The sequence below is a fragment of the Mustelus asterias genome, unplaced genomic scaffold (genome assembly GCF_964213995.1).
Source record: "Mustelus asterias unplaced genomic scaffold, sMusAst1.hap1.1 HAP1_SCAFFOLD_451, whole genome shotgun sequence".
Lineage (NCBI taxonomy): Eukaryota > Metazoa > Chordata > Chondrichthyes > Carcharhiniformes > Triakidae > Mustelus > Mustelus asterias.
In genome coordinates, this window is record NW_027590404.1 from 207,012 (window position 1) to 333,357 (window position 126,346).

The following is a 126,346-nucleotide window of genomic DNA, read 5'->3' on the forward strand; positions in this document are numbered from 1 at the left end:
TTTCCAGCGAAAACAATCCCAAATCCCTCAGCCTCTCCTCATAGGATCTCCCCTCCATACCAGGCAACATCCTGGTAAACCTCCTCTGCACCCTCTCCAAAGCCTCCACATCCTTCCTGTAATGTGGGGACCAGAACTGCACACAGTACTCCAAGTGCGGCCGCACCAGAGTTGTGTACAGTTGCAACATAACGCTACGACTCCTAAATTCAATCCCCCTACCAATAAACGCCAAGACACCATATGCCTTCTTAACAACCTTATCTACTTGATTCCCAACTTTCAGGGATCTATGCACACATACACCTAGATCCCTCTGCTCCTCCACACTATTCAAAGTCCTCCCGTTAGCCCTACACTCAACACATCTGTTATTCCTACCAAAGTGAATTACCTCACACTTCTCCGCATTAAACTCCATCCGCCACCTCTCGGCCCAACTTTGCAACCTGTCTAAGTCTTCCTGCAAACTACGACACCCTTCCTCACTGTCTACCACACCACCGACTTTGGTGTCATCAGCAAATTTGCTAATCCACCCAACTATACCCTCATCCAGATCATTAATAAATATTACAATTAGATTGGATTGGTGGATGAAGCGATGTGGGTGCAGAATGTGGTAATGTGATTAGAGCTATTTAGTTGTTGGAGAATAAATGCTGACATGGACTGATTCTGTGTTGTAACTTCTGTGTACTGCTCTGTAGTTATGTTTTAGTCTTAAATTGCTGATGGTACAGATTGGAGAGCTGTGGCCCCATTGTGTGCCCTGAGGTCAATGTGACAAGTCTCAATCTGTAAACACTGCCAACATGTGTAGGGAAGACTGCTTTAGGGACACAGACTGAAGAAGAAATCAAAAGCAATTTTAACACACATACGTGGCACAATTTTAAAAAAAAACAATGAACTCAAGTCTCTGGAAAGACTTGAACAGGGATTGGACATCAGTCAGATAAAACAGGTAGAAAAATGAAATACAATCACCATTCCTTTTATATGGCCACAAATCCAAGCTAGCAAGAGACAGTTTGGACTGATAAATTCCTCTAAATGGAGAGGAAGAGACCTGTAGTTAAGGGAATGTCTTATGGGGCAGACTTGCATGAAACCTAGAGTGGACATCCTGTGTCGGGAATGGGACAGGAGGAACATCAGAATGGGTCACTTGTGCCCTTTTACCCATTTCACTGTTTGGTTTGTTCATGTCCGATTCACCTGTCACTGTTCATAAAACTTAAACGAAAAGAAAAAATGCTGGAAAATCTCAGGTCTGGAAGCATCTGTGAGAGAACCGAGCTGGCGTTTCGAGTCCAGTTGATCCTTTGTCAAAGCTCTTTTCTCTCCTGACACATGCTGCCAGACTTGAGATTTTCCAGCATTTTTCTTTTGGTTTCAGATTCCAGCATCCGCAGTAATTTGCTTTTATCATAAAACTTAATGTTATCGAATGAAAATTGATCTTTGCTTTCAAATTTTCAACTGACCCTGTATCAGACTTGTGTTTTCTGGCATCATCCCTGATTGGCCTTGCCCTCATTTTAAAATTATAACCCTCATCTTCTGCACGCTCCTATTAGAGGAAATGTTTCTATCTACCCAATCAACTCAATCATAAAACAGCTCAATACTATCATGTTTTAATCTTCTATACGCAATCTGTCTTCATAATTTAATCCATTTAGTTCCAGAGAACCTACAGTGCAGAAGGAGGCCATTCATTGAGTCATAGAATCATACAGTGTGAAGGAGGCCATTTGGCCCATCGAGTCTGCACCGACCACAATCCCAGCCAGGCCCTATCCCCATAACCCCATGCATTTATCCTAGCTAGTCCCCCTGACACTGAGGTAGAATTTAGCATAGCCAATCCACCTAACCCGCATGTCTTTCAGATTGGGAGGAAACTGGAGCACCTGGAGGAAATCCACGCAGACCCGGGGAGAACGTGCAAACTACACATATACTGACCCAAGCCGGGAATTGGACCCAGCCCATCAAGTCTACATTGACTCTGAAAGAGTGTCCCCTGCCCCCATAACCCTGCACATCGAAGTATGGCCAATCCACATAACCTGCACATCTTTGGATTGTGGGAGAAAACCCATGCAGACAAGAAGAGAACTTGCAGACTTCGCACAGGTAGACACCCAAGGCTGGAATCAAACCCACGTCTCTGGCACTTTGATTCAGCAGTGCTAACCACTGTCTTTCCAGTATCAATCTGGTCAATAGTTTTGAGGTGTAGTATCCAGAAGTGAACGTATTTCTTCAGATAGGTTCCAAACATAGCTTTATATGACTGGCATAATTTGCACCGGTTAGTATTGTTGCTACAATAAAAAAAAACTTGGGCATGATATGTGGAAATATTGGACTTTAAAAGGATTCGAGTTGTATTTTTAAAAGTGGACGAGAGACACTGAAGATGGCTGATAACCGGATCATTAGCCACTAACAGGAATGGCTGCAGCAGATCTCTCTGGAACAATGGGACACCTTTCCTGTGGGTCCAGGCAATTTGAGATGCTTGTAAAGTCTGATTACCATCTCGGTCAGACACGGATATAATGACTATCTTGTCTCAAGGTCTTGGCCCAGACAAATGAACACACACTGCTCCTTGACTCTTGTACACATGTAGGAGATAAAAGCTAGGCTGCTTGCCTGCCAAGAGCATGCACTCCCAGTAGCTAGAAGTTACTACACATGTAAAGGCAATACAGTGATTGGGAAAAGGAACTGAAATCTCTCGGCTGGACTAAAGATGTCTGGACCACAGAGTCAGCAGAAGCCAACTTTACTGAAAGAAATTGCATTGACTGCATCTCATCAGCAACTCAAAGATTTCCTGTATGACTTTCTATTTATTTCTAATCCGTATGTATGTAGATGCAATTATGTTACCATTTCTCACCCTGTCTTTTTGTAGTTCATAAACTTATTCTACCTTAATTCATGAAAGCCAGGTTGTTTTGGCTCATTTCTTAAACATATATATTGGTCTAGGAAAAAGAATCTTGTTAAATTAAACCTTTGTTGCTACCAGCAGAGAGTGGGTTGAATAAAGACAGAGCCACATATTCCAGGCAGATGGTGACAAACTAAGGGGTCTTGCCTGGATTGATAACTCTTGAGGAACCCACCTGGGGCTGGTCATAACAGTATCGTCGCCCACTTAATGTTGTTAACACTAACTTGTAGTGCACTTAACTTACTGGAACATCCCAAGACACTTCACAGAAGCATTACTGAACAAAGTATGACATCGAGCCACATGAGACATTTGGTCATATCACCAAAAGTTTGGTCATGGAAGTACGTATTAAGGAGTGTGTCAAAGGAGGAAAGTGAGGTGTCGGGAGGGAATTGCAGAGCTTGGGACTCAATCAATTGAAAGCCCAGCCACCAGTGATGCAGCAATTATAATTGGGAATGCGCAAGAGGCAGGATTCGAAGAATGCACATAGATATCTTTGATTGTTCTGGGGCTGCAGCAAATTACAGAGATAGGGAAGAGAGAGGCCAGGGAGGGATTTGAAAATGAGGATTAGAATGTTCAAATCAAGACACTACTTGACTGGTAGCCAATGTAAGTCAGCAAGCACAGCAGTGACAGGAACATCCCATTAGTCCTTCATATCTTTTGTACTTGTCTGCTAGTTTTAATGACTTGTGCTCCTTTCCTGTTCCTAGCTTTTCATTATTTGGAAAATGTTTTGATATATCTTGTGTTCAAAGTGTACATCCTCACACTTTGCCATATTAAATTTCATCTGCCAGTTTTATCCATGATGGGCCTCCATCATGCTTACCATCTTCCTTTGTGCCAGATAGGACTTCCACCAGTAGAGAGTTTCTCCTTGGTTTCCCCTGACTCCCGTTTTGCTCAGGCTCCTTGATGCCACATTCAGTCAAATTCTGCCTTGGTGTTCAGGGCAGTCATTCTCACTTCACCTCTGGAGTTCAGCTCTTTTGTCCATGTTTGGTCCAAGGCAATAATGAGAGCAAGAGCCAAATAGTCCCGATAGAACTCAAACATTGCATTGATAACGCAGGTCATTACTGAGCAAGTGCTGTGTTATAGTACCGTCAACAACACTTTACATCGAAAATTGATTCATAGAATCCCTACAGCACAGAAGGAGGCCATTCAGCCCATCAAGTCTGTACCACCCACAATCCCACCCAGGCCCAATTCCCACACATTTACCCTGCTAATCCCCCTGACATTAAGGAGCAATTTATCATGGTCAATCAACCTAACCTGCACATCTTTGGACTGTGGGAGGAAACCGGAGCACCCGGAGGAAACCCACGCAGACACGGGGAGAATGTGCAAACTCCACACAGACAGTGACCCAAGGTCGGAATTGAACCTAGGTCCCTGGCGCTGTGAGGCAGCAGTGCTAACCACTGTGACACCATGCCGCGTATGATGTAGACATACGTGGTCAATTTTGCACATTGTCAGGCAAATGCCTGTGTTGTAGCTTTACAGAAACAGTTGGCTAGGAGGTGCAGCTACTTTGCCAGAATACTTCAGGGCCCATGTTCTTTTCTGTATTCAGTCCTTCAGTCATTTCTTTATATGTGGAGTGAATCATATTGGCTGCAGATTGGAATCTGTGATGCTGGAGACCTCAGGTGGAGATGGATCAGCTGCTTGGCATTTCTGGCTGAAGATGGTTGCAAATGCTTCAGCTTTTGTCTTTTGTACTAATGTGCTGTGCTCCTCAATCACTGAATGTGAGGCTATTTTTGAAGCTTTCTGTTAGTTGTTCAATTGCCAACATAATTTACAACTGAATGTGACAACTGCAAAGTTTTGAACCGTTGGTTATAAGATGACCTGGCTCTACTGCATACTGTTCCACTGTCTAGCATGCATACTAGCTGTGTTGTAGCATCACCAAGTTGGCACCTCAATCTTAAGTCTGCCTGGCACTGTTCCTGGCATGCCCTCCTACACTTCTCATTGAAGCAGGGTTGAATCCCTGGCTGGATGGTAATGGTGGTTTGAGGAATGTGTTGGGCCATGAGGTTACAGATTGTGATTTTGTACAATTCTGCTGCTGATAGCCATAGTGCCTCATAGATGCCCAGTTTTGAGCTGCTAGATTCATTTTATTTAGCACAGTGATGGTCCACATAACACAATGGAGGGTTTGCTTGGTGTGAAGATGGGACTTTGTCTCCACAAGGATGGTCACTCTTCCCTATACTGTCACGGACAGATGCATCTGCAACCAGTTGATTGGTGAGGAGGTCAGGTGGGTGTTTCCCTCTTATTCTTCCCAGCATCTGTGGCAGTCTCAGTCAGGTAGATATGTCATAGAAGCATAGTATCCCTACAGTGCAAAAGGAGGCCATTTGGCCCATGGAGCCTGCACCAGCAACAATCCCACCCAGGCTCTATCCCCATAATGCCACATATTTACCCTGCTAATCCCCCTGGCCAATCGAGCCTGCACCAGCAACAATCCCACCCAGGCCCGATCCCCATAACCCCACATATTTACCCTGCTAATCCCCCTGACACTAAGGGGCAATTTAGCATGGCCATTCCACCTAACCTGCACATCTTCGGACTGTGGGAGGAAACCAGAGCATCTGGAGGAAACCCACGCAGACACGGGGAGAACATCCTTAAGAGATCATCCTTAACATTTTAAGAGACTTTTGGATAAATTCATGGAAGTTAGTACGATAGAGGTAAGTCTAGTAGGTAGGGACATGTTCGGCGCAACTTGTGGGCCAAAGGGCCTGTTTGTGCTGTAGCTTTTCTAAGTTCTATGTTCTATCCTTGAGGGCTCAGGCAGCTCGATCAGTTTTGATGATATGGTCAGTGCTAGGGAATACATTTGTTTGTATTCTTCTCTGCAGTAGTTCAGTACAACCAAGTAACTTGCTAGAGGACAGTGAACCACATTGCTCTCGGTCTGGAGTCACATAAAGTCAGGTAAAAACTGCATACTTCCTTCCCCGAACTATGTTTCTGAACAAGTTAGGTATTTAAGGCAATCCCATAGTTTTGTAATTGTCATTGCTGAGACTAGCTTTTTTTTAAATTCCCAGTGTATTAATTGATTGAATTTAAATTCCCCCAGGTGCAGTGGTGGGATTTGAACTTGCATCTCTGAAACACAGCCTCTGAATTACCAGCGCAGTAACATTGTCACTAACTGTTCCCACATTATCATTACTCTCTATCTCCTACCTCCTAATAAATTCCTAATTAAAGTTCTTGTTGCTTTCAAATCAGTACCAATTGGGCACTAGTTCCAGGAATCAAACAAAAGAGGTGGTAATACATCCTATAAATATGGCGAATGGAAGTGGATGGCATACTGTGGGCACAGTGGGAAAGCCAACATTTATTTATTAGTCACAAGTAAGGCTTACATTAACACTGCAATGAAGTTACTGTGAAATTCCCCGAGTCACCACAGTCCAGCTCCTGTTCGGGTCAATGCACCTAACCAGCATGTCTTTCAGAATGTGGGAGGAAACCGGAGCATCCGGAGGAAACCCATACAGACACTGGGAGAATGTGCAAACTCCACACAGACAATGACCCAAGCCGGGAATCAAACCCAGGTCCCTGGCACTGTGAAGCAGCAGTGTTAACCACTGTGCTACAGTGCCACCCCGAATCAAAATAGCCCCAAATTGCTGGGTTTGCTCAGAGAGGGGTTCAGTGAGGACCATCAGGTAATTCTAAATACTGGCTCGTTACTGATGATGTGGGCACGGAATTTGGAACAGAACAGGGGTAAATGGAAGATAGCCATAGCCAGAGTTGACTTGGCACCTCTGGCAGAGGTCCCTATAAGAAGTCATATCGACACAGACATCAAGTGACTTCTTACTGTGCTTACCCCAGTCCAACGCCGGCATCTCCACATCAGAGGTCCCTGTGGCAGAAACCACTGCAAAAAGAAATGGCAAATGTCTTGGAAATGTCACATTGTCACAAAGCTAATGGAGATATCAGGAGAAAGCCCAGGAAAGGTTGTGCTAACTGTAGCAAACTAGGGTGCAGCAAAGCAAAATGTTGGAGTAAATTCCCAGGACAGTACAGTAGGTACTGGGATTGTTTAACCGCTGCTGAAACTTTATAGACAATTATGCAGTGATAGTCCAATTCAAAATCTGATATATGGCAGGGGTGGGGGCTTGGGGCGGGGGGGGGGGGGGGGGGGGTGCCAAACAGCAATTGGCAGTCACCCTAGCATTAGAGCTGCCAGATTTGACTCACCCATTCCATGTTTATTGCCACAATACTACACAGCTGGAGTGACCCAGCAACATGGAGTCCAAAAGCTTATTATTCCAGTAACAGTCAGCAGTGGCTGCAGGGTTGACCAGATTCATACAAGCTCTGGACTATGCTGGGTAAGTGACCCGACTACAATGCTGAGGGTAGTGATTCTACTGAACATGCCCAGGTACAAATCCTGAACACGCTTCAAGACTGTGTCTGATGCCAGGAGGGCTCAATGGGAAAGTTTACTACTCCTCGCAAATGGGAGGATCGTTGTAGTCAGGGATGATGGAAACAACCCAGCGGGTAAAGCTGTGGAGTTTGCACATTCTCCCCGTGTCTGCGTGGGTTTCCTCTAGCTGCTCCGTTTCCTCCCACAGTCCAAAGATGCGGGTTAGGTGGATTGGCCATGCTAAACTGTCACTTAGTGTCAGGGGGGACTAGCTAGGGTAAATACATGGGGTTATGGGGATAAGGCCTGGGTGGATTGTGGTTGGTGCAGGCTTGACGGGCCGAATGGCTTCCTTCTGCACTGCAGAATTCTATGTGCAGGTTAGGTGGATTGGCCATGCAAATTGTCCCTTATGTGTCCCGAGATGTGTAGATTAGTCATGGTAAATGCGCAGGGTTAGAGGATAGGGCCTGGGTGGGATGTTCTTTCAGAGGGTCGGTGCAGGCTCGATGAGCCGAATGGCCTCTTTCTGCACTGTAGGTATTCTAGGATGCTATAGGATACATGAACAGGACTGCTACCTGCTTCAAAGGGAAAGAGGCATCATTTAGTTATAATAGGTCAATTCACTGGATGGATACAGACATTCCCACTTGGGATTGCTGTGTCCTGACTGTAAGAAGTTTAACAACACCAGGTTAAAGTCCAACAGGTTTATTTGGTAGCAAAAGCCACACAAGCTTTCGAAGCTCTAAGCCCCTTCTTCAGGTGAGTGGGAATTCTGTTCACAAACATAGCTTATAAAGACACAGACTCAATTTACATGAATAATGGTTGGAATGCGAATACTTACAACTAATCAAGTCTTTAAGAAACAAAACAACGGGAGTGGAGAGAGCATCAAGACAGGCTAAAAAGATGTGTATTGTCTCCAGACAAGACAGCCAGTGAAACTCTGCAGGTCCACGCAACTGTGGGAGTTACAAATAGTGTGACATGAACCAATATCCCGGTTGAGGCCGTCCTTGTGTGTGCGAGGACGAGGACGGCCTCAACCGGGATATTGGGTTCATGTCACACTATTTGTAACTCCCACAGTTGCGTGGACCTGCAGAGTTTCACTGGCTGTCTTGTCTGGAGACAATACACATCTTTTTAGCCTGTCTTGATGCTCTCTCCACTCCCGTTGTTTTGTTTCTTAAAGACTTGATTAGTTGTAAGTATTCGCATTCCAACCATTATTCATGTAAATTGAGTCTGTGTCTTTATAAGCTCTGTTTGTGAACAGAATTCCCACTCACCTGAAGAAGGGGCTTAGAGCTTCGAAAGCTTGTGTGGCTTTTGCTACCAAATAAACCTGTTGGACTTTAACCTGGTGTTGTTAAACTTCTTACTGTGTTTACCCCAGTCCAACGCCGGCATCTCCACATCATGACTACCATCCTGACTGTAGCCAGGATTCTAGCAGAGGAAGTCATAGCACGGTGGGGTAACCCCATCCAAATGGACAGAGACCAGAGTACCCATTTCACAGGTAAAATCATTGGGGAGGTGTGCAGACAAATGGGGATTAAACAGAAATTTCACATCCCCTCTCACCCTCAGAGCTGGGAGATGGTTGAGCGTTTGGACAGGACTCTTAAGACATCCGTAGCGAAAGCAATCTAAGCAACTGTGGAAGGCTGGGTGACAGTTTTGCCAGGTATCTTGATGCACTTTACGGCCACCCCAAACCGAAACATTGGACTGGAAACCTGTGTCCAATGGTGTACTGCAGGGATCGGTGCTGGGTCCTTGCTGTTTGTAGTGTACATTAATGATCTGGACATGAATGTGGGGCTATGATCAGTAAGTTCACAGATGACACAAAAATTGGTGGTGTGGTAAATAGCAAAGAGGAAATCTTAGAATAGAGGCGCTATAGGTGGGCTCATCAGATGGGCAAATAGAATTGAACCCTGAAAGTGTGAGTTGATTGGGAGGATTAACAGTACAAGGGAATACACAATGAATGGTAGTACAGAGGACCAGAGTCCTTGGCGTGCCTGTCCATAGATCCCTGAAGGCAGCAGGACAGATAGATAAGGTGGTTAAGAAGGCAAATGGGATACTTGCCTTTATTAGCCGTGGCATAGAATATAAGAGCAGGGAGATTATGATGGAGCTGTATAAAACGCTCGTTAGGCCACAGCTAGAGTCGTGTGTGCAGTTCTGGTCGCTACACTGTAGGAAGGGTGTGATTGCACTCGAGAGGGTGCAGAGGAGATTCACCAGGATGTTGCCTTTTGTTGCTTTTTCACCCAGAGGGTGGTGGGAATCTGGAACTCTCTGTCTGAAAGGGTGGTAGAGGCAGGAACCCTCACAACATTCAAGAAGCATTTAGATGAGCACTTGAAACACCACAGCATACAAGGCTATGGAAAATGGGATTAGAATAGATCGATGCTTGATGGCTCGCACACACATGTTGGGCCGAAGGGCCTCTTTTTGTGCTGTAAAGCTCTATGACTTAATGTTGAATCCTAAGATCAGCTTCTATCCCCATTTCATTTCCCACATAGCAGTCATGAACATTAGTTGAACAAAAACACTTGTTAGCTGTAACCTATATCTGCACAAAGTTCCATTCAAAAATCACTCCTGTGCTCACTGACCTACACTGACTCCCAGTCCGGCAGCACTCCCTCAGTACTGACTCTTTGACAGTGCAGCACTCCCTCAGTACTGACTCTGACAGTGCGGCACTCCCTCAGTGCTGACCCTCTGACAGTGTGGCGCTTCCTCAGTACTGACCCTCTGACAGTGCAGCACTCCCTCAGTACTGACCTTCTGACAGTGCAGCACTCCCTCAGTACAGACCCTCTGACAGTGCAGCACTCCCTCAGCACTGACCCTCTGACAGTGCAGCACTCCCTCAGCACTGACCCTCTGACAGTGCAGCACTCCCTCAGCACTGACCCTCTGACAGTGCAGCACTCCCTCAGCACTGACCCTCTGACAGTGCAGCACTCCCTCAGCACTGACTCTCTGACAGTGCAGCACTCCCTCAGTGCCCTAATACTCTGTCAGTCTAGGTTTAGGAGTTGGGACGAATGTTGAATCAGAAGCGAGAGTGCTGACTGAGTTGCTCCTACTATCTCTCAGTGAGGCTTCAGGGCTGAGGGAGAAAGTGACAGCACTTTGCAAGAACATTACAAACATTCCAAAATGGCCATCACACAAAGTGCAAAAATATTCAGATTCTTTACATACTTCATGTAACACTTGCGACCTGCAAGTAAATTTAAAAGAGTAGTGTTGGTAATTTTTAAGAAGGGAATTGATTTTAAGGAGTGTGGGTCGATTGTAACCGGGGGCAGGGGAGTACTTGGGGCCTGCAGGAAGTCGCAGCTCTCTGGGTTATAGTGGTTGTGGGCTGATTAAGTGGAGGCGCCAGCTCCACACTTGCTGCTCTGGCCACTGAGGTCGGTGGGGGACAGAGGGGAGGAAGGCCCCAGCCCCAGCGGTTGAGTCCCGGTCGGTGGGAGCAGGGGAGTGCAGGCCCCAGTCTTGGAGGTGGAGTCTCGGTTGGTGGGGGCCGGGGAAGTTAATGCCCCCACGGTAGGGCTGCAGCACCGGCCACAGGTCACATATAGTCAGCTGGTCTTGGTCAGGAGTCTCCAGGTCCCTAAGGATCGCCAAATCTGTAAGAGATTGAATTAGGGGGCATGATGGCATGGTGGCACAGTGGTTAGCACTGCTGTGAGACAGCACCAGAGACCCAGGTTCGATTCCCGGCTTGGGTCACTGTCTGTGTGGAGTTTGCACATTCTCCTCGTGTCTGTGTGGGTTTCCTCCGGGTGCTCCGGTTTCCTCCCACAGTCCAAAGATGTGCGAGTTAGGTTGATTAGCTATGCTATATTGCCCTTTAGTGTCAGGGGGACTAGCTAGGGTAAATGTATGGGATTATGGGGATAGGACCTGGGTGGGATTGTGGTCGGTGCAGACTCGATGGGTCAAATGTCCTCCTTCTGCACTGGAGGATTCTATGATTCTTTCTATGATAGAGCATTGTTAGAGAGTTTAAAAGAGTTAGCTTAGAATTTCAAAAGCTTAGAACGAGAGTAAAAGATAAAAGTATAATGTATGTTGGGCAAAGCTCGCAAGAAGTCGCCTCGCTCTGGCGCCATCTTGGCTCTTGGATCACTCTGAGGTGCTTCAATACAGTCAAAGAAATGTTATGATCAATGACCTTTGCCTGATGTGTCTCTGCAGCAGCTGTCACAAGCTCGAGTGCACCCCTCAGCATGGAGTCCTGAGCTTGGAATGCGCCAATCTGCAACACTCGGTCGTGGACAATTCTTTGCTCTGGAAGATGAACAAGTTTCAGGCAGACCAAAGAGCGTCTTTCACCAAGTTCCAATCTTCCAGCAGCAGTTGGTGTTTGTCTTGGTGTGCGTCCCTGGGAACAGCCCTTAGAGCACAGAATCCTGCGTCACGGAGCTGCTCGGGATGAACCTCAATAATAAACCACCTCATCTCTCTCCAGACCTTCTTTGCACATTCCACAAGGAAGTGGACAACGGTCTCTTCCAAAACACAGTCACCTTGAGGGAAACGTTCAGATGGGGTGAGCCTCTGGGCATATAGGAATCACCTGAAGGGGAGGGTGTTTCTCATCACCAGCCCAAGCTTGGTCTTGGTGATGCTTGGTGTTGCTGTATGTGGCCAAGGTCTGGCCCATTCCCCAGTCCTGCAATGTGGAAATCACCGAAGCCATTTTCCGCTTCATCTGGGGTCAAAAATGTACTGTGTTCGGAGGTGCAAACCTATGATAAAGGGGGAAAAACGTGTCCAACATCACATGCTGATGGCCACCTTTGTGTGCTGCTGCATCAAGCTGTGTATAGATCCTCGGTTCGCAAACACCACATTTTACCGGGTTCTGAGGTTCTATCTGTCCCTTCTGCCGTGCCACTGGTCACCCTCCACCGTGGGAAGGTTTAAGAAGAAAAACATCTTTGACTACAAGATGATGAGGCAATGGTCTGGTCCAATGGGGAAAGGGGGTGGTGGATCCTGTCTGATCCTATCCGGCCCCACGAGGCCGCCCCGGATCCGAATACTCGCAACTGGACAGCGCACCTCGCCTGGACACAAAAGCCACGCCCACAACCGAAGCACCGCCCACAAACCAAAGCCACGCCCAGACTGAAGCCCCGCACTCAAGCCCCGCCCAGTCCGATCCCCGATACCGAAGCCACGCCCAGTCAAAGCCCCGCCCCACCACATTGTTTGGGCGCAGAGCTTGTTGGGAGTGGGTGTGGTTGTTGGCGGGCGGGCTGTTTGTCCGTTGGTGCCATGTCGGCGCGCGGGCGGAGGGTGAGAGAGAGAGAGAGAGACCCCCACCGTCCTGAGGAACCCCCACCCAGTGCGCTCTGCCCCACCGCCCGCTCTGTCCCCCCCCCCCCACGCTCTGTCCCCCCCGGCCCCCGCACGCTCTGTCCCCCCCGGCCCCCGCACGCTCTGCCCCCCACCCGGCCCCCGCACGCTCTGCCCCCCCCCCCCCGGCCCCCGCACGCTCTGCCCCCCCCCCCCCCGGCCCCCGCACGCTCTGCCCCCCCCCCCCCGGCCCCCGCACGCTCTGCCCCCCACCCGGCCCCCGCACGCTCTGCCCCCCCCCCCCCCCCCGGCCCCCGCACGCTCTGCCCCCCCCCCGGCCCCCGCACGCTCTGCCCCCCCCCCCCCCGGCCCCCGCACGCTCTGCCCCCCCCCCCCCCCCCGGCCCCCGCACGCTCTGCCCCCCCCCCCCCCCCCCGGCCCCCGCACGCTCTGCCCCCCCCCGGCCCCCGCACGCTCTGTCCCCCCCCCCCCACGCTCTGTCCCCCCCGGCCCCCGCACGCTCTGTCCCCCCCGGCCCCCGCACGCTCTGTCTTCCCCCCCCCCCGGCCCCCGCACGCTCTGCCCCCCCCCCCCCCGGCCCCCGCACGCTCTGCCCCCCCCCCCCCCCCCCGGCCCCCGCACGCTCTGTCTCCCCCGGCCCCCGCACGCTCTGTCTCCCCCGGCCCCCGCACGCTCTGTCTCCCCCCCGGCCCCCGCACGCGCTGTCTCCCCCCCGGCCCCCGCACGCTCTGTCTCCCCCCCCGGCCCCCGCACGCTCTGTCTCCCCCCCGGCCCCCCGCACGCTCTGTCTCCCCCCCGGCCCCCGCACGCTCTGTCTCCCCCCCGGCCCCGCACGCTCTGTCTCCCCCCCGGCCCCCGCACGCTCTGTCTCCCCCCCGGCCCCCGCACGCTCTGTCTCCCCCCCGGCCCCCGCACGCTCTGTCTCCCCCCCGGCCCCCGCACGCTCTGTCTCCCCCCCGGCCCCCGCACGCTCTGTCTCCCCCCCGGCCCCCGCACGCTCTGTCTCCCCCCCGGCCCCCGCACGCTCTGTCTCCCCCCCGGCCCCCGCACGCTCTGTCTCCCCCCCGGCCCCCGCACGCTCTGTCTCCCCCCCGGCCCCCGCACGCTCTGTCTCCCCCCCGGCCCCCGCACGCTCTGTCTCCCCCCCGGCCCCCGCACGCTCTGTCTCCCCCCCGGCCCCCGCACGCTGTCTCCCCCCCGGCCCCCGCACGCTCTGTCTCCCCCCCGGCCCCCGCACGCTCTGTCTCCCCCCCGGCCCCCGCACGCTCTGTCTCCCCCCCGGCCCCCGCACGCTCTGTCTCCCCCCCGGCCCCCGCACGCTCTGTCTCCCCCCCGGCCCCCGCACGCTCTGTCTCCCCCCCGGCCCCCGCACGCTCTGTCTCCCCCCCGGCCCCCGCACGCTCTGTCTCCCCCCCGGCCCCCGCACGCTCTGTCTCCCCCCCGGCCCCCGCACGCTCTGTCTCCCCCCCGGCCCCCGCACGCTCTGTCTCCCCCCCGGCCCCCGCACGCTCTGTCTCCCCCCCGGCCCCCGCACGCTCTGTCTCCCCCCCGGCCCCCGCACGCTCTGTCTCCCCCCCGGCCCCCGCACGCTCTGTCTCCCCCCCGGCCCCCGCACGCTCTGTCTCCCCCCCGGCCCCCGCACGCTGTCTCCCCCCCGGCCCCCGCACGCTCTGTCTCCCCCCCGGCCCCCGCACGCTCTGTCTCCCCCCCGGCCCCCGCACGCTCTGTCTCCCCCCCGGCCCCCGCACGCTCTGTCTCCCCCCCGGCCCCCGCACGCTCTGTCTCCCCCCCGGCCCCCGCACGCTCTGTCTCCCCCCCGGCCCCCGCACGCTCTGTCTCCCCCCCGGCCCCCGCACGCTCTGTCTCCCCCCCGGCCCCCGCACGCTCTGTCTCCCCCCCGGCCCCCGCACGCTCTGTCTCCCCCCCGGCCCCCGCACGCTCTGTCTCCCCCCCGGCCCCCGCACGCTCTGTCTCCCCCCCGGCCCCCGCACGCTCTGTCTCCCCCCCGGCCCCCGCACGCTCTGTCTCCCCCCCCGGCCCCCGCACGCTCTGTCTCCCCCCCGGCCCCCGCACGCTCTGTCTCCCCCCCGGCCCCCGCACGCTCTGTCTCCCCCCCGGCCCCCGCACGCTCTGTCTCCCCCCCGGCCCCCGCACGCTCTGTCTCCCCCCCGGCCCCGCACGCTCTGAGCTCACCGGCCCCGCACGCTCTGTTCTCTCCCCCCCTCCACGCTCTGTCTCCTCCCCCCCCCCCCCCCCCCGCACACTCTGTCTCCTCCCCCCCCCCCCCCCCGGCCCCTGCACGCTCTGTCCCCCCGGCCCCTGCACGCTCTGTCCCCCCGGCCCCTGCACGCTCTGTCTCCCCCGGCCCCCGCACGCTCTGTTTCCCCCCTGGCCCCCGCACGCTCTGTGTGTGCCCCCCCCCCCTCCTCAGCCCTCCCTCACCCACCCCCCCCCTCCCTCCCTCACCCACCCCCCCCTCCCTCCCTCACCCCCCCCCCCCCCCCCCCCCCCCCCCGGGCCCTCCCTCACCACCACTCCCTCGGCCCTCTTTCCACCCCCCCTCAGCCCCACCTACACACCCGCCCTCCCCCCTGCCTCGGCCCTCCTCTTCTCCCCCCCCCGCCCTCGGCCACCCCTCCCCACCCCCCTTCGGCCCTCCCCCCCCCCCCCTTCGGCCCTCTTCCCACCCCCACCTCGGCCCCCCCCCCCCCCTGCTTCGGCCCTTCTCGCCCCCCCCCCCCCCGTGTCCCACATTTTTTGGACAATAGTGAACATGTCTTAAGTATTTATTATGTTTTTGTACATTTTAGCACTGGATGCTTGAATTACTGTCAACTAAAATGTGAAAATTTACCCCCCATCCCCGTTATAGTGTTCATTGTCAGTGAAGAAAAAGCCTTTTAGAGAGGTTGGACATTGCCGTCGTACAGCTGAATGTGAGTGGAATCGCAGCACCGTTCCAGTGACTATCAGTCTATTGGAAAGCAGTGATGGTGAAGAAGATTGGATGGAGTCGGTTCTGAAGAAAACTGCTGATGGTGTGGTTCCTGAATCTCCAGTGACTATCGCAGATACTTGTATTGTTCCTGAAACACCAGCTAGTCAAATTGTAGCACAGTCCAAGTTACTGGTTTCCAGTGTGGTGACTACACCCACTTCCCACACTTGTCGCTCCAGGTTTAGCCAGTCAAGGGAACGTTCCAGAGTTAAAGTTCAGCTTTTCTCAAACACTGCGAATGCCGAAAATATGAATCCAGTTCGAGGTTGCAGTGTTACTGGCAAGACTAAGAGACAGGATTCATTTAGTGATTGTGAAAATCTTTGTCCGGTTAGGCTGTTTGGGAAGAGATCTGCAGCTAGCCCTGATGAGGTGCCCAGACCGACCAAGTGGAAATCGCAGGTTTCTTCTGATCATCTTCTGCAGGAGTGCCTGATGGCTATTAGCCAGGCTTCTCCAGGGCCCCAGTTGTGCAACTTTGTGAAGAAAACTGTGAATGGAAAACTGGAAAATGGAAAGATAAGACAACATGGACATTGTGTTTTGAAGTCACCCTCTTCGAGCTATTTATCTAAAGGGGCTAAGCTCTCTGTGACTGCAAGGAACAAGCTGGGACACCTACAGTTGCCCACATCCACAGCTTTATTAAGAAATCCTTTCAAGAGAATAGATAAAAAACTGGACACAAATTCACAGGGTGACAATTGTGATTCAGTGTTTGTCCAGATAGCTAGAAATAAATACAATGACTGCAGTAAAAGGGATGGAGACTGGAATCGCGTTCAGTTCACAATGCCAACAGGCAAAAACTGGTTAAAGGCAACAAGAGGAGTGGAGGCTGTGAAAATCCCAGGCACAACTGTGGAGCACGATCAGCGTGACGGGACCGGTAAACCTAGTTGTGTTGATTCAGAGTGTGAAGAGCAACATGCCAATTGTGGGGAGGATAAAGATGGTACTGAGACAGGAGACTTAAAGACTCGGTCTTCTCAGACTGAGTTGCATTTCAGTATATCAGACAAAACCCAACCCACAAGTACTGCAAAACAATCAGATGATCCACGAGAATCAAAGAGTTTCAGTAATGCAGCAGAGAAACCGGCTTCTGTCAGGTACAGTTGATATATTGCCCTCGCTTAACTTATGCAGATTTATTTGTCATGTCAATGTCTTGCTTGAAGCTCAAACACTTGTTAGATGATCTGTAACTCAACATATGTTCCTTACTTTATCATTTGCCTGCCTCTGAATGGTGTTTTATATACTTTAGACCAGTAATCCTGACTTTCAATAATGTGGAGATGCCGACATTGGACTGGGGTCAGCACAGTAAGAAGTCTCACAACACCAGGTTAAAATCCAACAGGTTTATTTGGTAGCACAAGCCACAAGCTTTCGGAGCGCTGCCCCTTCATCAGGTGAGTGGGAGTTCTGTTCACAAACAGGGCATATAAAGACACAGACTCAATTTACAAAATAATGCGAGTCTTTACAGGTAATCAAGTCTTAAAGGTACAGACAATGTGAGTGGAGAGAGGGTTTAAGCACAGGTTAAAGAGATGTGTATTGTCTCCAGCCAGGACAGTTAGTGAGATTCTGGAAGTCGTGGGGGTACAGATAGTGTGACATGAACCCAAGATCCCGGTTGAGGCCGTCCTCGTGTGCGGAACTTGGTTGTCAGTTTCTGCTCAGCGACTCTGTGTTGTTGTGTGTCGTGAAGGCTGCCTTGGAGAACGCTTACCCGAAGATCAGAGGCTGAATGCCCGTGACTGCTGAAGTGTTCCCCAACAGGAAGAGAACACTCTTGCCTGGTGATTGTCGAGCGGTGTTCATTCATCCGTTACTGTAGCGTCTGCATGGTCTCCCCAATGTACCATGCCTCAGGACATCCTTTCCTGCAGCGTATCAGGTAGACAACGTTGGCCGAGTTGCAAGTGTATGTACCGTGTAACTGGTGGATGGTGTTCTCACGTGAGATGATGGCATCCGTGTTGATGATCCCGGCATGTCTTGCAGAGGTTGCTGTGGCAGGGTTGTGTGGTGTCGTGGTTACTGTTCTCCTGGGTAATTTGCTGTGATGTGGAGATGCTGGCGTTGGACTGGGGTAAACACAGTAAGAAGTTTAACAACACCAGGTTAAAGTCCAACAGGTTTATTTGGTAGCATGGCTTTTTGGTAGTGTGGCATTTGGTAGTGTGGCTTTTGCTACCAAATAAACCTGTTGGACTTTAACCTAGTGTTGTTAAACTTCTTACTGTAATTTGCTGTGGACAATGGTCTGTTTGAGGTTGTGCGGTTGTTTGAAGGCAAGAAGTGGGGGTGTGGGATGGCCTTGGTGAGATGTTCGTCGTCTTCGATGACATGTTGAACGCTTCAGAGAAGATGTCGCAGCTTCTCTGCTCCGGGCAAGTACTGGATGAAGGGTAGTCTGACCGCCGTGTTGCCGTGTCCCGCCATCCTCTACAGACAAGCCCTCTGTATACACAAGTTCCATCCCACCATCAGACTCACCATGGACTACTTTCCGGAATCGGTTGCATTCTTGGACACACGCATCTCCATCAAGGACGGTCACCTCAGCACCTCACTGTACCGCAAGCCCACGGATAACCTCACGATGCTCCACTTCTCCAGCTTCCACCCTAAACACGTTAAAGAAGCCATCCCTGTGGACAAGCCCTCCGAATACACAGGATCAGCTCAGATGAGGAGGATCGCAACAGACACCTCCAGATGCTGAAAGATGCCCTCCTAAGAACAGGATATGGCGCTCGACTCATCGATCGACAGTTCCGACGCGCCACAGTGAAAAACCGCACCGACCTCCTCGGGAGACAAACAGGGGACACGGCGGACAGAGTACCCTTCGTCGTCCAGTACTTCACTGGAGCGGAGAAGCTATGATATCTTCTCCGGAGCTTTCACAATGTCAGCAATGAAGATGAACATCTTGCCAAGGCCATCTCCACACCCTCACCTCTTACCTTCAAACAACCGCACAACCTCAAACAGACCATTGTCCGCAGCAAACTACCCAGCCTTTAGGAGAACAGTGACCATGACACCACACAACCCTGCCACAGCAACCTCTGCAAGACGTGCCGGATCATCGACCTTCACGATACACGACAATGCAGAGTTGCTGAGTAGAGACTGATAGCCAAGTTCCGCACACATGAGGACGGCCGCAACCGGGATCTTGGGTTCATGTCACACTATCTGTAACCCCCCACGACTTGCCTGGGCTTGCAAAATCTCTCTAACTGTCCTGGCTGGAGACAATACACATCTCTTTAACCTGTGCTTAAACCCTCTCTCCACTCACATTGTCTGTACCTTTAAGACTTGATTACCTGTAAAGACTCACATTCCAACCATTATTTTGTAAATTGAGTTTGTGTCTTTATATGCCCTGTTTGTGAACAGAACTCCCACTCGCCTGATGAAGGGGCAGCGCTCCGAAAGCTTGTGGCTTGTGCTACCAAATAAACCTGTTGGACTTTAACCTGGTGTTGTGAGATTTCTTACTGTACCTTCCTTTCAATACCCTACCTCCTTATTTTGACTTGTATTTTCTATCTATAATTTCTGCACAATATATTGCAATGATCAGAGTTAGAAGTACGATAACTTGTGCTATCATCAATCTCAACTGACATCAATGCAATTAAACACATATCACTTTTCATTCAGGATCTTCTAGAGTTTTTAATATCCTCGAGTATTAACATTCTGCAACATCTATACAACATACTTCTGAGGTTCGAGTTCACTGAATTATTATTGACTCAGTAATGAGGATTAAGATATGCAATAATGGGGTATTGTTGTCGAGGCTTCATCCTCCAATAGTAATTCTGTTGATTCTGAGTTCTATGGTGATAGTTTATGTTTTCATTTATATTTTCACCCTTGGGTGTACACAACACACTGTCTGTGTGATAAAGCATTTCAGTTCCTCCCATCATCATTGTATCGGTTGCTGCAGTCATTCAATATTTATTTGCCGACGTACTGTTTGTGCTCCCCTTCCCCTATCATTCCAAGTTCACTTTGGAGATTGGAGAATCATACGTAACAAAATCCAAGGTCAGAATAGTTTGTTGTCTTACTATGCTGCATTCTTTTTGAGTGTGGCATTTCAGATCTGGTGCAATTCATTGCCATTATTCTTTCTTTGATGCAGGTTTTCTGTGCATTTTCTATGTACTGAGCCTGTGTCAGAGTCTTCACTCACTCTGATAGACGACCTGTTACATGTTCCAAGGTTGACTCCCATTCTTTGCTACGAAGGGTAGTGCCATACCATCGGTACAATATCCTCAGCCCTGCTCTTGCCTTGGGGCAAAAATGTTCTTGCTGTATCTGCAGTTCCTGTGAATCATTTTCTCTTCTTCATGAATGTAACAAAGGGCTTCTGTTGCCCACTGACATTGTCTTTTTTATCACATGCATTGCAAATGCCACATACAGTTGTCCACATCCACAGCTTTATTAAGAATTTTTTTTCAAAAGAATTGAACCAGGGCAGGACTTAGTTAATGGTAGGGTGTGGAGAGAGTTACAGAAGAAAGAGATCTAGGGGTACATGTTCATAGTTCCTTGAAAATGGAGTCACAGGTGGACAGAGTGGTGAAGAAGGCATTCAGCATACTTGGTTTCATTGGTCAGAACATGGAATACAGGAGTTGGGACGTCTTGTTGAAGTTGTACAAGACATTGGTAAGGCCACACTTGGAATACTGTGTACAGTTCTGGCCGCCCTATTATAGAAAGGATATTATTGAACTAGAAAAAGTGCAGAAAAGATTTAGAAGGATGCTACCAGGACTTGATGGTTTGAGTTATAAGGAGAGGCTGGATAGACTGGGACTTTTTTCTCTGGAACGTAGAAGACTGAGGGGTGATCTTATAGAGGTCTATGAAATAATGAGGGGCATAGATCAGTTAGATAGTCAATATCTTTTCCCAAAGGTAGGAGAGTCTAAAACTAGAGGGCATAGGTTTAAGGTGAGAGGATCCAAGTTTTTCAGAGGGTGGTGAGTGTCTGGAACAAGCTGCCAGAGGTAGTAGTAGAGGCGGGTACAATTTTATCTTTTAAAAAGCATTTAGACAATTACATGGGTAAGGTGTGTATACAGGGATATGGGCCAAATGTGGGCAATTGGGACTAGCTTCGGGGTTTAAAAAAAGGGTGGCATGGACAAGTTGGGCCGAAGGGCCTGTTTCCATGCAGTAAACCTCTGACTATGACTTTGAGATTAAAAACTGGACACAAATTCCGAGGGTGACAATTGTGATTCAGTGTTTGTTCAGATAGCTAGAAATAAATACAATGACTGCAGTAAAGGGGGTGGAGACTGGAATCGTGTTGTAAGGGGAAGTTTCTCGCTTCCTACCAGCATAAAAGATAAGCAGACATGAGTACAGTACAAAAAGGCAACACAAACTTTATGCTCTGCTTAAAATAACACAAACTGCAGGCCTGGGGAGAGACAGCTGCTCGTCAACTGCTCTCCCTGGCCATTGTGCATTTTACAATTTATAGGGTTTTGAACTTCGCGCCAAACATATGGTAATAGGCTCATCATTTACTACCAGTTACATGATCAGTGCCTGCTAATAACACAAAGCAGTGGCACAATAGCAAGATATTAAAACAGCCATTATAGATAGGTGGAATTGATCTGTGGCTGATGATGATGTGAACCCATTTCCCTGGGCTGATCTCTTTCTGGAGGGTTCCCTTTGTGTTTTGAGCCTCTTGCATCATCTAATCAGTTGAGTTATATAAACGATCTGGAAGAAGGTGTAACTGGGGTGATCAGTAAGTTTGCGGACGACACAAAATTGGCAGGACTTGCAGATAGTGAGGAGCATTGTCAGAAGCTACAGAAGGATATAGATAGGCTGGAAATTTGGGCAAAGAAATGGCAGATGGAGTTCAATCCTGATAAATGCGAAGTGATGCATTTTGGTAGAAATAATGTAGGGAGGAGCTATACGATAAATGGCAGAACCATAAAGGGTGTAGATACGCAGAGGGACCTGGGTGTGCAAATCCACAGATCCTTGAAGGTGACGTCACAGGTGGAGAAGGTGGTGAAGAAGGCATATGGCATGGTTGCCTTTATAGGACGGGGCAGAGAGTATAAAAGTTGGGGTCTGGTGTTGCAGATGTATAGAACGTTGGTTCGGCTGCAATTGGAATACTGCGTCCACTTCTGGTCGCCACACTACCAGAAGGACGTGGAGGCTTTGGAGAGAGTACAGAGGAGGTTTACTAGGATGTTGCCTGGTATGGAGGGGTTTAGTTATGAGGAGAGATTGGGTAAACTGGGGTTGTTCTCCCTGGAAAGACGGAGGATGAGGGGAGACTTAATAGAGGTGTATAAAATTATGAAAGGTATAGATAGGGTGAATGGTGGGAAGCTTTTCCCCAGGTCGGTGGTGACTCACGTTCACGAGGGGTCATAGGTTCAAGGTGAAGGGGGGGAGGTTTAACACAGATATCAGAAGGACATATTTTACACAGAGGGTGGTGGGGGCCTGGAATGCGCTGCCAGGCAAGGTGGTGGAGGCGGACACACTGGGAACGTTTAAGACTTATCTAGACAGCCATATGAACGGAGTGGGAATGGAGGGATACAAAAGAATGGTCTAGTTTGGACCAGGGAGTTTGGAAGGCCGAAGGGCCTGTTCCTGTGCTGTATTGTTCTTTGTTCTTTGAGCTATTGTCTATGTTTTCCCTGCTTGGAGTCTAAAGTGATTAGGCTGTCTGAAGTGATTAAGGGGTGCCCATGAGTCATCGCATTGCTGTGAGCTGCTGACAATATTTTAAAATAAATTTGATATACACGCGTAAAAATGTCCATGATATTAAGCATAAAAGTCGTCTTAAGCATAAAGGTCGCCCCCTTCAGTGTTCAGTTCACAATGCTTCCATCATCACAGCATCTCTGGTAAGGCCTTTATTCTGGTTAGCCTCATTTCATTACTTGCCTGTATCAGCTGGCTTATTTTACTCTGGCTCTTTCCTATCTATTGCACCAATTCTTCAGTAGACAATAATGTCTGATGCTCTCTCAGATTATCACCCCCTCCTTGTTTTATTTCACACCATTCTTAAAGTTACAAAGCCAATGCTTTGTGGACCAGGGAAGTCCAGATCCATTTCTTGCTTCCTCCAAAAACCAAAGTCGAATTCCAATTGAAGGTCCCCACAAGAGAGGCGAACAACATCCAAGCTGACAAGATAAGGCATTGCACCCCATCTTGGGCTTGATCTGAAGCTTGATCTTAGCCAAAAGGCCGAACAGATACTGTACTTCATCTGAGCCAAAGGACTGAGAAGCGCTGATTCCTGTTTGCCAATAATCCTTTAATAGGTTCTTCATTACCTCATTGTGTTCTCATTGTCAACTCCTGCTAACCCTATTTATCCCTAGCCATTCTGTCAACACTTGCTCTTAAACTGGTTCTCCTTATATTCCCAATCTTCTTTAGCCGTTGGTTCCTGCTTTCTACTTTTTGTTAACAATTCCTTTATTAATATCCCTACCAATTTGTCTATTAATTGTAACTCCCTTTACATACCTAGTTAACAGATTTAAACTCGTATTTAGCAAAAGTTCAATTTCAAAATGTTCATTATTACATAATACAGGGCCTGAATCAGTTGCTTTCCATACATTAATATTTGGTTTTTTTGCAGGCTTGGGCACCTCTTGCCTTTAGTTGGTGTGTTATTTGTTTCATGGCTCGTTTCACCTGTGCAGGAATTATCGAACCATCCATTCCTCCTTTATCATCACTGCACATGGCACCCCTTCCCTTTTCCAGATGTTGCCAAAATGACATGGAGAAAAGCCTTTGATCTGACCAATCATGCAGAGGCCAGATGTTGAGATTCAGATACCTCCTTAGACTTCTCTACAGATTTGCTGCTCTTGACTTTTTTTCTTTGTATTTTGTCAGTTTTGTATTTATAGCTTTTTCCTTCTATTTAATCCTACTACTCATAGATCCACAGCCATAGCAAAGCTTGTTTTACTTGCCATTGGTGTGGTCTATATATTTGTTTTGTTTGGTTCTGATAATCTCAGATTTTAAAAATTACTAATTGTGAATGTGCATTTTCCATCTTAGTTCAGCAACACAATTTGTTTTAATATTCAGTTTGATTTAAGCAGTTTTGTCTCTCCAAATACCTTTCATAGGTTTTATAATATCCAGTGCTGTTGATTCAGTGCAGCTAAATATACATTTGTCTCCTAATGATCACCATCAGCATTTATACTTTGGCAAATCCACAGTTAATACTGCTTAGCAGCATTTGACACAGTTAGTCAGTATATTACCTGTTGCCATTAGCCTTATCATAGAATCCCTACAGTAGAGAAGGAGGCCACTGAGCCTGCACCGACAACTATCCCACCCTATTTACCCCACAGTTATCCTGCTAATTCCCCTGAAACTAGGGCCAATTTAGCATGGCCAATCAACTGAACCCGCACCTCTTTGGACTGTAGGAGGAAACCCACGCAGACACTCCACACAGATAATGACCCAAGCCGGGAATCGAACCTGGGTCCCTGGCACTGTGTGGCAACAATGCTAGGCACTGTGAGGCAACAGTGCTAACCACTGTGCCACCATGCCGTCTTAGTTTGTATTGAAATCTTTTACATTGTGTTTTAAATGTATCCCCCTTAAGTGTGATAACTTTAGTTGATTTCTATTAATTCCATATCCAGTTTAGTGTTTTGTAAGGGTATGCCCTGCCTCGAGGATGGCTTAGCAGAATCATCTTGGCCTTCCACAGAGGCCTCCCAATCTTTCTTCGGAACTCTCCTGCAGGATCTCTTCCCTATTACTATAAAACCCTCCTCAGAGGTTCAATCACTCTTTATCACAGTTTTGAGACTAAATTATAGAAGTGGGATTGGGTCCAATCGCTAACTTTTTTGGGGTCCTCTGGAGGTTGTTTCTCACTTGGATCCATGTTTTTTATGGACTCTGGAAACTATGGATTCCTTGTCTCCTACCTTCAGCCTATAGCTGATTTGTATCCAAACATGGTCTCCTTTTTCAGGCAGAGGCTAAAACCTCAGCTTCTATTACCTTTCCTTTAAGCTTCCCTGTATACTTTTTGTTCAGTAAGAAGTCTAGCAATACCAGGTTGAAGTCCAACCGGTTTATAGTCCAACCTGTTGGACTTTAACCTGGTGTTGTTAGACTTCTTACTGTGCTTACCCCAGTCCAACGCCGGCATCTCCACATCATGACTACTTTTTGTTCAGCAGTTAATTGAGCCCTTGAAGCTAACTAAACTATAAGATATTAACTTGAACACCATTTTCTTTATTAATTTTAGTCCCTCTGATAGGTACTGGTATGTTTAACTCTATTCTGATTATTTCAAGGTCAGTTTTCCCAAGCTATAGGTGTTAGTATCTTGATTTTAAAAAATTATTTCATTTCCTGCTGTTGTGGATGATTGAGTGTGTCTCAAACCCATCCTTCAGTGTAAATGCATCATGCATTCCTCCATGTTAGTTCTTTTACATTTAACAAATCAACAAATTTGCGTGCACATCTTGGTATCCCAGAATAATGATACAATGGCATCTTCCTGTCTGGTATGAGAGAATTTCACACAATTAACAATCAGAATTTCATTGGCCAGACAAAGAGAATTGAGCTTTCTCGATTTAATAGGTTTGTTAACCTCTCACTACAATTTTATTCAGACCAACATTTTATTGACTGAATACCAGACAACAGATAAAAAGGTGAAAATACGGCACACTTCCAAAAAAGACAAATTGTCATCTTTCAAATGCCTTTCTAAATTATTTGAATTTAACTGAAGAAAACACCAGCTTTCACAGTTTAACCTTTGTAAGATTTGCATTTGCGTGGTGCTTTTCACAACCCCTGTCTCAAAATGATTTCCATGCAATGGAATACCTTTGAACTATAATGTAAGACATGTAGCAGCTAGTTTGCACACATCAAGCTCCCACAAACAGCAATGGACCAGCTAACCTATTGTTGTGATTTGATTGAGGGATAAATATTGGCCAGGACACTTGGGATAGCTCCCCTGCAATTCTTCGAAATAATGCCATGGGGTATTTTAAACAAATCTTAATAACATTCTTACACAAAAGGGTAAAGAGCACAGCATGTGATTATACACTCAAATCTTGCAGACTCTAACAATAGGAAGAAATCTTTCACTTTCTCTCCATTCAAGGCATATTGTTGGCTTTATCCTTTTATCCTCAGCCAGTTTTCAATTTCTAATAGAACATGCTGGAAAAACTCAGCGGTCTGTCAGCATCTGTGGAGAGAGAATGGAGCCAATGTTTAGAGTCAGGATGATCCTTTGTCAGATACAGATATTGTCAGACCTGCTGAGTTTTTCCAGCATTTTCTGTTTTTGTTTCAGATTCCAGCATCCACAGTGTTTTGCCTTTATCTTGAGTGTTAACTCACTGCCACTTCTCTTCCAGGAATGCCTTGCCTGAAGAAGCACTGCTCTTCTCTCCGACAGAATTTCCATTTGTCTCTTTCATCTTGTCCATCTCCATTGCTTTCCATTTCCCTCCTGGTGTTCGATAAGGTTTTACCAAAACTCGTTTTCACAGACATGTTTCCTTCCTCAGAGACTGTCTCCATCTGAGATGGGCTCTGACGAAGGGTCACCCTGACTCAAAACATTGGCTCTATTCTCTCTGATGTGGAGATGCCAGCGTTGGACTGGGGTAAAGACAGTAAGAAGTCTCACAACACCAGGTTAAAGTCCCAACAGGCTTATTTGGTAGCAAAAGCCACTAGCTTTCAGTGGATGCTTTGATCTATGGAGTCTGAGCACAGAGGTAGCATATCTGCTACCCCAGAGACGGCATAATTTGTTGTGGAGCACTACCACTTGGATGTTGTTGGGGCCCATATTTATGCCTTTGATGAATCCAGTGCGTTCAACCATTTGTTCATATCATGTAGAATGAACTGAATGATACCTTGACTTTAAGAACTGAATTACAAAGAGAAGTTACAAAAAACTGTTATATGAAGTTACATAGTAAATATCAGAAATTGAAATAAAGGCAGAACACTGTGGATGCTGTCCATCATCTACAAGGCACAAGTCAGGAGTGTGATGTGATATTCTCACAGTGTGAGTGCAGCTCCAACAACACTCGAACTCAATGCTATCGAGGTCAATATGCTTAATCATAGAAATCATAGAAACCCTGCAGTACAGAAAGAGGCCATTCGGCCCATCGAGTCTGCACCGACCACAATCCCACCCAGGCCCTACCCCCATATCCCTACATATTTACCCACTAATCCCTCCAACCTACGCATCTCAGAACACTAAGGGCAATTTTTAGCATGGCCAATCAACCTAACCCGCACATCTTTGGACTGTGGGAGGAAACCGGAGCACCCGGAGGAAACCCACGCAGACACGAGGAGAATGTGCAAACTCCACACACACAGTGACCCAAGCTGGGAATCGAACCCAGGTCCCTGGAGCTGTGAAGCAGCAGTGCTAATCACTGTGCTACCGTGCCGTCCCTAATAGAAAGAGGCCATTCGGCCCATCAAGTCTGCACCGACCACAATCCCACCCAGGCCCTACCCCCATATCTCTACATATTTTCCCACTAATCCCTCTAACCTACGCATCTCAGGAGACTAAGGGCAATTTTTAGCATGACCAATCAACCTAACCCGCACATCTTTGGACTGTGGGAGGAAACCGGAGCACCCGGAGGAAACCCACGCAGACACGAGGAGAATGTGCAAAGTCCACACAGACAGTGACCCAAGCTGAGAATCGAACCCAGGTCCCTGGAGCTGTGAAGCAGCAGTGCTAACCACTGTGCTACCGTGCCGCTACAGGCAACACATCTGCCATTCTGTTACCACCCCATCAGTGTGCTCTCAAATATTCACTCCCTCTCCGCTTCTGTAATCGGGCTCTGGATGCTTTGATTTGTGGAGTCTGAGCACAGAGGTAGCATATGTGCTACCCCAGAGATGGCTCCAAAAAGTACCTGAATGTTACTGTGTACAGTTTTGCTTTCCACACTATAGGAAGGATATGATTGCACTAGAAAGGGCGCAAAGAAGATTCACCAGGATGTTGCCTGTGCTGGAGTGTTTCAGCTATGAAGAGAGGTTGGATAGCTTGGGATGGTTTTCCTTAGAGTTGAAAAGTCTGAGGGTGACTTGATTGAAGTGTACAAAATTACGAGGGTCATAGTGTAGATGGGAAGAAACTTCCCGTTAGTAAAGGGGTCAATAACTGGGGTATAGATTTAAGGTTAGAGGCAGGAGATTTGAGGAAAAACATTTTCACCAAGGGTGGTAGGAATCTGGAACGCGCTGCTTGAAAGGGTGGTAGAGGTGGGAACCCTCAACATTTAAGAAGCATTTAGATGAGCACTTGAAACACCTTAGCATGCAAGGCTCCAGAGCAAGTGCTGGAAAATGGGTGCTTGATGGCTGACACAGACATGATGGGCCGAAGGGTCTCTTTCTGTGCTGTAAAACTATGACTCTAGTTTGACTCCATCATTGATGTACAGTGACTTCAATGTGCACCATCCACAAGATGCATTGCCATAAGGCTCTGATGACAACACCTTCTAAATTACCTAGAAGGACAAGGGCAGCAGATGCATGGGGCACCACCAGTCCTGCAAGTTCACCTCCGAAAGGTGGAACATCATCCTGAGTTGGAAATATATTGCTGTTCTTTTACTGTCACTGAGTCAAAATCCTGGAACTCCCTTCGTTACAGTACTGTGAGTGTGCCTTCACTACATGAACTGCAACGGTTCAAGAAGCTGACTCACCACCCACCTTTTCAAGGGCAATTAGGGAAGGGCAATAAATGATGGCCTAGTCAGCAATGTCCACATCCTGTGAAATTTTAAAATAAATTCAGTGCTCCGGGTGAGAGATACTATTGCTGTGAATTATATGCAGTGCTTCAGATGTTAGCTAATGTTGCCTGGAATTGTACCCTGTGCTTCTGAAATGCAAGTACTTGTTTCCAAATTTGTCACAGAGGTCGTCATTTGGTTCATATCTGAGCTGACCAGGAACAAGCTCCATCCTTCTAACAATTACTTTAGACCTGCACCCTTGGTTTTGCATCTTCTGTTAAGGGAACTTTATCCTTCCTATCCACTCGACCGTAGCCCCTCATAATGTTATAGACCTCAGTTTAATCTCCCCTCACCCTCCTCTGTTCTGAAGAAAACAACCCCAGCCTACCCAATCTTTCATCATAGCTAGAATTCCCCAGTCCGAGCAATTTTGTAAATCTCAACATTCTTGTAAATCTCCTCTGTACCCTCTCTAATGCAGTTATATCCTTCCTGTACTGTGGTGACCAGAATTGTATGCACTACAGTTCTAGTCATTCAGAATTGTAGCCGATCTTGCATTTTGTACAATTCTATCATCATCTCCTTGTTGATATGTTCTGCGCCACGGGTACTAAAGGAAATGATCTTGTATGCTCTCTTCACCTATGTAGCTGCCTCGCTATCTGCAGGGACCGGTGAACATATACTCCATGTCCCTTTGTTTAAATACGCTTCTCAATGTCCTCTTGTCCTATTTGTTCTTTCCAAATGCATTACCTCACATTTTTCCGGATTGAATTCCATTTGCTACGTGTCTGTCCATCTGACCAGTCCATTAATGCCTTCCTGCAGTCTCCAGCTTTCTTCTTCACTGTCAACCACAGCTAATTTTCATATCGTCTGTAAATTTCTTAATTATGCCTTTTTGAACATATGGATTAGGAGCAGCAGTAGACCATTCAGCTCCTCGAGCCTGCACTGCTATTTAGTAAGATCATTACTGATCCAATTATGGCCTCATCTCCACTTTCCTGTCTGCCCCCCTCCATGTCAGCCATTAATTTACTACCTCAGTCTTAGAAATATTCAATGATCCAGTCTCCACTGTTCTCTGGGGCAGAGAATTCCACGGACTAATGTTTAAGTTTATTTATTATTGTCACAAGTAGGCTTACATTAACATTGCAATGAAGTTACTGTGAAAATTTCCTCATCGCCACACTCCAGCACCAGATTGGGTACATTGCGGGAGAATTTAGTATGGCCAAAGCATTTAACCAGCATGTCTTTCGGAATGTGGGAGGAAACCGTAGCACCTGGAAGAACGTGCAAACTCCACACACAGACCGAAGCCGGGAATCGAACCTGGGTCCCTGGCGCTGTGAGGCAGCAGTGCTAACCACCCTAATGACCCTGTAAGAACATTTCTACTCACCTCTATTTGAAATGGGAGTTTCCTTATTTTAAAACTGTCTTCCCTAGTTCTAGTCTCCCACACAAGGGAAAATATCCACTCAGCATCCACCACATCAAATCTCCTCAGTATCTTATCTGTTCAATAAGATCACCTCTCGTTCTTTTAAACTTTTAATGGATACTGACCAAACCTTTTCTCATAAGGTAAACTCTCCATCCTAGGAATCAGCTGAGTGAACCTTGTCCAAACTGATCTAATGCAATTATCTCCTTAAGTAAGGGCACCAAAAACTGTACACAGTACTCCACATATGGTCTCACCAAAGCCTGCAGTAAAACTTCCCTACTTTTATGTTGTAATAAAAGCCGACATTGTACTTGCCTTCAAGAACATTCTTGTCCTGGAAGGAAAGCAACACAATTTACACTAAATTGGTTCTTGGCATGAAATGATTGTACTGTAAGGAGTGATTGAATAGATTATGTTGGTATTCCTGGAGTTTGTAAAGAAATTATCTGAATTAAACATCTGGGGGCAATCTTCCCAAAAAAATTCTAAATGTCACAAAATTCTGGAAATCAGAGTGTGGAGGGTGGAGACCATCTTTTTTTGAAATAAAATTTTACAAAAAGATGGTCTCTACCAACACATTGGTTTTCAGACTTTTGTGACACTTAGAATTTTTTTTAGGGCGTCATTTACCTTCTTAATTAGGGCGACATGGTGACACAGTTTTTCACAGTAACTTCATTGCAGTGTTAATGTAAGCCTACTTGTGACACTAATAAATAAATTTTAAAAATTAATCACTTGCTGTTTTTCATGATTCGTGTACCAGGGCACTCGGATCTCTCTGTATCTCTGTTCTGCAATCTCTCTCCCCAATAATGTGCTTTTTTTTATTTTCTTGCTAAAGTGGACAACCTCAGATTTCCCATCTGCCAAATTTTTGCCCACTTGCTTAGCCTAACTAAATCTTTTTGTGGATTCCTTATGGCCTCTTCATAACTTAGCTTTCCTACCTATCTTTGTGTCATCAGGAAATTTAGCAACCATACAGTTGCTCCCTTTAGCCAAGCCATTGATATTGGTTGCAAATTGTTGTGGCTCCAGCACTGATCCCTGCAGCACCTCACTAATTACAGCTTGCCAACCTGAAAATGACCCATTTATTCCTGCTTCCTGTTGGATAACCAATTCCCTACCCATGATCATATGTTACCCCTGCACCATGAGCTCTTATTTTGTGTAGTAACCTTGATGTCGCACCTTAATCAAATGCCTTTTGGTTATGCAAGTATTACCCCATCTACAAATTCCCCTTTATTTACATTAAGACCATAAGACATAGGAGCGGAAGTAAGGCCATTCGGCCCATCGAGTCCACTCCACCATTCAATCATGGTTGATTTCCACTCCATTTACCCGCTCTCTCCCCATAGCCCTTAATTCCTCGAGAAATCAAGAATTTATCAATTTCTGTCTTGAAGACGCTCAACGTCTCGGCCTCCACAGCCCTCTGTGGCAATGAATTCCACAGACCTACCACTCTCTGGCTGAAGAAATTTCTCCTCATCTCTGTTCTAAAGTGACTCCCTTTTATTCTAAGGCTGTGCTCCCGCGTCCTAGTCTCCCCTGCTAATGGAAACAACTTCCCTACGTCCATCCTATCAAAGCCGTTCATTATCTTGTAAGTTTCTATTAGATCTCCCCTCAACCTCCTAAACTCCAATGAATATAATCCCACGATCCTCAGACGTTCATCGTATGTCAGGCCTACCATTCCTGGGATCATCCGTGTGAATCTCCGCTGGACCCGCTCCAGTGCCAGTATGTCCTTCCTGAGGTGTGGGGCCCAAAATTGCTTACTTGTTAGTTCCTCAAAGAACTTTAGTAAATTAATCAAACATTATTTTTCTTTCACAAAATCATTTAACTCCTTTAACTCCACCTAATCACAGGATTTTCTAAATGCCCTGCTATAATTGCTTATACATTTTCCCTACGATACATAAGAACTAGGAGCAGGTGTAGGCAATTCAGTTCCTCGGCCTGCTCAGCATTTCAATATGATAATCGCTGACCTTATCTCATCTTCAACTCCATTTTCCTGCCATTTTTCCATAACCCTAAAACTCATTAATTAAGAATATGTCTATTGCCTCAAATTAAGTCACTGTTGTGGCATCCACTGCACTCCGGGGTAGTGAGTTTCACAGGTTCACGACCCTTTGAGAGAACTATGTTTTCCTCATTTCTGATTTAAATCTGCTATCCCTTATTCTAAAACTATGACTCTTGTTCTATGTTAGGCTAACTGGTATATGGTTTCCTGCTTTTTGCCCCTCTCTTTTCTTGAGTAGAGAAGTTTGATGAACTATTTTCCAATCTGATGGGACCTTGCTTGGATCTTTGGAAATTGGAAGATTATAACTATTCCATCGACTATCTTAGCAGCCTGTTCTGTCAAGACCTGAGGATGCAGGTCATCAATCCTGGGGGCATGTCAGCCTTAGTTCTAACACCTTTACAGTGGAGATTGTCATTGTTTGAATTCCTCCCTCTCTTTCACCTCTTTATTTGTAGGTATTTCTAGGATTTTATTTGTGTCTTCTACACTGCAGATAGACACACATAGCTATTCAGTGTTTCTTCTACTTTCCTATTTCCCATTTTTAATTCCCAGGCACTCTCTCACGAGGACCCACACTCACTCTAATTACTCCTTTACCTTTTTAAATACGCCATTTATCAATACTGCGCATGCCAAGGGGCCCAGTATGCCACTTGCTGCCCAATTAGACTCCTGCCACATGAAATAGAAGGGAAAAAAGTCTTGCAATTATTTAGCACCTGTTCTGACACCCCAAGGTGCTCTACAGTCAATGAAATGTAGCCATTGTATGAAAGGCAGCAGGTAGTTTGTGCACAAAGGTCCCACAAGCAACAATGTGATAATGACTGGATCATCTGGGGCACAGGTTTAAGGTGCAAGGGGCAAGGTTCAAAGGAGATGTAGGAGGCAAGTTTTTTTAAACAGAGGGTGGTGGGTGCCTGGAACTTGCTGTCGGGGGACGTAATGGAAGCAGATATAATAGTGACTTTTAAGGGGCGCCTTGACAAATAGATGAATAGGATGGGAATAGAGGGACATGGTCCCCAGAAGGGTAGGGGGTTTTAGTTCAGTCGGGCAGCATGGTTGGTGCAGGCTTGCAGGGTCAAAGGGCCTGTTCCTGTGCTGTAATTTTCTTTGTTCTCTTTGTTCTTTATCTGTACTTTGTGAAGCGAGCAATGCTGATGATGCAGCTGTGTTTGCTGATGTCAAGTTTCTCTATTTGTTGTATTTTCTCCTCCTGTTTCTGAGAGGATTAACTTTTGGAGAAGCTGCTGAGACTCCGATATGTTGTCCCTGTTTAAGCCACACGGCTGCCCTGTCGTTGGATACTGATTTGGAATGGGAACTTTGATATCTTAGGCTACTTCAACAACCCTGAGCTAAGTACAATCTTACTCATCAGCATAGGGTTGGATTTGTGTTCTTTATGCCTGTGTTCCACTGTATGATGTATTTACTCAGTAGAGATGCTCTTCTGATTTCTGATGCAGAATGACGACTGGTTATGAAATTGGGTGAGATTTTTCACCAGTATAATTAAAACTGTACGTAATTGTCTTTCTCCTTATTTCCACCATCAGTAAGAAATGTTTAGGTGATGGGGTATCAGTCTGTAAAGGCCGATACCAGGTGGTGATGGTGAATGAAGTCCTCAGCCCCAGTGGTGATCCAGAGAAGCACTTGACAATTAAAGCGAGCCAAATAGACAGCAACAGTGGCACAGAGCAGTGTGTTCTGAAAGATGATTGGTAAGGAGCTTTTGCACACTTCTGTACATGTAGATTCTCTGTTTTCTCATGCAGTGGCTGTAGAATACGTACCGAAACCACTGAGATGGCATATGTTATCTTTGGAACTCTGCTTCCCATTGTCCCAGGCTGCTCACTTGCTGCCGTTGTGGAAGTTAGCAGTGAACAACCATGCTTTTTAATACAAGAGGTCACAGGTATCACCAGTCCCTGACTCTCGTGCCCTGAACAGTTCACTCTGAGCAGGGGAAGTCCGTCTTGAGCAGCTGGTGGCATTTGCTAGATTGTTCTACTTGAATTCAGTCCACCTGGAGACTTCGAAAAGTTCCCAGTGTTTTGTGCTTTTACCTCATTGGTGGTTGAGTCATGATGAGAGGACTTTAATATTAGTGTCAGCAGCTTGATATGTGAGAGTTTAAATTGTAATCATAGAGTCCCTACAGTGCAGAAGGAGGCCATGCGGCCCATCAGATCTGCACCTAAGACAATCCCACCCAGGCTCTATCCCCGTAACCCCAAGTATTTACCCTGCTAGTACCTGTGGCACTTAGGGGTAATTCATCATGGCCAATCAACCTAAACCGCACATCTTTGGACTGTGGGAGGAAACCGGAGCTCCTGGAGGAAACCCATGCAGACATGAGGAGAACATACAATCTCCACACAGGCCGTGACCCAAGGCTGGAATTGAACCCGGGTCCCTGGTGCTGAGAGTCAGCAGTGCTAGCCACTGTACCACTGCCATTACCTAAGTTTCTTTCTAGCCTATCTATATCCCTCATAATTGTGTACACCTTGATCAGATCACCCCCTCAGCCTTCTCTGTTCCAAGGAAAACAACCCCAGCCTAACCAGTCCCTTTTCATAGCTGAAACACTCCATCCCAGGCAACATCCTGGTGAATCTTCTCTGCATCCTTTCTTGTGCAATCACATCCATCCTATAGTGTGATGACTAGAACTGTACACAGTATTTTAGCTGTGGCCTAATGAGGGTCTTACACAGCTTTGTCATAACCTCCCCGCTCTTGTATGCTATGCGTCGGCTAATAAAGCAAGTATTCCATATGCCGCCTTAACCACTTGTCTACCAGACCTGCTACCTTCAGGGATCTTTATCCTCTGTACAGGTTCCTCTACTTTTGAGCATCCTACCGTTCATTGTGTATTCTCTTGCCTTGTTAGTCCTCCCAATATGTGTCACCTCACAATATTCAGGGTCATGGAACCAGTTATTGCTACGTGTGAGATTTTTTTGATGACACTGCTGAAGGCTGTATTTATAGGAGTCTTGAGTTGCCCCGAGATTTGAGTGGGACGGGCTTCAGATATATGGAGAGAGAAGCAAGAGTTAACGTTGGATATAGTTAAACCTTGAAATCTTTCAGTGAGCATGTTGTGGTTTTGTAACAGTTGTGCTGGCTCACAAATCACAAGTTGTTCTGTGAACCGATGGTGATTGCTAGGCTACAAGACTAACTTTGAGTTTATACTGGCCAGTGGCTAATAGATAAAACACTAGCATCCTAAGCCAGGAATTGTGGTTTCACGTCCCATCTGTGAAGAAGAAAATTTAGCTACAAGGACACAATTGGCTGAACAATTTTCTTCTGTTCTGTAACCATTCTGTGATTCTATAAACTAAAACGAGGAACTGCTGGAAACAATCAGCTGGTCAGGCAGCTGGTCTGGAGAGGGAAACAGAGTTAATGTTTCATGAGCTCTGGCAAAGTGTCATTAACCTGAAATGTTAACTCTTGCTTCTCTCTCCACAGAAGCTGCATGTCCTACTGAGTATTTCCAGCATTTTCTGCTTTTTATTGTTTGCATCATTGACAGTATTTTAATTTTATATTTGAATTATTTCCAATAACCTTGGTACTTGATCCTGAGAGTGTGACAAAGGCAAATGATCCCTTTGACATGGTTGACCACCCCATCCTCCTCTAATGTCTCACCACTATCATCCAGCTAGAAGGGCATACACTCGCCTGGTTCCATTCTTATCTATCAAATTGTGGCCAGTGTATCACTTTCAATGCTTCTCTTACCATTCCTATAGTTAACCCCGGTGTTCCTTGAACCCATCCTTGGCCACTTCCTATTTCTCATCTGTATATTGCCGCTCGAAAAGCATTACCGTTCACATACCCAATGACACCCAGCTCTACCTCAACCACCACCTCTCGACTCCTCTACTGTTGTTGAATTAATAGAGTGTATATCTGACATCCAGTTCAGGATGAGCAGAAATTTTGTCCAGTTAAATACTGGGAAGACTGAAGTCATCATCTATGGTCCCACTTCAAACTCCATTCCCTCACTACTGACTCCATCCCTCTCCCTGGCAACTATCTGAGATCAAACCAGACAGTTCACAACCTTGGTGTCATATTTGATCATGAGATGGGTTTCTAACTATGTATCTGGGCTAATACAAAGACTACCTAATTCTACTCCTGTAACATCACCTGACCTTACCCTTCATTTCATCTGCTGAAACCCTCATTTATCCCTTTGTCATCTTTAGATTTGATTGTTCCAATGCTCTCTTGACTGATCTCCCACATCTGCCCCTGTAGTCTTGGTATCCTAAAACCCTGCTGCCCATGTTTTGACTCACCAAGTCCTGTTCACCTATCACTTCTGTACTTATTGATTTACATTGGCTCCTAGTCAAATTGTTTACAAATCCCTCCATGGTTTTGCCCCACCCTAAATCTGTAATCTCCTCCAAAGTATCAACATTCATCTAATCCTGGCCTCTTGAGCATCCCTGATTTTAATTGTTCCATCAATGGTGGAGGTGCCTTCAGTTGCTTCTGTCCTAAAATCCTGGAATTTCCTCCATCTTTCTATCTCAATTTCTTCCTTACGCTTTGGGTCAGTTACTCTAATGTCGACTTTCGTGGCTCCATTTCCAATTTTGCTTTGTAATGCTCCTGTGAGATGCCTTGGGACATTATATTAGAGATGCCATATAAATGTAAGTTGTTGCAGCTGTTGAATGAAATTAGAAATACTTGGAGAAACTCTTACCCTTTCAGGGACTCTGTTGAAGTCAAAGTTGGGGATACAATTCATGTTGAAGGCGAAAAGCACTTGGATACCTGGATAATAAACAAGGAAGCTGGGTACCTGGTTGTGAGCCCAGACCACCTGATTTCTGGGACTAGTATTGCAAACAGCATCCGGTGCATGCGCAGGGCTGTGCTGAATGAGAGATTTAAGGTGAGACTTACAAACTATATTCTCCTGAGGAAATGTACAATGCACATTCAACACATGTACCATTACTGCAAAATACTCCATGATCCCAAATCTTGGATACTATTCCTTTTACTAGAAATTACCAATGCATGGATACTCTGCAGGTTCCTATAAATTCCCTATTTCCCCAACCCCCAGAAAATAGGAACATAGGAATTAGGGGCGAGAGTAGGCAATTCAGCCCTTCGAGCCCGCTCCGCCATTTTATTTGATCATGGCTGTTCTCCATCTCATCCCAACTCCACTTCCCTGCCTTTTTCCCATAGCCCTTTATCCTGGTTTTGATCAAATATTTATCTATCTCTTTGTTGAATCCATTGATTCTGCATCCATTGCATTCTGGGCCGGTGAGTCCCATAGATTCACAACCCTCTGTGAGAGGTAGCTTCTCATTATCGCTGTCTTGACCCTCCCCCCTTCTTACTCTACAACTATGACGTCTTGTCCTAGATTGTTCGAGAAGGGGGAACATTTGGTTAACATTTACTTTATCAATCCCGTTGAATATACCTCAATCAAATCACCCCTCATTCTTCTGTACTCCAGCGAGTACAAGCCCAAGCTACAGCACCTCATACGACAGCCCCTTCAACCTGGAATCAATCTAGTGAACTTCTTCTGATCTTCCTCCAGTGCCACTACTTCCTTCCTCAAATAAGGTGGCCAAAACTGAACAGAATAATCCAAGTGTGGTCTCACTAATGCCTTATACAATTGTAACAACACTTGTCTTCTTTTATACTCTAGACCCTTTTCAATAAATGCCAAGATATCATTTGCCTTCCTTATAACATTCGAGAATCACAGAAACATCGAAAACTACAGCACAAAACAGGCCCTTCGGCCCCACAAGTTGTGCCGAACATATCCCTACCTTTTAGGCCTACCTATAACCCTCCATCCTATTAAGTCCCATGTACTCATCCAGGAGTCTCTTAAAAGACCCTATTGAGTTCGCCACCACCACCACTGACGGCAGCCGATTCCACTCGCCCACCACCCTCAGTGTGAAAAACTTCCCCCTAACATTTCCCCTGTACCTAACCCCCAGCACCTTAAACCTGTGTCCTCTCGTAGTAGCCATTTCCACCCTGGGAAAAAGCCTCTGGGAGTCCACCCGATCTATGCCTCTCAACATCTTGTATACCTCTATTAGGTCTCCTCTCATCCTACGTCTCTCCAAGGAGAAAAGACCGAGCTCCCTCAGCCTATCCTCATAAGGCATGCCACTCAATCCAGGCAACATCCTTGTAAATCCCCTCTGCACCCTTTCAATCTTTTCCACATCCTTCCTATAGTGAGCACAGTACTCCATATGGAGCACAGTACTCCATATGGAGTCTGACGAAGATCTTATATAGCTGCATCATTATCCCCGGACTCCTAAACTCAATCCCTCGATTGATAAAGGCCAGCACACCATACGCCTTCTTAACCACCTCCTCCACCTGCGGGGCCGATTTTAGAGTCCTATGGACCCGGACCCCAAGGTCCTTCTGATCCTCCACAGTACTAAGAGTCTTCCCCTTTATCGAGCGCCATATCCTGTTCTTAGGAGGGCATCTTTCAGCGTCTGGAGGTGTCTGTTGCGATCCTCCTCATCTGAGCATCTGCCCCACCACCAAAATAGATCCCATCAGTCTCGCAGCAGACACAGAGGAATTCATCAGACGAATGGGGCTGCGGGAGTTCTTCCACAAACCCCAAGAGGCCAACAGCGAACACAATGAGACAGCCAATGAACTGGAACAGCCGACAGAGAGATCCGCAGTGCAGCAACCGAAGAGGAAAGAGTTGAATTGGACTCCTCCAGAAGGTCGCTGCCCTCAACTTGACATGTATGCCCACATGTCAGGAGGTGTGCCAACACCAGATTCATCAGCCGCACTCACAAGACAGCCCCGAAGATCACCCAAGCACAACGCAACGCCATCCGCGCTCTCAAGACCAACCGCAACATTGTCATCAAACCAGCAGACAAAGGAGGGGCCATCATCATACTGAACAGAACGGATTACAGCAAAGAAGTGTACCAGCAACTGAACAATGAGGAACACTACAGACAGTTACCCGCAGATCCGACCAAAGAACACACTCATTAACTCAACAGACTGATCAAGACCTTTGATCCGGACCTTCAGAGCACCCTCCATGCAGTCATCCCACGTACTCCCTGCATTGGAGATCTTTACTGCCTCCCAAAGATACACAAGGCAAACACACCCGGCCGTCGGGCAATGTTGTGGTTGGTCTTGAGAGCGCGGATGGCGTTGCGTTGTGCTTGGGTGATGTTCGGGGCTATGTCGAGGGCATCCGGAAACCCATTGTACAAAGAACCCCCAGCTTTTGTCGCGACACTACGGACTTCCTACAGAAACTCAGCACACATGGAGCAGTTGAACCAGGAGCACTCCTCGTCACAATGGATGTCTGGGCACTCTACACCAGCATCCCCCATGACGATGGCATTGCTGCAACTGCCTCAGAACTCAATGTCGACAACTGCCAATCTCCAGATGCAATTTTACAACTCATCCGCTTCACCCTTGACAACAATGTCTTCACCTTCAACAATCAGTTCTTCATCCCGACACACGGAACAGCCATGGGGACCAAATTCGCATCTCATTATGCCAACATCTTCATGCACAGGTTCGAACAAGACCTCTTCACCGCACAGGACCTTCAACTGATGCTATACACTAGATACATCGATGACATTTTCTTCCTTTGGACTCAAGGCGAACAATCACTGAAACAACTATATGATGACATCAACAAGTTCCATCCCACCATCAGGCTCACCATGGACTACTCTCCGGAATCGGATGCATTCTTGGACACGCATCTCCATCAAGGACGGTCACCTCAGCACTTCACTGTACCGCAAGCCCACAGATAGCCTCACGATGCTCCACTTCTCCAGCTTCCACCCTAAACACGTTAAAGAAGCCATCCCCTACGGACAAGCCCTCCGTATACACAGGATCTGCTCAGATGAGGAGGATCGAAAGACACCTCCAGACACTGAAAGATGCCCTCATAAAAACAGGATATGGCACTCGACTCAGCGATCAACAGTTCCGACGCGCCACAGCGAAAAACCGCACCGATCTCCTTAGAAGACAAACACGGTACACGGCGGACAGAGTACACTTCGTTGTCCAGTACTTCCCCGGAGTGGAGAAGCTACAACATCTTCTCCGGAGCCTTCAACATGTCATTGATGAAGACGAACATCTCGCCAAGGCCATCCCCACACCCCCACTTCTTGCCTTCAAACAACCCGCACAACCTCAAACAGACCATTGTCCGCAGCAAATTACCCAACCTTCAGGAGAACAGTGACCACGACACCACGCAACCCTGCCACAGCAACCTCTGCAAGACGTGCTGGATCGTCGACACGGCTGCCATCATCTCACGTGAGAACACCATCCACCAGGTACATGGTACATACACTTGCAACTTGGCCAACGTTGTCTACCTGATATGCTGCAGGAAAGGATGTCCCGAGGCATGGTACATTGGGGAGACCATGCAGATGCTACGACAACAGATGAATGAACATCGCTTGACAATCACCAGGCAAGAGTGTTTTCCTGTTGGGTAACACTTCAGCGGTCACGGGCTTTCGGCCTCTGATCTTCGGGTAAGCGTTCTCCAAGGCGGCCTTCAGGACACACAACAACGCAGAGTCGCTGAGCAGAGACTGATAGCCAGGTTCTGCACACATGAGGATGGCCTCATCCAGGATCTTGAGTTCATGTCACACTATCTGTAACCCCCCCACGACTTGCCTGGACTTGCAAAATCTCACTAACTGTCCTGGCTGGAGACAATACACATCTCTTTAACCTGTGCTTAACTCTCTCTCCACTCACATTGAACAAAGAACAGTACAGCACAGGAAACAGGCCCTTCGGCCCTCCAAGCCTGTGCCGCTCCTTGGTCCAACTAGACCAATCGTTTGTATCCCTCCATTCCCAGGCTGCTCATGTGACTATCCAGGTAAGTCTTAAACGATGTCAGCGTGCCTGCCTCCACCACCCCACTTGGCAGCGCATTCCAGGCCCCCACCACCCTCTGTGTAAAAAACATCCCTCTGATATCCGAGTTATACTTCGCCCCTCTCAGCTTGAGCCCGTGACCCCTCGTGATCGTCACCTCCGACCTGGGAAAAAGCTTCCCACTGTTCACCCTATCTATACCCTTCATAATCTTGTACACCTCTATTAGATATCCCCTCATTCTCCGTCTTTCCAAGGAGAACAACCCCAGTCTACCCAATCTCTCCTCATAGCTAAGACCCTCCATACCAGGCAACATCCTGGTAAACCTTCTCTGCACACTCTCTAACACCTCCACGTCCTTCTGGTAGTGCGGCGACCAGAACTGGACGCAGTACTCCAAATGTGGCCTAACCAGCGTTCTATACAGCTGCATCATCAGACTCCAGCTTTTATACTCTATACCCTGTCCTATAAAGGCAAGCATACCATATGCCTTCTTCACCACCTTCTCCACCTGTGTTGCCACCTTCAAGGATTTGTGGACTTGCACACCTCGGTCCCTCTGTGTTTCTATACTCCTGATGACTCTGCCATTTATTGTACAACTCCTCCCTACATTATTTCTTCCAAAATGCATCACTTCGCATTTATCTGGATTAAACTCCATCTGCCACCTCTCCGCCCAATTTTCCAGCCTATCTATATCCTGGTGTAATGCCCGACAATGCTCTTCGCTATCCGCAAGTCCAGCCATCTTCGTGTCATCCGCAAACTTGCTGATTACACCAGTTACACCTTCTTGCAAATCATTTATATATATATATCACAAATAGCAGAGGTCCCAGTACAGAGCCCTGCGGAACACCACTGGTCACAGACCTCCAGCCGGAAAAAGACCCTTCGACCACTACCCTCTGTCTCCTATGGCCAAGCCAGTTCTCCACCCATCTAGCCACTTCTCCTTGTATCCCATGAGCCTTAACCTTCTTAACCAACCTGCCATGTGGGACTTTGTCAAATGCCTTACTGAAATCCATACAGACGACATCCACGGCCCTTCCTTCATCAACCGTTTTTGTCACTTCCTCAAAAATCTCCACCAAATTTGTAAGGCACGACCTCCCTCTTACAAAACCATGCTGTCTGTCACTAATGAGATTGTTCCGTTCTAAATGCACATACATCCTGTCTCTAAGAATCCTCTCCAACAACTTCCCTACCATTGTCTGTACCTTTAAGACTTGATTACCTGTAAAGACTGGCATTCCAACTACTATTTTGTAAATTGAGTTTGTGTCTTTATATGCCCTGTTTGTGAACTGAAACCCCACTCACCTGATGAAGGAACAGTGCTTCGAACGCCAGTGGCTTGTGCTACCAAATAAACCAGTTGGACTTTAACCTGGTGTTGTGAGACTTCTTACTGGGATTTACCCCAGTCTAACGCCGGCATCTCCACATCATCTATCAATCAGCCAGTCCACAATCCAAGCCACGACTCTACCCCAACCCCATGGGATCTAACCTTCTCGATCAATCTCTTGTGTTGCATTTTATCAAATGGCTTCTGAAAGTCCAAATAGATCACATCCACAGGATCCCCATTATCTACCTTGCTGCTTTCCATCCTCAAAGAACTCCAGCAGGTTTGTCAAACAAGATTTCCCTTCACAAAACCGTGCTGATACTGGTGAATTGAGCTTTTGCTTTTCCAGATGCTCAGTCCCCTCCCCCTTAATGATTGATTCCAGCAACTTTCCCACCAGAGGCCAAGCTGACTGCTCTATAGTTTCCCACTTTTTGTCCCTCTCTTTTCTTGAATAAGGGCGTCACATTAGCATGTTTCCAGTCCACTGATACCTTTCTGGAATCCAGGAAATTTTGGAATATCATAACTAATGCATCCACTATCTCTGCTGTCACCTCCTTTAACACCCTAGAGCGTAGGCCATCAGGTCCTGGGGACTTATCTACTTTTAAACTCTTCAGTTTACTGAGTACCTTCTCCCTGGTTATAGTAATTTCGATGTGGGGATGCCGGCGTTGGACTGGGGTGAACACAGTAAGAAGTCTCACAACACCAGGTTAAAGTCCAACAGGTTTATTTGGTGGCAAATACCATAAGCTTTCGGAGCGCTGCTCCTTCATCAGATGGAGTGGAAATGTGCTCTCAAACAGTGCACAGAGACACAACATCAAGTTACAGAATACTGATTTCACCAATAGTAATTTCACCAAGTTCCACTGTACTAACTGCAGTTTTTGGAACAGAATTATTATCTTCAACTGTGAAGACAGAGACAAAGTATTGGTTTAGTGCCCTGCCATCTCCCATCATTACCCCACCATTTCCATCCTCTAAAGGGCCAACATCTACTTTCATTATTCTCTTCTGTTTCTATAAATTCCCAAGTCTGTGAATGTGTTGCTGCATCTACAAGTTTCTATCTCTCAACCCTCGGACATCTTCCTAGCTAGTATAAATTTTCAATTTTTCCAGCTCTTGGACACCATCCTCTTTCTATAGATTACCAAACCTCGGAAACTGCTTGCATTATTCTTGTGATTTTTATTGCCATGGTTACTGTAGTACCATAACTCCTTAATCAACAGTTGAAATGTTGGTGACTGAACTCAACATCTCCTCATTCATAACCAGGGAAAGTTTCATTATATTGTCACATCTGGTGGTGTTGTGCAGACCAACTACTGTGCACTCAAGTGATGAATCTTTTTGCATTTTTTAATGAATATTTTTGTTCCCTGTTTTTGTTTTCAAGGCCTGTGAAAATGGAACAAAACAGATGCTGGTCGGCACTTTAGTTCATGAGATTTTTCAAAAAGCAGCAATGAACAACAGGTTTACACAGAAAGCGCTGGAAGAAATTACCTCTCAAACAATCTATGCCCCAAAGTATCTGGGAGAGATGTAAGCAGTGTCTGTGTCTCTTTTCAGTTTTAATGGAAATGTTTGACCAGCTAGAGAACTTAGAAATGGTTTTAATATTTGTAACTTAAAGATGTGAAGTGCAGCCATGTGTCCCATCTTCAAAATGCACTGCAATAATCACCAGCCTCCTTAGACAGCACCTTCTAAATCCATGACCACTACTGTTTAGAAGGACAAGGGGAGCAGACACATGGGAACACCATCACCTGGAAGATCCCCTCCAAGTCACTCACATCCAGACATGGAAATATATCACCATTCCTTCACTATTGCTGGGTCAAAATCCTGGAGCTCCCTTCGTAGCAACACACAGGATGTACTGGTCTGTAGCAGTTAGGCAACTCACGACCACCTTCTCAGGGGCATATTGGAATAGATAATAAATATCATAACATAGAATCCCTACAGTACAGAAGGAGGCCAGTGAGGCCCAAATCATATACATGAATAAACAAGAAGTCAGCCCTCATGCCTTCTGAGTCACAGAGATGTTTTCATTTTTCTAGGGGTAAATTGATAGTATGGCTAGGGAATGAATCGAGAACTTATACTTTGTTTCATTTTACCAGTTTTATCATGTATCTTCATGGGATATTAAAGAAGTATAAAAAGTTTGCAGAATAACCAGTACCTTGGATTTTAACTGCCAAACAGCTTTATTAAAAGCTAAGAGACTGCCTACAATAACAGTGACACTAGATTTTTAACTGTTGATCAAGTATAAAATAGCTTAGAGGTGAGAGAGATGGTGAGAGAGTGCCTTGGTAGGGAATACCAGAAAATGGTATAGGCAAAGGGAGGGAGACATGTAAAGGTAGAACAGAGTGGAATTCAAGGAGACGTTCTTGGAGGATGAAGATCTGGAAAAACTCAGCACGTCTGGCAGCATCTGTGGAAATAGAAACTGTTAATGTTTCAATCCACTGTGACTAATGAATTTGGAATATTCTGGGGTGAATTTAGTTAAAGGCCTATCTATAGTGATGGAAATTGGCACGGCAATGCTGTGGTTGGACACGGAGTCGGTGAAGATCAGTGAGCATGGGTGCTGGCCAAGGATGTGGAAGATGTGACAATGATGAGAGATTTGGATTCGTTAAGTCTGAGAAAAATAACAAAGCAGTAAAGAAGAAATATTGTAAGAAGTGTCCCTTTTAGCGTTCTGGCTATGTGATGTCATGCCAAAGGCTTCAATTGAAGAACTCCAGAATTTTAACAAGAGAGATTGCTTAACATGAGGTGAATATTAGATTACTTAAGCAAAGTCACGTGGGCCAAATAGTCACCATTTGTGTTGTAAACCTTTTTGTAAGATTTTGGTGCTTAAAGTATGTACAATCTGATGACTCAAATACTATGCAAAACCTTTGGTGAGTGCCCTGCATGATGTTCACAATTGTTACACTGCTGCTGGTTGTCCACGGGTCTATGTTTACAGGTGCCTCATTGCTGTAAATTCTAATATTTTGGTGATGGGTGAGCTATGAATACCTCATCTGGGTTAGGACAAACTTTCATTGGGTTAGAGCACTGTGGGAGTGACTTCTATTTGGTTAGCATGGGATGGGAGTGACTTCCATTGGGTTAGGGCGGGATGGGAATGGCTTCCATTGGATTAGGGTGGGATGGGAGTGACTTCCTGTAATAAGTCCTCAGGCAGAAGTCCCTTCACCAAAATTCCTTTATTTACAAGTCAGACAACAACATAGAGTGCTTTCAGTTAGCAGTCTACACGAGGAGTCCCTGAGGAACTGACACTCCTGGTTAAGTACAAAGCAAGAGGCTCCCTGATTGGTTCATCAATTTGGCCCTTAATTAGAGAGTTCATATTCTAACAACCCCACCTCAATTGCCTGATTAAAGTCATTACACTTCCATTGGGTTAGGGCGGGAGGGGAGTGACTCCATTGGGTCAGGATGGGATGGGAGTGACTTCCATTGGGTTAGGGCGGGATGGGAGTGACTCCCATTGGGTTAGGGCGGGATGCAGTGGGAGTGACTCCCAGTGGGTTAGGGCGGGACGGAGTGGGAGTGACTCCCAGTGGGTTAGGGCGGGATGGAGAGGGGGGTTAGGGCGGGACTCAGTGGGGGTGACTCCCAGTGGGTTAGGGCGGGACGGAGTGGGAGTGACTTTGGATCACAGGAAAAAGTGACGAAAGCTGATTTCCCTCTTGCTTCCTTGGGGTGCTCACTAGATAAACTCACTGACCCACGAAGGAGCTCTCATTAGTGTTCGGACTGATTTTGATGTTAAGTTGTTTTTGAAATGCAGGTACAGCTTGAATGTGAGTCAATTGGATATGATGCAAGCAGTCAATGAATATCTCCCATCGATGGTGACCTGGGCTCAAAATTTCCTGGACAGTTCTGCTCAGTCTGACATACAGCAGTTGCAGCTTAAACTGTACGTGGTATTCCATATCTATTACACTTAGTGCACAGGTTCGTACATTGAGCAAGCAAGGTGTCCATAACTCAAATTGAATTACATAGAATTTGCTCAAACAGGCTAACTCAGTTGCCGAGGTAGCTAGGGTATGATGCAGAATGACTCCAATGGTGTGGGTTCAATCCCCATATCAGCTGTAGTAGACAATGGAGGCCTGCCTCCTCACCTTGCCGTACACTTGAGAAGTGATACCTTCAAGCTGTATATAACCAACTGTGTCTCTCTAATGGAAATGGTCCTTTGTGGACTTTGACTAATTACTTATGACCTGTTCTCACCTTGGTTTCTTGGCTACGTACCAGTAGCTAAGGTGAGCATTGGGCACAGCAAAGAAACCGAGTGAAAAGTTGTTAGAAAATATGACCCTCAATGTAAGGAAAGGACTAACTGATTTGACATTAATGAATATTATATTGCTATTATCGCTCTTTATATTGTAAAATAACTTTTAGGCTTTTGTGTTCAGTGAGGAATTAGAAGTCAATTTAGATGCAGTGACCACTAAACAGTTGAATTAATACTGACCTAAAGCTGTGGTCAGGTTAGACTGTAAACCTATTTAAAAAGACATTCCAATGGAAGAACTGTAAAAAGATGGTAGCAAGTTTTGCAGAAGAGAATGTCTGTGAGAACAGAGCAAGTTCCTGTGTTCCCAAGGTCCTCTGCTGAACTTGAAGATGAAGACTTGCCCGAGCAAGTTAGGGAGTGTAACTAAGGAAGGAAGTACACTGGTCTGGGAAAAAAACAAAGAAAGCAATTCACTGGATAATGCAGGATTGCGTGAATCGTCACATAGCTAGGTTGGGGCGAAGGTGATGAAAAGTAGATGAAAGAACAGATACTTCAGAATTTCACTAACATCAGATCAGACAGATACACAGATCTTGTGCTCGAGTTCTCGAGCTAATTCTTGCAAAATTTTATTGTACGTCCATGTGTCAACCGTATGTTTAATCATTATCAATTATTATCTGCTTAATAACATAAACCCTAGAAATTAGAAGATTGAATTATAAGCAAGAACACTCCTCCTCTATTACCATTATTATATCTTAAGGGTGTTATGAAATGTAAAGTGAAGCTGAACTCCAGAGATAGGATTCTTCCAAGAAATTAATTTCTTGAATATTGCTGAAAAAGAGACGTTGCCAAGATTTTTCATCTTGCACACACCAGAACAAATGCAAGAATGCCAAATTTCAAATTATCACAACACCTCGGCCAATCAGAGTTGCCAACTAACTAGCATCCTTTCCTCTTGTGGTACAAATTGTTGTGATCATTTGAATTTTAACCTTTTGACCTTTGTCCTGATGAGTGCAAGATGAAAAGCTTCAGCAGCATGACTTTTCAGCAAATTCATATCTTTAAAATTCCATTTCCCTTTATCTATTTCTCGACCTAAGTTTAATAAGATGCTGTGACTACTAATAATAGAATCATAGAATCCTACAGTGCAGAAAGAGGCCATTCGGCCCATCGAGTCTGCACCGACCACAATCCCACCCAGGCCCTACCCCCATATGTTTTACCCGCTAATCCCTCTAACCTACGCATCTCAGGACACTAAGGGGCAATTTTAGCATGGCCAATCAACCTAGCCCGCACATCTTTGGACTGTGGGAGGAAACCGGAGCACCCGGAGGAAACCCACGCAGACATGGGGAGAACGTGCAAACTCCACACAGACAGTGACCCGAGCCGGGAATCGAACCCAGGTCCCTGGAGCTGTGAAGCAGCAGTGCTAACCACTGTGCTACCGTGCCGCCCGAATAACTTAGCCAATTTCCATCTCACTAGTCATCTTTCTCACCTTACCGTTGCTCCTCACTTGTCCGACCCCCACCCCAGATAGCCCTCACATCACTTGCTGGCGAACTATGGCAATCATAAATTTGACGTAATTTACTTGAATATTTTTCCTAGCCCCAGTAGCAGAGAGCTGAATGAGCCGGATTCTGTGTGTGGCATCACAGTGCTTGATATTGAAGACATTGAAGAGAGTATTTGGTCCCCGAGATTTGGCTTAATAGGCAAGATTGATGTAACAGCCAGCGTCAAAATTCACCGCCCGGCCAGGACACAAACTAGAGTCATGCCTTTGGAGCTTAAAACTGGGAAGGAATCTAACTCGGTGGAGCACAGAAGTCAGGTATGTGGCTTATCATGGGAGACAGTTCCTGAGGATGCTGACTCTCACTGGGGGACAATTCCTGAAGGCGCTGACTCTCAATGGGGGACAGGCCCAGCCTGCCCCCGCTCGCTCCGCCAGGCCCAGCCTGCCCCCGCTCGCACCGCCAGGCCCAGCCTGCCCCCGCTCGCACCGCCAGGCCCAGCCTGCCCCCGCTCGCTCCGCCAGGCCCAGCCTGCCCCCGCTCGCTCCGCCAGGCCCAGCCTGCCCCCGCTCGCTCCGCCAGGCCCAGCCTGCCCCCGCTCGCTCCGCCGAAGCAGGTCATTTAGTTTCTTAGTTTTTTTAGTTTCAGGTCAATCTACTGGTTGCTGAAGTCTAGGTCTGAGGTGTTCAAGTCAGGCAACCCTGACCTATACAGGAAAGCGAGAGATGATCTAAGGAGTTCCATCAAAGATGCCAAAAGACAGTGCCGGGCCAAGCTGGAGTCCTAGGTTAGCCACATGTACTCTCGCTGACTATGGCAAGTTCTGCATGACATAACGGGCTTCATGATGAAGGCATGTAAAATCGCTGACATCAACGCAGCCCTCCCTGATAGGCTGAATGCATTCTATGCTCGTTTTGAGTGAGAGGTCAGTGAGAACACGCCCTCCACCCCGGAAGCCTTGGATGAACCTATATCTGAGGTCACCATTGCACATGTCAGAGCAGCCTTCTCGAAGGTCAGCCCACGGAAAGCGGCTGGCCCGGATGAGATACCCGGGCGAGCACTCAGATCCTGCACAGATCAGCTGGCGAGGGTATTCACAGACATCTTCAACCTCTCTTTCCAACAATCTGAGGTCCCTATCTGCTTCAAGAAGACGACTATCATCCCGGTACCAAAGAAAAGCCAAGCAGTGTGCCTTAATGACTATCTTCTGGTGGCTCTGACATCCATCATTACGAAGTGCTTCGAAAGATTATTCATGGCACGAATCAATTCCAGCCTTCCGGATTACCTGGATCCCCTACAATTCGCCTACCGCCTCAACAGGTCCACAGCAGACGTCATCTCCCTGGCCCTGCACTCAACCCTGGAACACCGAGATAACAAAGGCACCTATTTCAGACTCCTATTTATTGACTACAGCTCAGCCTTCAACACCATTATTCCTACGAAATTCATCTCCAAACTCCGTGGCCTGGGGCTTGACTCCTGTCTCAATGACTGGATCTTGAACATCCTAACCCATAGACCACAATCAGTAAGGATAGGCACCAATGCCGCCTCCGCGATCATTCTCAACACCGGTGTCCCATAACGATATGTCCTCAGCCCCCTACTATACTCCTTATACACCTATGACCGTGTGGCCAAATTCCCCTCCAAGTCGATTTTCAAGTTTGCTGACGACATCACCATAGTGGGTCGGATCTCAAACAATGATGAGACAGAGTACAGGAATGGGATAGAGAATCTGGTGCGGCAACAATAATCTCTTCCTCAATGTCAACAAAACGAACGAGATTGTCATCGACTTCAGAAAGCGTAGTGGAGAACATGCCCCTGTCTACATCAATGGGGACGAAATAGAAATGGTTGAGAGCTTCAAGTTTTTAGGTGTCCAGATCACCAACAACCTGTCCTGGTCCTCCCATGCCAACACTATATTTAAGAAAGCCACCAACTTTCTCAGGAGGCTAAGGAAATTTGGCATGTCTACTATGACTCTCACCAACTTCTACAGATGCACCTTAGAAAGCATTCTTTCTGCTTGTATCACAGATTGGTATGGCTCCTGCTCTGCCCAAGACCGCAAGAAACAACAAAGCGTTGTGAATGAAGCCCAGTCCATCACGCAAACCAGCCTCCCATTCGTTGACTCTGTTTACACTTCCCGCTGCCTCAGCAAAGCAGCCAGCATAATTAAGGACCCCATGCACCCCGGATATTCTCTCTTCCAGCTACTTGCGTTGGGAAAAGATACAGAATTTTGCGGTCAAGTACCAGCTGACTCAAGAACAGCTTCTTCCCTGTTGCCATCAGATGTTTGAATGGACTTACCTCGCACTAAGTTGATCCTTCTCTACACCTTAGCTATGACTGGAACACATTCTGCACTCTCTGTTCTTTCTCTATGAATGGGATGCCTTGTCTATAAAGCGTGCAAGATACAATACTTTTCACTGCGGACTAATACATACGACAATCATAAATCAAATCAAATTAGTTCCTTGAGCCAGTTCCCCCACTCAATGAGATCATGGTTGAACTGCGACCAAGCTTCATACAACCAAGTTTGCAGTGTATTCCATTGGGGAACAAAGATTATCTTGGATTTAAACAGCTGACAATTGATCTATCATCAGTTTCCATTTGTGGAAGAGTTCTAAACTTCTATCCTTCAAGTGAAAAATGGTTTCTTACTTGGCCCCTAGTCCTAGGTGCCCCGACCATTGGAAATAGATTCCCTCTATCTGCCCTGTCTAATAATATCTTAAAAACTTTGATCATATTGCCTCTTAAATTTCTGAATCTTGATGTTTATGAAGTAAGTGTAAATGCTTGGTGGTGTGAGAGCTTATAGCTTGTATATTTTGGTCAACTGTGAAAATATCTAAAAGTGAAGGTAATTTTTACCCTTTTGTGCAGGTAATTCTGTACACCTTGCTGAGCCAGGAACGCAGGGAAGATCCGGAGGCTGGATTTCTCCTCTATCTCAAAACTGGTGCTATGCATCCAGTACCAGGCAATCGAATGGACAGGAGAGGTATAAACCAATAGATGGAATTTTGGATGTGAAAGTTATTGGGCCGCAGTTTCTGTGAAATGGTTGAGTGTGCTCTCCTGGGCTGGCATTCAGCGCTTGGGCACCCCGCTAGATGTGGGCTTTCGTCATAGGCCAATTGGATTGTTTATGCCAGGTTGAGTTTCTCCTGTACTGGCAAATTCACTGTGTGGAATGAATGGATGTGAGTGATGGTGGCTCCAGCTCACCATCTACTGACCTTCCTGTTGGAAGCCAACACATGGAGGTCAGGAAAAGGGAGGATTTGATTTGTGGCTTTGACCAGCTGAGTCTTGACAACTGAACACGAGCTGTTTGCACAAGCCAACCCATGAAATTAAAACTATTGGGTCAGTGCCCTTGAGAGGAAAACAGGGATAAAACCCAGCAAAAGAGGATGAGGGGTAAAACTAGCGCAAAATAAATGGGGCCACCAGGCATTACTAGCTGAGGTTTTGAAAAGGATCAAGGGCGTGTGTGTGACCAGAACAGGTCAGCTATGCTTCTACTGAGGTCGCTGACCACCCTGGGCAGTGATTGGTCAGTGGAACTGGCCCCAGTATTAGAAGGGAAGTGATATAGCGGGGCTAATGTTTCTGATTACTGGCAGAGTGACTCACTGCTGGGAAGAACATGGGATTTGGGTTGATGAGACAATTCACCGCTGCTGTGATGAACCCTATGGTATGCTCATTATGTTAGCTCAAACTTGGTGAGATAACAGATTGCTTTAGGTGCATATGCAGTAAGAGTGGACGAGCAGCAGAGTTAAAACGAGGAGGAGAAAGACTTTGTCCAGGTATCATAATACACACAGAATAGCATGATTTTAATACTGAGAAATTGACATGGAAAGCCCCAGCCTGAAAAAAGTGAAGTGATTCATTTGGGAGGAAGAACATGGAAGGACACTATTTTTTTAAAAAAGGTGAAATTCCAAAGAGTGTGCAAGAGCTGAGGGACCTGGATGTATATGTGAATATATCATTGAAGGTAGCAAAACAGGTTGAGAGTGTGGCTATTAAAGCAAACAGTATCCTGGGCTTTATTAATAGGGGCATAAAGTACAAGAGTGAGGAGACTTTTGCTGAACTTGTATAAAACTCAGCTGAAATATTGTCTAGTTCTGGGCGCTGCATTTCAGGGAAAATGTGAAGACTTTGGAGAGAGTGCAGCAAAGATTCATGAGAATAGTTCCAGGGAAGAGAAACTTAAATTATAAAGATGGGACTGTTTTCCTTGGAGAAGTGAAGGCTGAGAGGAGATTTGATAAGAGGAGGCTGTACAGCACAGATACGGAGAAACTGTTCCCACTCCTGAGAGAATCCAGAACGAGAGGGCACATTTAAATTAACTGACAAAAGAAGCAAAGGTGACACAAGGAAAACCTTTTCCTCTTAGCAAGTGGGAAAGATCCAGAAGGCACTGCCCGTGTGTGTGGTGGAAGCAATCAAGGCATTCAAAAGATAATCAGTTATATGAAAAGGGTGAAAGTGCACATGGGTAAAAGGCACTGGATCGGCTTCCTGAATTGCTCATTCAGGAAGCCGATGCAGACTCAATGGGCCAAATGGGTCACCTGTGCTGTGACAGTTCTGTGATATGGGAGCAATACTCACCTGCAATGATAGACACATACTTATCTAAACCCATACAGGGAGCGAATGAGGTTTGAACCAGGAACATGTTACCTATTAGAGATGAAAGGTTAAAGGAGAGACTTTAAACTAGAAAGGTTGGGGGGAGGGAATCGAAATGAGGGGACTGAGAGCGAGGAGGTTAGCTCGCAAATAGATAAGGAATGTAGACAGGGTAAGAGGGAGGTTAGACGAGTGATGGAGAAGGGAAGTGCTCAGGCTGAAGGTCTGAGATGTGTCTATTTTAATGCCAGGAGTGTAGTGAATAAAGTGGATGAGCTTAGAGCGTGGATTGCTGCTTCGAATTGTGATGTGGTGGCCATTACGGAGACTTGGATGTCTCAGGGACAGGACTGGGTGCTTCAGGTGCCGGGTTTTAGATGTTTCAGGAAGGACAGGGAGGGGGGCAAGAGAGGGGGGGGAGTGGCACTGTTGATCAGGGATAGTGTCACGGCTGTAGAGAAGGTGGACGCCGTGGAGGGATTGACTACGGAGTCTCTGTGGGTGGAGGTTAGGAACAGGAAGGGGTCGGTAACTTTGCTGGGTGTTTTCTATAGGCCGCCCAATAGTAACAGAGATGTTGAGGAGCAGATGGGGAAACAGATCCTGGAGAGATGTAGGAATAACAGAGTTGTCGTGATGGGAGATTTTAATTTCCCAAACATAGATTGGAATATCCCTAGGGCTAGGGGTTTGGATGGAGAGGAGTTTGTTAGGTGTGTCCAGGAGAGTTTCCTGACACAGTATGTGGATAAGCCTACTAGAGGAGAGGCTGTACTTGATCTGGTGCTGGCTAATGAACCTGGACAGGTGGAGGATCTCTCGGTGGGTGAGCATCTTGGGGATAGTGATCATAATTCTATCTCCTTCACGATAGCATTGGAAAGAGATAGGATCAGGCAGGCTAGGAAAGTGTTTCTCTGGAGTAAAGGGAAATACAGTGTCATCAGGGAGGAAATTAGACGGGTAAATTGGAAGGAGGCATTCTTGGGGAAAAGTACCGAAGGAAAGTGGAGGATTTTCAAGGAATGTTTGTCTGGAGCTCTGCATGACAACGTTCCGATGAGACAGGGGGGTGTTGGTAGGGTACGGGAACCGTGGTGCACGAAGGTTGTGATGAACCTGGTGAATAAGAAAAGAGAGGCGTACAGAAGGTTCAGAGAGCTAGGAGGTGTTAAGGATTTAGAGGAGTATACGGGATGTAGGAAGGAGCTTAAGAAGGAAATTAGGAGAGCGAGAAGGGGTCATGAGAAGACCTTGGCGGGTAAGATTAAGGAGAATCCCAAGGCTTTCTACAAATATGTCAAGAGTAAAAGGATGAGATGTGAAGGCATAGGACCCTTAAAAGGTGAAGGGGGAAAAGTTTGTGCGGAACCGTTAGAAATGGCGGAGGTGCTTAATGAATACTTTACCTCGGTATTCACGGTGGAAAGGGATCTGGGTGGTTGTACTGCTGGTTTGCGGTGGACAGAAAGGATCGAGCATGTGGACATAAAGAAAGAGGATGTGTTGGAACTATTGAATGGCATCAAGGTTGGTAAGTCGCCGGGACCGGATGGGATGTACCCCAGGTTACTGTGGGAGGCGAGGGAGGAGATTGCGGAGCCTTTGGCGATGATCTTTGCATCGTCGATGGAGACGGGAGAGGTTCCGGAGGATTGGAGGATTGCAGATGTGGTCCCTATATTCAAGAAAGGGAACAGGGACAGCCCGGGAAATTACCGACCGGTGAGTCTAACCTCAGTGGTTGGTAAGTTGATGGAGAGGATCCTGAGAGACAGGATTTATGATCATCTAGAGAAGTTTAGTATGATCAAAAGTAGTCAGCACGGCTTTGTCAAGGGCAGGTCGTGCCTTACGAGCCTGGTTGAGTTCTTTGAAAATGTGACCAAACACATTGACGAAGGAAGAGCGGTGGATGTGGTCTATATGGACTTCAGCAAGGCGTTCGATAAGGTCCCCCATGCAAGACTTCTTGAGAAAGTGAGAGGGCATGGGATCCAAGGGGCTGTTGCCTTGTGGATCCAGAACTGGCTTGCCTGCAGAAGGCAGAGAGTGGCTGTGGAGGGGTCTTTCTCTGCATGGAGGTCAGTGACCAGTGGAGTGCCCCAGGGATCTGTTCTGGGACCCTTGCTGTTTGTCATTTTCATAAATGACCTGGATGAGGAAGTGGAGGGATGGGTTGGTAAGTTTGCTGACGACACCAAGGTAGGTGGTGTTGTGGATAGTTTGGAGGGATGTCAGAAGTTGCAGCGAGACATAGATAGAATGCAAGACTGGGCGGAGAAGTGGCAGATGGACTTCAACCCGGATAAGTGTGTAGTGATCCATTTTGGCAGATCCAATGGGATGAAGCAGCAGTATAATATGAAGGGTACCATTCTTAGCAGTGTAGGGGATCAGAAGGACCTTGGGGTCCGGGTCCATAGGACTCTTAAATCGGCCTCGCAGGTGGAGGATGCGGTCAAGAAGGCGTACGGCGTACTGGCCTTCATTAATCGAGGGATTGAGTTTAGGAGTCGGGAGATAATGCTGCAGCTTTATAGGACCCTGGTTAGACCCCACTTGGAGTACTGCGCGCAGTTCTGGTCACCTCATTACAGGAAAGATGTTGAAGCCATTGAAAGGGTGCAGAGGAGATTTACAAGGATGTTGCCTGGATTGGGGGGCATGCCTTATGAGGATAGGTTGAGGGAGCTTGGTCTCTTCTCCCTGGAGAGACGAAGGATGAGAGGTGACCTGATAGAGGTTTACAAGATGTTGAGAGGTCTGGATAGGGTAGACTCTCAGAGGCTATTTCCAAGGGCTGAAATGGTTGCTACGAGAGGACACAGGTTTAAGGTGCTGGGGGGTAGGTACAGAGGAGATGTCAGGGGTAAGTTTTTCACTCAGAGGGTGGTGGGTGAGTGGAATCGGCTGACGTCGGTGGTGGTGGAGGCAAACTCGTTGGGGTCTTTTAAGAGACTTCTGGATGAGTACATGGGATTTAATGGGATTGAGGGCTATAGATAGGCCTAGAGGTAGGGATATGATCAGCGCAACTTGTGGGCCGAAGGGCCTGTTTGTGCTGTGGCTTTCTATGTTCTATGTTCTATGTTATCTGGAGCTGAGCAGGAAGAAAGCCAGCCCCAATGTTGGGTCCACATTTGCTGGGTTTTATCCCTGTTTTCCTCTCAAGGGCACTGACCCAATAGTTTTAATTTCATGGGTTGGCTTGTGCAAACAGCTAGTTATAATCCACTGTTTTACTGATCTGTAATGTTGTGCGTTTGTTTCCATGAACTCGAGAAATGTTTGTTTTCCCCTAATGCTCAATTTCTCCATAATGGATCACCATTGGTTTTGTCTCCAGTCCTGCCTGGTAGTTTATCCCAAGTGATTCTCACTTTCCTTTACTTAATGAAATTTACCTCCTTTGTGCCCAATCTACTGGTTTCCCTCATTTGCCATTTATCATTTGATACCTTTCAGTGGGTTCCCCCCTCACCGATCTTCTCCCCAGAATATAGAACTGAAGCAGCTTCAATTATCCCTCAAAAATCATCCCTTTCAAATGAGGGCCAGTCTAGTTATTTGTTTCCTGTATCTTTCCGAGCGTATGGTGCTGATGGTAATTGACCAGGATGCTCCATGTTGATTGCACACCCCTAGCATTCTGTTGCTTTCTGATTACGATGCCAGGCTATTCAACATTGAAAATATATTGAAAGTTTCTCTGTGATTCAGGTTCATTGAATCTCTCAAAGTGTCTGTTATTTCATGTTGATTGATAAGTATTGACGGAGGGGTGGATGCGGTGTTTTTGGATTTCCAAAAGGCGTTTGATAAGGTGCCTCACAAAAGGTTGCTGAAGAAGATTGGGTCACACGGAGTTGGGGGTAGGGTGTTAGCGTGGATTGGGGATTGGCTATCCGACAGGAAGCAGAGAGTCGGAATAAATGGGTGCTTTTCTGGTTGGCGGATGGTAACTAGTGACGTGCCGCAGGGATCGGTACTGGGGCCTCAACTATTTACCATTTATATAGACGATCTGGAGGAGGGGACTGAGTGTAGGGTAACAAAGTTTGCAGACGACACAAAGATAAGTGGAAAAGTGAATCGTGTGGAGGGCGTAGAAGGTCTGCAGAGAGATTTGGACAGGCTGTGAGTGGGCGAGGATCTGGCAGATGGAGTATAACGTTGACAAATGCGAGGTTATCCACTTTGGAGGAAATAATAGCAAATTGGATTATTATCTAAATGGAAAAAAATTGCAACATGCTACTGTGCAAAGGGACCTGGGGGTCCTTGTGCATGAGACGCAAAAACCCAGTCTGCAGGTGCAACAGGTGATCAAGAAGGCAAATGGGATGTTGGCCTATATCGCAAGGGGGATAGAATATAAAAGCAGAGATGTCTTGCTGCATCTGTACAGGACATTGGTGAGGCCGCAGCTGGGATACTGTGTGCAGTATTGGTCCCCTTATTTGCGGAAGGACATATTTTCCTTGGAGGGAGTGCAGAGAAGGTTCACCAGGTTGATACCAGAGATGAGGTGTGTGGCTTATGAGGAGAGATTAAACAGATTGGGTCTGTACTCGTTGGAGTTTAGAAGGATGAGGGGTGATCTTATAGAGACATATAAGATAATGAAGGAGCTGGATAGGGTAGAGGTGGAGAGATTCTTTCCACTTAGAAAGGAAGCTAGAACTAGAGGGCATAGCCTCAAAATAAAGGGGGGTCAGTTTAGGACAGAGTTGAGGAGGAGCTTCTTCTCTCAGAGGGTGGTGAATCTCTGGAATTCTCTGCCCACTGAAGTGGTGGAGGCTACCTCGTTGAATATGTTTAAATCACGGATAGATGGATTTCTGATCGGTAGGGGAATTAGGGGTTATGGGGATCAGGCGGGTAAGTGGAACTGATCCACTTCAGATCAGCCATGATCTTATTGAATGGCGGGGCAGGCTCGAGGGGCTAGATGGCCTACTCCTGCTCCTATTTCTTATGTTCTTATGTATTCATTTTGCCATTTAATTGCCCAATAGTTAATCATTCTCAATCCTTTTACATTTCATTAGCTGTTCTCTGTTTTAGCATTATGGCATGTTTGGCCAGTTTATTTAAGTATCAAGGTGTCAAAGTATAATGTAGATTTGTGTAAATAACACAGAGGCCACAACCTTAAAGAGCCAAAAACTGGGGGTTCTTGTCAAGTTGACTGTTGAAGATGTGAGCTTCATAATGTGCTGGATCAGAGGTATAACTGCAGAGTGAAGAGAGCACTGGGCACCAATCACGAGACAGACAGCAATTTTTGCAGTGATGAACGAAGATGTTTTACCTACTACCTACTGTGTTTTTGTTCCAATCCTCTCTCAGAGCTGCTGAAACTAAGGAACCAGTTGGCTTTTTATTTAACCAATGGTGTAGTTTGGCCATCATCAGAGAATACTGAGGCACAGCCTGCAGCACTGCCTCCTGTCACCAGTGACCAACAAACTTGCAGATTCTGCTCGCAGCGACGTAACTGTGCTTTATACAGCAGGTGAGGGGGTGTCCAATTACTGGGTTTGTGCCAGGTAACAAGTGAGGGTGTATTCAATCATGAGGCAATGGTGAGAGGGGTTATATTGCTGCTCATGTCTCTTGAGTTTTTTTGATGTGTGTCCATTGGTCCTTGTGCTTGGTTAGGTGAAGATTAAGATAACAGCACACTCCCATCCTGGGGACTCAGCCCAAGACCTAACTTTTATGTACTTGTATTTTACACGGTTACACATGCAATCATATTCACCCTCACTTCCAGTGGGCAGGATTTTGGGAACTTTGGAAGGCCGTTTATTTCCTCGAGCCTGTTTTGCTATAAAGGGAGGTTGTGGCTGATCTGCGACCTAATTTCAGATACCCACCTTTGCTCCATATCCCTTAATAGTTTTGGATGACAATCTGTCAATGTCAGATTTAAAGTTTATGATTGACCTTGCATCAATTGCCATTCTGAAAGAATTTCAAAATTCCACCACCCTTTGTGGGCAGAAATGTTTTTTCATTTTGCTCCAAAGATCTGGCTCTAATTTTTAGACGACCTTCCTAATCCTAGACTTCCCAACTGGCAGAAATAGTTTCTCTTTATCTACCCTATTTGTTTCTCCTAATATCGTCAAAACTTAGATCAAATCATAGAAATCATAGAAACCTTACAGTGCAGAAGGAGGCCATTCGGCCCATCGAGTCTGCACCGACCACAATCCCACCCAGGCCCTATCCCCACATATTTACCCGCTAATCCCTCTAATTTATGCTTCTAAGGGGCAATTTTTAACCTGGCCAATCAACCTAACCCGCACATCTTTGGACTGTGGGAGGAAACCGGAGCACCCGGAGGAAACCCACGCAGACACGGGGAGAATGTGCAAACTCCACACAGACAGTGACCCGAGCCGGGAATCGAACCCGGGACCCTGGAGCTGTGAAGCAGCAGTGCTAACCACTGTGCTACCGTGCCGCCCTTAATCACCTTAATCACCTCTTAATTTTCTAAATTCCAGGGAATGTAACCATAGTTTGTTTAACTCTCATAATTTAAGTCTTGGAATCTTGGTATTATTCTGGTAAATCTATGTTGCACTGTAGGACTTGAGCACAGAAGTGCAGAACTGAGGGAGTACTGCACTGTCAGAGGTGCAGCCTTTAGGATGAGGTTCCCCCCCCCGCCCATCTTTTTCTCCGGTGGATGTAAGCAATCCCAAGCACAAATTGTAAAAATGCTCTGTTTGATTTTGATATCCCTTGTAAATTTCTTTTCATGTTCCTTTATAGATCTGTTCTTTTCAATTTTTATTGTTCCCTGTATATCTCCCATTCACCAAGACCTGTGCTTTTAAAATTTTTTGTGCTAGTTTTTTAGCTTTATGTTGCCACTTGGTTCTTTAGTCACCCATTGCCTTGTTCCTTGGTAAGCAACTTCTGTTTTACATTAATTTTTCAACATATTTTACTGATCTGTAGTTTTACCCATGAGCAAATTTGCCCACTTTGCTGTGGATAATCCGTGCTTTCAACATCAGTCCCTGCCAAACACTACCTAAATCTAGGCCATTGCTCATAATACATCTAGTATGGCACTCATCTTGTTGGTTCAAAGGCATATTGTTGCAGAAGAACTTAGACGTATCCAAGAAATTCACTACCTTTCTGACACGCGCGAGTCTGTTCATCCAAATCCATATGAAAGTAAAAATCCCCCCCCCCCCCCCCCCCCCCACCACCCCCATTCAGAACATTCTGCTTTTGCTACGTGCTAGTCAAATCTCTGCCTTTACACAATCTACCACTTCACACCTGCTACCAGGGAGCCTATACACAGCTCCCACTACTTTTCCATTTCTTAATTCTGCACAGTGTCATTGCCTTTCTAATTCTTGCCATATCCTCTCGCTATTGAGGCAGTTTCATTCTTAAGGTTACTCCTCCCCTTCCACAAATGTTTCCCTTCTTTCCTGTAGATGTTATAAGCAGATATATCATAGAATCTCTACAGTGGAGAAGGAAGCTATTTGGCCCATCGAAGCTGCACGGATTCTCTGGCAGTATCTTACCTAGGTCAATTCCCCGCCCTATCCCCGTAACCACCTACGTTTCCCATGGTTAATCCATCTAACCTACACATCTTGGGACATTAAGGGGCAATTTAGCATGGCCAATCAACCTAATCTACCAACCTAATGCACATTTTTGGATTGTGGGAGGAAACTGGGGCATCCAGAGGAAACCCACGCAGACACGAGGAGAATGTGTAAACTCCACACAGTTACCCAAGGCTGGAATTGAACCCAGGCCCCTATGTGAGGAACATAGGAACAAAGGAATTAGGAGCAGAAGTAGGCAAAGTCAGCCCTTTGAGCCTACTCCGCCATTCAATCAGATCATGGCTGATCTCTCCCTGGTCTCAAGTCCACCTCCCCACCTGTTCCCCATATCCTCTTTCCCTTTTTTTATTTGAAATATATCTATATCTCTCTCGACACCATTCAATGATTTAGGCTCCACTGTGCTATGGGGCAATGAGTTTCACAGATTCACCACCCTCTGTAAGAAGTAGTTCCTCCTCATCTCAATTTTAAATCTACTGCCTCTCAACTTACACCTGTGACCTCTTGTTCTAGATTGCCCCATAAGATGAAACATTTGGTCTATGTTTAATTTATCAATCCCGTTTAAAGTTTTATATACCTTGATCAGATCACCCCTCATCCTTCTCAATGTCTAAACTCCAGTGAGTATAAACTGTTTAATCTCTCCTCATGAGTCAACCCTTTCATCCCTGGAATCAATCTGGTGAACCTCTTCTGTACTGCCTCCAATGCCACCACAAACTTCCTCAAATAAGGAGACCAGAACTGGATACAATACTCCAGATGTGATCTCACCAACACACTGTACAGTTGCAACAACACTTCGCTACTTATATACTCCAGTCCTTTTGCAATAAATGCCAACATCCTATTTGCCTTTTTTATGCCATGCTGCACCTGTATACCGACTTTCTGCGATTCATGAACATAGACAGCCAGATCCCTCTGCCTGGACACATTTTGAATCTGCTTTCCATTTAGGTAATAACTTGCTGTTCTATTTTTTCTGCCAAAATGGATAACCTCACATTTATCCACATTACACTCATCTGCCAAATTTTAACCTATTCTCCTAGCCTACCTATATCCGTCTGTAAAATCTTTATATTCTCTTCCCTGCCTGTTTTCCCACCTATTTTAGCATCATCTTCAAATTTTGCTATGTTACTCTCTGTCTTCACTTGCAGATCATTTATATAGATTGTAAACAGTTGAGGTCCGAAGACTGATCCCTGCGGCACCCCGCTCGTTACATTTTGCCAGCCAGAGAAGGACCCATTTATCCTGACCCTCTGCTTTCTGTCAGTCAGCCAATCCTCAATCCAATCTAGTACTCTACCCCCAATTCTCTGCAATCTCACTTTCTGGATCAGTCTTTTATATGGCACCTTGTCAAACGCCTTCTGGAAGTCTAGGTATACCACATCCACAGGTTCCGCACTATCCACCTTGCTGGTTATGTCCTCAAAGAATTCAAGCAAGTTTGTCAAGCACGACTTACCATCGTAAAACCATGCTGTCAATGGTGGATGGAGCTTTGTCTTTCCAAATGCTCAGTTACCACCTCAATTAATTCCAGCAACTTTTCCACCACAGAGGTCAAGCTAACGGGTCTATAGTTTCCTACATTTTGCGCCTCTCCCTTTTTGAATTGGAGGAGCATATTAGCATCATATTAGGTGGATGTTTCCAATGCACCGGGACTTTACCAGAATCCAAGGAATTTTGAAATTCATATATTGTATATTGAGTTCCCCGTCTTCAGCATCTTACAGCATTGTCTAAGTACGGCTGAGTTATACCCTCTTGAGTTGAATTTGCACCAGCAACTTATTCAGTTTGTTCCTTATACTTCAAATTTTTATAAAAGAATGCTTATTTGGGCCACATGCCTTAACCTGACCTTCATCTCTACTGTTTTATTCATATCTTCCTCTCTCCTTGTTGAATTACCAAGTGCCTAAAGCAGAATTCCTTATAACACTTGCCCTACTCTTGTTTGTTTTTCAACTATTATTTATACTGCCCTTTTTGCCCGAGTCCTACTGCCCACGCATAAGTTGAAATGCCTTGTGATCACCCTATTTACCCCTTCCACATGGACCTAGTTCCAGCTTGACTCAGGCTGGGAATGCAATGGTGTGATATAGAGACCTATAAGATAATGAAGGGGCTGGATAGGGTAGAGATGGAGAGATTCTTTCCACTTAGAAAGGAAACTAGAACTAGAGGGCACAGCCTCAAAATAAAGGGGGGTCAGTTTAGGACAGAGTTGAGGAGGAACTTCTCTCTGAGGGTGGTGAATCTCTGGAATTCTCTGCCCACTGAAGTGGTGGAGGCTACCTCGTTGAATATGTTTAAATCACGGATAGATGGATTCCTGATCGGTAAGGGAATTAGGGGTTATGGGGATCAGGCGGGTAAGTGGAACTGATCCACTTCAGATCAGCCATGATCTTATTGAATGGCGGGGCAGGCTCGAGGGGTTAGATGGCCTACTCCTGCTCTTATTTCTTATGTTCTTATGTGATGGTGATGTCACGAGACTAGTAATCTAGAGGCTCAGTCTATGCTCTGAGGAACATTAACTATGGGTTCAAATCCCACCGCGGCAGCTTGTGGAATTTAAATAATTCTGGAATTGAAAGCTAGTCTCAGTAATGGTGAACCTGAAACTATCCTCGATTGTTGTAAAATTCCATCTGGTTCACTAATTTCTTTTAGGGAAGGAAATCTGTCATCCTTGAAATGTGGTTGACTCTTTGCTGCCCTCTGATATAGCTTAGCAAACCAATGGCAAATAGGGATGGGCAACAGATGCTGGCCTTGAGAGTGATGCCCACATCCCATGAAAGAATTGTTCTTAAAAGGCGGACCTGCCCATACAATACAATTTCTTTCTGTGAGACTATAAAAATTTCAGGTTTAGTGAATGCTCTGTAAACTGAAAAGATGCACGGTGAGCAAATTTTAATAGAGACTGCAAAACAGGCACTGAGCTCAGATTGGTGGCTTCAGCAGTTATGTTTTTCTACAGGGCAGTGGAGCAGGAGATGGAGGACTGTGTTGTCCCAACAGATGTGAAATCCATTCTGCAGCAGGAGATGCAGCATTTGGAACACGGACACCTTCAGTACTTCCGACTCTGGTACCTTCTCTGTGTCCTGGAGGCACAGGCAGCTGATAAGAAGGGAGGATCTAGAAACATCTGGTTGAACTCTGCAGAGGAAAGGTGAGGAAAAGATCCACAAGAGCCAAGAACCTTGTAATCATAGAATCCCTACAGTGCAGAAAGAGGCCATTCGGCCCATCGAGCCTGTACCGACGACGATCCCACCCAGGCCCTATTCCTGTAACCCCACTGATTTACCCTGCTAATCCCTGACATTAATGGTCAATTTAGCATAGCCAATCAACCAAACCCGCACATCTTTGGAGTGTGGGAGGAAACCAGAGCACTCAGAGGAAACCCACACAGACACGGAGAATGTGTAAACTCTACACAGACAATGACCCGAGGATGAAATTGAACCCGCATCTCTGGCACTGTAAGGCAGCAGTGCTAACCACTGTGCCACCTATGTAGTTGCTGTGAGTTGGCGGCAGATGGAGCTTGGTACGGGTGAGAGGGGAGGTGTGGGCAGTGGGGGAATCAGTTGTGGGGCTCTTGGAGGCAGGAGGGGCTTTGGGGAAATTGATCATGTCTCCAAAATAGCCCAAAATTCCAAGATGCGCAACTATAGCTAGTCTTTATTCTTGATTGAGGACTGAACTGTCAGGTGCACTTCTGGCAAGGTCAGTATTGCAAATAGTGAGATTTTTATCGACCTGCCACTCTCCAGCTCTGATGACCTAACTCTGGCTCCAGTAGAGAGCCCAAAGTCCTGGAGTAAGCAGTTGATTATATTATTTATTTTGTATATTCTATCCCAGAACATGGTGGTTAAGACATCCTGTTTCTGTGCAACCATTAGTTTTTAACTTTATTTGAAGCATGCAAACTGCCATGTTCTCTCGGGTGCCTGTTGTCGCTCGTGTCACAGTTGAGATGTGATGGGAATATATAAATGTATTCATCAGCTGGATGACTTTTGTGCTTTTCCAAAATGGACACTGGCTACGCGGACAAAATGGTTCAGACAGTCACCTGATGCCTTGCAGCAGTTTCAAAGTAGCAATGACCATGGGGAAGGGGGTCTGTTCCAGCTAAATCCAAACAAAGGGAACCCTTCACACATCTTATTTGATTTATTATTATTGTATTAGTATACAGTGAAAAGTATTGTTTCTTGCGCGCTATTCAGACAGAGCATACCATTCAGAGAAGGAAAGGAGAGTGTGCAGAATGTAGCCAGTCATAGCTAGGGTATAGAGAAGATCAACTTATTGAGCGGTAGGTCCATTCAAAAGTCTGATGACAGCAGAGAAAAGTCTGTTCTTGAGTCAGTTGGTACATGTCCTCAGACTTTTGTATCTTTTTCCTGACGGAAGATGGAAGGGAATGTCCAGGGTGTGGGAGGTCCTTGATTATGCTGGTTGCTTTTCGAAGGCAGCGGGGAGTGTAGATAGAGTCGGTGGATGAAAGGCTGATTTGCGTGATGGTCTGTGCTTCGTCCACAACCCTTTGTAGTTTTATTTTTGCAGTCTTGGACAGAACAGGTTGAGAACCTTGGTTCTCGAGGGAGATTATAACACTGATTAAGAGGAAGAGAGAGTTGTATGAAATGTACAGGCAGCAAGGAACAGATCAGATGCTCGAGGAGTATAAAAAGTGCAAGAAGCTACTTAAGAGGGAAATCAGGAGGGCTAAAAGAAGACATGAGGTTGCTTTGGCAGACAGAGTGAAGGAAAATCCAAAGAGCTTCTATAGGTATGTTAGGAGCAAAAGGATAGTGAGGGATAAAATTGGTCCTCTTGAAGACCGGAGTGGTAGACTGTGTATGGAACCAAAAGAGATGGGGGAGATACTAAATGGTTTTTTTGCATCCGTATTTACTGAGGAAACGGGCATGGAGTCTACGGAAATAGGGCAAACAGGTAGGGAGGTCATGGAACCTTTACAGATTAAAGGGGAGGAGGTGCTCGCTGTCTTGAGGCAAATCAGAGTGGATAAATCCCCAGGACCGGACAGGGTATTCCCACGGACCTTGAGGGAAGCTAGTGTTGAACTTGCAGGGGCCCTGGCAGACATATTTAAAATGTCAGTATTCACGGGGGAGGTGCCGGATGATTGGAGGGTGGCTCATGTTGTTCCGTTGTTTAAAAAAGGTTCCAAAAGAAATCCGGGAAATTATCGGCCAGTAAGTTTGACGTCGGTGGTGGGCAAGGTATTGGAAGGTGTGATAAGGGATAGGATCTACAAATATTTGGATAGACAGGGACTTATTAGGGAGAGTCAGCATGGCTTTGTGCGTGGTAGGTCATGTTTGACCAATCTATTAGAGTTTTTCGAGGAGGTTACCAGGAAAGTGGATGAAGGGAAGGCGGTGGATGTTGTCTACCTGGATTTCAGCAAGGCCTTTGACAAGGTCCCTCATGGGAGGTTAGTTAGGAAGGTTCAGTCGCTGGGTATACATGGGGAGGTAGTAAATTGGATTAGACACTGGCTCAATGGAAGAAGCCAGAGAGTGGCTGTGGAGGATTGCTTCTCTGAGTGGAGGCCTGTGACTAGTGGTGTGCCGCAGGGATCGGTGTTGGGTCCATTGTTGTTTGTCATCTATATCAATGATCTGGATGATAATGTGGTAAATTGGATCAGCAAGTTTGCTGATGATACAAAGATTGGAGGTGTAGTGGACAGTGAGGAAGGTTTTCAAAGCTTGCAGAGGGATTTGGACCAACTAGAAAAATGGGCTGAAAAATGGCAAATGGAATTTAACGCAGACAAGTGTGAGATATTGCACTTTGGAAGGACAAACCAAAGTAGAACGTACAGGGTAAATGGTAGGACTCTGAAGAGTGCAGTTGAACAGAGGGATCTGGGAATACAGGTACAGAATTCCCTAAAAGTGACGTCACAGGTGAATAGGGTCGTAAAGAGTGCCTTTGGTACATTGGCCTTTATAAATCGGAGTATCGAGTATAAAAGTTGGAGTGTTATGGTAAGGTTCTATAAGGCATTGGTGAGGCCGAATTTGGAGTATTGTGTACAGTTTTGGTCACCTAGTTACAGGAAGGATGTAAATAAGGTTGAAAGAGTGCAGAGAAGGTTCACAAGGATGTTGCCGGGACTTGAGAAACTGAGTTACAGAGAGAGATTGAATAGGTTGGGACTTTATTCCCTGTAGCGTAGAAGATTGAGGGGAGATTTGATAGAGGTGTATTAGATTTTGATGGGTATAGATAGAGTGAATGCAAGCAGGCTTTTTCTGCTGAGGCTCGGGGAGAAAAAAAACCAGGGGGCATGGGTTAAGGGTGAAAGGAGAAAAGTTTAAAGGGAATATTAGGGGGGGCTTCTTCATGCAGAGAGTGGTGGGAGTGTGGAATGAGCTGCCGGATAAAGTGGTAAATGCGGGGTCACTTTTAACATTTAAGAAAAACTTGGACGGGTTCATGGATGAGGGATATGGTCCAAGTGCAGGTCAGTGGGACGAGGCAAAAAATGGTTCGGCACAGACAAGAAGGGCCAAAAGGCCTGTTTCTGAGTTGTAATTTTCTATGGTTCTAACAGGAGCCATACCAAGCTGTGACATAACCAGAAAGAATGCTTTCTCTGGTGCATCTGTAAAAGCTGGTGAGAGTCATAGTGGGCATGCCAAATTTCCTTAGTCTCCTGAGAAAGTAGAGGCATTGGTGGGCTTTCTTAACCATAGCATTGGCATGGAGGGATCAGGACAGGTTGTTGGTGATCTGGACACCGAGAAACTTGAAGTTCTTGACCATTTCCACTTCGTCCCCATTGATGTGGACAGGGGCATGTTCTCCACTATGCTTCCTGAAGTTGACGACCATCTCCTTTGTTTTGTTGACATTGAGGAAGAGATTATTGTCGTTACATGAATTCACTAGATTTTCTGTCTTTTTCCTGTACTCTGTCTCATCATCATTTGGGATCTAACCCACCACAATGGTGTCGTCAGCAGACTTGAAAATAGAGTTGGAGTGGAATTTAGTCCCACAGTCATAGGTATATAAGGAGTATAATAAGGGGCTGAGAACACAGCCTTGTGGGGCACCGTTGTTGAGGATGATCATGGAGGAGGTGTTGTTGCCTATGTTGTTGCAGTCTTTAGGTTAAGAAGTCTGGGATCCAGTCACAGAGAGAGGAGCTGAGCCCCAGACCATGGAATTTGGAGATGAGTTTTGTAGGAATAATGGTGTTGAAGGCTAGTCAATAAGTAGGAGTCTGACATCGGTAACTTTGTTATCTAGGTGTTCCGTCCATCATGGTGCTAATGGCCAAAGCGTTAGCAATTATGACACAATGGTTTTGACCAAGAGAGCGTCAGTTAACTCCACTCCAATGACTCCAAAAACAAAGGGAATCCCGACTCCAATTAAACCTCAAGATTCCAGGAATCTGGCGTCCACATTGAGGAGGTTCGTCATGTGATCTCCCCCAAGTACTTTGTGATGATTGTTGGAACTGAATTCGAGCAGTTATTGTTTTGACCTTGAACGTGAACAGACACCAGAAAACTCCCTGTGCTGGTACCATCAAGCTGGGAGCAGCAGAAAGAATTCTGACACTCATTAAACCTGCCAACTGTTGGAACCTCAGAAATCATGTCTCCCAACTAACTCACTCTTGTGTCTTCTCCTGTCCTGGTGGTCTCACTCTGAGAAGATGGGGTATTCTCCAACTAGCCAAATAGTTTGGTGGCACAGTGGTTAGCACTACTGCCTTACAGCGCCAGGGATCCGGGTTCAATTTCTGGCTTGGGTCAGGTCTGTGCAGAGTCTGCACATTCTCGTGTCTGTGGGTTTCCTCTGGGTGCTCTGGTTTCCTCCAAAAGATGTGCTGGTTAGATGCATTGGCCATGCTAAATTCTCCCTCAGTGTACCCGAACAGGTGCCAGAGTGTAGCAACCAGGGGATTTTCACAGTAACTTCATTGCAGTGTTAATGTAAGCCTACTTGTGACAATAATAAATAAATGTAAACGTAAACCTCCCCTCAGAAGGAACATTCCAGTTGACTTCTGATTCTGGACTCTGGACATATGTAGAACCCATACTTGAGAAGCTGAGTTACAGAGAGAGATTGAATAGGTTGGGACTTTATTCCCTGGAGCGTAGAAGAATAAGGGGAGATTTGATAGAGGTGCATAAGATTTTGATGGGTAAAGATAGAGTGAATGCAAGCAGGCTTTTTCCACTGAGGCGAGGGGAGAAAAAAACCAGAGGGCGTGGGTTAAGGGTGAAAGGAGAAAAGTTTAAAGGGAATATTAGGGGGGGCTTCTTCACGCGGAGAGTGGTGGGAGTGTGGAATGAGCTGCTGGATAAAGTGGTAAACATTTAAGAAAAATGGTTAACATTTAAGAAAAACTTGCACGGGTTCATGGATGAGAGGGGTGTAGAGGGATATGGTCCAAGTGCAGGTCAGTGGGACGAGGCAAAAAATGGTTCGGCACAGACAAGAAAGGCCAAAGGGCCTGTTTCTGAGCTGTAGTTTTCTGTCCTTCTATTGTGGTTGTGCCCTGAACCCTCTTCCTTTTTCCTTAAAAGAAAAATCAGGATAGGACTATGAACAGGTGGAGAGTGGGGAAAAAGTTTAAATTCCCCCCCCCCGCCCCTTAAGTGGATCTCGTAACCCATGCAATCCCAGTTACACCTTGACCAGCTGACCATCTAGGTATGTGATATCAAACCCCAAGGATTGTAATGCCACATCCTTGCTGGAGATGTTTTCAGCATGTTGATTGATCTCTGGTACGATGCCCAAATGACCATCCTTCATTTGTTCTACGTGATGAGTTGTAGCATCTATAAACCTGACCTCGTCCAGTATCCAATTGGACTGCTGGCTGGTGATGAGGAACCCGAGTCAATTTTTTTTTCTAACCCAGGGAAAACGATTATGTTGCTGCACACAAGATCTTTCTGTCTGTAGGACAGTATTGCACTGACCAATCTGTATTGAGAAGGCATTGAGGAAATTTTCCATTGGTTTTGTAATAGCGGTGTTATATTAGTTTATTTTCCTTCAGAAAAAAGCAGTGGAATGTTTCTGACGTTTTATGTTGATGTTTGAATGACTTTGTTTTGATAGGGAGCTGCAGGGATGTTGTATTGCTAACCTTGTGCTCAGTGGTTCTGTAGTGACCCTTACTGATGGACAGTACCAACATCAATTCACACGGAGAAGTGGGTTGATATCGCAAACTGCACTAATGGTTGGAGACAGAGTGATAGTAAGTGGTCAGGAGAAAATACTACTTGCTGTGTCTTCTGGATATATCACTGAAGTCCACTCCTCCCAGGTTACCTGCAAACTTGATCGGTAAGGACTCTACATTGTCATGATTTTTTTAGGAAACATTGAACCTTAAAATCCAAGGACAGGGCATCGAGTATAAAAGTTGGCAAATTATGTTACAGTTGTATAAAACATTGGTCTGGCCATATGCTTTCTTTACCAATTTTTCCATCTGTGCTGTCACTCTTAAGGATCTGTGGACCTGTACTCCCAGATCTCTGTGTGTCTACGCTCCTGACGGTTCTGCCATTTATTTTATAGCTCCCACCTGAATTGGATCTACCAAATACATCACCTCGTGTTTGTCCGGATGAAATCCCATCTGCCATTTCATAAAATCATAGAAACCTACAGTGCAGAAAGAGGCCATTTGGCCCATCGAGTCTGCACCGACCACAATCCCATCCAGGCCCTATCCCCATATCCCTACATATTTACCCACTAATCCCTCGAACCTACGCATCTCAGGACACCCAGGGGCAATTTTAGCATGGCCAATCAACCTAACCTGCACATCTTTGGACTGTGGGAGGAAACCGGAGCACCCAGAGGAAACCCACGCAGACATGAGGAGAATGTGCAAACTCCACACAGACAGTGACCCAAGCTGGGAACCGAACCCAGGTCCCTGGAGCTGTGAAGCAGCAGTGCTAACCACTGTGCTACCGTGCTGCCCATTGTGCTACCATGCCCCCAGAATTATCTGCCTAATTATCTATATTCTGCTGTATTCTTTGACAATCTTCATCACAATCCGCAACTCCACCAATCTTAGTATCATCCCCAAACTTGTGAATCGGACCAGCTACGTTTTCTTCCAAGTCATTTATATATATATATATATTACAAATTGCAGAGGTCCCAGCGCTGATCCCTGTGGAACACCACTAGTTACGGACCTTCATTCAGAAAAAACACACTTCCACCGCTACCCTCTGTCTTCTATGGCCAAGATGTGGAGATGCCGGCGTTGGACTAGGGTAAACACAGTGAGAAGTTTAACAACACCAGGTTAAAGTCCAACAGGTTTATTTGGTAGCAAAAGCCACAAGCTTAAATTGAGTTTGTGTCTTTATATGCTCTGTTTGTGAACAGAATTCCCACTCACCTGAAGAAGGGGCTTGCAGCTCCGAAAGCTTGTGTGGCTTTTGCTACCAAATAAACCTGTTGGACTTTAACCTGGTGTTGTTAAACTTCTTTCTATGGCCAAGCCAATTCTGAATCCATCTAGTTAGTTTAATCTTTAATCTTTTGCACCAGTCTGCCATGAGGGACCTTGTCAAATACTGTACTAAAGTCCATGTGGACAACATCCACAGCCCTTCCCTCGACAATCATTTTTGTCACCTTCTCTGACCTGCTGTTGTAACCACAGTATTTGTATGGCTAGTACAGTTTCTGGTTCATGGTAATCCCCAGGATGTTGATAGTGGGGGATCCTGCAACAATAATACCATTGAATGTCAAGGTCCTCAAAGATATATATTTCCTGCAATACCATTTCTTAGTTACCTATCCTCTATTCTGATGACATAATATTTCACTCCCCTCTCCTTCATTTGTCGTGCCTTCATTACATATTAAACCTTGCCAAACCCACTTCACTGCATTTAAAAAGTTTGCTATGAATGATGGTTAGATTCTCTCTCGTTGGAAATGGCTATTGCCTGACACTTGTGTGGCTGGAATATTACTTGCCAGTTGTGAGCCCCAGCCTGGATATTGTCCAGGTCTAGCTGCATTTGGACCTGGTCTTGAGTATCTGAGGAGTCGAGAATGATGCTGAAAATTTCAATCATCAGCAAACATCCCCACTTCTGGCCTTATAATAGAAGGAAGTGGGTGTTTGTTGTTTGTCATGGGTGTTTTGTTCGCCCAGGTAGGGAAGATGTGCCAGAGTTCCCATTCATGGGCACTGTTATTGACTCCAAACCCAAGGGGCTTGTGCGAGGTTGTCAGGTCTTTGTGGCTGGATAACCTGGCAGTGCTCCTTGTGTACGTTTGCACAAAGAAGAATAGTCACATTGTGGAAGTGCCTGAAGGCGTTCACTGCTTGTGGACTTGCAATGCGCTAAAATCCATGGACCCAGAAACAGGAATGGCACCTGCTGAGCCAAGCTGAACTGAGTCTGCCCAGTGGGTGCCATCATCAGCAAACAGCAGCTCCACTCTTGATTTGGTATGTGTCAGTAGTTGATGCAGGTTGAAGAGTCTGCCATCCTCTTTGATTTGATTTATTATTGTCACATGTATTGGGATACAGTGAAAAATATTGTTCCTTGCGCACTATACAGACAAAACATACCATTCATAGAGAAGGAAAGGAGAGAGTGCAGAATGTAGTGTTACAGTCACAGCTAGGGTGCAGAGAAAAATCGACTTAATGAGAGGTAGGTCCATTCAAAAGTCTGACAGCAACAGGGAAGAAGCTATCCTTGAGTCAGTTGTTACGTGACCTCAGACTTTTGTATCTTTTTCCCGATGGTGGAAGAAAGAATGTCTGGGGTGCGTGAGGTCCTTAATTATGCTGGCTGCTTTTCCCGAGGCAGCGGGAAGTGTAGACAGAGTCAATGGATGGGAGGCTGGTTTGCGTGATGGATTGGGCTACATTCACGACCTTTTGTAGTTCCTTGCGGTCTTGGGCAGAGTAGGAGCCCATACCAAGCTGTGATACAACCAGAAAGAATGCTTTCTATGGTGCATCTGTAAAAGTTGGTGAGAGTCATCGCTGACATGCCAAATTTCCTTAGTCTTCTGAGAAAGTAGAGGCGTTGGTGGGGCTTTCTTAGCTGTAGTGTCGGCATGGGGGGACCAGGACAGGTTGTTGGTGATCTGCACACCTAAAGACTTGAAGCTCACGTCCCTTTGTACTTCATTCCCATTGATGTAGACAGGGGCATGTTCTCCTTTACGCTTCCTGAAGTCGATGACAATCTCTTTCGTTTTGTTGACATTGAGGGAGAGATTATTGTTGCCGCACCAGTTCACCAGATTCTCTATCTCATTCCTGTACTCTATCTCGTCATTGTTTGAGATCCGACCCATTACGGTGGTGCCTTTGGAAGTAGATGTGTAGCCCTCTGTCACGCCAGCTCTTTCCCCTCCAAGCATCGTACTGAAGAAAACAGGGAAGGGTCTGTGCCAGAAGACACTGTGCCATGGGGCGGCACGGTGGCACAGTGGTTAGCGCTGCTGTCTCACAAGCCAGGGACCTGGGTTCAATTCCCGGCTTGGGTCACTGTCTGTGCGGAGTTTGCACATTCTCCCCGTGTCTGCGTGGGTTTCCTCCGGGTGCTCCGGTTTCCTCCCACAGTCCGAAAGACGTGCTGGTTAGGGTGCATTGGCCGTGCTAAATTCTCCCGAGGTGTACCCGAACAGGTGCCGGAGTGTGGCGACTAGGGGATTTTGACCGTAACTTTATTGCGGTGTTAATGTAAGCAGACTTGTGACACTAATAAATAAGTTTAAAACTTAAACACCCTTTCTTAACATCATTGGCTCAGTAAGAAGTCTCACAACACCAGGTTGAAGTCCAATAGGTTTATTTGGAATCAAGAGCTTTTGGAGTGCTGCTCCTTCATCAGAGTGACTCTCCCCATTACCTCATGGAAGTAGGGATGTTGCCCTGAGAATGTTCCATTCTGCTTAATCTGACTTTTTTGACCTAATTTTCGGATTGGAGGCAGGTTGCTAGTGGAGTGCCGCAGGGATCAGTGCTTGGTCCTCTGCTCTTTGTGATTTTTATTAATGACTTAGAGGAGGGGGCTGAAGGGTGGATCAGTAAATTTGCTGATGACACCAAGATTGGTGGAGTAGTGGATGAGGTGGAGGGCTGTTGTAGGCTGCAAAGAGACATAGATAGGATGCAACGCTGGGCTGAAAAATGGCAAATGGAGTTTAACCCTGATAAATGTGAGGTGATTTATTTTGGTAGGACTAATTTACATGTGGATTACAGGGTCAAAGGTAGGGTTCTGAAGACTGTGGAGGAGCAGAGAGATCTTGGGGTCCATATCCACAGATCTCTAAAGGTTGCCACTCAAGTGGATAGAGCTGTGAAGAAGGCCTATAGTGTGTTAGCTTTTATTAACAGGGGGCTGGAGTTTAAGAGCCGTGGGGTTATGCTGCAACTGTACAGGACCTTGGTGAGACCACATTTGGAATATTGTGTGCAGTTCTGGTCACCTCACTATAAGAAGGATGTGGAAGCGCTGGAAAGAGTGCAGAGGAGATTTACCAGGATGCTGCCTGGTTTGGAGGGTAGGTCTTATGAGGAAAGGTTGAGGGAGCTAGGGCTGTTCTCTCTGGAGCGGAGGAGGCTGAGGGGAGACTTAATAGAGGTTTATAAAATGATGAAGGGGATAGATAGAGTGAACGTTCAAAGACTATTTCCTCGCGTGGATGGAGCTATAACAAGGGGGCATAACTATAGGGTTTGTGGTGGGAGATACAGGAAGGATATCAGAGGTAGGTTCTTTACGCAGAGAGTGGTTGGGGTGTGGAATGGACTGCCTGCAGTGATAGTGGAGTCAGACACTTTAGGAACATTTAAGCAGTTATTGGATAGGCACATGGAGCACACCAGGATGATAGGGAGTAGGATAGCTTGATCTTGGTTTCAGATAAAGCTCGGCACAACATCGTGGGCCGAAGGGCCTGTTCTGTGCTGTACTCTTCTATGTTCTATGAAGTTCATTGATGAAGCAGCTGAAGTTGTGACAAGTGATGGTATCATCCACACTATTTGCCACCCCTCTAATGTTTGGTATCATGAGCAAATATTGAAATTGTATTCTGTATTCCATTAATCTTAGCATTGAACTTCACTGTTTACCATCCTCCGGTCAGAAAAACAATCATTTACCATGACTTATTTTCTGTCCTGAAGCCAATTTCTTTTCGCAGGTCGTCAGAGACCCCTCCTCTTCCATTAACCTCAATTTTGTTATGGGGTACTTTATGGCAAAGCCCTTCTGCTATCTGCAACACCACTCCCTTTAGTTACTCAGGATGCAAGCCATCTTGACCAAACGATTTATCTACTCAAAGCATAGCCAGCCTTTCCAGGGAATGCCCTCCCTATCGATTTTCAGTCCGTTCATTTCCTCTACCACCTCCACCAATCTTTTGTCAGCATCCTCTTCCTAGGTAAATACCGATGCAACGTGTGTATTACGTATTCAAGCCATGCCCTATGTCACCCTCTTTGTCCCTAATAGGACCCATCCCATAGTTTACTACCTTTTATTATTTACATATTGCTAGACAATTTTTGGATTCCTTTTTGTTAACTGCCATTCTATTATACCATATTTACCAGCCTTATTCCTCCCCCCCACCCCCCCCGACCTATTGTATTCAATGTTGCCTGCATCTCACTGGAGGAATTTACCAGCCATACATCATACAACTTGTTTCATTTAGTTTTTTATTCTTTATCTTACTTGATATTCAAGTTGCTTCATCCAGAAACAAAAGTCCACAAAATTGTTGCCTAATTTTTACCACCTTGCAGGTTAGTTTGTTTTATCCCAATAACTTTTTTACTTGTACTCCACCCACACTATTCCTATTTGTCTTTCATTTGGTCACAATGTTTTGTGTCTTTTGAAACTTAACTACTGGATTCAAGGGCAGCATGGTGGCAGCGGTTAGCACTGCTGCCTCACAAGTGCCAGGGACCCACGTTCAATTCCAGCCTCAGTCACTGTGTGGAGTTTGCACTTTCTCCCTGTGTCTGTGTGGGTTTCCTTTGGGTGCTCCAGTTTCCTCCCACAGTCCAAAAATGGTGGTTAGGTGGATTGGCCATACTAAATTGATCCTAGTGTCGGGGGGTTAGAAGGGTAAATATGTGGGGTTACAGGAATAGGACCTGGGTGGGATTGTGGTCGGTACAGACTCGATGGGCCAAATGGCCACCTTCTGTACTGTAGGGATTCTATGAAGATTTGATAGAATAGCTTAGGAGTTAAACACACATCCATAATCCTTGCAGTAAGTGGAACCTGATTTCAGAATCATTGATGACATCATCCTTCTCATCTTCTCACTGCACCTAGAACCTTAACAGTCTCCAGTTAGCTCATCTTATTCCAACAACAGGGAAAAACCTAGTAGACCTTCGTGCCACTTATCTACCTGTTGTAGATGCATATGTTCGTAACAGTATTGGTCAGACTGACCACTGCACAGTACTTGCGGAGACTAAGTCCATCTTCACATTGAAGATATCCTCCATCGTTTTGTGTGACACCACCACTGTGCTAGATGTGATAGATTTTGAACAGATCTGACAACTCAAAACTGGGCATCTATGACATACTGTGGCCATCAGCAGCAGTAGAATTGTATACAACAATCTGTTACCTTATGGCTCGGCATATCCCCCATTATACAAGTACCATCTAGCCAAGGGATCAACCCTGGTTTAATGGACAACAGGAGCAGCATAAGGCATTGCTAAAAAATGAGGTGTCAATCCGGTAAAGCTACAACACTCAACTACATGCATGTCAAAGAGTGGAAGCAGCATCACAACAGCGCAAAAGAGAACAATACAGCACAGGAAACAGGCCCTTCGGCCCTCCAAGCCTGCACCGATCATGTGTTCCTAACTGGACCATCCGTTTGTATCCCTCTATTCCCAGTAAAGAACAATGCAGCACAGAACACGAGCATTTGCAATTGTCTTCTGCCAGAAGAGGGCGGCATGGTGGCAGAGTGGTTAGCACTGCTGCCTCACAGCTCCAGGGACCCGGGTTCAATTCTAGCCTCGGGTGACTGTCTGTGGAATTTGCACGTTCTCCCCATGTTTGTGTTAGTTTCTTCTGGGTGTTCCGGTTTCCTCCCTCAGTCCAAAGATGTGTAGGTTAGGTGGATTGGCCATGCAAAATTATCCTTTCGTGTCCCAAAATGTTTAGGTTAGGGGGATTAGTGGGGTAAATGCGCAGGGCTGTGGGGAATTGGGTGAGATGCTCTGTCAGAAAGTTGGTGCAGACTCAATGGGCAAAATGGCCTCCTTCTGCACTGTAGAGAATCTATGATTATAAGTGCCGAGTAAATGATCCACCTTGATTTTCTCCTGAGATCCCCAGGATCACAGATGTAGGCCTTCAGTCAATTTGATTCACACTGTGGCATGAAGTCATTGGATACTGCAAAGGCTATGGCCCTGACAACATTCCAGCAATAGTACTGAAGACTTGTGCTCCAAAACTTGCAGCACTCCCAGCCATGCAGTTCAATTGATAAAGCCGTTTTCAACACCCTACTGTCATACCTTTCTGCCTTCAGAGATCTATGGAAAATGTCTGTTCTATGATTTTGAATACCTTTATCCAATCTCTTCTCAACCTCTGTTCCACAAGAAGATCAGTCCCAACTTCTCTAATTTTTCTATGTAACTGAAGTTCCTCATCAATTGCATTTTATGAGCCACTTATCCACCTGTTCCACCAAGCTGTCCATGTCCTTTTGAATTTCTGCACTCTCCCCATCACGGTTCACAATTTCAAGTTTTGTATCATCTGCAAATTTTAGAACTATGCCCTGTACACGAAAGCCATTATTTGATTTGAAAGAGAGTAAAAGATAGAATTAGGAGGTATGCTGGGCACAGCTTGCAAGGAGTTGCATTGCTCCGGCGCCGTCTTGAAAAAAAAATATTTCATGAAGAAATCCACCATAAACTTTTGTCCAGTCCGAAAAACAAATGTTTGTCACGACTGTTTCCTGTCGCTCAGCCAATTTTGTATCCATGTTGCTACTGTCGCTTTTATTCCAGGAGGTATAACTTGCTCACAGTCAGTTGTACATTTTATCAAATGCTTTCTGGAAGTTCATTACCTACATCAACAGCATTATCCTCAACAATCCTCTTTGTGACCTCATCAAAAAAAATCAATGTTAATTAAACACAATTCATCCTTAAATCTATGCTGTCTTTCCTGCCCAAATGACTTGTTAATTTTGTCCCAAAGTATCATTTCTAGAAGCTTCCCCATCGCTGAGGTTAAACTGACTGGCCTATAGTTGTTGCGCTTATCTTTAAAACCTTTTGTGAATAAGGGTGCAACATTTAAAATTTTCCAGTCCTCTGGCTCCACCATTGAGTCTAAGGAAGACTGAAAGATTACAGCCAGTGCCTCTGTAATTCCCACACTCGCTTCCCTCCGTTTCCTTGGATGCATCTCATTTGGTCCTGATGCCTTATCAACATGAAGTACAGGCAGCCTACCATTTCTTCATCAGTTTTAAACATGTCAAGAGTCTGAATTTACCTCCTCTTTCACCATGACCTGGGCAGCAGCATCTTCCTTGGTAAAGCAGATGTGAAGTATTTGTTTAATACTTCAGCTTTGCCCCCTGCTTCCATGTATCAATCCCCCTTTTGGTTTCTAATTGGATCCACTCCTACTCTTATCACCCTTTTACTATTTATATCCCTATAGCAGATTCTCTTTTATATTAATTGCCAGTCTCTTGTTCTGTCTTTGCTTTTCTTATTTGATTTTTCAATTCCTCTTTGAACCTTCTATATTAGGCCCTGTCCTCAATTATCTAAATTATCTGTCATTAGTACACTTTTTCTGCTTCATCTTAATTTCTGCCTTTATCATCATCCAGGGAGCTCTGAATGTGTCTGTGCTACCTTTTCCCCTTTATGGGAATATGCTTAACTGTACTTGAACAATTTCTTATTTAAAGGCAGTCCATTCTTCAGTTACAGTTTTACCTGCTAATTTTTGATTCCTGTTTATCTGGACCAGATTCGTTCTTGCCTAACATTCATGCCACACGCGCCAGGCAATGACATCTCCATCAAAAGAGAATCTGATCACCTTCCCTTGATATTCAGTGACATTACCGTTACTGAATTCCCACCATCAACAACACCCTGTGGTCACCATTGACCAGAAGCTGAACTGGACTAGCCTTATAAATACTGTGGCTGCAAGAATAACTTAGGGCTGGAAATTCTGTGGCGAGTAACTCATCTCCTGACTTGTCAAAGCCTGTCCACCATCTACAAGGCTCAAGTTAGGGGTGTGTTGGAATACTCCCCACTTGTATGGTGAGCGCAGCTCCAACAATACTCATGAAGCCCAACATCATTCAATACAAAGCAACTTGCTTGAACAGCATCCCATCCACCACCATAAATATTCACCCTCTCCTGATGCACAGTGGCAGCAGTGTGTACCATCTACAATTTGCACTGCCGCAACTCTCAAGGTTCCTTCAACAACATGTGTCAAACTGTGACCACTACTACCAAGAAGGACAAGAGCAGCAGATGCATGGGAGCACCACCACCTGCAAAATTCCCTGCTTGGAACTATGTCTCCATTTTTTCATTCACTCAAAATCTTGGAACTCCCTTGCTAATGGCATAGTTTAAAAAAAATTTTTTTTAAATACTTTTCCAATTCAATCAAATCAAATCCAATTCAGAGTCTCAACAAGTTGAGACATTTCAGATCCAGGCTGACAAGACAGGGTGAGCGACCAAACCACCCTGTCCTGGGCCTGATCTACATGAGCCAAGCTGATTGGAGAAGGGGGAGGTTCCTCCTCCAAGACTTGAGCTCATTTGCATCTTAGCCAAAAAGCCGAGATGCCGCTTTTAAAAATTGCTTCATATGAAACATATGAAGCTTCAGTGTAACCTAATGACCCCAACCAAGTGCGGCCGACCATGGGCTGCCGACCATACTACACTTGATCTTAGCCAAAAGGCCGAGAAGCGATGCTAATGGCATAGTTGGTGTAGTAAGAAGTCTCACAACACCTGGTGTTGTGAGACTTCTTACTGTGTTTACCCCCGTCCAACACCGGCATCTCCACATTATAGTTGGTGTACCCATACCAGATGGACTGCAGTGGTTCAAAAAATAGTTCAACATCATCTTGTCATGGCAATTAGGGATGGGCATCAAAGGCTTTCATTATCAGTGATGTCTACATCTGATGAATGAATATATACATATATAAATATATTATGATCTCCACGCAGTCATTTGTTTTGGAGTGTGGCATTCTAGCTCCTCATCTTGTCGTGTTTTAAAATATACTGGGTCAGAATGCTGCATCATGGTGAATAGAACTTTTCTTTGCCATGCAGGAACCTGTCTAGATATCCTCTAGAAACTGTCTTCAGACTCGACCATGATGAAGGAGTTGGAACTCTGAAAACTCATTTAGGAAATCTTTCAAAATTGATGGAACAATCTGCAGTCAGGTAAGCTGGGACTGTGGAAGAGACACATTGCTGTGTACCTTTTTTGTTTTTTGTACTTGACCAGATAAAGGGCTGCCAGTTCCCTGGGTAATGGAAAGCATTCTTGTTTGAGCATCAAACACTACATGTGCTTGATGCTCAAACTACATGGGGGTGGCATGGTAGCACAGTGGTTAGCACTGCTGCTTCACAGCTCCAGGGACCTGGGTTCGATTCCCGGCTTGGGTCACTGTCTCTGTGGAGTTTGCACATTCTCCTCGTGTCTGCGTGGGTTTCCTCCGGGTGCTCCGGTTTCCTCCCACAGTTTCCTCCCACAGATGTGCGGGTTAAGTTGATTGGCCATGCTAAAAAATTGCCCATTAGTGTCCTGAGATGCATAGGTAGGTTAGAGGGATTAGCGGGTAAATGTGTCGGGATATGGGGGTAGGGCCTGGGTGGGATTGTGGTCGGTGCAGACTCGATGGGCCAGATGGCCTCTTTCTGTGCTGTAGGGATTCTATGTCATGCATTAGATACAGTAAGAAGTTTAACAACACCAGGTTAAAGTCCAACAGGTTTATTTGGTAGCAAAAGCCACACAAGCTTTCATGTAAATTGAGTCTGTGTCTCATTCGGCCCATTGAGTCGGCACCGACCACAATCCCAATCCCACCCAGGCCCTATCCCCATAACCGCATGCATTTATCCAGTTAGTCCCCCTGACACTAAGAGGCAATTTAGCATGGCCAATCCACCTAACCCGCACATCTTTGGGCAGAATTGAATGGATGAACTTGAGGGAAATGAACATGGGAGGGCTATGGGAATGAATGGGTGAATGGGACTGATTGGAATGTTCTGCAGAGAACCAGCATGTACTCGATGGGCAGATTGGCTTCCTATGTCTCTATGACTCTAAATGAGAGGAGTTTGTCATAAAGGCAAATGTCATGGTTGTGGGCAACTTTAACCTTCATATAGACTGGTCAAATCAAATTGACAGTAAGCAATTTGGAAGGCAGATTCATGGAATACATTTGAGATGTGTTGTGGAATGAACCAAGGAAAAGTCTATTCTAGATTTTGTTTTGTTAATGAGACAAGGTTAATTAAACTTAAGGGATACCCCGTGGAAGAATTGATAGACTTTCACATTGAGTTCAAGAGTGATGCACTAAATTCTGAAACTGGAGCAATAGGTGCAAGGGGTAAATTGAATACAGTGGATTTGAAAATTAGACGTAAAGGTACAATGTTAACCAATGGCAAATGGATAGAAATAATTCGGAATCTCAATGAAAATACAGAGCTGCAGGAAGGATGTTTCCCCTGGCTGGGGATCTAGAACAGTAAGAGTTTTAACAACACCAGGTTAAAGTCCAACAAGTTTATTTGGTAGCAAATACCATTAGCTTTTGGAGCGCTGCTCCTTCGTCAGATGGAGTGGAAATGTGATCTAGAACAGTCTCAGAATAAGAGATAGGCCATTAGGACTAAGGTGAAGAGGGTGGTGAATCTCTGGAATTCCAGAGGGCTGTGGAGGTTCAGTCACTGAGTGTGTTCAAGACTTAGATTTTTACAGATTAAAAACGTCAGGGATACAGTGTTAGTGTATGGTGTTGAAGTAGAAGATCAGCCATGATCTCTCTGAATGGCAGTGGGGGCCTGAAGGACTGAATGGTCTATTCCTATTTCTGTGCTGTTATGTACAGCAAGAAATGTGGAAGGCAATTGGTGTATTGACATATATTGCAAGGGTGCAGAAGTATAAGAGTGAGTAAGGTACACTTTGTCCTATTGTGAAGGGCTGTGATAAGACCATATCTGGAGTATTGTGCTGTTTTGGTGTCCATGTCTAATGAAGGATAGACTTGTCTTAGATGGGGTTGCAATGAAACTTCACTGCTGGGATGAGAGGATTGCCCTATAATGAAAGATTGAGTATGACAGGCTTATCTTCTCTGGAGTTTAGAAGAAGAGGGGAGTATTTTATTGAAATCCATAAGATTGCATGAAAGCGTGACATGGTAGGTGCTGTAGGTTGAGTGTTTAAGACTGAGATCAGAAGAAATTTCTTCACTGCGAATCTTTGGAATTCTCTAGCCTAGAGGATTGTGTATGCTCAGTTGTAGAGTATATTCAAGTCTTAAATTGTTATGTTTTTGGACCACAAAGGAATCAAGGGATATGGGGATCAGGTGATAATGTTGAAGTTGAATATTAACTAAAATGGTATTGAATGCTGGAGCAAGCTCGAGGCCATATTGCCCACTCTGGCTCCTGTTTCTTGTATTTTTATGCTAGAGCTCCAGTTAGAGCATTGTATTCAACTCTGGACATGACACTTTGAGGATGTCAAAACCTTGGGGAAGGTACAGAAGGGATTTATTAAAATGGGATCAGGGAGTTCAGTAATACTAAGAGGCAGGAGAAGCTGGAGTTCTCAGAGCAGCGAAGGCGAAGAGGAGGTTTGACAGAGGGGTTCAAAATCATGAATGGCTTTAATAGGGTAAATAGGGAGAAATTTGATGGGCAGAATAGCCCCCTCCTATGCTGTAAATGACTTTGTTTCCAGCAGTAGAAGGGTCAGTTATCAGAGAGCACAAATTTAAAATTAAAGATGATAGGAGGAAATATTTTACACGGCAAGTTATGATCGGGGGAAAAAAATGAGAGTCTTGAGAGCCATACAGGTTAATTGGATGTCTCCACCACAAAGAGTTAGCACCGAAACAATGGACCAATTAGCCTATGTGTGTGTGAGAGATTCTTCCTATGTTGTGGCATTGTAAAATTCTGTGATCTACACTGTCCCCCATCAAATACTCCCAGGGCAGGTACAGCACGGGGTTAGATAGAGAGTAAAGCTCCCTCTACCCTGTCCCTATCAAACACTCCCAGGACAGGTACAGGACAAGTTAGGTGCAGAGTTAGATTATTGGACATGGGGCAGTGTCGAATAACGAGCCGAATGACACTCTGTGAACAAGGTGCTCTGAAAATAAAATCTCAATGCATTCATTTTTCACTTATGTTCGATTTAATCTGGTATCAAAATAATGAGTTGTTCTGTATTTCCTTAGCAATAAGCTACGAGATTTGATCATAGGACTCAGGCCTCCGCAGTTCATTCCCTACTTGAGCACTGTACTCCCACGGGAAGCCAAGGAAACTGTGGCCAATATTCTGCGAGGTATGCTCCATTTCCCCCTGCCTCCTCCTCTCCTCCCAACCCCTGCCAGCTTCCTTCTACCCCCACACTCCCCGCCTATTCAGCCACTGAAACATTCATTTTGCTTTCTGTTATCCAAGGCCTGAACAAACCTCAGAAGCAAGCAATGAAACGGGTACTGCTTTCCAAGGACTACACGCTGATTGTGGGCATGCCTGGAACAGGCAAAACTACCACCATCTGTACTTTGGTAAGGAACAGCACCCAAGATGGTAACACAGTGTTACACTCATAGGAATATGACTAATATTGTGAATAATGTAGGTGTTAACTGCCTGCAGCAGGGCTGACTAATTGGTGTCAGTTCCTGATGTGGCAAAGAAAGGTGAACACTTGCTACATTTCCAGGTTCTACAGTAAACCCTCCTGGTACTGCTGGCCAATTCAGTCTGTCGTTGGTTTTATTATTTCCAATACAGCAATATGTTACTGTTGATATGAAAAATGTATTTCCATGTTAATTTTCAGATATATTTAGTAACTATTTTTCTATTCTTTCAGGTTAGAATGCTTCATGCCTGTGGTTTCAGTGTCCTCCTGACCAGCTACACTCACTCAGCTGTTGATAACATTTTGCTGAAACTGGCTCGATTCAAGGTGGGCTTCCTGCGTTTGGGACGTTATCAGAAGGTCCATCCTGACATTCGGAAATTCACTGATGAGCATATTTGCAGAAGAAAATCCATCCAAACTCTGACTGAGCTGGAAGAGCTGTACAAGAGTGAAGTAAGTGAAACAATGTTGACTGAGGGCTTAGTTTCACCTGATTGAACCTGTGGATGTGGTGTATCTGGATTTCCAGAAGGCATTTGACAAGGTGCTGCACCAAATTCTGCTGCATAAGATAAAGGTACAAGGTGTTACGGGTAATGTATTAGCATGGATAGAGGATTGGTTAACTAACAGAGAATAAAGAGTGGGCGTAAATGGGTGCTTTTCTGGTTGGTGATCAGTGACTAGTGGTGTGCCTCAGGGATCAGTGTTGGGACTGCAATTGTTTACGATTTACATAGATGATTTGGAGTTGGGGACCAAGTGTAGTGTGTCAAAATTCGCAGATGACACTAAGATGAGTGGCAGAGCAAAGTGTGCAAAGGGTTATAGATAATCTGAGTGAGTGGGTGAGGGTCTGGCAGATGGAGTACAATGTTGGTAAATGTGAGGTCACCCATTTTGGTAGGAATAACAGCAAAATGGACTATTATTTAAATGGTAAAAAATTGCATCATGCTGCTGTGCAGAGGAACCTGGGTATCCTTGTGCATGAATCACAAAGAGTTGGTTTGCAGGTGCAGCAGGTAATTAAGGTGGCAAATGGAATTTTGCTAGAGGGATGGAGTTTAAAAACAGCGAGGTTATGTTGCAGCTGTATAAGGTGCTGGTGAGGCCACACCTGGAGTACTATGTACGGTTTTGGTCTCCTTACTTGAGAAAGGATATACTGGCACTGGAGGGGGTGCAGAGGAGATTCACTAGGTTGATTCCGGAGTTGAGAGGTTTGGCTTATGAGAAGAGACTGAGTAGACTGGGGCTATACTCATTGGAATTCAGAAGAATGAGGGGAGATCTTATAGAAACATATAAGATTATGAAGGGAATAGATAAGATAGAAGCAGAGAAGTTTTTCCACTGGCGGGTGAAACTAGAACTAGGGGGCATGGCCTTAAAATGCCCACTTCTGTTACTCACAGGTGACCAATTGTTTTATTTGAATCTTGCCTGTGACCTATTTTACTGTGGAATATATCAGAGTAGCCAGATCCTTTTCTTCTTAACAGAAAAGTCAGTGTACTCCCCAATAGCAAGCGCAGGATATAGATCAGGAATGGACATCCTGTTTGCGTTTTAATCATTCTACCTCTTCCTTAACTGGTTAAGGCCAGGTGAGATGCAAATGACTTGACTTCAAGGTTGCATTTGACTGAGTGTGGTATCAAGGAGCCCGCGCAAAAATTGGAAAGGGGGGGAAAGCTCTGTACTGCTTGGGGTCATACCTAGCACAAAAGAAGATGGTTGTGGTTGTTATAAGCCAATCATCTTAGCCCCAGGACATTGCTGCATGAGTTACTCAAGATACTATCCCAGGCACAACCATTTTGATTCAAGTTCTTTGAAGATGTAACCAGCAGGGTGGATAAAGTAGATGGCTGAAGTAGATTTGGATTTCCAAAAGGCATTCAACAAGGTGCTACATAAAAGGTTACTGCTTATGAGCGAATGGTGTTGGGAGGTAATATCATAGTGAGGATAGAGGATTCTCTTTCAGAAAAGTTTAATCCAGATTGTTTTACACACTCTGGGAATTAATTTTTAAATAAACTTCTGGAAGGTTTAATCTTGTACGAATAGAGAATTGGCTAACTCACAGGGATCAACGTTTCAGCCTCAACTATGACGATCTACATTAGTAGCTTTGATGAAAGGACTGGCTGGATTGTAACCAAATTTGCTGTTGATGCAGAGGTAGGTGTAGGACAGCAAGTTGTGAGGAGGATACTAAGAGCCTGCAAAGGGATAGGGATAGGTTAAGTGAGTGGGCAAAAAATTGGCTGATGGAGTATGATGTGGATAATGTGAGGTTGTTCACTGTAGCAGACAGAATAGAAATGCAGAATATTCATAGAATCACGGAATTGTTATGGTGCAAAAGGCCATTCAGCTCATCGCCTCTGCACCGGCTCTTTGAATGCATTGTGCCATTTCCCCACCTTCTCCCATAATGCTCCACAGGCTTTTTCAGATACCAATCTAATTCCCTTTTGAATGCCTTGATCGAACCTGCTTCCACCTCAATCTCAGGCAGCTCATTCCAGACCTTTACCACTTACTGTGTGGAAAAAGTGTTTCCTCATGTCAGCTTTGCTGCCAATTATTTGAATTCTGTACTCTCTCAATGAAGGGAGACTACAGAATTCTACAGGACAGAGGGATCTGAGTGTACATGAATCAGAAAAGTTAGCATGAATGTACAGTAATTAGAAAAGCAAGTGGAATGTTAGACCTTATTGCAAGGGGGTGGAGTATGATAGTTGGCAGGTCTTGCTACAAAAGTCCCTGAGTATCCATCCTATCTATACCTCTCATAATTTTGTATACTTCTGATAGGTTGCCCCTCAGCCTCCGTCTTTCTATTGAAAACAATCCGAGTTTATCCAACTTTCCCTCTACCTAAAATCCTCCAGAAGGTTTCATCCTGGAAACCTTCTTTGCACCCTCTCCAAGGCATCCACGTCCCTCTGGTAGTGTGGCAACTAGAGCTGCACGCAATATTCTAAATGCTGCCTAACCATAACCTAACTTGGCAATTTTTATACTCAATGCCTCGGCTGATGAAGGCATGCATGCTGTATGCTTTCTTGACTGCCTTATCCACCTTTGTTGCCACTTTCAGGAATCCATGGACCTGTACACCCAGATCCCTCTGAATGTCAATGCTCCTAAGGGTTCTGCCATTCACTGTATAATGCGCACCTGAATTTGGTCTTCCAAAATGCATCACCTCACATTTGTCTGGATTAAACTCATCTGCCATTTCTCTGCCCAGGTCTGTAACCTATCTATAATCCTGCTGTATCCTTTGACAATCCTCGTCACTATCTGCAGTTCAACCAATTTTTGTGTCATCCGCAAACTTACTAATCAGACCACCTATATTTTCTTCCAGATCATTTATATTTTACAAACAACAAAGGTCTTAGCACTGATCCCTGTGGAACACCACTAGCTGCTGATCTCCATTCTGTAAAGCACCCTTCCACCGCTACTTTGTCTTCAACGACCAAGCCAGTTCTGTATCCATCTAGCCAGCACACCCCAGATCCCATGAGACTTTACATTTTGTACCAGCCTGCCACGAGGGACCTTGTGAAATGTTTTACTAAAGTCCTTGTAGACAACATCTACTGCCTTTCCCTCATCAATCATTCTTGTCACCACCTCAAAAATTTCAATCAAGTTGGTGAGACATGAGCTTTCCTTCACAAAACCATGCTGCCTGTCACTAACAAATCCTGTCTCTCAGAATCTTCTCCAACAGTTTCCTCACCACCCTGTAATTACATGGATTATCTCTGTTTCCCCTCTGAAACAGCATTAGCCATTCTCCCATCCTCTGGAACCTCGCCTGTGGCCAAAGAGAATGCAACAATATCAGTTAAGGCCCCAGCTAATTCCTCCCTTGTCTCCCACAGTATTCTGGGATAGATCCCATCTGACTCTGGGGACTTGTCTACCTTAATGCATTTTAAGACACCCAACACTTCCTACTTCATTATGTTTACCTGCCCAAGAGTATTTACACACCCTTCCCTAACTTCAACATCCCCCGTGTCCCTGTTTTTGGTGAATGCCGATGCAAAGTACTCTTATATTCTCTCATAATAGTTTTCTTCCCCGGCGAGCAGCAGAGGCTGGATCATTGATTTTTGATTGACAAGAGACTTATGGGAGATGGGCAGGAAAGTGGAATTCAGGCCACAATCCGATCAGTCATTATTTTACTGAATAGTGGAACAAGCTTGGTGGACCAGATCTTATGGCCTTATTTAAACACCAGAATGTACACATGCCGTGCAACAATTCAGGTTCAGGACTTCATTGAGCTGTCATATTTCACGATTACTATATGAGTGCTCAGATTATATATTTCTTGATTCCATATTGAGCGCATAGAGTTTTGCACTAATTTTTCCACATTCCATGCAGATGACCAAAAAATTCATATTTCATCAAAGGGACAAAAAAACGACATTTGAATCACATGAATCCAACACAAATTCATTTAGCTCTTCTGAATCTCATCATTCTGTTCCCATGGTTATATTGCTCTGATTATATACCCTTCAGATTCTTCTGAGCATTTAATTACCATAACGCAAGTAACCAAATTAACATACCCCAGACTATCATGCTGAGTGAATTCTCCACATTTCATCAGCCTTTTTATTTGAGATGAGACCTTCGTCTTTGGCCTGTTTAAAAAAGCATTTGTGTTCAGCAGAACACTGATTTAACTCATCATATGCAGATCCCAGTAAAAGGCCAGGACATGAAGATAATTAGGTAGTGGGCATTCCCACATCACCTGAACTACATTGTGGCTGTATTTTCACCACATGGACTACACCAGTTCAAGTCGTGCCTTACCACTACCTTTTCGAGGGCAGTTAGAGATGGGCAATAAATACTGATCTTGCCAAGTGAACAGACACCTCATAAATCAAATTTTAAAAGTTGTAGTTGCCTGGAATTAAACTGGACCCTTATTGTTCCATGTACTGTTAAATACTGGATGATATCTGTATGCACATGGATAGAGAAGGGACAGGAATGGTTGTTGCAGGTTCAGATGTTTCAGTAAAATCAGGGAAGGTGGTAAAAGAGGGGGAGGTGTGGCATTGTTAGTCAAGGACAGTATTACGGTGGCAGAAAGGACGTTTGATGAGGACTCGTCTACTGAGGTAGTACGGGTTGAGGTTAGAAACAGGAAAGGAGAGGTCACCCTGTTGGGAGTTTTCTATAGGTCTCCAAAACGTTCTAGAGATGTAGAGGAAAAGATTGCAAAGATGATTCTGGATAGGAACGAAAGTAACAGGGTAGTTGTTATGGGGGACTTTAACTTTACAAATATTGACTGGAAACGCGATAGTTCGAGTACTTTAGATGGGTCAGTTTTTGTCCAATGTGTGCAGGAGGGTTTCCTAACACAGTATGTAGATCGACCAACAAGAGGCGAGGCCACATTGGATTTGGTACTGGGTAATGAACCAGGCCAGGTGTTAGATTTGGAGGTAGGTGAGCACTTTGCTGATAGTGACCACAATTCGGTTACGTTTACTTTAGCGATGGAAAGAGATAGGTATATACCGCAGGGCAAGTGTTGTAGCTGGGGGAAAGGAAATTATGATGCGATTAGGCGAGATTTAGGATGCATAGGATGGGGAAGAAATCTGCAGGGGATGGGCACAATTGACATGTGGAGCTTGTTCAAGGAACAGCTACTGCGTGTCCTTGATAAGTAGAACATAGAACATAGAACATTACAGCGCAGAACAGGCCCTTCGGCCCACGATGTTGCACCGACCAGTTAAAAAAAAAAACTGTGACCCTCCAACCTAAACCAATTTCTTTTCGTCCATGAACCTATCTACGGATCTCTTAAACGCCCCCAAACTAGGCGCATTTACAACTGATGCTGGCAGGGCATTCCAATCCCTCACCACCCTCTGGGTAAAGAACCTACCCCTGACATCGGTTCTATAACTACCCCCCCTCAATTTAAAGCCATGCCCCCTCGTGCTGGATTTCTCCATCAGAGGAAAAAGGCTATCACTATCCACCCTATCTAAACCTCTAATCATCTTATATGTTTCAATAAGATCCCCTCTTAGCCGCCGCCTTTCCAGCGAAAACAATCCCAAATCCCTCAGCCTCTCCTCATAGGATCTCCCCTCCATACCAGGCAACATCCTGGTAAACCTCCTCTGCACCCTCTCCAAAGCCTCCACATCCTTCCTGTAATGTGGGGACCAGAACTGCACACAGTACTCCAAGTGCGGCCGCACCAGAGTTGTGTACAGTTGCAACATAACGCTACGACTCCTAAATTCAATCCCCCTACCAATAAACGCCAAGACACCATATGCCTTCTTAACAACCTTATCTACTTGATTCCCAACTTTCAGGGATCTATGCACACATACACCTAGATCCCTCTGCTCCTCCACACTATTCAAAGTCCTCCCGTTAGCCCTATACTCAACACATCTGTTATTCCTACCAAAGTGAATTACCTCACACTTCTCCGCATTAAACTCCATCCGCCACCTCTCGGCCCAACTTTGCAACCTGTCTAAGTCTTCCTGCAAACTACGACACCCTTCCTCACTGTCTACCACACCACCGACTTTGGTGTCATCAGCAAATTTGCTAATCCACCCAACTATACCCTCATCCAGATCATTAATAAATATTACAAACAGCAGTGGCCCCAAAACAGATCCCTGAGGTACACCACTTGTAACCGCACTCCATGATGAATATTTACTATCAACCACCACCCTCTGTTTCCTATCCGCTAGCCAATTCCTGATCCAATTTCCTAGAACACCCCCAATCCCATACATCTGCATTTTCTGCAGAAGCCTACCATGGTGAACCTTATCAAACGCCTTACTAAAATCCATATATACCACGTCCACTGCCTTGCCCCCATCCACCTCCTTGGTCACTTTCTCAAAAAACTCAATAAGGTTAGTAAGGCACGACCTACCTGCCACAAAACCATGCTGACTATCACCTATCAATTCATTACTCTCCAAATAACTATAAATCCTATCCCTTATAATTTTTTCCAACATCTTGCCGACAACAGAAGTGAGACTCACCGGTCTATAATTCCCGGGGAAGTCTCTGTTCCCCTTCTTAAACAATGGGACAACATTCGCTAACCTCCAATCTTCTGGTACTATACCAGAGGCCAACGACGACCTGAAGATCAGAGCCAGAGGCTCTGCAATCACTTCTCTTGCCTCCCAGAGAATCCTTGGATAAATCCCATCCGGACCAGGGGATTTATCTATTTTCAGACCCTCCAGAATATCCTGCACATCCTCCCTATCAACTGTAATACTGTCTATTCTACTCCCCTGCAACCCAGTGTCCTCCTCAGCTATATTCATGTCCCCTTGCGTGAACACCGAAGAGAAATATTGGTTCAATGCTTCACCAATCTCCTCCGGTTCCACACATAACTTCCCTCTGCCATCTATAACTGGCCCTAAACTTGCCCTAACCAACCTTCTGTTCTTGACATACCTATAGAACGCCTTAGGATTCTCTTTAACCCTATCCGCCAAAGTCTTCTCATGTCCCCTTTTAGCCCTTCTAAGCTCGCTCTTCAACTCCCTCTTAGCCAATCTAAAGCTTTCTAGTGCACTACCCGAGTGCTCACGTCTCATCCGAACATAAGCCTCCTTTTTCTTTTTAACCAACAAAGAAACTTTTTTGGTGCACCACGGTTCCCTAGCCCTACCAATTCCTCCTTGCCTGACAGGGACATACCTATCACAGACTCGCAGTAGCTGCTCCTTGAAAAAACTCCACATGTCGGACGTTCCCAGTCCCTGTAATCTCCTAGTCCAACCTATGTTTCCTAATTCTCTCCTAATAGCCTCATAATTACCCTTCCCCCAGCTAAAACCACTGGCCCGAGGTTCATGCCTATCCCTTTCCATCACTAATGTGAACGTAACCGAATTGTGGTCACTATCACCAAAATGCACACCAACTTCCAAGTCTAGCACCTGGTCTGGCTCATTTCCCAGCACCAGATCCAATATAGCCTCACCTCTAGTTGGCCTGTCTACATACTGAGTCAAAAAACCTTCCTGCACGCTTTGAACAAAAACTGACCCCTCTAACGAGCTAGAGCTATAACAATTCCAGTCAATATGAGTCAAGTTAAAATCCCCCATAACAATTGCCCTATTACTTTCACTCCTAAGCAGGATTGACTCCGCAATCCTTTCCTCAACCTCTCTAGAACTTTTAGGAGGTCTATAAAAGACTCCCAACAGGGTGACCTCTCCTCTCCTATTTCTAATCTCCGCCCATACTACCTCAACAGATAAGTCCTCATCAAACCTCCTCTCTGACACTGTGATACAATCTCTGACCAATAATGCTACCCCTCCCCCTCTTCTACCTCCTTCCCTACTTCGACTAAAACATTTGAACCCCGGGACCTGCAGCATCCATTCCTGCCCCTGCTCTATCCATGTCTCTGAAATAGCCACAACATCGAAGTCCCAGGTACTGATCCACGCTGCAAGTTCACCCACTTTATTGCGAATACTCCTGGCATTGAAGTATACACATTTCAAACCCTGCTCCACCCCACCTCTGCAATGCCGTGCATTGCAGTCCCCATCCATGCATCCCTCACTTTCAGCCCCACTACTCAGGATCCCTCCCCCCCCCCGAATCAGTTTAAACCTCCCTGCATGGCCTTAGCAAATTTACCCCCCAGGATATTGGTCCCCTTCTGATTAAGGTGTAGACCATCCTTCTCATAGAGGTCACACCTTCCCCAGTACGAGCCCCAATTGCTTAAGTACCTGAACCCCTCCCTCCTGCACCATCCCCTCAGCCATGAATTCAAACCTTCCCTCTCCCTATTCCTCTCTAAACTATCCCGTGGTACAGGCAAGAGTCCAGAGATAACCACTCTGTCAGTCTTGGCCTTTAGTTTCCACCCCAACTCCATAAATCCCTGCCTAATATCCCCTTCCCCTATCCTCCCTATGTCGTGTGTCCCCACATGTACAATAACTTGTGGTTTATCTCCCTCCCCCCTAAGAGTCCTGAATACCCTGTCAGACACATCCCGGACCCCAGCCCCTGGTAGGCAACACACCAACCCTGAGTCCCTACCTTTAGTTCCTGTCTATCCCTAATCAAATATGTACCTGTCAGGCAGGGAGGAAGTGGTCGAGCGAGGGAACCGTGGTTTACTAAAGAAGTTGAATCTCTTGTGAAGAGGAAGAAGGAGACTTATGTAAAGATGAGACATGAAGGTTCAGTTAGGGCGCTTGAGAGTTACAAGTTAGCCAGGAAGGACCTGAAGAGAGAGCTAAGAAGAGCCAGGAGGGGACATGAGAAGTCTTTGGCAGGTAGGATCAAGGAAAACGCTAAAGCTTCCTATAGGTATGTCAGGAATAAAAGAATGACTAGGGTAAGATTAGGGCCAGTCAAGGACAGTAGTGGGAAGTTGTGCGTGGAGTCCGAAGAGACAGGAGAGGCGCTAAATGAATATTTCTCGTCCGTATTCACACAGGAAAAAGACAATGTTGTTGAGGAGAATACTGAGATACAGGCTATTAGACGAGACGGGATTGAGGTTCATAAGGAGGAGGTGTTAGCAATTCTGGAAAGTGTGAAAATAGATAAGTCCCCTGGGCCGGATGGGATTTATCCTAGGATTCTCTGGGAAGCTAGGGAGGAGATTGCAGAGCCTTTGGCTTTGATCTTTATGTTGTCATTGTCTACAGGAATAGTGCCAGAAGACTGGAGGATAGCAAATGTTGTCCCCTTGTTCAAGAAGGGGAGTAGAGACAGCCCTGGTAATTATAGACCAGTGAGCCTTACTTCTGTTGTGGGCAAAGTTTTGGAAAGGATTATAAGAGAGGATTTATAATCATCTAGAAAGGAACAATTTGATTAGGGATAGTCAATACGGTTTTGTGGAAGGTAGGTCGTGCCTCACAAACCTTATTGAGTTCTTTGAGAAGGTGACCAAAGAGGCGAATGAGGGTAAAGCAGTTGATGTGGTGTATATATGGATTTCAGTAAAGCGTTTGATAAGGTTCCCCACGGTAAGCTATTGCAGAAAATACGGAAGCATGGGATTGAGGGTGATTTTGCGGTTTGGATCAGAAATTGGCTAGCTGTAAGAAGACAGAGGGTGGTGGTTGATGGGAAATGTTCATCCTGGAGTTCAGTTACTCGTGGTGTACCACAAGGATCTGTTTTGGGGTCACTGCTGTTTGTCATTTTTATAAATGACCTGGATGAGGGTGTAGAAGGCTGGGTTAGTAAATTTGTGGATGACACTAAAGTCGGTGGAGTTGTGGACAGTGCGGAAGGATGTTGCAGGTTACAGAGGGACACACATAAGCTGCAGAGCTGGGCTGAGAGGGGCAAATGGAGTTTAATGCGGAAAAGTGTGAGGTGATTCACTTTGGAAGGACTAACAAGAATACAGAGTACTGGGCTAATGGTAAGATACTTGGTAGTGTGGATGAGCAGAGAGATCTCGGTGTCCATGTGCATAGATCCCTGAAAGTTGGCACCCAGGTTGATAGGGTTGTTAAGAAGGCGTACTGTGTGTTAGCTTTTATTGGTAGAGGGATTGAGTTTCGGAGCCATGATGTCATGTTGCAGCTGTGTAAAACTCTGGTGCGGCCGCACTTGGAGTATTGCGTACAGTTCTGGTCGCCGCATTATCGGAAGGATGTGGAAGCATTGGAAAGGGTGCAGAGGAGATTGACCAGGATGTTGCCTGGTATGGTGGGAAGGTCTTCTGAGGAAAGGCTGAGTGACTTGAGGCTGCTTTCGTTGGAGAGAAGAAGGTTGAGAGGTGACTTAATAGAGGCATACAAGATGATCAGATGATTAGATAGGGTGGACAGTGAGAGCCTTTTTCCTCGGATGGTGTTGGCGAGCACGAGGGGACATAGCTTTAAATTGAGGGGTGAGAGATATAGGACAGATGTCAGAGGTAGGTTCTTTACTCAGAGAGTAGTAAGGGCGTGGAATGCCCTGCCTGCAACAGTAGTGGACTCGTCAACATTAAGGGCATTTAAAGGGTCATTGGATAAACATATGGATGATATTGGAATAGTGTAGGTTAGATGGGCTTTAGATTGGTTTCACAGGTCGGCGCAACATTGAGGGCTGAAGGGCCTGTACTGCGCTGTTATGTTCTATCAGTAAAACTTATACCTATTATGTCATATGGTTACAGTACAGAAAAAGGCTCTTTGGTCTGTCATGTCCGTGCTGGCTCTCTGCAAGAGCAACTCGCTTCGTCTTATTTCCCACTCTTTCCCTGAAGCCAGCAAATATTTCTCTTGAGTTGCTTATCCAATTCCCCTTTGAAGGCCACGACTGAATCTACATCCTCTACACCCTAAGACAGTGCATCCCTGATCCTAACTGCTTGCTGCATAGAAAAGATTGTCCTTATATCTTTCATCTTAAATCTGTTACCTTGGGTTCTTGAATCTTTGCCAATGGGAACAGTTTCTCTCCATCTACTCTGTCTAGACCCTTTATGATTTTGAACACTTCTACTTATCAGCTCTCAACTTTTCCTTCTCCAAGTGAAACTACCAAGCCCCTCTCATCTACCAAAGTAATTGAAGAGCTTCATCCCTGGAACCATTCTTGTAAATTTTTTCTGCACACGCCAAAGCCTTCACATCCTTCTCAACTGTGGTTCCCAGAACAATACTTTGGTTGAGTTCAAACCAATGTTTTATAAAGGTTTATACCCTATGCTTCTATTAAAGCCTGGATCCTGTATGCCTTTTTAACCACTTTCTCAACCTGCCTGACATTGGGTCTTCCTCCTTTCTAAGTTCAATATAAAAAGTTGCTGAGTTCCTTCTCTGTCTGGACATGCTGGTGACTTGAGTTAATCCTTTCCCTATTTTGTATCTGACACTAACCTAGTCTGATGAAAGATAGTCACCGAATGTGAGATGACAGAACAAGGCTGTCGCTGCATGAAGTTGCTGAGTAACATGGTGGGGGTAGAGGAGAAACATGGCAGTTTTTGGGCCAGGGCAGTCCTGAGCTGGAACATAGCAGTTGGAACTGTGGCAGAGGAATCAGAGATTCAGAACATGAACTGGGAAAACAGTGTCTGACACATGAAATGCCATCACATCAACACCAGATGATGAGTGTCGTCGGATCCAGTTGGACAAAATCCAAGATGTGTTCATGTCTTGGAGCATCCATTAAATGGATTTCGCTGGGTCATGTTTGCTCAGGTGGTTGGATCACATCTAGTGATTAGATGGTGTCTCTTTTTGGTTAAAACAACACTTATAGTAACAGGGTAAGGCCATTTGGTTCCTAGTCTGTTCTGCCATCAGGCTCTTGTGTGGGAAAAATGCCTGAATCCTAAATTTCCTCCAGCACTGCATTTTCCTATATCCTTTAACGCAGCCTCTAAGGGGAGGCAATAGTGTGGTGGCATTGTCACTACCAGTATTCCAGAGACCCAGGCTAATGCTCTGGGTAACGCTCTCACAACAACAGATAGTGAAACAACAGATTGTGGACATTAAGAAAGAGGATGTGTTGGAAATTGTGAATAGTATCAAGATAGATAAGTCGCCGGGACCGGATGGGATGTACCCCAGGTTACTGTGGGAGGCGAAGGAAGAGATTGCAGAGCCTCTGGCGATGATCTTTGCGTCGTCGATGGAGACGGGAGAGGTTCCGGAGGATTGCGGATGTGGTTCCTATATTCAAGAAAGGGAATAGGGATAGCCCAGGAAATTACCGACTGGTGAGTCTAACCTCAGTGGTTTGTAAGTTGATGAAGATCCTGAGGGACAGGATTTATGAAGATTTAGAGAAGTTTAGTATGCTCAAAAGTAGTCAGCACGGCTTTGTCAAAGGCAAATCGTGCCTTACGAGCCTGGTGGAGTTCTTTGAAAATGTGACTAAACACATTGACGAAGGAAAAGCGGTAGATGTGGTTTACATGGACTTCAGCAAGGCGTTCGATAAGGTCCCCCATGCAAGACTTCTCGAGAAAGTGAGAGGGCATGGGATCCAAGGGGCTGTCGCCTTGTGGATCCAGAACTGGCTTGCCTGCAGAAGGCAGAGAGTGGTTGTAGATGGGTCTTTTTCTGAATGAAGGTCGGTCACCAGTGGAGTGCCCCTTGGATCTGTTCTGGGACCCTTGATGTTTGTCATTTTCATAAATGACCTGGATGAGGAAGTGGAGGGATGGGTTGGTAAGTTTGCCGACGACACGAAGGTTGGTGGTGTTGTGGATAGTTTGGAGGGATGTCAGAAGCTGCAGCGTGACATAGATAGGATGCAAGACTGGGCGGAGAAGTGGCAGATGGACTTCAACCCGGATAAATGTGTAGTGGTCCATTTGGGCATGTCAAATGGGATGAAGGAGTATAATATCAAGGGTAAGACTCTTAGCAGTGTAGAGGATCAGAAGGACCTTGGGGTCCGGGTCCATAGGACTCTTAAATCGGCCTCGCAGGTGGAGGTAGTGGTTAAGAAGGTGTATGGTGTGCTGGCCTTCATCAATTGAGGGATTGAGTTTGGGAGTTGGGAGATAATGATGCAGCTTTATAAGACCCTCGTCAGACCCCACTTGGAGTACTGTGTTCAGTTCTGGTCGCCTCATTACAGGGGGGATGTGGAAATGATTGAAAGGGTGCAGAGGAGATTTACAAGGATGTTGCCTGGATTGAGTGGCATGCCTTATGAGGATAGGCTGAGGGAGCTCGGTCTTTTCGAAGAGACGAAGGATGAGAGGTGACCTGATACAAGATGTTGAGAGGTATAGATCGGGTGGATTCTCGGAGGCTTTTTCCCAGGGCTGAAATGGCTGCTACGAGAGGACACAGGTTTAAGGTGCTGGGGAGTAGGTACAGAGGAGATGACAGGGGTAAGTTTTTCAGTCAGAGGGTGATGGGTGAGTAGAATCGGCTGCTGTCAGTGGTGGTGGAGGCAAACTTGATAGGGTCTTTTAAGAGACTTCTGGATGAGTACATGGGACTTAATAGGATTGAGGGTTATAGGTAAGCCTATATATAAGCCTAGGTAGGTAGGGACATGACTGGCGCAACTTGTGGGGCGAAGGGCCTGTTTGTGCTGTATTGTTTCTATGTTCTAACAGATAGTGAAATTGAATTCAATAAAAATATGGAATTTGAACTCTTAAAGCTGGTAATGATTGTTGTAAAAACCCATCTGGTTCACTAATGTCTTTTAGGGAAAGAAATCTGTTGTTCTTTCCTGGTCTGCCCAAAATGTGACTTCAGATCCACAGCAATGTGCTTGACTCTTAAGTGATTTAACAAGGCAATTAGCAGTGAGCAATAAACGTTTGTCCAGCAACACCCAAATTCCATTAATGAATAAAAAACATGTTTGTCCTGTAACCTGAGATATCCCTCTTCAGTGTTGTCCATCTCTCTAATTTGATACCACCAAAGAATGTACATGCATATGCTATAATATAGAAGTCCCAGATTGCTGGTATACATGACTCTCCACTTCTATTGGAAAAAACATTTATTCTTCCTGCTCTTTACCTGCTGTCCCCTAGCCAAATTTGAATTGTTGTTTCCCTTTAAAACCACCACATTATTTTACACCTGCGACTTCACTGTTCCGTCTGGGACCACTTCAGAAGCATTTGATTGGCTGTGAAGTAAGTGCTTATCACAGTGTGAAAGGCACTATATGAATGCAAGTCTTTGTTTCTCAGCCACGATCAATGCCAGTGAAGATAATCTGATTTTAATGGTAGGTCATTGTGTTATAGCTGGTGGTTGCAACAACCTGTATGGGAATGAAGCATCCAATCTTCAGTCAAAGGAGGTTTGACTTCTGTATTGTGGATGAGGCATCCCAGATCAACCAGCTGATCTGCCTGGGCCCTTTATTTGCTGCTGATCGGTTTGTGCTGGTGGGAGATCATCAACAGCTACCACCTATCATTCAGAGCTCGGATGCCAGGTATGATCTTCAACTTGCTTCAATCTGAGCTGTATTAGAAAACCAGCTAATCTGTAATGAATAGTGTCAAACAGATAAACCATTCTCTCATAGGCGAGACCTTATAAAATGGGTGGTTTGCAACTGAACAGTTCTGGGGGTCAATGCATTTCTTGAGCGGCTAACCATTGCCATGGGGGAGAGTTATATTATTCTGGTGAGGAGGGGGACCAAGATGAAGCATGGGAAGAAGGTAAGAAGATGTGCAGAGACGAGCAGTATGAGTCCAGAAAGAAGAGGGATCAGACGGGAGAAATGGAAAGCAGGCTAAAATTGCTTTGGGGTGCATGTGAGTAAATGCAGGGAGTGTGGTAAATAAAGTTGGTGGGCCGATAGGCATCTTGTCAAATGGGCATGTGAAATTTTGGCAATAATGGAGGAAAATAAGGAGGTAAAAAATAACAGTATTGGCCAAATAAAAACTGACAGCTCTTTAGTGAAGACAGATGAAAAGTGTTCTTAGTACCCCGAGGGTAATGTTTTTGAATGTTCTCAGGCAGACTCTATTTGGTTAAGGTTGAGGACCTGTTTTGTGATTGACTGTATTCTGTCGTCCACCAAATAGTGGAAAGACGGAGAAACAAATCTCAGTGAAATCTATGAAATTGTAGTGAAAATGGGGAACAACAGTTATGCCAAAATAGACTGGGAAGAAAACAATGCAAAAGACAAGGAGGTGGAACATTCTTGAAATCTACTGGAAAATTTCCTTGATCATTTGGTTTCTACTCCAACAAGGAAGAAAGCAATGTTGGGTCTAGCTCTGGGGAATGAGATGGGATGAGTGGAACATATTTCAATGGGAGATCATTAAGGGAAGAGCGATCACTATCATTGTTTACTTGTGGTAAAGGAACTATCAAATATGAAGATATTGAAGTGGTAGAGGGCCAATTTCAGGGAGCTGGAAGGTGATTTGGCCCGGGTGGATTAGAAACAAAGATTTTCGATAACACATGAAATGAGGTGTAGGAGCAGGTAGTTCAGGTACAGAGTAGAACAATTCCTTTGAGGGATTGGGGCAGGAAGGACATCTAAAGCTAGAGATGACCAAAAATTGAGTGATTTAAATAAGACAGAAAATGGAAGTTTATGATAAATTTAAGTTTTGTGATACAATAGAGAATAAAGGCAAACCGAGAAAGTAGAGATCTGAAAACGGGAACAAGGGACAAAGAGAAAAGACCTACAGGTAGTGTAGAAGGAAACATTTAAGTCTTCTACAAACCTATAAATAAAAGGTTCGTCAAAGGAAAGGTGAGGCCGATTAGGGGATAAGGTGTTAAAGGCTAGCAGAGGCTATGGCTGAGATACTGAATCAGTACTTTGTGTATCTCTTCATTGATCAAGAGGAAATAAGTTTTGTAGTTTTCCAGGACAACTTCACTTTGACTTGTAGTTTTGTGAGAAAATCAAACATGCTAGGTAGTTTTTGCTGGTTATCAGTTTCTTGTTTATACCAGTTACTCCCTACAGCCAATGTTCTCTTTAAAATTTGATTGTTGTATGTGGCCTATTTCTTTTGTGCACTGTCCCTTTAAATTTTCCCATACTTGATTTATCACAGCATGGTCTGTGCACCACTGCAACTTAACAGGAGCATTGCTCTAACTGAATACATTCATAGAACCCCTACACCCCATTGAGTCTGCACCGACTCTCTGAAAGAGCATCCCGTTCAGGAATCGAATCAGGTCTCTGGCGCTGTGAGGCAGCAGTGCTATCCACTGTGTCGCCAGTCAGTCAGACAAGAATTTGATTATTTAACCAGTCACACTTTTTTCAGTTTGGGATGATCTCTTACAGTGGGAGGCTCAGCAGAATTTCCGAGCTCACTGCAGTGACATCCCCTCACAACAGTTTCTGTTCTAATTTTAAGTTCTCCAAGAAAGGCCAGTTTTCATGGAGTTGCAACCCCGTGAGTTTTGTGTATTTATTAGAATGTAACCAGTTGTATAACTGATCCCTCTCCTGTTCCAGTGTGCCATGTGCCCTCATGTCCCCCCTGCCCACCTACACACTGTCCACAGTTGCACGCACACGCATGCATGCACATATAAACACACCCGTGCCCACACCTGCAAACCAACACATCATACCCACAAACACATGAACATGGTATCCACAGCTGCACACACCACATCCACACACTGCTAATTTAATGCATTTTGTGTCAACAGAGCTCTGGGAATGGATGAGAGTTTGTTTAAGCATCTGGAGCAAAATTCTCTTGCGGTCGTTCAGCTGAATGTTCAGTACAGAATGAACAGGTAGTTGTTTTGAATACAACACTTGATTTGTTACAAGTGAATTTTACTGTCCCATAATCATTTCAATCCTTTATTAATCTTCACAGTACAATTATGTCACTCAGCAACAAGCTCATATATGAGGGAAAGCTGGTATGTGGCTCAGAACAAGTAGCAACTGCAACATTACAGCTGCCCAAGTGGAGTGAGCTGGCCATACTCGGCCTGCAAGATACCTGGTTACAAGAAGCTCTGGAGCCAAATAAACCTGTTTGTTTCCTTAACACCGAAAAGGTGAGGTAATCTTCAGTTCTGCAGCCATGTAGCCCACAAGCCTTTCAGTTATAGTGTACTGTTCTGTACCTAAACCAACAATGGCATCCATGACACTCAAAGGTATTCACATGCCTATGTCTGGAATCCATCTAATTCAGCAGGGCAGATGCTCAGAGCCCACCTAACTATTCCTATCCTGAAACGTCCCCCATTCCAGCTAACCTCTCCCAGTCCTCTGTTCAAACTCGCCTCCCTTCTACCATAAGACGTTGGAGCAATAGTAGGCCATTCGGCCCATCGAGTCTGCTCATGGCTGATTTGATGTGATAATCCTCAACTCCATTTTCCTGCCATCCTTTAAATCTATTGTCAGCATCTCTCTAATCCCATTGTCCTTTACCATTCTGTAATCTGATCCAGCTCCACAACCTTCAGAAGGCATTTGATAAGGTGCCGCAGACAAGTTTAATTCACAAGGTTAGAGCACATGGGATTAGAGCAATTTATTATCTTGGATAGGTGACTGGCTGATGGACCGAAGATAGAGAGTTGGGATAAATGTTTTTTTTTCTGGATGGCAAGAAGTAACTAGTGGGTGCCACAGAGTTCGGTCCTTGGCCCCCAGCTATTTACAATCTATATCAATGACTTGGATACAGGGATAGAAGGCTCTATAGCCAAATTTGCAGATGACACAAAAATAGGCAGGACAGTAATGAGGAAATAACCGTACAAATAGATATAGATAGGTTAGGAGAGTGGGCCAAAATGTGGCAGAAGGAGTTTAACATGGATAAGAGTGAAGTCATGCATTTTGGTGGGAAAAATGGGAAGAGACTTCAGGGTGTTCCAATGCTAAGGGATTTGAGTGTCCTCGTTCAGGCGTCACAGAAAACTAGCATGCAGGTACAGAAGATAATAAAGAAAGCGAATGGAATGTTGACATTTATAGCTAAAGGAATAGAATATAAAGATAAGGAAGTATTGTTGCAACTATACAAGGCATTGGTGAGGCTGCACCTGGAGCATTGTGCACAGTTTTGGTTCCCTTATTTGAGGAAAGATGTAGTGGCATTGGAGGCAGTTCAGAGGAGGTTCACTAGATTGATTGATTCAAGAGATTAAAGATGAGATCACGGAGTACTTGGAAGTGCATGATAAAATAGGACTGAGTTAGCACGGCTTTGTCAAGGGGAGGTCGTGTCTGACAAATCTGTTAGAATTCTTTGAGGCGGTAACAAGGAAGTTAGATAAAGGAGAACCAGTGGATGGGATTTATTTAGATTTCCAGAAGGCCTTTGACAAAGTAATGCATCGGAGACTGTTAAATAAGTTCAGTGCCCATGGTGTTAAGGGTAAGATCCTGGCATGGATAGTGGATTGGCTGACTGGCAGAAAGCAGAGAGTGGGGAAAAAGGGGTCTATTTCAGGATGGCAGCTGATGACTCGTGGTGTGCCTCGGGTCAGTGCTGGGAACACAACTTTTCACAATGTACATTAGCGATTTGAAAGAAGAAACTGGAGGCACTGTTGCTAAGTTTGTAGATGATACAAAGATATGTAGAAGGACAGGTAGTATTGAGGAAGCAGGGGGCTGCAGAAGGACTTGGACAGGTTAGGAGAGCGGACAAAGAAGTGGCAGATGGAATACAATATGGAAAAGTGTGAGGTTATGCACTTTGGAAGGAGGAATAGAGGCATTGACTATTTTCTAAATGGGAAAATGCTCAGGAAATCAGAAACACAAAGGGACTTGGGAGTCCTTGTTCATGATTCTCTTAAGGTTAACATGCAGGTTCAGTCGGCAGTTAGGAAGGAAAATGCAATGTTAGCATTCATGTCGAGAGGCTAGAATACAAGAGCAGGCTTGTACTTCTGAGGCTGTATAAGGCTCTGGTCAGACCCCATTTGGAGTATTGTGAGCAGTTTTGGGCCCCGTATCTAAGGAAGGATGTGCTGGCCTTGGAAAGGGTCCAGAGGAGGTTCACAAGAATGATCTCTGGAATGAAGAGCTTGTCGCATGAGGAACGGTTGAGGACTCTGCGTCTGTACTCGTTGGAGTTTAGAAGGATGAAGGGAGATCTTATTGAAACTTACAGGATACTGCAAGGCCTGGATAGAGTGGACATGGAGAGAATGTTTCCACTAGTAGGAAAAAGTAGAACCAGAAGGTAGAACCAAAGGGCACAACCTCGGGCTAAAGGGACGATCCTTTAAAACAGAGATTAGGAATTTCTTCTGCCAGAGAATGGTGAATTTGTGGAACCTTTTGCCGCAGAAGGCTGTGGAGACCAGGTCATTGAGTGTCTTTAAGACAGAGATAGATAAGTTCTTGATTGATAAGGGAATCAGGGGTTTTGGGGGAAAGGCAGGAGAATGGGGATGAGAAAAATATCAGCCATGATTGAAAAGCAGAGCAGACTCGATGGGCCGAGTGGCCTAATTTTGCTCCTGTGTTTTATGGTCTTTAAGGGGTTTGTCGTATGAAAGATTGAACAGTTTAGGCCTATACTCTCTGGAACTTAGAAGAATGAGGGAGAGATCAAATTGAGGTATACAAGATGATAAAAGTAAAGTTTATTAGTCATAAGGAGGCTTACATTAACACTGCAGTGAAGTTAGTGTGAAAATCCCTGAGTTGCCACACTCCAGCGCCTGTTCGGGTACACTGAGGGAGAATTTAGCATGGCCAATGCACCTAAGCAGCACATCTTTTGGACTGTGGGAGGAAACCGGAGCACCTGGAGGAAACTCGCGCAGACACGGAGAACGTGCAAACTCCAGACAGCCAGTGACCCGAGCTGGGAATCGAACCCAGGTTCCTGGCGCTGTGAGGCAGCTGTGCTTGCCACCGTGCCACCCCTTTGGATAAAGTAGACGTGGAGCGGATGCTTCCTCTTGTGGGGTATTCTAGGACGAGAGGTCATAGTCTTAGGATAAGGGGTAGCAAATTTAAAACAGAATTGAGGAGAAACTACTCCCAAATGGTTGTGAATCTGTGGAATTCGCTACCCCAAAGTGCAGTGGATGCTGGGACAGTGAGTAAATTTAAGGAGGAGTTAGACAGATTTTTAATTGGTAATGGGTTGAAGGGTTATGGGCAGAAGGCAGGAAAGTAGGGATGAGGAGCGTATCAGTCATGTTCAAATGGCGGAGCAGACTCGATGGGCCTATATCTTATTAACTTATGTCTGCTCGCAACTAATTCTGAGAATCCCCAATTTAGGTCCCTCAGCCATTGGTGACTGTGCTTCAGCTATCTAGTCCCAGGCTCTGGAATTCCCTTCCTACACCTATTCATCTGTCTTTTCTCCCTTAAGACACTCCTCAAAGCCTACCTCTTTGACCAAGCTTTTGGGCATCTGCCCCTCATACTATGTGGCTCAGTGTCAAATGTTGCTGCATGATGTTCCCTGGAAATGCCTTGGGATGTTTTATTATGTTTAAAGTGTTATGTGTGGGTTATATCCTCTGTCTATTGAATAGCATTTGTTACCAGTTATCTGAACAGTGCATTTCATTTGGGTCCTGATGTGTTTGCCTTATTCGCAAGGTACCGGCCCCAGAGACAGACGAACAATGTGGACTGAGTAACCTGACCGAAGCTGAGCTGGTGTACTGCCTGACGACAGTGCTGCTTAAGGTATATGTGTCTGGCTGTGAAGGAACTGCGTGCATCACACTCATCAGTGCTACTGTGAAATAGTGAAGCTAAAAGCACTCTTGACAAAAAAGGCAATCAGTGTTCACAAGTTTCCGTTAATGTTTTTTGCACAACGTTGAATGTCTTCTCAGGTTTATGATTGGTCAAACAGAATTGAGTGAGTTGAGGTACTTGTGATGTCCCAATTTAATTAAAGCTTGTTGGAAACTGTAGTATGTCTGTAAGTATTTAGTGAGCGAGGGTATGCAGGGTTGGAAATTGAATCAGTGACCAAGAAATCAATAGAGAGAGCAAACTTGAAAGAAATATAAAAATACACATTGCAAGGGATTTTCTTAGTATGTAAAAAGGAAGAGAATAGTGAATGTAAATATGTGGGTCCCTTAGAGATAGAGACATGGGAAATTATCATGGGGTAAGGACATGGCAGAAACATTACACAATTATTTTGTGTCTGTCTTCACAATAGAGGACTCAGAAGATTCAAGAAATTGTGGGGAACCAAATTTCCAATGAAAGTGATGAACCTGAGAGTAATTAATATTAGCAAAGGGAAAGTACAGGAGAAATTAATGGGATTGAAATGTGGAAAATACCCAGAGGCCTGATTTCCTTCACCCCAGGACTCTCAAAGATTCAGAGATAGTGAATGCACAGGTTGGATTTCAAAATTTTCTCATTTCTGGAATGGTCCCAATGAATTAGAAAATAGCAAATATCAGCCTGCAATTTAAAAAAGGAGGGAGAAAAATTGGGGAGCTGTTAGCCAGTTAGGCTAACATTAGTAGGCAAAATGTTTAAATCTATTCTTAAGGACACAGAAACAGGGCACTTAGAAAATAACTATGATTTGACAGAGTCAGCATTGTTTTATGAGAATGAAACAGTCTTTGACAAACTTAGTAGAATTATTGAAGATTGTAACTAGCAAGGTGAATTAAAAGGGGAACTTGTGGCAGGAATCTATTTAGATTTTCAGCATACATTTAAGATGGTGCCAGATGAAAGGTTGTTGCTCAGGATTAAGGTTTATGGCATTAGGAGTGGATAGAGGATTGGTTAACAGAATGAGAATAGGAATACATGGGTCATTTTCAGGGTGGCAAGGTGTAACTACTTGGTTGCTTCACAGATTTACTATCTGTAAGATCGACTTTGATGGGGAGACTGAGTATAATGTATCCAGGTTTGCTAACCTTATAAAACTAAATGGGAAAGTAAGCTATGAGGAAGCTTGCAAAGAAATTGAAGAGGAATGTAGACAGGTAAAGTAATTGTTCAAGGTGACAGATGGGGTTATAATACAAATAAACGTGAAATAATCCACTTTAGAATAAATGAAAAAAATAATGTTTTAAGAGGAACTACTAAATCTTAGTATCCAGAGGGATTTGGGTGTCCTACATATCACAAGAACTTAATATCCAGGTACAGCGGCTAACAGGAAGACAGATGGTAAGTTAGCCTTTAGGATTGAAGAATAAGTCAGAAGATGTTGCTACAAAGGTACCCAGTTTAGATCAGAGCACTAATAGAAAAGCAAAATTATATGGATTCTGGGAAGCTGAAATAAAATAGGAAATGCTGGAAATCAAACAGATCAGGCAGCATCTGTGGAGAGAGGAACAGAGTTAATGTTTATGCCAATGACCTTTCATTAGAACTGAAACATTCTAATAAAGATCATCCGCCTCAAACGTTTAATCCGTTACTCTCTTCACAAATGCTGCCAGTGTTGCCTCTAAAATATTCTATACACACCCTTCAACTAGTTTATTAGTCAAAAACGCGTTTATCCAAGTGATTTTAATTTGAGTCAAACACTTGCAAGTTAAAGAAACAACTCTTACACAATAAATTAACTTTTCCCCAAACTAGGCTCACTGCCTAGAAAACACTTATACTACACTCTGGTAAACTTTGACCGGGCTGTTGGATTCAATTCACTGAGCTCACATCGATGGATGAACTCAAGGCCTTCTTGCTGTGAAGGTGGATCTCATGCCCTTATCTGTTGTCGTGGGTAGCACCTGAAGAAGGGGCTTGGAGCTCTGAAAGCTTGTGTGGCTTTTGCTACCAAATAAACCTGTTGGACTTTAACCTGGTGTTGTTAAACTTCTTACTGTGTTTATCCCAGTCCAACGCCGGCATCTCCACGTCGTGGGTTGTAGCAGGCCAAATGAGTCTTCCCTGGGGTCATCTCCAGATGTCTGTCTTTATCTCCCTCTCCGACCCGTTGTCTGTTTTTCAGTCAATGGGATCACAGCACCCAATAAGGTTAGGCCAAGTCATCCTAAGGGTCCATTTCCTAAGTGTCCTGGGTGCACATATCTCCTTTCAAGATATGGTGCCATGGAGTCTGGCTGACCATTTACCATTTCTCCTGTTGAGTGCCTTTTGATGGGCTTCGGGTCATAGCGACTCTCCCATTGTTCAGATCAAGCACCCCTGGTCCCTATTGGCTATTGACCTGTGGTAACTTTGTCTGCATTCCATCAGACCTTGCCTGTAGAAGCGGTTGAGCTGTGTTAATGTAAAATGTCCAAATTTATTTTGGGCCTAGTTGCTTAGGCTGTTGGCCACTTGCCACACCAGACTATTCCTGGGATGAGAAGACTGTCATCTGAGCAGAGATTGAGTACAATTCTTTAGAGTTTAAAAGAATGAGAGATGTTTTCACTAAAACATATTCTTCAAGGGCTTGAATGGGTGGATGCTGAGATGCTGTATTCCTCTGAAAAGTCTAGGGTCAGTCTTGGGATAAGGTGTGAGCCATTTAGGACTGAGATGGGGAGAAATTTAATACTTTGAGCCTTTGGAAGTCTCCACTCCGGAAGGCTGTTGATGCTCAGTTGTTGAGTATGTTCAAGGCAGACTTTGACAGATTTTTGGGCACTTAAGGGAATCAAGGGATATGGGGCTAGGAGGGGAAAGTAGAGTTGAAATAGAAGTTCAGCCATCATTGTGTTGAATAGCAGAGCAAACTCAAGAGGCTGAATGGAAGACTCCTGTTTCTGTTTTTTTTTATATTTATGAGCAAGTGTATTTGCAGTGTGTGGTAAGCATGTGCACACATGGGATGATGCTCTGATCCTTGCTGGCTATGCTTATTTGGTTCATTTAGATCCCCACAGGACTGTGGCATGGTGTAGCAATTTATTTCTTTTTGGTTCCTTAGCTTGTGTAAATAATGCAGTCTCCCGAGTGATGTGGATCTTATGTCCAACTTTTGCAAAATGTGCCTCTAGGTTTGTTCCACGGTGGTTACTGATTTAACAGAAGCTAGTTCATTTTCTGTGCATTATACACAGTCAGTATTTCTCCCAAACTCTGGAGTTTGGCTCCTTAGGTGACTACAGTATGTTAAACTGAGCTGTGCAGATCAGGAAGACACAGTAAGAAGTTTAACAACACCAGGTTTATTTGGTAGCAAAAGCCAGATCAGGAAGATCCAGTACTTCACCTCTGGTTTGTTAGCTGCTTCCACCACAATTGTTCACAGTGCTTCTGTACAATGAAAAATCATTCATCCAGAGTCTCCACTCCTGAATGATGTTCTTGTCCAGATGTTATGTAAAGATAGGATTGTGCTCGTGTGTTACATTGGAGTGAGAGACTAAGACACAAAACTCTGGCCAATATGTCTTAACATGTGGCACTCCTTGGCTGACAACAGTCTGTTTCCTCTCATTTAAGCTGACTTGGTTAAAATCTAACCATAAAACTTAATTTACTTGTTTTCTCTTGCATTTTACAAAATTGCCATCTTGCTTTCTGTCTAACAACCCTTTCAATTTCAGCTGGAGTACTTTGGGTAACTTTGATATAACGGGTAATGTAAATAATTGCATCAGTAATTTGAAGCATTAAGCAGTTTCTTTAGATAATCTGATTAAAGTAATTATCATATATACGCCTATAAAAGTAAAATTTTGTAGACCATTTTCCCTCAAAAAGTTAAGAGATTGACTTTTACACTGCTAATATTTTGAGATGGAGAAGCCGACGTTGCACTAGGTGGGCACTGTAAGATGCTAATGAAGGAGCAGCGCTCCGATAGCTCGTGATTCCAAATAAACCTGTTGAGACTTTAACCTGGTGTTGAGACTTCGTACTAATATTTTGAGAGGTTTGCTTTCAAATAAAACACCAATATAATTAACATGGGTGTGAAAAGAATCTGCAAGGTAATGGGCAGAGCAGTGCTCACACCAACCAGGGTGACAAGGCAGCATTGCTGCCTTACAGCCCCAGGGACCCGGGTTCAAGTCCGGCCTAGGGCGACTGTGTGGAGTTTACATGTTCTCCCCGTTCTGTGTGGGTTTCCTCCGGGTGCTCTGATTTCTTCCCACAGTCCAAAGATGTGCAGGCTAGGCTGATTAACCATGCTAAATTGCCCCTTAGTCTCAGGGGGATTAGTGGGTAAAATACTTGGGGTTACAGGGATAGGGCCTGGGTGTGATCGTTGTTGGTGCAGACTCGATCGGCTGAATGGCCTGCTCTTGCACTGTAGGGATTCTATGATTCTCGTCTCTCTCTCTCTTTTTAAAGACCAGACTTGGTTGACTTAGTGCTCGCAGGGCTAACACTGCTTGGGCTGGAAGAAGGGAAGGAAAAGGTGGCAGTGTTTGAAAATGTCAGTCTAATGGTTCCCAACCCTAGATCTAGGGATTTGTGCAGTGAGTCGACATTCAAAAGGCCTGAGTCTCCCTTCCACTTCCCAGGAAGGAGGCGGGTGTTGGTTGAGGCCGCAAGGCCCAGGCGTTCATTTATTTAATGTTTGCTCTGGAAGTCAGGCCTCTGCATTCTGTTTCCATATAGAGTCACAGAGGTTTACAGCATGGAAACAGGTCCTTCGGCCCAACTTGTCCATGCTGCCCTTTTTTTTAAAAAACCCTAAACTAATCTGAATTGCATGCATTTGGCCCATATCCCTCTATACCCATCGTACCCATGTAACTATCTAAATGCTTTTTAAAAGATAAAATTGTACCTGCCTCGACTACTACCTCTGGCAGCTTGTTCCAGACATTCATCAGCCTCTGTGAGAAAATTGCCCCTCTGGACACTTTTGTATCTCTCCCCCCTCACCTTAAACCTATGCCCTCTAGTTTTAGACTCCCCTACCTTTGGGAAAAGATATTGACTATCTACCTTGTCTATACCCCTCATTATTTTATAGACCTCTATAAGGTCACCCCTCAGCCTCCTACGGTCCAGAGAAAAAACCCCCAGTCTATTCAGCCTCTCCTTATAACTCAATCCATCAAGTCCCGGTACCATCCTAGTAAATCTTTTCTCCACTCTTTCTAGTTTAATAATATCCTTTCTATAATAGGGTAACCAGAATTGCACACAGTATTCCAAGTGTGGCCTTACCAATGTCTTGTACAACTTCAACAAGACGTCTCAACTCCTGTATTCAATGTTCTGACCGATGAAACCAAGCATGCCGAATGCCTTCTTCACCACTCTGTCCACCTGTGACTCCACTTTCAAAGAGCTATGAACCTGTACCCCATGATCTCTTTTTGTTCTGTAACTCTCCCCAACGCCCTACCATTAACTGAGTAAGTCCTACTCTGGTTCAATCTACCAAAATGCATCACCTCGCATTTGTCTAAATTAAACTCCATCTGCCATTCGTCAGCCCACTGGCCCAATTGATCAAGATCCCGCAGCAATCCTAGATAACCACCTTCACTGTCCACCATGCCACCAATCTTGGTGTCATCTGCAAACTTACTAACCATGCCCCCTATATTCTCATCCAAATCATTAATATAAATGACAAATAACAGTGGGCCCAGCACTGATTCCTGAGGCACACTGCTGGTCACAGGCCTCCAGTTTGAAAAACAACCCTCTACAATCACCCTCTGGCTTCTGTCAAGAAGGCCTTGCTAAAGTCCATGTAGATAACATCAACTGCACTGCCCTCATTTACCTTCTTGGTTACCCCTCCAAAAAACTCAAATTTGTGAGACATGATTTTCCACTCAGAAAGCCATGCTGACTGTCCCTAATCAGTCCTTGCATCTCTAAATGACTGTAGATCCTGTCTCTCAAAATACCTTCCAACAATTTACCCACTACAGATGTGAGGCTAACTGGCCTGTAGTTCCCAGGCTTTTCCCTGCAGCCCTTTTTAAACAAAGGCACAACATTTGCCACTCTCCAATCTTCAGGCACCTCACCCGTGACTATCGATGATTCAAATATCTCGGCTAGGGGATATGTGCTGTTAATTTCTCTTTGTCAGTTTCTTCACCAAATTCAAAATAGATCTACATTCTTCATTTCTTAATTGACAAGTAGAAAGTGGAGAAATTATGGTAAATGTAACTTTTTTAATGAACAATAAATTGAAGTTTTTGATGCGGGTGGCACAGTGGCTAGCACTGCTGTGTCTCAGTGCCGTGGACCCGGTTTTAATTCTGGTCCCAGGTCACTGTCTGGTACCTGTTTGTTTGGGTTTCTTCCGGGTGCTCCAGGTTCCCCTCACGCTCTAGAGATGTGTGGGCTAGGTTGATTTGCCATGCTAAATTGCCCCTTAGTATCAGGGGGACTAGCAGGGTAAATGCGTGGGGTTACAGGGATGGGGTCTGGGTGGGGTGGTTGTTGGTGCAAGTTCGATGAGCCAAATGGCTGCCTCCTGCACTGTAGGGATTCTATGATATACTTTGCTTCTGAAATTTTCAGGCTTTGATTCCTGAAATAGTAGGATCAGTGTTTACATGAAGTAGATGAAAAATTAGTTTTTCTGTGCCAAAAATCATTAGTTTGACTTTTGCGAGATTGATTTTTACTCAAAGATATTGGGTAATCAAATATTTAACAGAACAAAAGAAAGACTTGTATCCATTTGTATCCATTTATCACCTTTCATAACCGTAGGAGTTTAAAGCCTTTGCAGTATTATTAATTAAGTGTTGTTGTCACTGTAATGTAGACAGGTGGCAGGCAATTTGCTCCCAGAAATGGCAATGTGATGATCAGATAATTTGCTTTAGTAATGTTGTTTGAGGGATTGCCCCTCTGACAGTGCAGCACACCCCTCAGTACTGCAATGGAGTATTAGCCTTGATGATATACTCGAGTCTCTGCAGTGGAACTTATGCCAAAATCTTCTGACCAGAACCCTGAGACAGCTGATACCTGATATGAATATCCATTCAGTACTCTTTAAATAATGTAATACAATTTAAATGTTTTAATACTTTATAAATAACCTAACGCCCTAAATTGTTGTGTTACTTCATTGCCAAAGTTATTTTGATGAAGTGGCAATAGGCTGCTTTCATAAAGTGAGAAGGAAGCTGTGGTTGATATTTGTGTGGCTGACCTGAACTGTTGGGTTTGTTTTGTAAACAGGTTGGATGCAAGCCCTGTAACATTGGTGTTATTGCACCATACAGACAGCAGCTGAAAGCAATCTCAGCCGTGCTGATGCGAGACAAAGCCTTCAGTGCTGTTGAGGTCAATACGGTGGACAAATACCAGGGGAGAGACAAAAGTGTTATCATTGTGTCTTTTGTTAGGAGTAATAGTGAGGGCAAGGTAAGTGAAGTGATGCCTGTTACTGTATTATTACAAATCTATATTGTAAACCAAGAGAGGATAGGCTCTCATTTCTCACTTCTATCCGGTCTTAAATCAGACCCTATTTGAAAATCAACTAAAATTGCAATTTTTAATGTGAGCTGAAGGGTGCAAATATGCCTTTGGTTTGATTTCCTGTCCGCCTCAAGTAGACTTATTTCATTGGAATGGAAATGGTTGCCAACTTCTAACGGATGCTCTGGGGTGAAGTGACTCAAATTAAAATTCCTTTTGGGGTTTGCAGTTGTGGACAATTATTTAAAGGCCAGGTGAATGCCCAGGGCTGATACAGCAAGAGTAACAGGGAAGATCAAGTGAATTGAGAAATATTCAATCAGGATGCTGATTTGAGAATTAAGTTCGAGTTTTGAGCTCCTGGAAGTTGATGAGAAGTTGGGAGGATGGTCAGGTTCTTGGTTATCACACTAAGAACATGTTGGGTGTCTAGAGGAAGCTTGACCATTCGAATTTTAAGAACGGGAGACAAGAAAGAATGTAATGGATTAAGGGACAACAAGCTGTTTCTTATATCCAGAAGCAAAAAATGCTGTTACAGATGTCCGTGAAGCCTTCACAGGTTTGGGCTGCACAATCCAAGCCTTCGACATACGCGCATTTTCAAAATGCTTCTTTAAAAAAAAAGGCATAGAGGAGAAAACCAAACTTATGCTTCAGTGATTGGGAAGTCAGAAAAAAAAAAGGTGAGGTAAAGAATGTCAGTGGATTGAGGAAGACTGAATTTGGAAGTGTCAAAGCTGAGAACTGTTAGCTACTGGTTAGATTTGGGAGAAGCATTAAGAAACACCTCAACCTCATTTCCATTTATCGTTTAATAGGCTGTAGGGTGATCAAGATGTAACATTCAGTTATCATACCCAGGGCTGGAAATCGAGTGTGGAAGGCATGTAACCAAACATCATTAGAAGAATGGACATGACTAGGCATTGTGAATGTGATGTTTCTTTAGATTTGTCTTCAAATCTGAGCAAGAAATCATTATAATAATTGGGAATGAAACACTAATCTGAAATGCATATACAGTTCTTGATATATCCACAAGGAAATGGATGTTACATGAATCTGAACTTTCTTAACAGCTTGGAGAGTTACTAAAGGACTGGCGAAGACTCAACGTAGCCCTGACTCGACCCAAGCACAAGCTGGTAATGATGGGATGTATGCCAACAATATGCCAATATGCTCCTCTTAAAAAATTACTCGATCACTTAAAGACTCAAGAAATGATATCCTTTACAAGCGATAATGTGTTGCTAAAATAAAGAATGTATAAAGGAATCCAGTATTGAAGTTGGACATTAGAATGGGTTGGACATTTGGGAACTGCGCTGAGAACCCAGACTGATGAGACAGAATCAACTATGATTGATTATAAGGGCCTCTGTGAATGCCTTGGACAGTCTAGTTGCACTTCCTCATGGGCTCCATTATCATTAATCAGCAACCTCACCCAGACAGGTGGCTGAAATTGCTGGTCTGTGAAATGTAAAATGTTTCATAGAAGGAGCAGGTTATGGCTTTCCCTGCTCCAGTGGAAATGTCTCGTGTTTCTCTCCATTTAACTAACATGCCATCCTTTATCATCCTGGTGAATCTATTGTCTATATCTTTAATACTCTTATAAGGCATTTAAAACTGCAGTCATCTAACTGTTGTACAAATCACTTTGTTTTTTCCTCTTTAACCCCTATTTATAAAGCTAAAAATGTTGGTGGCTTTTTTATAGCACATCTGCACTTTCAAGGAGTTGTGTGCCTGGACCACAACTTAGTATTTGTTTCTCCACACCATTCTACCTCTTCCTTTCTGAATACATTATCTCGCATTAAATTGGAGCTGCTACATGCCTACATGGACAGTGATGGGGGGGCATTTAGCCATTCTGCAGACGGGGCTGGGCACTGACCTCTCCAGTTTACAGAGCTGAGTGACTGTGTCTCAATTTCATGGGGGTGCTTTAAGTAAGGTCAGTTTTTGCACAGCTGGAAGAAGGTACTACTGTGTTTTTATGTAATTGTTTAATGATAAATTTGTGGCTCAAATTGCATCGCCACTCCTTCATCCAACCACTGCCTCAAGTCCTTTCGTGGGTAATCTGTAGGTGCTAAGAGCCCACTCAGATGCTGTGGGATGAACACAAGTGCTGGGTGGAAGACTGGTGCTTGTGCATAGGATTGCATGCTCCAGCTTGGGCACACTGCGAACCACTGACCGTCTTCATGCACAGGAAACCTTAGTCATCACTTATTGCTAATTTCACTTAACAGCTGAGCGATTCTATAAACTTCAAACTCTCCACGATTCAGGGCTCTGACATTTCTTCCTTTTCCTTAACTAGCTTTACATCATTGATCTTCTCCCTGGAGCGCACAGAATCACTGCTGTGATGTGAGTGCATTCATCCTCCTCAGTAATATGAATGTGGGAGAGCTGCTGCTCAGTGCTTACACCGATGACAAGGATGTACTTGCGTCTTTGCTGAACCCCTATCTACCTCCTGGATAAACATCGCTACTCTGGTCCAATTTATGTCTGTCATGACAGACAAATTCCAAAAGACAACTTCAAATCAATTGACCAGAAATTCTTGCATTGTTTAGTCAGTTCTGAATAGGTTTAAATTCCTTTAACTTGACTTAGATATCCAACATGTGAAATCACTACTCAGGTCATTTAAAATTAACTGGACACAAGTTCAAAATTATTTTGCATCAAAATGCATCTCGCTGCCCAATCTGAATCACATGACTAACATCCCTAATTACATCATATTAACATGTGACACAGCCCCAAGCTGCATTGTATTAATTTGTAACTAACCCCCACCTCAGTCAAATGGCATGGTATTAATGTAACACTCTGCACTGCATCATATTGATGTGGAACATCCAAATGTATTCTACAAAATGTGCTACACCCTCGATCTATATATTACTGTGACAATCATTATTGTAATATCCCCTCAAAGTGTATCGTAACATCGTGTAACATTCCCTAAACTGTGTGGTAACGCAATGTAACATCCTTCCCTAAAAATAACACAAAGATTTGAAACTAATTTGATAACTAGTTAGTTGTTAATGTAGTTACTACAGAACTTAAAGGGGATTGGGCTGTCTTTAGTAGATTTCACTCAGCCTACATATATTCAAACTATGCATCCCATTTTACCTGCATAACATAATCATATTGTTGCTCATTTTAATGACCACCCTTCACAACCATTGCAGTACCTTTATGCCTAGTGGACATAAGGAATGTGTTAAATGCTTGTCATATAGTGGGAGTGAAAGAGGAGGACACTGGAATGGGGAGCTGTATGTCTAGTGCAGTGTGGAATGCTATTTCTGCTGTCCTGGCATTGGGGGTGGTGCTACATTTGTATAATACAAGATTGGTAAGACTTCCTCAGCAAGTTGTTAACTAATTGCCATTTAAGTGATTCCCTGTCCATTAAATACCACAGCTGCTGACTTACCTATTTTGACACAGGTTGATGCTGCAGCTTCACTATAATTTCAATAAAAAGTTGTTAAAATTAAAATGGTCAGTTTTCATTTTTATATTGAAGCAGTCTTTTCTTTTGTACAATGAGAATCCCTTGGAAGGGAACACGATGTATGGTATAAGAACATAAGAAATAGGAGCAGGAGTAGGCCATCTAGCCCCTCGAGCCTGCCCCGCCATTCAATAAGATCATGGTTGATCTGACGTGGATCAGTACCACTTACCCGCCTGATCCCCATAACCCTTAATTCCCTTACCGATCAGGAATCCATCCATCCGCGCTTTAAACATATTCAGCGAGGTAGCCTCCACCACCTCAGTGGGCAGAGAATTCCAGAGATTCACCACCCTCTGGGAGAAGAAGTTCCTCCTCAACTCTGTCTTAAACCGACCCCCCTTTATTTTGAGGCTGTGTCCTCTAGTTTTAACTTCCTTACTAAGTGGAAAGAATCTCTCCGCCTCCACCCTATCCAGCCCCCGCATTATCTTATAAGTCTCCATAAGATCCCCCCTCATCCTTCTAAACTCCAACGAGTACAAACCCAATCTCCTCAGCCTCTCCTCATAATCCAAACCCCTCATCTCCGGTATCAACCTGGTGAACCTTCTCTGCACTCCCTCCAATGCCAATATATCCTTCCTCATATAAGGGGACCAATACTGCACACAGTATTCCAGCTGCGGCCTCACCAATGCCCTGTACAGGTGCATCAAGACATCCCTGCTTTTATATTCTATCCCCCTCGCGATATAGGCCAACATCCCATTTGCCTTCTTGATCACCTGTTGTACCTGCAGACTGGGCTTATGTGGGGAGTCAAATTACCTGTCAGGAACAGAGCCCCCTAGCTCTTCAAAGAGCTTCTTCTATTTTGACCACGAACTTTTGTCTTAATCCTGTCTACCACAGGTTAGTTGAAGCCCCCAATTATTAATGTTTTGTTGCTTGCTGCAAATCTTATAGTTTCTTCCTCGCTCTTTGGTGCTCTGAAAATGGTAACAAATTCTGACTAATTTGTACTGGAGTTTTACCTAGCATTAAGTAAGCCAATTATCTCAACTTGAAGCCAAAGGTGGAGGACCTAGTTGTTGTGGTCCATGTGGCTGAGATGATTGACCTCCAATCATCTCAGAAGGTCCTTTGTTGTGGATTTGTCTCCAACCAGTTGAGAACTTCCCGCACTCCCATTGACTCCAGTTTTGGTGGGATTCCTTGATGCCGTACCCTGTCAAATGCTGCCTTGATGTCAAAGATAGTAACTCTCACCTCACCCTTGAGAAGAACATGGATTGGGACCTGAGTATTGAAGCGTAAAGGACATTTACGAAGGGCAGAAAGTGAGGAAAAGGTGGAGGGGTGACTGTTAGTTAATGATATTAGCACAATACAGAGGGAGGACCTAAGTTCAGGAAAATGGTAAAGGAAAGAAATCATTTATGGTGGGGTGAAGCACAAAAGGAAAAAATAATGGGGGCTTGTCAGAAAAGTATGGTGATAATCATGGGAGATTTTAATCTACATATAGACTGGAAAAGTTAGAAGGGCAAAGGTAGCCTGTTTCCAGAATAGTTTCTTCGAACAGCATGTTCTGGAGCCAACCAGAGAGTAGACCATACTTGTGCAATGAGATGGGATTAATGACCTCATAGTGAAGGTGCCCCTTGGTCACAGTGACCATAACATGATTTAATTTTACATGAGAAAACAGTGGGTCTGAGACTGTTTTCCAACAGAAATTAGGGCATTGTGTGGGCATGAAACCAGAGCAAATTAGGTTAAGGGATAGGCCAATATAGATGCAGTGGCAAACCATTGAGGGTATATTTCAGCGAGTAAGGAAAAGTTCAAGGGACAGACATACCATGGTTAACTAGAAAGGTTGAAGATAGTATCAAACTTAAAAGCATATAATTGCTCAAAGATAGGTAGAAGGGTAAAAGATTGTGTAGAATATAAGTAACAGCAGAGATGATCAAAATATTAATAAGGAGGGGACAAAGTAGGTGAGATGGCTAGCCAGAAATATAAAAACAGATAGAGTTTCTATAAATATTTTTAAAAGGGTTAACAAAGTGAGCATTGGTCCAATAGAAAGTGGGTCTGAAGAATTGATATAATGACTGATGAATTGAACAGGTATTTTGCATTAGTCTTCACAAGAGAGGAACAAGTAACATCCCAGAAGCTGCTACAAATCATGAAATGGAAGGGAAGGAACTCAGGAAAATTACAATCAACAAAGAAGTGGTATCGAGTAAATTGTTGGAGCTACGGGCTGACAAGTGCCTGTGGTGCTGTGCCTAAAATAAAATTGGACATTTGAAATTAAAGAATTGGGCACTCTAAAGTAAACTACAGTCGGTTCCAACAAATAGCCCACAAAAAATCGGACCTGGCTAAAGTTGAATATACAGAACTCTGACAGGCTGCTGGGGCATGTCTGGATCCGCCCTACTGATAACCCATCAAGTGATCATCGCTCCTATTTGATATGTACCGGCTACCGTCTGCAGCCTAGATGGGGCCAGGCTCCAATGTGTCCAGGGAGGGCTCAGGTGTTCTGTCAACAAGTTATCAACTAGACTATTGGGCGCTGAGAACCACCTCCTCCCTTCTGAGGCCCCATTGGCAGAAGGCCAAGGGCAGGTGGAAAAAGCGCGAGGCCACAGGGGGATAAAACAGGCCACATTTTCCGGAGACCTTGGCAGCGAAGACTCAAGATGGGGGAATGACCCAGACTGGACCAGGGAAGGAAGAAACGGCCAGTGAGAATCATGTTTGCGAAGATGAGCCACAGGGACTCTCGGACCAGATCGACAGCCTACCAAGCTATCTTTACAGGTAGTATAGCCGAATCCTGAGTGTTTCTTGTATACATTGTGGATAATTTACGGGTTAACTATATTTAATAAAGTTTGTTGCATTATTTTTCTGTGTCTACTTTGTCATTCTCATAAATAAAGGCACCTGGGTAAAACTTTGATCAAGAAACTGGTTGAAGTATCTGAATTGGACAGATACAACATGCCCAAGAGGTGTGTAGAATTGGCGGTAACAATGCATTCCTCCCCTATGAGCTCAATGGATTGTACACCCATTTTGAGCAAGAGGTCAGCAAGGGGACGTCACCTGCCCTTGAAGCCTCGGCTGAACTGATGTCCGAGGTCACCGTCGCAGACATCAGATCGATCTCCTTGAATGTTAACCCACGGAAAGCAACTGGCTCGGACAAGCACTCAGATCCTGCAAAGACGAGCTGGTGGGGGTATTCACAGACATCTTTAACCTCCTTCCACTGATCTGAGGGCCCTACCTCCTTCAAGAAGATGACTGTCATCCCTGTACCAAAGAAAAGCCAGGCAGCATGCCTTAATGATTATCGCCTGGTGGCTCTGACATCCATCATTATGAAGTGCTTCAAAAGGTTAGTCATGGCACACACTAACTCTGGTCTCCCAGATTGCCTGGATCCAATATAATTCACCAATTGCTGCAACAAGTCCACAGCAGACGCTATCTCCCTGGCCTTACACTCAACCCTGGAACACCTGGATAACAAGGACACTTATGTCAGACTCAGCTCAGCTTTCAACACATTATCCCAACAAAATTCATTTCCAAACTCCATGGCCTCAAGCTTGGCTCCTCCCTCTGCAACTGGATCCTAGACTTCCTAACCCACAGACCGCAATCAGTAAGGATAGGCATGACAGTACCTCCACAATTATCCTCAACACTGGTGTCCCACAAGGCTGTGTCCTTAGACCCTTACTATACTCCTTATACACTTATGACTGTGGCCAAATTCCACTCCAACTCCATTTTCAAGTTTGCTATTGACAACAGTATAGTGGGTTGGATCTCAAACAATGTCAAGACAGAGTTCAGGAAAGTGATGGAGAATCCGGTGCATTGGTGCAACGACAATAATCTCTCCCTCAATGTCAACAAAATGAAGGAGATAGTCATCAACTTCAGAAAGCGTAGCAGAGGACATAACCCTGTCTACATCAATGGGGATGAATGAAGAACAATACAGCACAGGAACAGGCCCTTCGGCCCTCCAAGCCCGCGCCGCTCCCTGGTCCAAGCTAGACCATTCTTTTGTATCCCTCCATTCCCATTCCGTTCATGTGGCTATCTAGATAAGTCTTAAATGTTCCCAGTGTGTCCGCCTCCACCACCTTGCCCGGCAGTGCATTCCAGGCCCCCACCACCCTCTGTGTAAAATATGTCCTTCTAATATCTGTGTTAAACCTCCCCCCCCCACCCCCCTCACTTTGAACCTATGACCCCTCGTGAACGTCACCACCGACCTGGGAAAAAGCTTCCCACCGTTCACCCTATCTATGCCTTTCATAATTTTATACACCTCTATTAAGTCACCCCCTCATCCTCTGTCTTTCCAGTGAGAACAACCCCAGTTTACCCAATCTCTCATAACTAAGCCCTTCCATACCAGGCAACATCCTGGTAAACCTCCTCTGCACTCTCTCTAAAGCCTCCACGTCCTTCTGGTAGTGTGGCGACCAGAACTGGGCGCAGTATTCCAAATGCGGCCGAACCAACGTTCTATACAACTGCAACATCAGACCCCAACTTTTATACTCTGTGCCCCGTCCTATAAAGGCAAGCATGCCATATGCCTTCTTCACTACTTTCTCCACCTGTGACGTCACCTTCAAGGATCTGTGGACTTGCACACCCAGGTCCCTCTGCGTATCTACACCCTTTATGCTTCTGCCATTTATTGTACAGCTCCCCCCTATGTTAGTTCTACCAAAAAGTGGAAATGGTTGCGAGCTTCAAGTTTCTAGGCGTCCAGATCACCAACAACCTGTCCTGGCCCCTCCACACCGACGGATCAAACCTGATTCAATGAAGAGTGCAGGAGGGTATGCCAGGCATACCTAAAACTGAGGTGCCACTCTAGTAAAGCTAGAACATCGGACTACTCGAGTGCGAAACAGCATAAGCAGCAAGCGATAGAGATAAGCAACTCTGGAACTTCCATACTAGAACTTCCACACTAATAGCACTGTCGGTGTACTTACGCCACATAGTTTTGATTTGATTTATTATTGTCACATGTATTAGTATACAGTGAAAAGTATTGTTTCTTGCATACAATAGACAAAGCATACTGTTCATAAAGAAGGAAAGGAGAGGGTGCAGAATGTACTGTTACAGTCATAGTTAGGGTATGGAGAAAGATCAACTTAATGCGAAGTAGGTCCATTCAAAAGTCTGATGGCAGCAGGGAAGAAGCTGTTCTTGAGTCGATTGGTATGTGTCCTCAGGCTTTTTTTCCCCAATGGAAGAAGGTGGAAGAGAGAATGTCCGGGGTGTGTGAGGTCCTTGATTATGCTGGCTGCTTTTCTGAATCAGCAGGAAGTGTAAACACAGTCAATGGATGGGAGGCTAGTTTGCGTGATGGACTGGGTTTTGTTCACAACCCTTTGTAGTTTTTTTTGTGGTCTTGGACAGAGCAGGAGCCATACCTAATACAACCAGAAAGAATGCTTTCTATGGTGCATGTGTAAAGGTGAGAGTCGTAATAGACATGCCAAATTTCCTTAGCCTCCTGAGAAAATAGAGTTGTTGGTGGGCTTTCTTTACTAGGAATAATGGTGTTGAAGGCTGAGCTGTAGTCAATAAATAGGAGCCTGGCATAGGTGTCTTTGTTATCTAGATTTTTACCATTTATATGCATAGCAAAGTAACACCACTATTCTAGAAAGGAGGAAGATGTGCGGGTTAGGTGCATTGGCCATGCTAAATTGCCCTTTAGGATGCGTAGGTTAGAGGAATTAGCAGGGCCAATATGTGGGGTTCGGGGGATAGGGCCTGGGTGGGATTGTTGTCGGTGCAGCCACGATGGGCCGAATGGCCTCCTCCTGCATGTAACGTTTCTATGATTCTGTAAGGGGAAGTTTTCTCGCTTCCTACCAGCATGAAAGACAAGCAGACATGAGTACAGTACAAAAAGGCAACACAAATTTTATTGTCTGTTTAAAATAACAAAACCGCAGGCCTGGGGAGAGGCAGCTGCTCGTCAACTGCTCTGCCTGGCCATTGTGCACTTTACAATTTATAGGGTTTTGACTTCGCGCCAAACATATGGTAATAGGCTCATCATTTACTCCCAGTTACATGATCAGTGCCTGCTAATAACACAAAGCAGTGGCACAATAGCAAGATATTAAAACAGCCATTATAGTTAGGTGGAGCTGATCCCATTTCCCCTGGGCTGATCTCTTTCTGGAGTGCTCCCTTTGTGATTTGAGCTTCTTGCATAATCTAATCAGTTGAGCTATTGTCTGTGTTTCCCTGCTTGCAGTCTAAAGTGATTAAGGCTGTCTGAAGTGATTAGGGGGTGCAAGGAGCCTCTCCATGAGTCATCGCATTGCTGTGAACTGTTGACAATATTTTAAAATAAATTTGATATACACGCGTAAAAATGTCCATGATATTAAGCATAAAAGTCATCTTAAGCATAAAGGTCGCCCCCTTCAACCCCTCCTCATGCTCCTGGGTGCCGTCCTTGCGCCCCAGTGAGTACACCATCTTGATTGAATAGTCCGATGATTTCTTAGTTGAGATTACGGAGTGTTTAAAAGGTGTTCAGTAGTTCGTCAAAGAGTCTTTGCTTTTCCTCAGTTGACAGACCTGGCGTGATCCGTGCTCCTCCGAGCTCCAACGATGCGTGTCAGCTGGGGGTATCTCCATGGCGGTCTTTAAATAAATGTTGTCGCTGCCTGGGCAGTGTGGTCGTGGAGCTGCAGTGGAGAAGGGGTCTCGGTGCAATACGCGGCGACAGCAGTTAGTCTGGGCACAAAATCTTTACAAATTGCACTTATACAGACTGACAGCACACAGCAAGCAATGATTATGCCAATTAGAACCATGGCTCCCTGCATTAAAAATGTCCCCCATGAGCCAATCCATCCAGCTGCTGTTGGGGATCTCATATAGTTTTGTCACTTCGTTGTGAATGTGTTCCACTAAATTCGTGAGGTTCTCTGAGGCGTCAGGAATGTATGTACAGCATTCTGTTCCTATTAAGGCACAGGTACCTTCCTTACTCGCAAGGAGATAATCTAAGACTAGGCGGTTCTGTAGAGCTACTGTCCTAAGGGCTATCAGCTCAATGTTTACCTCTGCCACAGCCTCCGCAGTAGCATTAGCAACTTCTTCCAGAATGCGAGCTTCTTTTTGCACTCGTGCTGTGAGTTCGCCCATCTGTAATCCTAGCCCTCCCAGGGAAGGAAGAAGGATTCCCAGGTACGGAAAGACCCCCCTTCCATCGAGGATGGTCCTTTAGGGTGGGGATGTGGTGTATGTAGGGAATAGCATAGCCTAGATAGCATGACCCTGTCCAATCATGGGGTAACCAAGGATATGCCCTGTGACCGCAGACAAAGTAAATTCCATTATAAGCCGCAGGGCTGTTTAAAATTCCTGGCTGCAGAAGGATCTGCACCATGCTGTTTGGTGCGCACTGGACTCTAGGGGAACTATCAGGTGCTGCTGGTGTAATGTCGAAGGCCTGGTTACAGTCACTCTTCCCTACTCTCAGGGCCCTGTCTGTCCCTGTTTTGAATACAGTAAGAAGTCTCACAACACCAGGTTAAAGTCCAACAGGTTTATTTGGTAGAAAATACCATAAGCTTTCGGAGCGATGCCCCTTCGTCAGATGGAGTGGTCTCTGTTCTCCAACAGTGCACAGACACAGAAATCAAGTTACAGAATATTAATTAGAATGCAAATCTCTACAGCCAGCCAGGTCTTAAAAGGTACAGATAATGTGGGTGGAGGGAACATTAAACACAGGTTAAAGAGATGTGTATTGTCTCCAGACAGAACAGCTAGTGATATTATGCAAGATCAGGGGGAAAGCTGTGGGGGTTACTCATAATGTGACATAAATCCAACATCCCGGTTTAGGCCATCCTCATGTGTGCGGAACTTGGCTATCAGTTTCTGCTCAGCGACTCTGCGCTGTCGTGTGTTGTGAAGGCCGCCTTGGAGAACGCTTACCTGAAGATCCAAGGCTGAATGCCCGTGACTGCTGAAGTGCTCCCCCACAGGAAGAGAACAGTCTTGCCTGGTGATTGTCGAGCGGTGTTCATTCATCCGTTGTCGTAGCGTCTGCATGGTTTCCCCAATGTACCATGCCTCGGGACATCCTTTCCTGCAGCGTATCAGGTAGACAACGTTGGCCGAGTTGCAAGAGTATGTACCGTGTACCTGGTAGATGGTGTTCTCACGTGTTTTGAATATACAGACTGGCCCGATTGGTCACCCTATCCCAGTGGTGTTTGTCAGGGTCAGGGAGGGTGGCTGGTGTGTGCAGTCGTAACCCGGCAGTCACCATTTACCGAGTGTCCCTGCCTTGCACCCAGCAGACTAATTTTTCCTGTATAGATTTAAGGTGGTGAGTGAGGCTCCTGCTGGCTTCCTGTATAACCCACTCTACGGTCTCTTGGGTTGTTAAAGGGATTGGCCTGAGGGGGATTCCACCTTTGGAATGTATTGGAATGTGGGTACATATCCAGCATTTAGATGCATTCCATTTCTCAGCATATACACGCGACATATACAAGTACGTATTTATATTCAACTTGCGTCGGTAATGGTTTGAGAGACAATCTCCCCTGCTGAGCAGTAAAGCATAAAAACAAACAGCGATATACATCTTCTTGTCCGGTGCTGTGACCTGCCTTTCTTTCCTTCCTCCAGACGCCCTGGGCATCTGGTTTCCCGCCCCTTTCTTCCCAGACCTGCTTCTCTGCCTCAGGGGTGTCCCGGTGTAACTGGACTATGTCCACACTATCTGTGGTGATACTAGCTGTTGGGAGAGCGTGACTTAAAACCTGCTGCGCTGCCTTATCAGCTGCAGCGTTCCCTGCTTGTTCTGGAGTTTCCATTTTCTTATGCGCTTTGATTTTAATTACTGCTGCTTCTTTGGGCAGCTTTGAGGCGTGGGATAGAGCTTCAATCCTTTCCTGGTTCTTTATCCTGTCCCCTCCCGATGTGACAAACCCCCTGCGATCCCAGGTCATATAGTCATGTATGACTCCGAACGCGTATTGACTGTCAGTATATACATTTACGGTTTTGCCCTCTGCCAGGGTCAGGGCCTGTGTTAAAGCTCTAATTCTGCGACTTGACAGGGTGCTGTCTAATCGTCCTGAGGCTACCACTTCTAACTTGTCGTTAACTACTGCCCACCCTGTTTTGGGGGTACCGTCAATATATTTTCTGGACCCATCTACATAGAATGTTAAATCTGCCTGTCCTAAGGGGAACTCTTCTACTGGGGCTGCGTCTACCTCCAGGTCGATTTCAGCGCACACGTGATTCACCAGTGGCTAAAATCCCTGCAGCGGGGTTTACTCCTGTGTCCCTTATTATGGTGACTGATGGATCGTTGGGGAGCAGAACTGATTCCCACTTAGCTCTCCTTACATTAGAAACTGCTCTGAGCTTACTATTGTTAAGCATTTCAACGATGGTATGCCTGGTGTGGAGGATGATTTCCCCCGTCATGACCGTGGGCTCGCTAATACTAACTGCCCATGCAGCACAGTCAAATGCTGCAACGCAGCGGGACAAGCCGGCTGCCACTGGTGACTGCTGTGTGGAGTAGTAAGCTACGGGTCGCAGGGTGTCCCCATGTGTTTGGGCTATTACTGCAGCATAGAATCCCTCCTCATTCTCACAAAAGGTATGGAAGGGCTTCCTCGGGTCAGGTAAACCGAGGCTCGGAGCTGATGTAAGGGCTTGTTTTAACCTTGCATAAGCTTCCTCCTGTTCGGGTCCCCATTCTACCAGTTTGCCCCCCGGGCCTCCCCCCTTTACTAGCCGCTGTATGGGCTCGGCTAAGGTTGCGAAATTGGGGATAAAGGTTCGGCTGTAGTTGAACAGTCCCAAAACCTTGCCGACTCCCCTCAGGGAGACTGGCCTGGGCATGACCTGGATGGCAATCCTCCTCTCGTGAGG

General features: G+C 45.3%; 1 protein-coding gene and 1 pseudogene across 1 annotated transcript; one reads left to right on the plus strand and one right to left on the minus strand.

Annotated features, from left to right (window-relative positions):
• The first annotated feature begins 15,703 nt into the window (after positions 1-15,703).
• On the plus strand, positions 15,704-116,367 carry dna2 (DNA replication helicase/nuclease 2). Its single transcript, XM_078204796.1, has 21 exons — positions 15,704-16,934; positions 33,832-33,999; positions 37,046-37,229; positions 44,062-44,210; positions 46,504-46,635; positions 48,607-48,832; positions 51,447-51,564; positions 58,578-58,743; positions 63,870-64,064; positions 70,043-70,273; positions 80,373-80,489; positions 83,552-83,661; positions 83,781-83,890; positions 84,202-84,426; positions 98,792-98,985; positions 101,205-101,294; positions 101,381-101,567; positions 105,103-105,192; positions 112,588-112,773; positions 113,913-114,059; positions 115,178-116,367. The coding sequence occupies exons 1-21, from the start codon at positions 15,832-15,834 to the stop codon at positions 115,223-115,225; spliced, it is 4,176 nt and encodes a 1,391-aa protein (XP_078060922.1). The 5' UTR covers positions 15,704-15,831; the 3' UTR covers positions 115,226-116,367.
• LOC144486760 (U2 spliceosomal RNA) lies at positions 79,826-79,999 on the minus strand (annotated as a pseudogene).
• Positions 116,368-126,346: the final 9,979 nt, after the last annotated feature.

Bases quoted from the DNA above. Each gene is read 5' to 3' on its own strand.
- dna2 (XM_078204796.1), top strand. From the start codon at position 15,832: ATGGAGTCGGTTCTGAAGAAAACTGCTGATGGTGTGGTTCCTGAATCT. The intron at 46,636-48,606 runs GTACGTGGTATT...TATTTTTCCTAG, and splicing joins CAGCAGTTGCAGCTTAAACT to CCCCAGTAGCAGAGAGCTGA. The intron at 84,427-98,791 runs GTAAGTGAAACA...ATTGTGTTATAG, and splicing joins AAGAGCTGTACAAGAGTGAA to CTGGTGGTTGCAACAACCTG.